At 42.1% G+C, this 104,698-nt stretch overlaps 1 protein-coding gene across 1 annotated transcript; it reads left to right on the top strand.

Annotated features, from left to right (window-relative positions):
• Positions 1-26,682: 26,682 nt before the first annotated feature.
• Positions 26,683-91,658, top strand: LOC124805604 (lipase 3-like). The gene is made up of 8 exons (XM_047266171.1): positions 26,683-26,814; positions 47,374-47,569; positions 55,439-55,553; positions 59,137-59,383; positions 66,821-66,979; positions 71,672-71,756; positions 80,068-80,210; positions 91,506-91,658. The coding sequence occupies exons 1-8, from the start codon at positions 26,683-26,685 to the stop codon at positions 91,656-91,658; spliced, it is 1,230 nt and encodes a 409-aa protein (XP_047122127.1).
• The last annotated feature ends 13,040 nt before the right edge of the window (positions 91,659-104,698 follow it).

The following is a 104,698-nucleotide window of genomic DNA, read 5'->3' as shown; positions in this document are numbered from 1 at the left end:
TCATCCAAGAAATGCGTAAGTGCATGTAATCCTATAGCACCATTTCGACGGAAGGTTAAAAGGCCTCAAGATAAAGTTTAAGAGAATAGTAGAGGTGTAGAGACGCCCTGTTAAACCCGCAGGACAGGACAAGTAGTGGGAACTGTGTAAGGGGGCCAGAATGAGTGGCTGTCAGTTACACTCCAAACATAGCACTTTATTTAGTTGTCCAAACATTACAACTGTTATAATTTTTTTTTTTTGAGACAGAAGGCTCTAGACTTTAACCTTAAATAGTATTTAAGGCCTAGCGATGTAAGACTTGACTAGTCAGATAGACTAAGTTTTTAAAAGCGGATGAAGGCCCATAAATTTAAAACAACGTAACTACAATAACCTTTCAATATGCAGAAGGCCCAAGCTTTATGACCAAAAAGGAATCTTACTTCGAGCGGCTGAAGGCCTTTGTTTAAAAAAACTGCAAACCATTTTCCAAGGCAGATGGCCCAAAGCTTTTAACCTTAAATAGTATTTAAGCCCAAGTGATGTAAGACTTGATAAATAAGAATCCAAAATTTTAAAGGGGCTGAAGGCCTATCATTTTAAGAACAACACAACTACAATAAATTTTCAACACGCAGAAAGCTCACAGCTTTATGCTCAAATGTATAATACTTGATATGTAGGATCCTGAAAACTTTAAGCCGCTGAAGGCCGATGCTTTAAAAAAAAAAAAATACACTTCAATAAATTTTCAACAGGCAGAAAGCCCACAGCTATATCTTCCAAGTTGTAATACTTGATAAGTAAGATCTTTAAAACTTAAAGCGGCTGAAGGCCGATGCTTTTAAAAGCAATACAATAAATTTTCAACAGACAGAAGGCCCAAGCTTCATCTTCAGACAACGTAAAACATGCCCAGTTTAGAAAAACGTACTTCTAAAACGGCTGAAGGCCTTTGTTTTAAAAGCACAATTACAAGCATACCAATTCCAACCGTCCGCTATGAGCCATTAAAATACACAATTAAACGCTAATAAGAAGGCAGTATAGGCAACGGTGCTCAGAAGTTTCCAGGGGGCTCGGTCTGTCCTTGAAATCTTAACGTTCTCTTAGGTGAGACAAGAAGTCGGCCCAGCTATACTCGATCCGCCGATAACAGAACCAAGAGACATTCAGGGATTCACCGACAAGACGACTTGCTAACCACCGACCAGTATACGAGGATTCCAAAGCCAAAACGTTACAGACTTAGCTGTCCACAACCAAAAATACGTTCAGCTCTTAAAAACTACACACCATGTTGGACAGCGACAACAGGTGAGGAAAGGACACTGCCTGAATTTACCATCGACCAGGGCAGGTAACCGGAACACTAACGGCGACAAGGCAGAAAATTCCACTGGTGCACTTGAATTTCAAACCGAGAAATATAGCTAATTCCACCACACGGCGACTAAATCTTCACGAACTCGAACACTCGCTGCTGCTCCCAGGAATACCGCCAACAGAGAACCACCAACCAAGGGGACAACGTGAACAGACGTGGCTTCGGTAATAAAATCACCACTGAACTTTCATGTCCTGAGTCGGTGGGCAACGAACCTCGTAGTACTCGGAACAGCCCCCCACACGCTCCGACACTGCGTAGAGACCGCCAGCGGACGCGGCCGACTGCTCCGCGTGGAGACTTGCTTGCTGATCCGCTCCAACCGACCGACTGGCTGCTCACCGCGAAGCCGGAACTACGAGGGCTATCCACAAAGTACATTACGTTTTGGAATTAAAAATAAATAAAGTACTGGAATTTTTTTAATTATATACAGATGAAAGCCACACTTAAATACTACTTTTCTAATAGTTGCCATTTAAATTAAGGCACTTATCGTAGCAATGGACGAGCTTGGAAATTCCTTCGTCGTAAAATTCGGCCGCCTGCGCCTTCAACCACGTGGTTACCTCTTCTTGAAGCTGTGTGTCGTCATCAAAACGCTTGTAAGAGGTCCATGATTAAAGAATTTGTTGCTAGCGCACTCGAGCAGATGTAATTTCGATGGATTGCTCACGCGCTGCCTGCGATATGTAAGCTATAAGAAAATCTCAGACCAGAGAGCAGTGTTGTCAGCAGCAGGAACTGTGTGTTAGTAGCAGTAAGTAGTAGCTGGCAGTCGCGTGTATCGAGTTGGCTGGGCCGGTCATGGGGAGCGATGGCGGTGCCTGAACATGTAGTATGAGGTAAAAGCAGCCTCACGCATGTGTAGTATTGTTATATCAAGTCCCATGTAAATGCATTTAAAAAGAAATCTCTTAATAATAATCTTTCTTATAAAATTAACTTTCGACAATCATTCAACTCAATTTAAAGATTTTACTAATTTCTCCAATCCTTGGTCATCCCGATTATTGTAAAGAAAAATCAGTTCTTTCTTTTTATACATGACAAATCTATCGGCCAGCATTGCACTGAGCTGTGCCAGAAAAATTTCTTATAGGAGCAGATATATACGCGTTATCCGGCGACCTAATTGAGGTAAGATTTTTCAATTTATTCAGAATGAATTTTCAGCGCCATGACGCAGCACTGCTGACGTCCTAAATTTACCAGTTTAAATTCACAGTCAATTATTGAACGGTTATAAGTGAGCCATAATTTTATTGAGAGATTAGTCACATATTTATTATTGGTAGATTACGGAATATATCTGTTGGAAGGTTACGCTAAATGTCAATGTTATTGTTATATAGTTTACTATTGGGAGGTTTCGGAACTTTTACTGTTGGGAGGTTACACTAAATGTGAATATTACTGTTGGGAGGTTACATTAAATCTGATTGATATATAATATTATTTTACTGTGGGGAGGTTACACGCTGCATAGCCAGCCACTTCTTCATTGCTGGGAATAAGTGGAAGTCGCTCGGTGCCAGGTCGGGACTGTACGGCGGATGAGGAAACAACTTCCACTTAAAAGATTCGAGAACTTCACGAGTGGCGTTTGCCATGTGGGCCCGGGCGTTGTCGTGAATCAGCAAGATCTTTGAGCCCAACTTTCCCCTGCGCTTGTTTTGTATTGCTCTTCTGAGGTTGTGCAGAGTTTGGCAATACCTTTGAGAGTTTATTGTAGTGCCTCTCTCCAGGAAATCCACAAAATCACACCTTATCTGTCCCAAAAGACAGTCGCCACGTGGTTGAAGACGCAGGCGGCCGAATATTACGACGAAGGAATTTCCAAGCTCGTCCGTCGCTACGATGAGTGCCTTAATTTAAATGGCAACTATGTAGAAAAGTAGTATTTAAGTGTGGCTTTCATCTGTATATAATAAAAAAAATTTACAATACTTTATTTATTTTTAATTCCAAAACGTAATGTACTTTGTGGATAGCCCTCGTATAAGCACCAGATCAAAGATGGTATACGGTACAAATATCGATTGTAACCGCTGCTGCCACACTTAAAAAGAGGAAGAACCAAGGCATAACCACAATAATCGCGGGAAAGCAAACGCAGAGTAACAGCCAAGTTTTAAAGCAACGCATAAGCCAGGGTCAGCACGGCTCCCTACTGTTCCTCGTGGAGCTGCGTGGTACCAATTTCCTGTGCACCTAATCGAGTGTTGACTCGAGTGTTGACTGAAAGTCCCTCAACCAAGCTAGCAAGCACACTCTTCCACGTCGGGAGACCTGTACTTGCACCGGTATCATCCGTTTAATTCCCTACAGATTCCGTTTGTCTGATCATGTAAACTAGGAAGCATACAGAAGGCCTGATTGGATGGTAGCTTAAGTTCTTACTCACCAACACCATCGGAGGGTATATGAATGTTTAGACTTGTAATCCTCTGTGACAGGTAGAAGGGGCACCAGAGCGAATTAGTGTTGTTGGTGATCAGTTTGGTACCAAGCATGGTAGCGTGTATAAGGGGCATAAACAGTGACACATGTCAAGCAATCACTGGGAAGGACCTAGAGATACCACGTAATCGTGTGGGATAGATCAGTACCTGACAATCTGTGCGTCTGTATTTGGACGGCTGACCGAATCGTGCAGTACGTTGATTTGTGGTGGCCCAATGCTGGACTGCTTGGGACCTTGAGGGCAGGAATGCCCGTCGTCAAGCTTCCAGTCAACGGCGTATGACGACCAGAAGGGAGGAGCGGCGTGCAGTGCACGAAGTACATCGTAGCCCACTCACGTCTACGCCTGCCATTTGAGAATAAATGATGGACTCCCTGCGACATTGTGCCTTACCTCGCAACACTGCTTGGAGACTAGCTGCAGCGAGCCTCGGAAACTAACGTCACATGCTCGGGATGCCGTTGATGCCACAACGCAAACGGATGTGTTTAGCGATGATTCGCCGTTTTGCACGACCCTGGATGACCGTCGTTGGCGAGTCTGGAGGCGACCTGAGGAGAGCTCCTTTATTTCAAAAGTTTAGGAGAGGCACAGCGGTGTTCCTCCTGGTGCCACACTGTAGAGAACCATGGAGTACGACTTCAGGTCACTGCTGGTCTTGACTGAGGGAACAGTGGCGGCACAACGGTATGTCATTAACATTTGGGACCTTCATTTGTTACCTCTTGTGTGACAGCAACGCTGCTATATTTTTCAATAGGACAATGCTAGCCCACACGTGGCACGTGTCTCTGGTGATGTACTCTGGTGGCCAGCGAAATCCCAAGATATTTCCCCAGCAATACAGGTGTGATATCATTTCGGACATCTCTGTCCCAGTTCCAGTATGCAGAATATCAAGGACCCATTACAGTAGTCGTGAGACAGTTTGCTCAGAAGAGGATACAACACGTTTATCACACGCATCCCAACTGAATCAGTGCATCACTCCAGCCTGGACGGAGTGCAACGTCACACCAATAAGTGCGCTCATACTGCCGAGTTCTTTGCAAATCTGACTCGATTTTGGATTCACTGGGTTAACATCACACACCCTCTCAACTTGTGAGATAATTTCGTTTCTTCCTGCCCTTCTCAGCGCTTCAATTCCTTTTTTTCTTTTTTTTTTGTAAGTTTGTATATGCAGTTCCTGTCCACTGATGTCGTAACTTGATAGAACGTCTTTTCACTAAGGCTGACCGACTGTTCATTTCAGTTTCCAAACACAGACTTCTTTGTTACAACTATTGACCAAACATCTACCCTGAGGTAGATACATTACATAGAGGGTCCAAAATATGGAACACCTCTTGTATTTGTTGATTCTAAAGCGGCATATGACCCAATAAAACAAAGTAAGATAAATGAAGCCATGAATGAACTCGATATACCAGTATGGAAAGCAGGGTTACAAGGAATTTTAAAGGCAAGTTTTTAAACTAACTATGGACTGAAGCAAGCCGATATATTCTCATGTAAGCGTTTTAACAAAGCACTAGAGAAGTTAATAGACTGAGATGACAAAAGTCATGGGATGCCTCCTAATACCATGACGGATGTCCTTCTGCCCGGCGTAGTGCAGCAACTCGACAGGACATGGACTCAACATTAGTTGAAGTCCCTACGGAAATACTGAGCCATGCCGCCTCTGTAGCCATCCATAATTACGGAAGTGTTGTCGGTGCAGGATTTTGTGCACGAACTGACGTCTCGATTATGTCCCGTAAGTATTCGAAGGGATTAATGTCGAGCGATCTGGGTGGCCAACTAAATTGCCGAATTGTCCAGGATGTTTTTCAATATAATGGCGAACAGTTGTGTTCCAGTGACATGATGTATTGCCATTCATAAAAATTCCGGTGGAGATGGCTGAAAATGGACCAAGTAGCCGAACATAACCATTTCCTTTCAATGATCAGTTCAGTTAGACCAAAAGATCCAGTCCATTCCATGTAAACCCCACTCACACCATTATAGAGCCAACATCACCTTGCACAGTGCCTTTTTCACAACTTGGGTCCATGGCTTCATGGGATCTGCGCCACACCCTACTGTCAACTCTTACTAACTGAAATCGGGTTTCATCTGACCATGTCACGGTTTTACAGGCATTTATGGTCCAACCGATATGGTCACGAGCCCAGAACCGGCGCTGAATGCTAAGTGGTGCTGTTAGCAAATGTTCTTGCATCGGTCGTATGCTACTATAGCCTGTTAACGCCGAATTTCGCCGCACTGTCCAAACGAATACTTTCGTCGTACGTCCCATATTGATTCCTGCGGTTATTTCACGCACTGTTGCTTGTCCGTTAGCGCTGACAACTCTACGCAAACGCCATTGCTTCTCAGTCTTTAAGTGAAGGCTGTCGGCCACTGCGTTGTTCCTGGTGAGAGGAAATGGATGAAATTTGGTATTCTCGGCACACTCTCGACACTGTGTGTCTCAGAATACTGAATTCCCTAAATATTTCCCTAATGGAATCTCCCATGCGTCCAGCTCCAACTACCACTCCACGTTCAAAGTCTTGTAAGTACCATCGTGCGGCCGTAATCACGTCGGAAATCATTTCACATGAATCACACGAGTCCAAATGACAAATACTACCGCCATCTTTATATGTGCATGTCGCTTTCCCACAGCTTTAGTCGCTCAGTGTAATGACAGTAAAAATCAGCACAACAGGCACAATATACAATAGAATGTTGCAGTTTCGGGCTTATGCATGTGTAGTTGGTATCATTGGAAGAACAGAAATAGATGCTAAAGGAACATTTAGAGCACTGGTGGTGGCAGCAATAGAAATGAGGCTGAAAGTGAGCATCAATAAAACGAAATACAAGAGAGCAGTACAACCAGAACTATATACAGTGCTAAAAATTGACCAGGCGTGAATAGAATCTCTTACTGAATTTGTTTGTCTATGAACACTCGTAAAACCATGGAAATAAAGCGAGGCATCAATCTAGCTATTAAAAGCTATTACGTGCTGGCCGCACAATTTAAGTCCAGAAATCTATCCAGGAAAACAAAGCGTTCAACAATATAAAATTTTAATATATCCTGTATTAACATATGGCTGAGAAACCTGGACACTTACGCAACAGTGTGAAGAGATAGTAGGATGTTCTCAAAGGAAGGTCTTATGCAAAATCTATAGTGCAACTAATGAATGTGGAGCGTGTAGCAGATGATATAATTCTGATGTTTACAGATTATAAAAATATCGTGAAATCACAAAGTTCATTGAAAGAAACCGCCTGAAACAGGTCGGCCATGTATAAGTAGGCTGCTTAGGTTTTTATGTTAGTAACGTCACGTAGCGCTCTGTATGAAAATCGCTGACTGCGCTGTGTGCAGTCTGTGGCTGGTTGGCATTGTTGGAATATTCGCTATTGTAGTGTTGGGCAGTTGGATGTGAACAGCGCGTAGCGTTGCACAGTTGGAGGTGAGCCGCCAGCAGTGGTGGATGTGGGGAGAGAGATGGCAGAATTTTGAGAGCGGCCGACCTGGACATACTGGATATCATGAACTGATATACATATGATGACTTTTGAACATTATTAAGGTAAATACATTGTTTGTTCTCTATTAAAATCTTTCATTTGCTAATTATGTCTATCAGTAGTTAGTGCCTTCAGTAGTTAGAATCTTTTATTTAGCTGGCAGTATTGGCGCTCGCTGTATTGCAGTAGTTCGAGTAACGAAGATTTTTGTGAGGTAAGTGATTCATGAAAGGTATAGGTTATTGTTAGTCAGGGCAATTCTTTTGTAGGGATTATTGAAAGTCAGATTGCGTTGCGCTAAAAATATTGTGTGTCAGTTTAGTGTTGGTCAGAATAAGTAAAGAGAGAAATGTCTGTGTACGTTCAGATCTGCTCAGGTGTTTGAAAATCAGATAACGTAAGAGGTTTATCAGCACAGTAATTCATAAATTTTTTCTAAGGGGAGGTTTCATACGGCGACCCACAGTAATTCATAAATTTTTTCTAAGGGGAGGTTTCACATGGCAGGATTCTTAAATGTTTTGAATTTACGTGTAATAATGAACAGCTTATAGTCAAAGTCATCGTGTCAGCGAGTCGCATATCGGTCGTTGTTACGTCGTATCGGTGGGTCCATCTCAAAATTCGGTGCACCTTACCAATTTCTTTCATAATTTCCGAAATTCCCCGTGTTATTATTTTGTGGCTTTTCTGTATTTCTAAGTCCCTCTTCCCATGTTGGAGCGCGAGTGTCCTCTGAAATATGTAAATCTTGTATTACTTGTGCCAACTGATCTTGTACTTCTCGGATTTCTCTTTTGTGTTGCGTGTTAATTTGATTTTGATTTTGTTTAAATTTCTTAATTTGTTCATACTTTTCTGTGTCAGTGAAGGTTACCGGTCTTGTGTCATTCAGATCATAATCTACCTATGTAGATAAGTTAGTGAACTAATCCGAAAGTTGGGCTACTTTCTCCGATAATGAACTGATTTCCTCAGTGTGTTTTTCTGAACCAAGTTTCAGAATGTCCATTTGTGTCGAAAACGTATCTACTGTGTCCTTTAAGTTTTCCTGAGTTTTTGCAAGTTGCGTAACCGAATCGGTAGATGCAACTGAGTCAATTTTAGCTTGCAAGGTGTCGTGATTTTCATGGACAGTAGTTTACAGTTCCTTTATGGCTGCTTCGTGATTCTGTAATGCATTTCATGACGCGAAAAAATAGGTTGGAAATGCTCACAAATTTGGGTTTTTTACGTCATTACAGACTTTTTGACATTTCGATTCGATTTTAAGTAACTCAACAGTTAAGCCGTCGCCGGTCGGAGTGGCCGTGCAGTTCTAGGCGCTACAGTATGGAACCGCGAGACCGCTACGGTCGCAAGTTCGAATCCTGCCTCGGGCATGGATGTGTGTGAAGTCCTTAGGTTAGTTAGGTTTAAGTAGTTCTAAGTTCTAGGGGACTGATGACCTCAGAAGTTGAGTCCCGTAGTGCTCAGAGCCATTTGAACCATTTGAACCAGTTAAGCCTTCACGTGTTTGTTCAAGCGTGGTGTCTAACTTTTGAAGCTGTTGCTGTGTTTGTCTCTGGTGTTGTTCCATTGTGTCTAACTTTTGAAGATTTTGTTCCATTGTGTCTAACTTTTGAAGCTTTTGCCCCATTTGTTGATTTAAATGTAACAACAACGCTCTGGTGTTTGAAACGTGTTCCTCAGTGCTATTCGGCAGTGCATTTGCACCGGCAACATTCGCATTTTGAAAAGCAGAAAATGTGTCTTGACTTATTTGAGAAAACGGTGAGGACGCAAAACCTGAATCTACAGTATTTGCAAGATTGTGTCCTGTCATTTCGGAATCCTGAGGCGAGCTGTTGACGACCGATCGATCGATAACGCTTCCTTGTTCACTAATTGTTTCACTGTCTACGCCATTATTTGCCGCCCGCTCCATTTCCCTATGCACAATTACCAAATTACTACTTTGAATGTCTGTTAATTCATTACACGGCGGTGCTGATAAGCTACGCTCGTCGTCACTATCATTTCTCAGTGTACTTTGGAGCCTAGTGTTACGTTTTTCACACGCCATAATTATCACGTATTTCACACGATAACACGAAAAGCACAATTTGAAGACAAAAAATAAGAAAACACATTAATATAGCACTGAAAATAATGTCTAGTTAATTGCAAGCGCAGCTGCGAAATACTTGGTGCAAATCTACATGCATGCCACAACTGCTTTACTGTACAACAATGAAAAACTACAACTACAAAGGAAATTCTCTCTACAATTACGCTCTAGCAATAAACAATAGCTACACTAATTGAAAAAAAATTCCAGGAAAACATCAGACGATTCCAGTGAGGTATCCTCGGCTAAGGGTCGACATATGAAACCTCCCCTTAGAAAAATTTATGAATTACTGTGCTGGTAAATCCCTTACGTTATTTGATTTCTTTTGCTGCTCAGACTTTGAGAAAAAAAACTGCAATTACTACTGTGATGAATGATCAGGGCTGTCTTTATGGACTGTGAGAAAATCTTTGCTTTTGAACAACAGTGTATAAATAAGTGTGTGCATTTGATATCTTTGTTATTGTAATTATGAAAAATTTTTTCAAATCTGTATTGGCCACTGCCCAAAACAATTTGTAAAATTTTTATGGGGAGCATGGGTGCTATGTAAGCAGGCTGTTTAGGTTTTTATGTTGGTAATGGCACGTACCGCTCTGTATGAAAATCACTGGCTGTGCTGTGTGCAGTCTGTGGCTGGTTGGCATTTTTGGAATAATCGCTATTGTAGTGTTGGGCAGTTGGATGTGAACAGCGCGTAGCGTTGCGCAGTTGGAGGTGAGCCGCCAACAGTGGTGGATGTGGAGAGTGATGAGATGGCGGAGTTTTGAGAGCGAATGATCTGGACAGAGACAGTAAATTTGTAAGACTGGATGTCATGAACTTATATATATATATATATATATATATATATATATATATATATATATATATATATATAATGACTTTTGAACACTGTTAAGGTAAATACATTGTTTGTTCTCTATCAAAATCTTTCATTTGCTAACTATGCCTATCAGTAGTTAGTGCCTTCAGTAGTTAGAATCTTTTATTTAGCTGGCAGTATTGGCGCTCGCTGTATTGCAGTAGTTCGAGTAACGAAGATTTTTGTGAGGTAAGTGATTCATGAAAGGTATAGGTTATTGTTAGTCAGGGCAATTCTTTTGTAGGGATTATTGAAAGTCAGATTGCGTTGCGCTAAAAATATTGTGTGTCAGTTTAGCGTTGATCAGAATAAGTAAAGAGAGAGATGTCTGAGTACGTTCAGTTCTGCTCAGCTGTTTGAAAATCAAATAACGTAAGAGGTTTATCAGCACAGTAATTCATAATTTTTTTCTAAAGGGAGGTTTCATATGTTATTCGCATAACCAACAAAAATAGCACTGCTACAAAACTTCGTCGGACGAAGAAGCAGAGGACGACCAGCAGTTCGATACTTGGATCACATACAAGAATCTGTAAAAAATTATCGGTGTCAGACGGTGGATATGCAACGTGTTGGTCAGGGACGAATGGAATGACGTCCTACTGTATGTCAAGGCCAATCAAGGGCAGTAGAGGCAGGACGAACAAGAAGAAACGTATGCAATTTCCGTCCACTGATTTCGTAAGTGGATACGACGCCTTTGCACTAAGGGTGGCTGACTATACTTCAGTTTACAAGTACACAAGTATACATCACGCTGACCTCCCAACCCCGTCCCGTGATACTGAAGCGGTAGGGAGCTGTTTCGGGACTGATAAGGTACTGGGATTACAAAATTATATACTTGAAGGGGAGCTTACTATAAGAGCAAGTAAATTCTTTACAAATGGAAAATACATAATTTAATAGCGGGAACAGTGGTGACAAGAATAAGGCAGTTAAAGTCAAGGCCCGCCACATTAATAAATGCAAGTCTTGAAATGCACAAATGTAAGATGATAACTAGAAAAGGCAACCTAGAGCACTAAATAGGTAATAGGCGAGACGAAAACTTTAGAGTTGACCGTGCAGAAGAAACCGACAGAAAGCGCGGCCTGAGTACACAACAACCAAGCCACAGTACACAGCAACGTGGGCAGTTCGCGAAAACATGAAACTATAATCCACGTTCACCAAAAATCACTCGTACATGTCCAGAAAACCGGATAACACAGCCCGGTAGAAAAATACAAACGATCACCTTCGCTCACAACAGACAATCAGAGTAACGACCACACGCTCCACCTAGGCGCGGAACGAACCAAGTAGCAGTGAGTCAATAACAGAATTACTGCCAATTACAAAACACCTCGCCATGTTGTCCATAATGGTTCTCCGAGCAGGTTCGCTTCCTTCAACGGCTGACTAGCTGACAGCTAAACTCCCACCGGTATGTTGGCGCCAAGAGCACAGGCCAAGTGTCCCCCTTGTAGCTACGTTCGGCGCAACAGAGCGCCCGCATTTCCCAGGGAAAAGTAGACCTCTAACTCTCCGCACCGCTGCCAGGAAGTCACTTCCCCACTGCTTGCCGAACATGTCCGTATATCACCGTTCAACTCTCACACGCTCTCTAGCAAGCACCCTTCCGGTATCGTAGCAGCGGACAGAGAGACACACAGGGCAGATACAACTGGTTACTAAGTGCCAAGGACGTCGCGTGTCCATGACACATAGAGAATTTACTTTCATTTATGCATTTCTTTTAACTTAGAAGATTTGTTCCTTCAGGTCTTTTGTTACGTCTACCAAGACAACTTAGAGAGTTAACATTTCAATGAATGTGTTGTAGTGATAACTTACACACTGTAGTGACAAAAGTCAAGGGGTAGCTTTTTGCACATATACAGATAGCAGTAGTATCGCGTACACAAGGTATAAAAGGGCAGTGGTTTGGCAAGGCTGTCATTTATACTTAGGTGGTTCATGTGAAAACGTTTCCATCGTGATTATGGGCGCTCGATGGGGACTAACAGACTTTGAACGCGGAATGGTTGTTGGGGCTAGAGGCATGGGACATTCCATTTCGGAAATCGTTAGGGCATTCAAATTCCCGGATCCATAGCGGTGAGAGCGAGCCGACAATACCACATAACCTCTCACCATGGACAACGACCGTTAGCAGCGGTGTTTGCGTAGTGTTGTCAGTGCTAACAGACAAGAAAAAATGAGTGAAATAACCGCAGAAACGAATGTGGAACGTACGACAAACGCATCATTTAGGACAGTGCGGCGAAATTTGGCGTTAATGGGCTATCGCAGAAGGCGACGAAAGACCGGCGGTAATGTAAAAAAAAAAAGCTTTAAAAGTAGTGAAGTTGCTTCAGGATTTACATGAAATTTGATTAAAGTACCGTAAAGTCATTAGTAACTATTTTTGATGGAACTTTAGTGTGAACATGGCTCCACATACAGGTAGGTTACCAAGCCTATAAAAACAGTGAACTTCACGGCCCAATGACTAATCAGAACACTATCTTCAAAGCATGAATTTCATGTGTGAGAGAGAAATCAGTTCCATTAAATCTAGAGGAACACACACATCAAAAAAAGTTTTGCATCACGTCGGTTCCGAGAGTTTCGGAAGCTGTACAGAAAATTGGAATAGAGATCAACATAAACATCAGTTCCGCTCTTTTTATTGCTCATGAAAACCACACATCGCATGTTGTACCACGACACAGCTAGATCTTCAGATGTGGTGTTCCAGATTGCTGTACACACCAGTACCTCTAATACCGAGTAGCACGTCCTCTTGAATTGATGCATGCCTGTATTCGTCGTGGCATACTACCCACAAGTTTATCAACGTACTGTTGGTCCAGATTGTCCGACTCATCAACGGCGATTCGGCGTAGATCCCTCAAACTCGTTGTTGGATTACGTCGTCAATAAACACACTTTTGAATCCATCCCACACATGTTGATAGGGTTCATGTCGGGAGAACGTGCTGGCTACTCGAGTCGAGCGATGTCGTTAACCTGAAGGAAGTCATTCACAAGATATGCACGATGGGGGCGCGAATTGTCGTCCATGAAGACGAATGCCTCGCCAATATGCTGTCGTCGTGGTTGCACTGTCGATCGGACGATGGCATTCACGTATCGTACAGCCGTTGCGGCGCCTTCCATGACCACTAGTGGCGTACGTCGGCCCAACATAATGCCATCCCAAATCAGCAGGGAACCTCCACCTGGCTGCACTCGCTGGACAGTGCGTATAAGGCGTTTCGCCTGACCAGGTTGCCTCCAAACACGTCTCCGACGATTGTCTGGTTGAAGGCATATGCGATACTCATCAGTGAACAGAACGGGATGCCAATCCTGAGCGGTCCATTCGACATGTTGTTGGGCCCATCTATACCGCACTGCATGGTGTCGTGGTTGCAAAGATGGACCTCGCCATGGACGTCGGGAGTGAAGTTGCGCATCATGCAGCCCATTGCGCACAGTTTGAGTCGTAACACGACGTCCTGTGGCCGTACGAAAAGCATTATTCAACATGGTGGCGTTGCTGCCAGGGTTCCTTCGAGCCACAATCCATAGGTAGCGGTCATCCACTGAAGTAGCAACTCTTGGGTGGGCTGAACGAGGCATGTCATCGACAGTTCCTGTCTCTCTGTATTTCTTCCATGTCCGAACAACATCGCTTTGGTTCACTCCGAGACGCCTGGACACTTCCGTTGTTAAGAGCCCTTCCTGGCACAAAGTAACAATGCGGACGCCATCGAACCGCGGTATTGAACGTCTAGGCATGGGTGAACTGCAGACAACAGGAGGCTTTTACCTCCTTCCTGGCGGGATGGCTGGAGCTGATCGGTTGTCAGACCCCTTGGTCTAATAGGCGCTGCTCGTGCATGGTTGTTTACATCTTTGGACGGGTTCAGTGACATCTCTGAAAAGTCAAAGGGACTGTGCCTGTGATGTAATATCCGCGGTCAACGTCTATCTTCAGGAGTTCTGGGAACGAGGGTGACGCAAAATTTTTTTTGATGTGTTTATAAAGCTCTCCTTATCGGTACCATACACAGTTGTGACACAGACTATCAAAGTAAGGCAACGGTTTAACTCAGCGGTTACAGTTAATTACACAACAGCAGTAGCTGACTAAATGTACAGAAGGAATCACCTAAGCCCAGCGGGCAGAAGCGATAAGTAAGCAAATGTCAAGATAATTATCACACAGTTCCGCTAGTTCGGAAAACAGTTAATAACAAGTAATTTGGATATACTAGAACCAGGTGGCCGACTGTTTTACCAAAATAATCCCTTTTCCACATACGTATGAGGAGCTTATATTAAAAGTGAATTGGTAATACCACAACAGCAGCCAATGGATAATGTGAGGACACCTTTCGGGTTCGCTCCTGAATTAAATTAATAAGGCTAGTGTGCTCTGGAACGCACATATGTGAGCAAACACTACAAACCTATTAAAAAAAACCTCATGAATAAAACAAAGTTTGGCGAGCACAGAATGAGTTAAATTCTATTCTAATAAAATACAAAACACCAATGAATGTAACGAGTTAGGCAAGCACTGATTGCATTCAACACAATTCTAATACAACATTAAACACCAATGATTATAACAAAGCTTGCGATAACTAAATAGGAAACACGTTAGTCAAATAGTTTTGAGTTGATTTTACAGAAAAAGCTGACAGAAAGCGCGGGCTTGAGTACACAGACAACCAAGCCACATAATCTAGTAACATGGGCAGTAAGCGAAAAAACCAAACTGTAATCCACGCTAACCACGAATCGCTCACACATGTCCAGCAAACTGGCTAAACGCAGCCTTACAGAAAAATACAACGAGCGCCTTCGCTTACAGCATAAATCAGAGTAATGACCACAAATACCACCTAGACCAGAAATGAATCAAGAAGTGAAACATCCCCTTTGAATAATTAGTGAATTACTGTGCTGATAAACCTCTTAAGTTATTTGATTTTCAAACAGCTGAGCAAAACTGAACGAACTCAAACATTTCTCTCTTTACTTATTCTGATCAACGCTAAACTGATACACAATATTTTTAGCGCAACGCAGTCTGACTTTCAATAATCCGTAGAAAATAATGGGCCTGACTAACAATAACCTATACCTTTCATGAATCACTTACCTCACAAAAATCTTCGTTACTCAAACTACTGCAATACAGCGAGCGCCAATACTGCCAGCTAAATAAAAGATTCTAACTATTGAAGGCACTAACTACTGATAGGCATAGTTAGCAAATGAAAGATTTTGATAGAGAACAAACAATGTATTTACCTTAATAATATTCAAAAGTCGTCATATATATATATATATATATATATATATATATATATATATATATATATGTATGTATGTTCATGGTATGCAGTATTACAAATTTACTCTTTCTGATGGAAACACGTCCAGATCGTCCGCTCTCAAAATTCCGCCAACTCTCTCCCCACGTCCACCACTGCTGGCAGCTCACCTCCAAGTGCCCAACGCTACATGCTTTTCACATCCAGCTGCCCAACACTACAATAGCAAATATTCCAACAATGCAAACCAGTCACAGACTTCACACAGCACAGTCAGTGATTTTCATGTAGAGCGCTACGTGGCGTTACCAACATAAAAACCAAAACAGACTACTTACAGAAGTAGTGAATGAAGAACAAAATTCCTGCCCATTACAAAAGGCTTCACCATGTAGTCCACAGCAGGTAAGCAACAGTTTCCCGAGAAAGCTCGCCTGCTTCAGTGGTAGAGTAGCCGACAGTCAAACACTAACCAGCGAGGTGGCCAAGCCGCTGCCTTGCAGGTATGTTCGGTCCAACCGAACGCTCTCACACATTGGGCGAGGCCCTCGAGAAAGACAGGCCACGGCGGGTACGTCACACCACGTGACACTGCAGGTCTTACGAGTGTCAGCAGCCGTCCACGGCGGAGAGCGACCAACTGTTTCAGAGAATTTTAGTAACAGTTGACTGCGCGTTTAAATAGATACAAGTTCTCGATTGCACAGAAACAGAATTAAGATATTTTATCGGTACTTTTTCAATTAAATATTGTTTTCTTGTGGACGCTTCATGGGCCCGAGCGTTCCCAAACTGTGCCGGAAAAGGCTGCTAGTGTGACGTCACAAGTTCGTTGCGGAGCCAGTATATGTCGTTGGCCCCAGTACTAAGCAAAACTGCTAGCTGTTATTACACCGACCATCGTTGCTCACAAGTACTCTACGTATCATCATGTCGTTAAATACGATAAAAAATTATTAGTCTGCACCCTAAAGATCTTTTTGTAAAGAATATTGTGTTTCATGACATTTTGACCTGTTAAATCGAGGTATATATTGTTCAATCACCACTATTTATGTATTTGACTTCTTGGTTTCAACTTAATATTTTACGTAAATTAAGAATCTTGCACCTATGAGTTTCCACGCCAGATGGCGGTTACTGCGCTATAACAAATTCTGTTATATTTGATGTCAAGTTATCTGTATAATTTTCTTTTTTACTAGTCCTCTAATCTGACACCTTATAAATTACTTGTTGATTTTTATTCTTGCATGTTTTTTTAGTTCGTTTTGAAAATAACAATCCAGTGTATGTTGGTAAGATGTGCATTTCCCCCTTCCTTTTGGCTAGACGTTTTTAATGTACAATTTTAAAATTGGAATATTCAATTAATGATTTGCAAGTGCACATTTGGCATTTTGAGGTAATCTCTTGCCAAATAGATTAATGTTAAGTTTTCACGTGATACATGTCACATAGAGGGCGTTCCAAGCCCCTGTCACATCGAGGTTAGCTGTATAGGTGAATGTAAAAAGCAGCTTCTGTTACTGATAATAACTAGTCACCAGTGTCTTTAATTAGTACGCTAAAGGTATATTCTTACCAACAGCTGGTTTATACTCAGGTGTATTTGTGGTATTTTGTTTCTTATTCACTTATCGCTATGTGTAATGTTTAACTTCCAGCACTGGAGATGATCATTATGTGATCGAAAATCGATTTTGCTATTAATAAATCATCAAAATTACGGCCCATGCTGACCTTCCTTCTAATTTTATTCATCATATGGTCGTTGTGTCGACAGCACTCTATGGACTCACCAATCAATAAATATTTCTTCCTCCAAGATAATTGGTTTCGACAGACTCAACTGTCATCTTCAGATCTTAAAAATCTGTTTGTTGTCAAAGGTGTTCATTTTACGCTGAACTTCACGCCAGGTTGTCAAGGGGATAAAAATCAGCACCCTATATTATGTAACATGCTAATTTTTATCCACTTGACAAATTGGCGTCTGTTAAAATGAACCCATTTCACAACAAAAAGTTTTTTAAGACCTGAAGATCACAGCAAAGTCTGTCGATACCAGATGTCTTAAATAAAGAAATACACTGAATCGCCAAAGAAACTGGTACAGGCATTCGTATTCTAATACAGAGATACGTGAACAGGCAGAATACGGCGCTGCGATCGGGAACGCGTACATAAAACGACAAATGTCTAGAGCAGTTGTTCGCTTACTGCTGCTACAATGGCAGGTTATCAAGATTTAAGTGAGTTTGAACGTGGTGTTATAGTCGGCGCACGAGCGATCGGACGCAGCATGTCCGAGGAAGCGGTTAAGCGGGGATTTCCGTACGACCATTTCACGAGTGTACCGTGAATATCAGGAATACTTTAAATATCAGATCTCCGACATCGTTGCGCCCGGAAAAAGATCCTGCTAGAGTGGCACCAACGACGACTGAAGAGAATCGGTCAACGTCACAGAAGTTCAATCCTTCCGCAGATTGCTGCAGATTTCAATGCTGGACCATCCACAAGTGTCAGCACGCGAAACTTTCAACGAAACATCATCGATATGGGTTTTAGAAGCCGAATGCCCACTCGTGTACACTTGATGACTGTATTACACAAAGCTTTATTCCTCGCCTGTGCCCCTCAACGCCGACATTGGACTGTTGACGACTGGAAACATGTTACCTGGTCGGACGAGTCTCGTTACAAATTGTATCGAGCGGATGGACGTGTAAGTGGAGACAACCTCAAAATCTATGGATCCTGCATGTCAACAGGGGACTGTTTAAGCTGGTGGAGGCTCTGTAGTGGTGTGGAGCATGTGCAGTTGGAGTGATATGGACCCCTGATACGTCAAGATACGACTCCGACAGGTGACATGTACGTAAGCATCCTGTCTGATTACTTACATTCATTCATGTCCATTGTGCATTCCGCCGGAGTTGTGGCACTCCAGACGTCCAGAATCGCTACAGAGTGGCTCCAGGAACCCTCTTCTGAGTTTAAACACTTCCGATAGCCACCAAACTCCCCAGACATGAACATTATTGAGCTTATCGGGGATGCCTTGCAATGTGCTGTTGAGAAGAGATCTCTACCCCCTCGTACTCTTACGGATTTATGGATAGCCCTGCAGGATTCGTGGTATCAGTTCCCTCCAGCACACCTCAGACATTAGTTGAGTCCACGGCTCGTCGCATTGTGGCACTTCTGCGTGCTCGCGGCAGCCCTACACGGTATTAGGCAGGTGTACCAGTTCGTTTGGCTGTTCAATACATTCTATGCGTTCCAAGCTGTTGAATTGTTTTTTAACTACTCTCGATATATCATTTTCTCCTGCTGTTGGTATTACCCTATACTTGAATGAGTAGTTTTCCTCTTTCCATTTCACTGCCCCCCTTTATATCTTGACTGAGCCTCAGCATTTACCTTTTCAGATTTTCTACCTTCTCTACCACGTTCAAGTTTCTGACATTCCACGCACTGACTCGTAGCAGTTTCTCAAGACGGGTGGTCCTCTTGACCTCTTCATACAATTATTAATGACTATCAAACTAGGCTGCCTTGCAGTTCTAAAATCTGAATTTGCATACATGCAAATTAATGTCATTTCGTTAACATCTTACACTGTCACGCAAAGCAGGTAATCGGGTGCTAAGCACCGGCATGTGCATGATCGGGAGGAGGATGCATCCATATCGTAGTTCTGTTTATTTCACATACGAAGTGAGTGGAAACTTTTATGATGTGAGGAGGCCAACTGGTCACAGTAACAGGAGGTGGGGGACATTCAGCCACTGGGAACTGCGTAGAGTCCCGACCCCTGGCTAGCGGTTTTCTCTTTTGATGTCGGAGGTCAGGGGCGAGAGCGGCGGACACCAGCTATTTTTAGAATGGCTGGGAGCAGTTTTATGGGGAAAGCCCCATGTTTTGGGCAGAAAAGCTCCAGCTCGATGCCACGGCTGTGCTGTTGTCTGGGAAGTATCGGGGAAATGATCGACAAGCTTCATGGGATAGCTGACAGAATAGCGCTACACGTCACTGGAAGTTAGATGGACTACTCTGAAATTGAATATACAGCAGGCAGCACGAGAAGCTTCAGGTATTAAAAGAGTGAATATGATGGGGGTAGTACTACCTAAGGGAACACCACGGCTTAAGCAAAATATTAAAGAATTAACTAGTCAGGAGAAGAAAGCATTCCTAAAATATAAAGCCAGTTAAAGTGAAGACGATTATACGGAGTATAAGATCATTCGTAAAGGGTGAAGTTGGATATTCGAAAAATAAAAGAGGAATTTTGGGAGCTGTATGCAAAATATATGCAATGAGGCAATTAAGGATCACAAAAGAAAGTATGGTGGATACTCTATAAGCAAATGGAGGATATTAATGAAAGTTCAGATACACAATGTAAGAAAAATTCAGTGAGAAAAGCCGGCCGTTCTGGCCGAACGGTTCTAGGGGTTTCAGTCTGGAACCGCGCGACCGCTACGGTGGCAGGTTCGAAACCTGCCTCGGGCATCGATGTGTGTGATGTCCTTAGGTTAGTTAGGTTTAAGTAGCTCTAAGTTCTAGGGGACTGATTGCCTTGGATGTTAAATCCCATAGTGCTCAGAGCCATAAGTGAGAAAGTTATTTTAAGTTGCAGTGTAAGGACGTAAGACAGGTGGAAACTGAAACGGGTGAGCAAATCATAGAAAATGACAACCAGCTAGATTTCTCATTGCGGGAAATATGCTTTTCAATAACAGTAGAAAATAGAAAATTTCTAGAGCCAGATGGCATATGTAATGAATTAATAAAATACTGAGGGTGGGTGTTGTATAACAACCTCATACTTTGTTTAACAGTATCGTGAACGAAGAGAATCGAAAGGAAGTATTAAAATTCCAGTATATAAAAAATGAGATAGTTAAGTAGGTCTATTACATAATGACCGGGGAATTACCCTGCTTGATAACACCTTAAAACTGTTAACTTAACTAGTTAGAGGTAGAATGCAGAATTATATAGAAATAGTATAAGAACAGCAAGGATTCAGACGAAACAGAAGCACAACAGGTGCTGTTTTCGCTTTCAGACAGACTGTGGAGAAATCCGTAGATTTTAATAATCGAAGCTACCTGTGCTTCGTTGACTTGTCAAAAGCCTTTGATAGAATTACACAAAACCTTAATCAACAAGCGAGTACCAATGTATTTAGTGAAAATCATTAATAAAAAGAGAGTTAAAACTAACGAAGGATTCACAGATGAAATTATACTAGATAAAGATATTAAACAAGGAGACACATTAACACCACTTCCGTTCAACTTAATAATGGCTCATATCATTGATGACATATGAAAGAATAGGGCTATGAAGTGGGGAATAAAGTGGTAAATATTATATGTTATGCTGAAGATACTGTGCTGATAGTAAATAATGAGGGTGATTTACAAAGTTTGCTTCAGCCATTTAGCAAAACAGCTAAGCTATATAACATGGAAATCTCATCTAAAAGAACTAAGAGTATGGTAATATCAGAAACACCTACACGATGTAAATTAGAAGTAGATGGCGTGTCAATAGAAAAGTGATAAACTTTAATTATCTAGGAACTGTTACCACCAGCTATAAAGACTTAACCATGGAACTGAAAATAAAAAACAATAAAGGTAGCCGGATGCCTGCAAAATACGGCATGGAAAAACAAATTTGAGACAACTGAGGGAAAAATAAAAACATGTAAAACAATGGTATGTCCTGTTTTGACATACACAGCAGAAACGAAAAAAATAAAACAAAAGTTAATGGCAGAGAAAATGAAGATACCAAGGAGTAACCGGTGGGACAAATGAACAAATGTGTCGATAATGGAAAAGTGTGGCATACAAAATATAAATAAATGGATGAAGACAAAAAAGAGGTATTGAAAGGCTCATGTAGAATGAGTGGGCCGCGCAATACATCTAAAATTTGTAAAAATGGACAACAGCGAGGGAAACGACTACCCGGACGACCACCCAAGAGATGGGACAGCAGTTGGTCGAGTATGTCCACGCAAAGAGACAGACTAGAAGGGCAGCCGTAGTAAGCCGAGTACGAGGATGATTATACACTACCGCCCATGAATATATATCTAGAGTGTAACTAAATTTATCTGGCTGTAGTTCCGTCAGAATCGGAAAATGAAGGTGGGGTAGATGCCGGTATGGCAGAAGAGGTAGAGCAGAAAGTAAACAGAGATGAAGAGCACCGGGGATCAGTAGCAGAACCGACGCTGGAAAAAGTTAAAATTAGTATCAAGATTCTTAAAGACAGTAAAGCTCCGGGAGAACGCAATATTACAGCAGATATGATACAATATGGTGGAGAAAAACTAGTAAGGGTTTTGCATGAGATTATAGTGGAAATATGGTGGAAAGAAAATATGCCGAAACAGTGGAGTACAGAAATACTCTGCCCTATACATAAGAAACATGACAAAGCTGACTGCGGGAATTGTAAATGAATTGCACTGCTCTGTATAGTATATACAGTATTAGGAAAAATCATGGCTAGGCGGTTACGAACATACGTAGAAGAGTATCTAGGAGACTACCAGTGTTGTTTCAGAACTAATAGATCCATTACAGACCAGATTTTCACTATCAGACAGATCCTTGAAAAATGATGTGAGTACAAAATCGATGACCACCAGGTGTTCATTGACTTCAAACACGATTATGATAGTATCAAAAGGGATCAACTTTGGAAGGCAATGCAAGAGGCAAGAGTCTCTAACAAACTGATAAGATTGGTTCAAATGACTTTGAGAAGAACAGTATGCAAAGTAAAGATCGAGGGCATTTTATCAAAGGCATTTGAAGTTAACCAAGGACTGTGGCAGGATGATGTGCTCTCCACTATTCTGTTTAATGTCGCCTTGGAGAGTGTAATGCGAAAGACACGAAGCAACAACCCTGGGGGAACACTGTTTAAAAGAGTGACACAGGAGCTTGCAAAAATGGTTCAAATTGCTCGGAGCACTATGGGACTTAACTTCTGTGGTCATCAGTCCCCTAGAACCTAGAACTACTTAAACCTAACTAACCTAAGGACATCACACACATCCATGCCCGAGGCAGGATTCGAACCTGTGACCGTAGCAGTCGCGCGGTTCCGGACTGAGCGCCTTAACCGCGAGACCACCGCGGCCGGCTCAGGAGCTTGCATATGCGGAAGATATTCATTTGTTATCCAGGAGGAAACAGGACCTAGAATAAAAGTTTGAAAAAGTAGAAAAATATGGTGCAGAGACGGGGCTGACCATTAATCAATCAAAGACCAAGTATATACTAACATCTAGGAAAAGATATAGTGAAGAAGTAACAAGCATGACTTTGAATGGAAAAGAGTATGAGCGCTGTGAGAGCTTTAAATATCTTGGGTCACTGGTAACTGATAATGACATGGGAGAAGAAATACATGCAAGGATAGCAGCTGGTAACAGGAGCTGTTTTGCACTGGTTAATTTTGTGGACTGGCAAGACAGCCAATCTACTATGACAGGAAGCCGAAAGGCACGCGTTTAAGCTCACGCAGGCTGGCGTGAGGTCTGGAAAATGACAAGGAATTGAGACTAACAAAAAAGGTACGTAGCTTCTGGAATACTTAACTTTGTGAGGTCTGGAAAATGACAAGGAATTGAGACTAACAAAAAAGGTACGTAGCTTCTGGAATACTTAACTTGGTGAACATCGGTCTGACGGTACATGCATCACAAGATAAATAGCAAATGATAATGGCGCCTTGCTAGGTCGTAGCAAATGACGTAGCTGAAAGCTATGCTAACTATCGTCTCGGCAAATGAGAGCGTAATTTGTCAGTGAACCATCGCCAGCAAAGTCGGCTGTACAACTGGGGCGAGTGCTAGGAAGTCTCTCTAGACCTGCCGTGTGACGGCGCTCGGTCTGTAATCACTGACAGTGGCGACACGCGGGTCCGACGTACACTAACGGACCGCGGCCGATTGAATGGCTACCACTTAGCAAGTGTGATGTCTGACGGTGACACCACAGTTGACGTGTTTAAAGCAAGGAGCCTTTGTAGGAAACTGAAGCTGACGGTATACTGTACAGTAGTTAGACCTGTGGTGATGTATGGTTCGGAGACCTGGACTATAACACAAAACGATGAGGAGTTGTTGCTGAGATGGGAATGGAAGATACTTAGGAAAATCTACGGGGCAGTGAATGATAGCAATTGTTGGAGAATCATAAATAATAACGAGATCAGAGAGCTGTACAACAAACCAGATATTGTGACTGAAATAAAGACTAATAGACTACGTTGGTTGGGACATGTGGAAAGAATGGTGGAGAACAGCTTTCCAAGCTTTCCAAGCTTTCCAAGGAAAACCCGATGGACGTCGTATAGGGGCAGAGCAAGGGCCAGATGGCTAGACAACGTGGAAGAGGACTTGAGAAGGATGGGACTGAGAAGATAGAGAGCCAAGGCAGCCAGCAGAGAAAAGTGGGCATAGGTTGTCTGGGAGGCCAAAACTAGAGCTGTAGCGCTAAGGAGTAGTAGTAGTAGTTCCGTCAGCAGGTGGGAATATGTCAGAAGTGTGTTTTCGAAGCGATACCAGCCTGCAGACACAAAGACCCATGGCCCAGTGCAGAGTACCAGCGAGCAAAAGGCCAAATTGCAGATCTCTACCACAATTAAATACACGACAGAAGTTACAGAAAAAAAGCACTTTCTGCAAAAATTTCTGCATCCTACTCCGTTGCCAGTTCGTGCAGTTGGCTGACGTATACTATGTGAGCAAAAGTATCCGGACAGCTGGCTGAAAATGACTTACAAGTTCGTGGCGCCCTCTATCGGTAATGCTGGAATTCAATACGGTGTTGGCCTACCCTTAGCCTTGATGACAGCGTCCTCTCTCGTAGGCATACGTTCAATCAGATGCTGGAAGGTTTCTCGGGGAATGGCAGCCCATTATTCACTGTGTATCGATGTCGGTCGGTGAGGCCTGGTACGAAGTCGGCGTTGCAAAACATCCCAAAGGTGTTCAATAGGATTCAGGTCAGGACTCTATGCAGGCTAGTCCATTACACGTCTGTTATTGACGTGTAACCACCTGTACGGACAGGTGCTCGACCGTCTTGAAAGATGCAGTCGCCATCCCCGAATTGTTCTTCAACAGTGGGAAGCAGGAAGGTGTTTAGAACATCAATGTAAGCCTGTGCTGTGATAGTGCCACGCAAAACAACAAGGGGTGCGCGGTTCCAGATTGTAGCGCCTAGAACCGCTCGGCCACTCCGGCCGGCCATCATGGTCTGCAGTAACGTTTTGAATTTGCTCTTCGGTTTCTGCGACGGATCGAAATTGATGACATGTGGCCTGGGAATGTTCTTTGGAGTAACGAGGAACGTTTTACACTACAGGGTGCAGTGAATACGCAGAACTACCGGATGTGGGGTACTGTTAATCAGCGTGTTGTGCACGAAGAGCTGTATGTGACTGTGTAGTGTGGATTCATAAGGAAATTTATTCTCGGTCCGTTCTTTTATGAGAATACAACCAGAGTTTCCTGTCAGGTGTAGTGTAACGCGTCCACGTTATCGAGACCTCCTTGCAGCACGTGATTCATGGTTTGGAAGAGCGCAATTGTGTGGAAACCATTGTTTTCATGCAAGATGAGGTAACACCTCATGTCTCTCGCCTAGTGAAAGATCTGCTTACTGCAACCAACCACGAACGTGTTATCTCTAGAGGTTTTGCAGAGGCATGGCCTGCAAGTTTACATCTGAATCCTTGTGACTTTTGATTCTGCGGATATCTAAAAGAACCCGTTTACCACGGGCACGGTTGGCCTCTACCTTATATGAAGGGCAGTATGCAAAAACATGTTGCTCAGATCCCGCCTGAACTGCGCGAGCAGCTATTGATCACGTCGGATCAGATCGGATGCAGCAAGTGCCGCCATCTCCGGTGCTTATATGGAACAAATTGGGTAAGTGGTAGTTATTAATGAAATCAACCTTTTTCACTTGTGTGACCTTTTCTGCACACGTCCCGCTCCTAATCTATTACATAAGGCAACGTTTCTATACGTCTTTCTTCTGTTCACAGTGACAGATTTGCACCTGGTGGCCGAAACTGGAACTTAATTTTTTCCCAGAGTAAGCTTACTTTTGCCCAGCGTAAATCGGTCCCGCATTAACACATCAGAATATCTACTGTTGTGACTCGGCAAGACAGCCAAGCCACTATGAGAGGAAGCCGAAGGGCACGCGTTTAAGCTCACGCAGGATGGCGTGAGGTCTGGAACAGGACAAGGTCTTTATAGCAGCAAAAATAGTACGTAGCTTCTGGAATACTTAACTTTAATCCATAATTGGTCAACATCGGTCTGACGGTACATGCATCACAAGATAAATAGCAATTGATAATGGCGCCTTGCTAGGTCGTAGCAAATGACGTAGCTGAAAGCTATGCTAACTATCGTCTCGGCAAATGAAAGCGTAATTTGTCAGTGAACCATCGCTAGCAAAGTCGGCTGTACAACTGGGGCGAGTGCTAGGAAGTCTCTCTAGACCTGCCGTGTGGCGGCGCTCGGTCTGCAATCACTGACAGTGGCGACACGCGGGTCCGACGTATACTAACGGACCGCGGCCGATTTAAAGGCTACCACCTAGCAAGTGTGGTGTCTGGCGGTGACACCACATCTACCAAGATTAGCTGCCATACGATAATTACATTCAACACTGGACCTCTATGAGTAGCTGCACTTTAATCGCCTCGTACATTTGAAAACTATATGAATGATGTTATTGTCACCTGAAGATTGCTATTAGTCGACCTTGATCAGCTCTTGAATATTGCAATCACAGCCGTTGTTGACGAGAACCGTTTCAAGAAGCATTCGGTATCAGATGGCAGATAAAGCAGCAAGTACTTAAATATGGGGGGCGGCGCGGGCACAGAGGCAGAGGTGGCACAGGATCAGAGACCATGAAGTCTGCCGCTTTACTGGTGCTGGTCCTAGTGATAGCTGCGGAAGGGGCGGTCCCTTACCGGGCGGTCCCTTACCGTCGACCCCTTGTGCAGACGCTCGAATACAATGAGGATGCTGACTTGGATACGGTGAGTAGAACTTAAGCTGGATCGACACAGGTGATACTCTCGACAACAGTAATTGGAAATGTGTTGCTCCACAGTAGCTTCATAATAAAATATTGGTTAACTAGTCCCTTTTATCTAACGCTACAAGTGCTCACGATACCACCACCATTCCTTTATTTTTTCCCATTGTGAGCTTCAAGATATATGTGATTGCTTCAAGAGTTTCACAAAGCAAGAAATTAGGTAACAAGTGTTGGCAACAAATGAAAGCAGTTAGTTTCCAAGTATATAGTCTCTTAATTTGTTAGATTACCGGAAGACGCTCGACACTGTACTGCTTTGTCTGCTGAAAACCACACTGCCGAGAGACAGTGGCCACGTGTGTTTAGGTTGTGCTTGTGTGTGTTTTCTACTGTGGAACAAGGCCTTTTTCCGAAAGCTTATCTCTGTAGCAGTCTTTTCGTTGTGCCTATCAACTACTAATCGTCTCCTCCATAAGGTGAGCAGCAACCAACCCTTTCGATAATACTGTTGTTATTTCATATTAGGCCGGCCGCTGTGGCCGAGCGGTTCTAGGCGCTTCAACCTGGAATGGCGCTGCTGCTACGGTCGCAGGTTCGAATCCTGCCTCGGGCATGGGTGTGTGTGATGTCCTTAGTTAGGTTTAAGTAGTTCTAAGTATAGGGGACTGATAACTTCCGATGTTAAGTCCCACAGTGCTTAGAGCCATTTGAACATTTCATCTTGGAATTCCCATTGTTTAATAACTGTCTTGGTGAATGTTTTATGAAGAGAAGGCAGTGCGTAATACTTGTCGATACGGAAAGGAAACGAAAAAGAAATGCGGTGTGCCCCATAGAATCGGAACAGGATTAGGATTAGATAGGCTCAGTAGTAGGGGAGATTTATACCTTGGAACACATTTCGGGCTTCAGCCTCCATCCAGTCCTTTAATAGAAGTTTAATGTACTTTCTTACCCCATTTCTAAATGATGGCATACACTTTTGTGTACTGAAGTCTTTTTCTGAAATTACAAAAATTACTCCGGAAAAATAAGGTTTTTCCGGATGTGGAATCATGTTCCAAGTAACAATATGGTTTGGTTACCTAGGAAGAAAAGTTCTATCAAAATTTAAAAGCGTTGCTATCGAGAAAACCTTGTCAGTATTTATTTAATAGCTTATCTGTTACATTATTACTCTAATATACACCAGTACTAAGTAAGTAATAGCTAATTGAGTAGAACCACTACAAAAACCAATTACCACCTAAACACGTTTGGAAATACACTGACGAGCCCAAACATTATGACCACCTGCTTGATAACTTATTTGTCCTTCTTTTGAACGAAATACGTAACTGATTCTGCGTATAAGGGATCCGACAGTATGTTGAAAATTTGTGAAGGTATATGGCAGTAGATATCTTCGCACAGGTCGTGGAATTCGCGAAAATAACGGGCCACTGATTTGCGTACGCGGTGATGGGGCGTAGTAGAGACCCGATGGGTACCGTAAGGTCTACATCAAGCGAATTTGGTCGCCGAGACATCAACGCGAGTTCACTGTAACGCTCCTCGAACCTTTGTAGCACAGTTCTGGCACCCAGACACGGACAGTTGCTCCGCTGAAAGATGACATCGCTGTCGGGAAGGGATGCAGGTGGTTCTCAGCTGTCAGAGTGTCTTCGATTACTACCGCAAGTCTCACGCAAGCGCAGTAGAATGTCTCCCATAGCTTAATACTACTACTACCAGCTTGCGTCGTTCACCTCGATGACGGTGTTTGTGGAGACGACCATCGGCCTAATGTAGAGCCGACACATTTCCATTGATCGACGGTCGAATCACGATGGTCCCATGATCACTACAATCGTAATTGACGACGTCTTTGTGAACATTGTGAACATTTAGGGTGCTCTGTTGCGGAGGTCCATATTCAGCAATGTACGGTAAACGATATACTCGAAACACTTGTGCGTGTTCCAGCGTTGTGCACTTTCGGGAGATCACCATCTATCCTACTTTACAGAACAGACAAGCCTCAGAATCCCACGTTCTGTGAAGAGTCGTGGTCGTCCAATAATTTAGCGCGTAGTGGTAGTTTCACTGTCCTTCTACCTCTTTTCATAGATGCCATAGATGCTCACGACAGTAGCACGTGAACATTCGACTGGCTTTGCCGTTTTCGAAATACTCGTTCACAGGCTCTTCGTAATAACCGAGATTACAAATTACTAGCATTTTGACAGACTTATTTTCTCTGAGGACAATATTCTTTCTTGGTTTCCACAAAACATCCTAATATGTTCAGCAAAATGACTGACGTATTCGAAATAACCGAATACTATCTTTGGTCTCGGAGTTTTTTATTTTTACACTACTCCAAGTATCACTAATTGACGGAAGTATTATTCCACAAAACACGAACGCCTGTGAGCTTCTCTTCTCTGACAGCCTGCTGAGGAGACATAAGATACGGCAATATGTCTAGCAAGAAGGGTGAGTCTGGGACAGATCAGTGTCACTACAGGAAGAAGAAAATGCCATTCTGCCCACCTAGACAAACAGCTAGGCAAACAATTGATAAAGTGAGGCTTTACTCACATTTCATAATTTTATGAACGGCTTGAATTAAGTTTTACTATACTATCCAGTGCAGTATGAGTTAAGAAGATGCGTTATTGTAGCAGTGAGGTTGGAAGTGAACTGTGGCTTGTAACACCATCTCTAGGACATAAGCAGGTCAACTGCAGCCCAGAGCTGCTGTCTGAAGCCCACGGGATAGGCTGACGTGATTAGCTCTCCCATACCCCCCTCCATAAAACTGTGATTTGCAGTTTGGACAAGTGGAGGACATGTAAGGGGCATTGATATTGAACTTGGCGAGTCAATTGGATTCGTCCGGCACCGAATATTTTCGAGAACTTTAAAACATAATAATTATCTTATGCGTATCCACAGATTTGAGTAATAAATTACAGCGAAATAATCGGGTAACAACTAGTAGGATAATGCCCTAACTTACATTTTTTTTTATTTTTCCTGGGGTTGGGGTTGGTGTCCGACCTCCGGTGCTGGCAGTTCATGATGATTGCAACATAGTGAACAGAACAAGAGCGATGGATCTGTCTGATGGTTAGTGTGCCAGAATAAACCTGTTAACTTGTTAACTATGCGGGCTGCCACAGATTTCCTGATCAATAATAGGGCCTAGAGAAGCGAGAGAGAGAGAGAAAGGGGGGGGGGGGGGACAAGAGAGCTGTCAACCAAGCACACTGTTACAGAAGCTGCTCTGTTCTAGTACTTCCGATTGCCGCCAGCTCACATTAAAGGAACAAATTAAAGCAGCTCAGACGCACGCTATTATATCTGTCACGGTCTGTTCAATAAAAACGTGAGCGATACGGAAAAGCTGAGTGAACTGAAATGGGAATCCCTGGACGGAAGTTTTTTTCGAAAAACACTATTGAGAATGATTAGAATGGTTCAAATGGCTCCGAGCACTATGGAACTTAACATCTGAGGTCATCAGTCCCCTATAACTTAGAACTCCTTAAACCTAACTAACCTAAGGACATCACACACATCCATGCCCGAGGCAGGATTCGAACCTGCGACCGTAGCAGTCGCGCGGTTCCGGACTGAAGCGCATAGAACCGCTCGGCCACCGCGGCTGGCTAGAATGATTAGAAAACTAGCATTTACGATTAATTACAGTACGATTCTACAGCCACTTACATACATCTCTTGTAAGGACCGTGAAGACAAGAGAAATCGGGGCTCGGAAGGAAGCATATAGCGAGTTGCTTTTGCAGATGGGACTAGTTCTGGTACAAGGTACTTTCAGTCCTGCACCCTATGGTGGCTTGCGGATTATATATGTAGATATTAGCTATGCTACAGTATTCGTTGAGTCAATAGCGTCCTGAAATTCCACGTAAGGTGGCTGCACCGTTCTGTAATTTCATTCTTTACAAGTAAGTGGTCTCTTGTGTTATATCCATTTCTACAAGTTCGTTGATTCATCTGAGTAAAATCCAATACTATTTGGGCTGCAGTTATTAATTATTTTTGGATATGTCTTGTACAGTACTTACTGATGAGTGATAGGTCTATAGTTTATATGCAAATAGGCATATAATTACTGATTCTCTCAGGGCTCGTGTATAAATCTTCACATACATACAACGAAGAATATTTGTACCATGCACTACAAGTTATTTTTGTAATGTAGGTATACCCGCATATGCAAATAGCTTCATGGTATTGTGAAACATTACTGGTCGAGGAAACACATGAAATTTAGTAGGTGTCGTCGTTGTAGTTTCTTAGAGACATTCAGAGCGTCGGCGACTAATTTTAAATTAAAATAATTTGTAAGTTGTATAAAATGAGTAGAAACTAAGCGTAATTACAGCTGCCAGGAGAATACGCCGGTATTTACAAAGAAGAATGGGGAGAATTAAAAAGATATTCTGAAAGAAGATAAGTGAAAAAAGGAAAACAAGCAGTTTCTTTCTTTTCTTTCTTTCTTTCGCTTACGCCAGAGTCCCGCAGCGATCGCAGGGTCGGCGTGGTGACATCGGATATGGCAATGTTAGTTTTAGGGATGACCAGATGCCCTTCCTGCCGCCTTCCCAAACACCCCAGGACGGATTCAGTGTACCCCAACTGTCTGCATCTAGTGTAAATCGCGAAATAGTGCAGACGTGTTGCAAATGTCTGCGACGCGTGGAACTGAGGCGGAACTTGGGGATCAGCCCAGTATTCACCTAACAGGATGTGGAAAACCGCCTAAAAACCACATCCAGGATGGCTGGCACACCAGCCACGTCGTTAATCCGTCAGGCAGATTCGATTCGGGGCCGGCGCGCCTACCCGAGTAGAGGAAGCCCGGCTACCCTGGCGGGTGAAAAGGAAAACAAGCAGTATTATTATATTATTTTCTTAACTGAGTCTAAAGATAAAATAACTACACACAACTGATTTCTTCTACACACAAATTATTTCTTCCAGTCATTGTAGGAGAAACGTTAGTTTTCTTTGCCAGCACAGCAAATACAGCTTTAAGCGAATCATATCCTCTGATTCAGTAAACGGACACGAAATAGCAATATTTAATTTGAATTTCTTTATATTCTCCGGACAGCCTCCAGATTCTTATTTCTTACTAATAATTTAAGAGATTGTATCTTACGGCCAGCACTGCGGTTCAAATCCTGATCATTGGTGCAATATGTTTGTGAGTGTAAGCACAGAGGTATTATTTGAGTCTGACAGGAAATATGATCCATTTCGCTGCTAGAAGTAAATTGATCGTGGTTGTTCAATGGCTTCGAATAGAGTGAAAAATATCACGCTAGAAACTCTTAGTATTTCAGTTCTTTCGATTTTTATTTGTAGATATTTCGGGAACGTCTGTTGACACTAGACCAGAATCTTTTGTTTGATCAATGCTTGGTGCATAAACACGCCCTTTTACTTGAATTTTCTTCATGTAATTATTTCTGGCATTTCCTGTAATCACTGTCTTCGGAACACCCAACGGCAGATAACATCTTATACGAAAACAGCAATTAATGTGTGATGAATGTTATCACTGTAAAATCTAACTCGCTTGGAGGAATTTTCCACGCAAGACAAGATAGCCATAATCTCTATATTATCTTGAACTTAATATTCTCACAAGACTGGAGGGCACAGCGATGTATGTATAGATAAAAGTATAAACCATAATCTATACGTCAGCTCATGCCATAAAATTACAAACAACATAGGAAGAGGGGGTGTGTCGCACTTGTAGCACTTTCTAAAACTCGACCATGAACTGTAATGATTATTCAGGCCCGAAATATTTCATGTCTTCTTGGGTTGAATCAAGTCAAAAAGGAAAAGCAATGGGCGCTATGTCAGAGCCAATTCTCATGCTGCGAAAGAAATATGAAATCACTGTATCGCCATTTCCTGTTTATTTTGAATTAACATGTAATTCGAGATTAGAACGTGATTTGTTCAATTTTATCGGCATAAATGTCAGTTTTAATGCTATCAACGAATGGTTGAAGTATCTGGTAGAAGACATGGAGAAATAATTTTGTTTTCCTGATATATTCAAAACGCTGTTCCCCGTTTCATAAACGAAAAACAAAATAAAAAATTCGAAAATCTTCAAAATTACAGTTGAATTTTAATTTATAACATCACTTCAATTAGTTTCTAAGTTAGACCAAAAGTACTGCACACTGTGGCTTATGATGCTGACTAAGCTACTAAATATCTAGGAAACCTAAACCTCCAATGTACCTCTTTTAGTATTAAAATAAATATCTGTCAATAAAAGAGGTACACAGCATATGCATCTAAGTTAATTCTTTCCTTCCTTGAGATCTTCAATTGAGATTTTAAGCCCTTTACTTTTCAAATAAATAAACTTGCAGCACTAGGAACAGAGTGATTGAAAAAGGCTTGTCTAGACCGATATATTCCAGTACTTTGAATAATCCATTCCCTAACATTTCTGTGTTTCACCCTCAATCACTGATCAGCCAGAACATTATGACCAGCTACCTAATAGCCGGTATGTCCACCTTCGGCACTGATAACAGCGGCGACGCGTCGTTTCGTGGAAGCAATGAGGCCTTGGAGGTCATGGAGCACAAGTCATCTAAATTCCGTGGAGGGGGCGATGAGCTCTGACGCCACGTCATTCACATTCCACATGTATTCGATAGGTTTCAGATCTGGTGAGTTGGGTGGCCAGGGCATCAACTGAAACTCACCACTGTGTCCTGGTCTTGTGACATGGCGCATTATCTTGTTGAAAAGCGCCATTGGCGTAGAGAAACACGGTCGTCATGAAGGGGTGTACATTGTCTGCAACTACTTGTAGAGTAGTACTCCTTGGCCGTCACGGTGCCTTGCACTAACTCCATTGGACTCATGGATGCCCGTGTAAATGTTCCCCACAGCATAATGGAGCCACCACCAGCTTGTCTTCGTCCCGCAGTGCAGGTGAGAAGCAGCAATTTCCCTGGAAGACGAAGGATTCACACACTCCCATCGGTAAGATGAAGAGGGTATCGGGATTCATCAGACCATGCAATGCTCTGCCACTGAGCCAACGTCCAGTGCTGATGGACCCGTGCCCCTTTTCAGTCGTAGTTGCTGATGTCGTTATGTTAATGTTGGCGTATTCAAGGGTCGGCGGCTGCGGTGGTCAGTCTTTAGGAGTTTTCGGTGCCCTGTGTATTCAGACACACTTATACTGTGCTGTGCCCAGCATGAAAGTCTGATATTAGTTCCGCCACAGTTCGCCACCTGTCCTGCCTAACCAATCTTCCAATCTTACGACGTCCGACATCTGTAACGACGGGTTGAGGGGTGGTCGCCTGACCCCACGATGTCTATATGTGGTTTCACCTCGGTTTCGCCACCTGTTGAAGACAATCAGCACAGCACTCCTCGAACACCCGACAAGTCGTGCCGTTTCCGAAATCCTCACGCCGAACCTCCGGGCAATCACAGTCTGCCCTCGGTCAAACTCAAATATGTCGCGTGTTTTCCCCATTATACACTCCACTATTACTATATGCATCGTGCTTGTTCCTCACTAGGAGCCATTTCTTTCCAGGTGAGGCAGGACGGGTTTCTATGGACAGTAGGTCGTTCGTCATAATGTTCTGGGTAGTCAATGTACGTCGGCAGACTATTCTTGTCGGATGCGGTTGATAGGTGATCTGATGAAAGTGGAATTGGACAATTGAGGATATTCTTTCGTTATCATATTGTGCGAGGAATATATTTACTGACTGCTGAAGATCGTAAACCTTATGATAAATTTTAGACACTTTACTCTTAGCCGGCCGCGGTGGCCGAGCGGTTCTAGGCGCTTCAGTCCGGATCCGCGCTGCTGTTACGTTCGCAGGTTCGAATCCTGCCTCGGGCACGGCTGTATGTGATGTCCTTAGGTTAGTTAGGTTTAAGTAGTTCTAAGTCTAGGGGACTGATGACCTCAGATGTTAAGTCCCATAGTGCTTAAAGCCATTTGAACCATTTTTTTTTTGTACTCTTAAGAATAATCCTGGGCACCGACGCACAGAAATCAAGAATCAGATAAACTTCTGACATGTTGAAGGAAACAAATTTTATTTGCTGATTTAAGTGAAATGTTAAGATTCAGGGCAAATTAATTAACGTATGATGCAACATAAGAAAAGTACGTGTAGGAAGATTCAAGAAACTGTTTCGGATATAAAATTTTGTTAACACTTGCAAAAAGAAAAAAAAAAGAAAAAAGAAAACATAGCAGGAAAGGAAACTCAGGATCAAGAACTGGGTACAACAAATTGGCCATATTCATACTCATTACTGACGCGGCTACCCTCTAAAAAATTCAAGAAGATCAACTCAAGTGTTTTGAATGCAGAAGTATGTCTGCGTGCCTTTCCCGAAGGGAACTTGTTCCTATTTCTAAGTATTAGACACTTTCAGAACGTGAGATGTAAGTAATGGAAAAATTTGTTGATCCTCCTTTAGCGTGCCACAAAGATGCATTCAGTCGTAGAATCTGCACATATAACTCATGAATTAATGAAATGTCTTTCGTGCACAGTGAATCGAAAATTGCGTGTATAGTTAATTGAAATATATTTCCCCGCTTTTCGCAGTCAGTGAACTGCCGATTGCACTATCCTTGCTCGCTCTAAAGAGAAATTAGGAACGTTTTCTATCGTCCATATCAAATACCGCGTTGTGCAGCATTAAGCGTATACAGTGTCGTTAGTCTATACTAATTCCCGGAAGAAAAGTGTAATACCATCGCCACTGTTTGTCTGTCACACCACGCCAATCTCCAAACTTACTACAGCAATTTCCATGGGGGTTTCACATGTAGCTTGAGCGTAGCTCGTGGCAGCATTCGGGCTGTATTAGATCAAAATCGGATCAGGAAAAAAAAGATATTGTAATTTAAAGTTGTCTGTCTGTTTGAACTCGCTAATCTCCAAAACAAAACTAAAAGACGATTTTTCTCGGGGTTTTCACAGATAGCTGGATCGTAGTTTGGGACAACATATGAACTCTTTACACCAATATCGGAACACGAAAAAAAGGTCCTAACTAAAATTTTATCCAAATGTCCAACGGTCTCGGAAATTTAGTTCGGGATGGGACTTCACAGTTTAGTAGTACACCTCAAGGATGTGCCCAAAAAATTTGTAAAGCACACTAGCCAGCATATTCCGAGGAAAAGGGCTCTAGGGTTTCACGTGCAGCTAATGTACTGGTCACTTTATATACTATGGCACCACTGCGAAATGGCTACGTCCGTAGCGGACTCGCTTGCCACGTGGACACCCCAGCTTCGATTCTATCTTGGAATATCAATTTTGTTCCTTTTTTAATTGTTTTAAAAATTATGGCAACTTTTAAACAAAGTTAATGACCTAAAATATTATCAATGAAATCATAAGGATTTTATGAAATGATTGTTGCAGCTAATAACATAAACGTTAATTACAAATGATATTTTCTTTTTAAAAAGTTCACAATAATTTCAAATGTTTTTTTTTTGGTGGAGGTAAATTACAGCTTTAATTACTATTGTCTTAAAGGGGTAGGACGTCAAAACGGCCGACTTGGAACAGTAGAGGCACCACAGGACATTTTAATTTTCACTGTCTATACTAATACAAATAAATTCATGAAACTTTGTCAGAATGACCAGGAAGGATTCAGGATTCACACTAATAGCAGTGGAGGTTCAAAAACATACCAAAATAAACTTTTTTTATATGTGAAATGTCATTATTTTTCACTTACTATTGACTGCATTTGTTGCTATAGGTATACTTTTCTTCATAAGTAAGAGAGATTCATCGATGAATTTTGCACAGCATACAGGCGTATGAAACCCTAGAATTTATTTAACTTATGAAAAAATAAAAGAGCTTTTACATTTTAAATTTCATGTTTAGATAATACTCAAATTTTATAGTTAATTACCTAAATTTTTACCACAGTTTTTAATAGATTTGGAAAATTCTAGAGTTTTGCATTAATGAGTTTGTGTTAAACAGGTATACCAAGTTTGAAAGTAATAGGATATTTTGGATGTTACACGTACCTAAGTACAGAAATTTGTGTTTTGTGGAAAATGGCTGTTAAAGTTTCTGCTTGTTTTTGGCATTCTTTTAGAACTGTCCAGTACCATAAGCAGGTTCTTTTTCATTTTCTAAACCAGTTTTCTTTCTTTTTACATTGCTATCGTGCGCTCATCTTGATTTTATTACCTCCAAAAATGATTTATCTGCTTTCACTTCACGCTCTGTGCCTATCGCATACAAAGCTATGATGCAGTTCACTCCGAGCTTAATTCCCCTTTTCTCTAAAATACATTTCCTGCTTTGCACAAGATTATTACAACGTGAAACTGCATCATAAACACCAATAACAAGTGCATTTCTACCCACAAAAATGGTTTTTGGCAATCTTTCCCATACACAGTGGTTAAAACTTTCATTTGGGCTTTGGGTACCGCCATAAAGACAGTTCTTCAGGAAGTTTTTGTTTGCAAGGGCCCTTAATACGGGTTTTATCGCTTCCATTACAGCAGTTGGTAGAGAATTCCTGTGATGATATTCTTCACTTACAAATGACAGAAGAATGCTGTGCAAAGGGGAGTGGTGCTGCAACTTGGTAAACTTAAGACCAAATAACGTGCCTTATAATCCCTCAAATGTGTATGTTTTATACATCAGACTATTCAGGATGATGTGCGCTACAAAATAGGCATATTTTTGAAAATAGAATTTTTTATTTTTTTGACTTCCTCAGCCCTTTAAAAAGTTATTGCAAATCTAACGATATTATAAACTGTGGAGAAATTAAAAATACTTGTTGTAAATTTGAGGAACTAGTTTTTTACGTGGAAGACTTTATGACCACTTCCCTTAAACTTATATTTTCGATTAAGCTTAAACGAAAAATGTGAAACAGTCATAGAATATGGATAAAGGATTCATTAAAAACAATAATTATTTATTACAAAATTTAAAAAAATGAAGTACCTGAGTAGATTTCAGTATTTTCAAAAGTTGGGCATAAAGTATCCCTCCCTCGGTATTGCGAGGGTTAATGGATATTAAGTCATTAACTTCATTTAAAAGTTGTTACAATTTTTAAACAATTATAAAGGAAAATAAAAAGTTATCCAAAAGTAGTATCGAACCTAAAGCGCCCACAAGGCGTAGCCATTGCACTGTGCTGTCGTCGTGTGTGAAGCGTCCTATAGATGCGCTACATGTAAAACTTTAGAGCTCGTTTTCTCGGAATCTTGGCTAGTGTGCTTTACAACTTTTATGGTGGACTCCCTTTAGGTACACTTCTTACCTGCGAAGTCCCATCCTGAACTGAGTTTCCACGATCTCAAGGTCCCCATATTAGTAGTTCAGAAGTCCACCTCAGTGACACGATGATCATGGCGTAGTACACCAAAGAACCGAGAACAGACAGAAGGTACAGTTAATTTCGTAGTAAACCAAAGAACCAATAGGTGGTGCTATTAGTTTATTTTTAACTCAGTGACAGTGCATTGAATGTAACACAAATTAAGGAAACATATTTACACTTTGAAAAAGTTGTTTCCTCTTTGAGTTTTGAACTTTTACTTGTTTGCGGAAATCCTTTTATTACTTGACATACTTAACATAATACGGTTCAGTTCAATGAATACAATTCTAATACAATCGCCAACGTCTTTAATCCGCACTTCGATGCCAATATTATTGAATGAAAGAGTAACTGCGTCTGCTACGTTTACACGCTGAACCGATTTCGATGAAATTTGATACAGTGGCAGCTTGAAACCTGAGGGGTGCAGGGGCGGGACAGAGTGGGCAGGTGCACGTCACGAGCAACCATTACCCGAACTGTCACACACATGGGGGCAGCTGACGTTATCGCGTGGACAACAGCTTGCTCACTCGCCATCGCTCATCACAGCAAAACTACTGATATGTTAGTGCAGCGACAGGTAACAGTTAATAATGGCAGTAGTAATCTGAAAGAATTACATGCATTAAAACTTGCTACAAATACTCGATAATGTTCAAATAAGTTGCATGACTGCTCACAGGTGGAAAGAAATTTTGAGCCCAACGTCGACGGTCACAGTATACAATATCGCGGGGAACAGTAATGGCATTCGTAAATGGCCATGACCTTTTATTCGCCTAAAGTAATGTTAGGAAAATCACAGGACGCCAAAGCTAAGTTTTAGAGTTTGTTTATGCATAAGTTTGTTTAGGTATACGTTTAAACACACTTGTGTATAGAGAACAATGTGAATGGTGCATGGGGTCATCACATTATATTTCCAGTATATTTCATAATCACTTATGTTCTCGGAGAAATTAGGTTATTATAGTTGTTTCCAAAAAGCTCGAAAGGAAATGAGTGGTCACTGTCGGTCGGCAAACTGAGTGATACACGTTTCTACGCAGCCAGTTCAAAATTAGGACTCTGGACACATCTTCATGTCAAAGGCATCAAGAGGCTGAGGTCGTCTCATTCTGAAAAGGGCTATCACTTACGCAGACACTGGAACAAGCAATAAGATTCTTCTACACCTACTGGAGTGGATTATCAGAGAAGTACTTATTCGATACTCCCCACAGATACATGGACCCTTCCCAACTGTAGTGATTGGCGTGCCTCTAAGATACAGATAACCACACTGTAGATGCAACGACATCAGAGGCGTATCTGTAGAGAGGTCAGAAAAACATAGAGTGCCTAAAAAGGAACAGCAGCTGTTTCAGTATTTGCAGCGGCAATAGTCTAGGTGTTTGACTGATCGGGGGTTGTAACATTTCTGCGATCGTCTGAACGCAGTGAGAAACTGCAGCCGTTATATTTCCCGAGACACGCAGCTCTACTGTATGCTATTATGATGACAGCGTCCTATTTGGTAAAATATCCCAGAGATAAAATAGTCCCTATTCAGACCCCTGAGCGGAAAATTGTCTTCAGGAGAAATGAAATTGGTGTTCTACGGGTCGACGTGTGGAATGTTGGATTCTTTAACTCGGTAGGAAGGTCGGAGAATCTGAAGAAGAAGATGGATGAGTTGAAGTTGGATATAGTGATAATTCGTGGAGTGCTGTGGTAAAAGGTACAAGCCTTCTGGTCTAGTCAGTACAAGCTTATCAACAGAAAAGAAATAAGGGTAATTTATCAACAGATCTGATAGTGAATGAGATAATAAGAACGCGATTAAGCTGGTGCGGACAGCGTAGTGAACGCAGTATCGTACCCAAGGTAGACACGAAGCCAACACCCACTAAACAAGTACAATTTTATACGCCTTTAGCCGACTAGATCCGCAGGTGATGAATGAAATTTAATGATGGGAGCTGGAAATCGATAACAGGAAAAAGACGAGAGGGAAGAGTGGGTAGGAAGACATGCACTGGGGAAGATGAATGAGATGGGGAGCCGCTTGGTGGAAATTTGCTTGGATGATAATTTAACAACTGCTAGTAATTAGTTTAAGAATCATAAAAGAAGTTTGTGTACATGAAAGATACCTAGGGTCACTAGACGGTTCAGATAGATTAGATGATGGAAAGACGGAGAATTCGAGACCAGACCTGGACACTCACCATAATTAATTGGTTTTGAACTATAGATTAAAACTGAAGAAACTGTAGAAAGGTAGGGAATGAAGAAGATATGACAAAAATACATAGAGGGAAACCGGAGGTTATTGAGAGTTTCAGAGTGAGGATTAGGCAACCAGTGACTGAAGCAGGAGAAAGAAATACATTAGAGGTCGATCACATAGCTTTGAGAGGTAACATGGAAAGGGCAAGACCCAGTAGAAATTCTTGGGAAACACGCTAGATATTGAATTTAGCTGACGAAGGAGAAAAAACAAAACGCAGCAAATGAATCGCGCAGAAGGTATTACAAACGCCTAAAAATGAGATTGACAGGAAATGAAAAAATGGCAGCGTAGGAGTGAGCGACGTGAAATATATAGCTGCAGACGCGTACTGCGCCACCAAAGCCTTGGAATCTAGCACAGATTTCGCAAGCCCAGATTGCCTAAATAAAAATAACTTGAACCAGTTTGCGGACCAGTTAAATGATACTTAGGATTTTAGGTTGATTTCCAATAAAAAATTCGACCGAATGAGTCAGCAGCGTTCCTAATGGCGGGGGATTCCGGATATGTCTGGATTCTGAGGAAATGTGGTTTCACCAACACTAGTAGTTAAAAGATTTAAGACAAATATACACAGAGATTTATTCTGAAATCAGAATGGAACGCTATGAAGACAATGGCAGCCTTCACTGACTATACACAACGAAACAAGGACACAGAGAATGAAATCTCAACGTAAACAACTGAGATGGAATCGGAGAGAGAGTGCCGGACCATGAGAAGAGAAAATCAAGATTATAAAAACGGGAGGGGGGGGGGGGAGTAGGAGAGGAGGCTTGATAAACCCTACTGAATGGCTGGTGCCGTTGGTTTGTAATCGAAGTTTCAGCTCGTCACGCTCACCAAGCGAACGAAACAACAGTAAATCCAACAATATTGCTATGTCATGCTCAAAGAAATGAACAGTTAAACTGTATATGTCTATAACAAGATGTGGTCGCGAACTGTGACGAAGCTGTAGCTGCTGCTCTGTCCCGGAGCCCAAACGGAATGGAGATGGACTGACCTTTTCTGGTCTGAGTGGCAAACAGAATGCGGCGGCCACATTTTTTAAGAGCTGCCTAGCACCACATTCCGGTAAGCTTCCGCTTTGAAAAATAGCGCTATATGAAGGAGGACGAAGGTGTGAGGCCAACTCGCTGGGCCATAGTGACTGTCCGTATTCTTTTTGCCACACTGGTTTCCTATCACGACAGAACCCCCACCGTCCAAACGGCGGGTTCCTCTGTATTTTTTACCATACACGAGCGAAAAGGCGCTCGTTTAACTTCTACGTGTTTTCAACCGTTGACACCATCTTCAGTAAATTATTAACTCCTCTGATAAAGATAGCAACTAAAATTCGCTTCCAGATTTAGGTTCATCAGTACGTGACGAATCTTTATCGTAATGGTTTAATCCGTAACTAGCATACAAAACTTTCGTTAGACCGATGTTGAACATTGCTAGTCAGTCTGGCACCCATTGCAGAGCAGATCCATAGAAGAAAAGCGCTTTTCATCACAGACGGGTTCATTTCATTAGCTCCGGAAGATTAGCGGAGACGTTCATCCAAATTAAGAGAGTGTTGTGCATTATCGTATGGTTTACTGTTAAAATTCCGAGATCGCACGTTTCTACAAAGTGTACTACCCCTTCCTATGTATATCTTGCGTAAAGGCTGTGAAGCTCACGCCCAAGCTTACAACAGTCGTTCTCCCCATTAACCATTCGCGACTGGAACAGTACAAGGGGGAAATGACAGTTGTACAAAGAGTACACTCCGCCATACACCATGAGGTAGCCTGAGGAGTGGAGATGCAGGTGTAGATGTAGACCCATTCACATTTGCGATTATATTTTTATTTATTTGATACCCTGTGTGGGACGAAAAGACGTAAAGAGACATAAAGAGACTACTTTTTATACCGCTTTTATTTCCTCGTTTCGTATTCCAGTCAAGAATGGTTCGCAGGAAGAATAACTGATGGTAAGCCTCCGTCCGGGCTCGAATCTCTAATCTTACGTTCGTAGTCATCCCTCCAGATGTACGTAGGAGTAAGCAACGTACTGGCTGGTTCTTCTAGGAACGTAACCTGTAGGAGTTTTATCAGTAAACCACAAGGTGATGGAGAGCGCGTCTGTTGTAGCGTCTGCCGCTAGAGTTGTCTGAGCGTCCGTGACGATTTCGTGCGTGCTGAATGGAAAAAATGGAAATGGAAATGTCGTGTGGCTAGGGCCTCCCGTCGGGTAGACCGTTCGCCTGGTGCAGGTCTTTCGATTTGACGCCACTTCGGCGACCTGCGCGTCGATGGGGATGAAATGATGATGATTAGGACAACACAACACCCAGTCCTTGAGCGGAGAAAATCTCCGACCCAGCCGGGAATCGAACCCGGGCCCTTGGGATTGACAGTCTGTCACGCTGACCACTCAGCTACCGGGGCGGACTGCGTGCTGAATGAACGTGTAACTAAGGGCGGTGTTGTTCTTGGGATCTTCTTCAAGTGCTCGATCAGTCCTGTCTGGTACGAATCCCAGACAAGCAGTATTCAAGTACTGGTTGAACATAGCGTTTGTAAATTGCATCCTTTGTATGTGGACTACACTTCTTGAGGATTCTTGCAGTAAACCTCAATCTGACATCGGCCTTACATACGATTAGTTTAATGTGGTCGTTCCTCTTTAAATCGTTCCCTACGTATATCCCTGGATACTTCATGGCTCCTTCCAGTGATTGTTAAACAATAGTGTAATCGTAAAATAAAGGATCTTTCGCCTTTTATACGCAGTGCGTCACGTTTGTCTACGTGAGTGTCAAATGCAACAAGCATAAATCATCTGCATGTCTTCTTGCAAATCGGTACAATCTTCTAGCATTGCGACTTCTCTGTGTGTAGCATCACCTCACGAAAAGCCTCATAGAACTCTAAGTGGTTTATAAATATTGTGTTATAACTCTCCCTTGGGGTATGCTGGCCTTACTTTCGCGCTTGAGGTGTTCTCTCCATTGAGAATGGCATGTTGTGTTCTGTTTGCTAGAAACTTTTCAGTCTAGTCACACAAATCGTCACACAATTGACCTCATCTTTGGTTCATTAGGCGACAGCGCTGAACAGTCTTGCGAAAATCAACGAACACTGCATCAACTCTGACACCGGCGAACGTGCTGGATTTCGTACTTTTTTCTGGACCCATATTTATTACCAGAGAGGGAATTTTCGGTCTTCAGTAGTTTCACAATACTGGAGCAGTAAACATCTTCTAAAATTCTACAGAGATGAAGGGCCCACTGCTTTGCCCGTCTGTTCAACGAACCTCCCTGACAACGAGAATGACCTGTGCTGATTTTCCAGTCACTAGGAACGCTCTGCTCCTCCAGCGACCTACGGTACACTGCAGCGAGAACAGGAGCAAGTTCTCTCGTATATTTTACGTGAAATGGTATCCGTATTCCATCAGGCCCACTGGCATTCCTCTGTTGAGTGATTTTCTATCCTGTGGTCATTTGTTTCAATAGCTGCCATTTTGAGGTTTGTGAGACAATTTCAAGAAAGAATCATGGTACTACATTCCTCAGTGAAACTGTTTTGGAAAAAAGGTGTTTAATATTTCAGCCTTCTTTCTATCACCCTCCGTTTGGATGCCATTATGGTCAAAGACTGTTTGGACAGATGGATTGTATCCATTTACAGTGCTGATTTAACGTAAAACCATAACTTCTTTCGATTTACTGTCAATTCGATAGTAACTTCCAAATTAGTCGAACGCTTCACGCATGTCTCTTCTTACCCTAATTTTAGTATGGTTCACTTATTGTTTACCTGTAAGGCTTTCGGTACATTTAAATTTGCAGTGAAGCTCTCTTTGCTTTTGGAGCAGTTTCTAGCACGGCTATCGATCCGTGACGGGTATTCCTCATTCCTCAGAACTTTGCTCTGCGCATATCTATCTAAGACGTAGTGTACAATATTTTTGAACTTCGTCTATTGAAGCTCAGCATTCTCGTTCCTGTTTTGTGCTGACCGTTCAAGTAATCTGAAACCTATATTTGACACATACACCGCTTCCAACTGTTCAAATGGTTCAAATGGCTCTGAGCACTATGGGACTTAACATCTGAGGTCATCAGTCCCCTAGAGCTTAGAACTACTTAAACCTAACGAACCTAAGGACATCACACACATCCATGCCCGAGGCAGGATTCGAACCTGCGACCGTAGCGGATGCGCGGTTCCAGACTGAAGCGCCTAGAACCGCTCGGCCACACCGGCCGGCTTCCAACTGTATTTGACCCTTTATACAGGGCTATTACAAATGATTGAAGCGATTTCATAAATTCACTGTAGCTCCATTCATTGACATATGGTCACGACACACTACAGATACGTAGAACAACTCATAAAGTTTTCTTCGGCTGAAGCCGCACCTCAGGTTTCTGCCGCCAGAGCGCTCGAGAGCGCAGAGAGACAAAATGGCGACAGGAGCCGAGAAAGCGCATGTCGTGCTTGAAATGCACTCACATCAGTCAGTCATAACAGTGCAACGACACTTCAGGACGAAGTTCAACAAAGATCCACCAACTGCTAACTCCATTCGGCGATGGTATGCGTAGTTTAAAGCTTCTGGATGCCTCTGTAAGGGGAAATCAACGGGTCGGCCTGCAGTGAGCGAAGAAACGGTTGAACGCGTGCGGGCAAGTTTCACGCGTAGCCCGCGGAAGTCGACGAATAAAGCAAGCAGGGAGCTAAACGTACCACAGCCGACGGTTTGGAAAATCTTACGGAAAAGGCTAAAGCAGAAGCCTTACCGTTTACAATTGCTACAAGCCCTGACACCCGATGACAAAGTCAAACGCTTTGAATTTTCGGAGCGGTTGCAACAGCTCATGGAAGAGGATGCGTTCAGTGCGAAACTTGTTTTCAGTGATGAAGCAACATTTTTTCTTAATGGTGAAGTGAACAGACACATTGTGCGAATCTGGGCGGTAGAGAATCCTCACGCATTCGTGCAGCAAATTCGCAATTCACCAAAAGTTAACGTGTTTTGTGCAATCTCACGGTTTAAAGTTTACGGCCCCTTTTTCTACTGCGAAAAAAACGTTACTGGACACGTGTATCTGGACATGCTGGAAAATTGGCTCATGCCACAACTGGAGACCGACAGCGCCGACTTCATCTTTCAACAGGATGGTGCTCCACCGCACTTCCATCATGATGTTCGGCTTTTCTTAAACAGGAGATTGGAAAACCGATGGATCGGTCGTGGTGGAGATCATGATCAGCAATTCATGTCATGGACTCCACGCTCTCCCGACTTAACCCCATGCGATTTCTTTCTGTGGGGTTATGTGAAAGATTCAGTGTTTAAACCTCCTCTACCAAGAAACGTGCCAGAACTGCGAGCTCGCATCAACGATGCTTTCGAACTCACTGATGGGGGCATGCTGCGCCGAGTGTGGGAGGAACTTGGTCATCGGCTTGATGTCTGCCGAATCACTAAAGGGACACATATCGGACATTTGTGAATGCCTAAAAAAACTTTTTGAGTTTTTGTATGTGTGTGCAAAGCATTGTGAAAATATCTCAAATAATAAAGTTATTGTAGAGCTGTGAAATCGCTTCAATCATTTGTAATAACCCTGTATATAGGAACACGATCGATTTCGTGATGAGAGATCACGTCTTCAGGTGTACATAAGCCGCTATACAGCAAGCCCAAGAATGTGGAGGAGGGTACTCAATCTTCGTAAAATAAAATTCTGTTATCCACGTCAAGCAGGGGTCATGAATCAAATTCATCAACTGGGAAACCTGACATGTTAAAACCGCATTAATATCGTATCAGGAAGCGGCGGAAATCATCCCTCCAACCTCTCGCCGTACAGGGTCACATTCCACGCCGCTGTGTCAGGCAAGAGCACCTAAGGATGTGATTTGCTATCACGAAACCGTTCGTGTTCCCGTAAATAAAGTTCATACACAGCTTGAAGCGGCTTATGTGTGAAATATGGATCACGTCAGCTGCAAATGCCAACAGTAAAAAACTATTTGTAAATCTGAAATGTGTTGTTTGTCGCTCTTGCCAAGCAGAAATGTCTTCCTGTATTTGCGATACTACCAACAGCCGTACTCAGTGATGCTGTACCGGCGTTATTACTGATTCCCTGTTCCACTTTAAGAGAGTCAAAAACTTCAAGCCTACTGATGACCAGGAGATCTAATATGTCTTCACGTCTCGCGTAAATCCTTTTCCTTTTATCGACTCTCGAATGGTGTTTCATGACCACAGCTCCAGACGGCCAGTCTATTGTGACGAAATGTTTGCATGGGGCTGTTCTCTGGGTTGTTCAGTCGGCTGGTGTAAACCTTTCTATTTGACACCACTGCGGCGACTTGCACATCATCGCGATGAAGTTGAGAGAGGGTTACTGAAAGACAAACACCTAGTCGTCGAGAGAAGAGAATCTCCGACCTGGATATAGACGCAGCGAGGCTAACTACTTTTATCTTCTTCCTTTCGGTTTGCCTCTTCGTCTTCATTTCGTCAATGGTTCTGCGCTGATGTCGCATGACACCTTTCAGATCAAACCGATGAGAACTTCGCCCAGGTTTTCTTTTTTCACTACACAGGTTAGCTAGCCTCCTGAGAGAACACGACGATCTACCATGGCGACAACCAGCACACCGCGAAATGTGAACGGCCTTTTGTGGCAGCAACGTGCAACAACACTTGCCCGCCTTCAGCTCTGTACTGATTGGTGTTATTTTCTCAGTAAGGTTGAACGGCATCAGGAATGAATCAGAACGCTGGCACTACTACGATTTTGACTTTCTCCTCTGACCTACGTGTCCTGCACGTCGTTGGTTGCAGCCCGAGCTGATCCGGAAGTACGGCTACCCAGTGGAGGAGCACTTCGCGACGACGGCTGACGGCTACATTCTGCGCATGTACCGGATCCCCTCCAGCCCCAAGGCCAAGGACCCGTCCGGCTACCCCATCCTGCTCGTCCACGGCCTCGAGTCCAGCGCCGCAGACTGGGTGGTCATGGGGCCTGACAAGGCCTTTGGTAAGGCGCCGCATCATCAACAACGCGCAGACCTGTCGGCTTACGGTCTACATTGTTTGGTTAACTGCTTCTCACAAAAGAGTCACATAAACACAATTGTTCTATAAATATAAACCATCTCATTCGAAATTCTTTTTGCCCAGCATCAATCGAGGATACAAAGAAACTATACAGACAGGGGGGGGGGTTTCACAAAAATAAGAAATTATTTCCAAATAAGAAAAAGTTAATTAAAGTTATTTCATTTCCACCAGCTCAGTTGTGTCAGAAACTCAACAGTAAAATACAATGCAATAGTACAGATTTCGCTGAACAAACGTACCGTTCCAGCCATCACTACATCTGTAGTCAAACTTATGTAAGACAGTTCACAAATAAAACTACAAACAGTCATTAAAATTCCATAAAACGTAGTGAAAGTTAAACGAAAGAACCCGGATTGGGACGCATTGTTTTTCCTGTCCACAAGTAAATCACTGAAAAAAATCAATGAACGACCTACGACTGCCTGAGATCTGCTCATTTATTATAAGTTATGGGTCTAAATGATCACTCACATGCATTTCAGTTTCTTCCAGAATATCCAGTAGTATACCTTTACTACCAAAATGTAAAATGGACATGTAATCTTCAATGTTTTTAAGCTGAGTTTGGTTCTCCTTTAAATCCCTAAGTTGAAGAAATCTGATTTGAAACTCCCTTCCAGTCTGCCCGATGTAATATTCTTCACATGAACCGCAGGAAATATTATAGATACCTCCACTACGGAATTTATTCGGTGGTGGTTCTAAGCTATGTCGGAGAAATTTATTGTTTATTATTTGTTCGAAATCCCACTGTAATATTATATTTGCGGAAGACATCTGCTGTCCTAGAGGATCTGGACGCGTAGTATGATGACGAAATATACTTTTCTGCGTCCTTGTTAAACACTTCATTCTTTTCTACTCTACTCAAATTTTTTCTTCCAACCCTCCTGACTGCCGCCTCAGTGAAGCCATTAGGCATTCCGACCTGAAGAATCATTTCAGTTTCCTTCTCAGTCACATCTTAAGCAATAGAACATCGAAGTAAAATAAGAAGGCTTTTGAGCTGGTAGGTGGCATGAGTCTTGTGATGTAATGAAATTCATAACCATCGGCTTACGGTATATCTCAATTTTACCAGTGTGTCCTGGTTTGGTGATTTGTGAGTCCAAAGAATTAATTTAACCCTCTACTTCGACACCATAAGGAAACTCCATATTTCTGCTTAAAGAATGAAGAATTTTCACTAGGTTCTGAGCGTCATTTCTTAACCTTACAAAATTATGAAAATGTCGTCTACATACCTTCGATACACTGTAATCTATTCGCATACTGTGATGTAGGTATCAAACAATTTTTCTGCAAACAATTTACAAAAATTTTTGAAAGGGTTCCTGAGAGACTTGAGCCCATAGAAGAGCACCTTATTTGGTGATAAATTTTCTGATTAAAAGTGAAATAATTAATAGATATGGATATTTTAACTAACTCCAATAGCTCAGCAGCGTACATGGTGTCTAGGTTTTTCATATTGCATGAAATCGTTATAAATAACTTCTGACGTTTCATAAATTGGCACATTCGCATAAAGATTCTTAGTAACAAAGGATGCAAGAAACGCGTTTTCAGGCAAGGCTGTAAAATACATACCATCTCAAAGCTATTTTTGACACTGTACAGTTTTTGAAACGTAAAAAAAATTCCTGTATATGTAATTTGAAGTCAACAGCCTTGTTTTTCTGTCTATATGTTAAGGCCAACCTGAGGACATATTTTATTGATTTCGATACGGTTTTCACTAAGAGATGTCCGTGTCTGTAGCTGAGTGGTAAGTGAGACTGACTGCCTTGTGGAAGACCCGGGTTCAATTCCTGGTACTGCCATGAGTTTTTCCTTGATGGGTGGACTGGAACGGGGCCCACTCAGCCTTCTGACGCCAACTGAGGAGCTAGTTGAATGAGATTTAGTTGCTCCAAGGTTTTAAGCCGACAAAGGCTGCGAGAGCGTTTTGCTGATCTCCCGGACCTCCGTATCGCATCCGCATGACCCCACTGGTTGAGGATTACATGACTGTAATTTTGCTTTTTCCCACTAGCAGGTAAAATGATTCACGAGGATGGTTTCTGCATATAATTTAAATTATACTAATTATGAGTAATATAGAGGGTGATTCTTATTAACTGTTAAAAACCACGCAAGCGACGTAGATGACATTGAGATAAGTAATTTAATACAAAACACAGGGTGCCGCAAACGTTGGGCAATACCCCAAAAGTGGATGACGAATGTTGAACATTTGACGTCACCAGACGACGTACCTCGCCGCACGTGCAGCCGTTGAGATTATCGGTCTGTCGCAGGCGATCATCCCAACCCATTTCTAGTATCACGTCGGTGTGACTCCGCGCCTACGTGAGCGACTTTAGTGATGGGGCTCGGGGATCGAATATGCGACTATCAGGCAGTTTTTTTGGTTACATGAGGCAATTATGTGTTTTATTTACCGATATTGCGGCCTCTGTAGGTTTATTGTAAAGTCAGTACAACAAAAACTTGCCGTATTGAGTCACAAGTAGATGAGAATAAGCTTCCAAATTGTGTCATTACCAGTAAACGACCTACGTTTCCCATTATTTTACTCATCTTGAGTGGTAATAGTGATCTGTAATAATTGCTTGAGAGGGTAAACTTCATAGCCTAGATCGCTTGTGATCAATCTTTAATGTAGGTTACCGGTTCCGGTAAGCATGATTCTCATCTTCGGAACTCGATAAAAGGTTATTACGTGTCTCCTATATCAGCAGAATAAGTACCTGACAAAGTTTCACAAAGTGTACTTGTACAGCTTGTGTAGGAGACATATAATAAGCTTTTATCGAAATCTGAAGATGGTAACCGTCCTTAACAAAACCGGTAATCGACAATAAAGGCTGTTTACAAGCGATTTTGCCTAAGAAGTTCACGTTCTACGTTTTCTTTCCCGCATAATGTCTGAAAAAAAGGCTTGATCATACCCTCACGCACGCGCTCGAAAATATCCTCCGTGTTTTGTATGTGACGTCATATGTACAACATTTGTCATCCACTTTTGGGAATTTCCCGGCATTTGCAGCCCCATGTGTCTTACATTAAATTACTTGTCTCAGCATACGTTACTAAGGGGATTTTTAAACATTTGTATGGATCACCCTGTACAGATTATTATCAGCTCCATACTTAATTGTCGTTTGGAGAGACATCTGGTGGCAGTGGTGAGACCTACGAGCTGGTCTGCTATAGAGGATGCGATATCTGGGGTGGGGGTGGGGGGGGGGGGACACAGTGAAGTAACCAGCCACCGAAACCCCGTAGAGCAGGAAAGCCTGACCCAAACCTATACGCCTGTTCTACGTACCATCTATACGTCTGTGCGACATATATTCTATGCAAATTATAATTTAAAGCCCCTCACTGCCTTTTTGTGTCTGTAACTGAAGGCTAATCGCAGGATCTACTTAGAGATTTTGATTAGTTTTCGCCAATATACTGGTTCACGATGAAGATTTGTATACATAATTTATTACCGCTACCCCAGACAAATTATCCCGCCTCACTCGGAGCTATCCCTGTGAAGGAGGGCGGACGTCAAGTTTGAAGATAAAGGCTAGTCACTTAATGCAGGTAGATATGTTGTAATTGGCGTGATAATGTCCGTAGGGCACAGTGCGCACTTGCAGGATATAGAAAGCCGAACAGTGTCACAGTAACACTATCATTTTATTGAATGACCGGTTCGACTGTTCTTTTGGATACAATCTATGTATAATTGGGTCAACCATTTTTTAAAGGCCATCCCCTGATATTACGAATTACCGCAACGTACAGATCGTCAGTTGGCGAAAATTCAGTTTAACCTAAAGGCTTTTAACTTTAAACTTTGCCAATTGCTGATCCGTATTTCACGGTAATTCGTTGTTAATGAATCTGAGAATGACTTGATAAAATAAATAGTGATCCAGAAGATTTCTGTCTTTCTATATAGTTAGATATTTTACATTATAACTACTTGGTGCAAATAAATAATGCCACGTTCCCGGTTGTTTCCACGCTTTACATTTCATTCGTTTATGTTGATAGGTGAGAGACCACCCTTACATAACTGCCTCGTAAGGATCCACTGACTTGCCTACCAGCTCATGTAGCTAATGAACAGTAATGATAACGTCACAATTCATTGAAACATTCACCATGTTATTTTCGCTTCCGGGTGTCACCCCCACGTAGGATGTACTAGATTTTGTTTGCTAAGAAATCTTCATGTCACTTACGTGGTCTGGATAGTGTATGTGTTCTTCTGTCAAATATTTTTGTATAGTCGTTTAGCTGAAGGTGAGGTGTATACCTAGAAACATGTTGCTTCATTAAATAATTTACATAATGTCAACAAATTTCGTGACTAGTAGTTTCTCTGAAGAACTTCTTATTATTATTGAAATAGTCACCGTCGACTGGAAGTCAATTCGGTTTTAAATCGACGGCATTTCATGTCTCGAATTCAGCTGCTCATGACTGTTGCGAGGACGTGGAATTCATCCACAAAGGACTTGCTTACAAACTCCTATGTTCTCGAGTCGCTAGAGTCAGTTTGGGACCATTATTATAGACAGATAAAATTCAAAGGTGAGATGCGCTATTCGTGACGGTCTCGTAAAGAGTGCGTTATACCTAAGGAGAAAACTCGCAGTCACTTTTGTTACGATAAATTCCTTGATATTCCATATCGTAAGTATAATTGGCAGTGATATCGTCTTAGTCGTTAGGACCCACCGTATTCCCTTTCAAGTCTCGAGCTTGACGCTTCCTTCACCCTATTGGCATCCTAATCAGAGCGCCATTGTTGCTCCTGTGTGGGTGAACACCCCGTCAGGAACAGCATTCGAATCTTGGAGAAGATACCACTAGAGGCACGGAAAGCCGAGCCTTGGAGATGTTGAAAGAGAAATACAATATGGCCTAACGACTCAGATTTTACCATCAATGACAACGACCAGGAAAGCATGCCAGCTTACACATAATTTACTATCATCGGTTTCTGTTTGGTAGAACACGTTACTCGAGCATTCAGATCTGAAGATGGATCCTACTAAGCAGAACTGGTCGTTATTTATTGTACCCTTGAGCTCTAGGGAATAGATTTGTTGGAACGTCGGGATTTTCTTTAGTTAACGAGGGAATATAACTGAAATGCTCCATAATCTATGATCAAATGTACTGCATCACATAGAGAAAATAATTTTCACCAAGAATTTTCGCACAAAAGATCGTGGCGATGTAATGATATCAATTTTTCCTGTAGAGACGCAGCGATAGGCAGTCATTGTGGGCTCCAATCGTGAATCGATCAGGGAGCAGATATGCTTGTATTCTTCAGTAGACACCCTTTCATAGCTTTGAACTAAAAATCCATCTAAACAGGCCTCGCGAGATCCAACAGCACCGATCGACCGCCGTGTCATACTCAGCCGATAGGCGTCACTGAATGCCGATATGGAAGGACATGTGCTCAGCAAACCGCTCTCCCGGCCGTTGTAAGTTTTCATGTCCGGAACCGCTACTTCACAATCAGGTAGCTTCTCAATTGGCCTCCCAAGGGCAGAGTGCAGCCCGCTTGGCAACAGCGCTCGGCAGACACAGATGGTCACCGAGCCAAGTGCTAGCAAGCCCGACAAGCTTAACTTAGGGGATCTGACAGGAACCGATGTTACCTCTGCGGCAAGACCATTGACTCTGATAGCTTTAGAAGGACAGATATTGCTGTAAGTGTAGGTCAGCTTGCGAGGATTCAACGGTTCTGACATGGTGCCCCATCACTTCTGGTCTTTTTGTGCAGTCCACACCATAAGTTGCTACCGTCAAAAAGGCTAAACAGAACGTCGGGCGCTGCTAGAAGATCTGGGTGATTCAAATTATGGTTAGTGACTCTTTAGTTCTATTGCTATAATTGGCCTCTGTCACATACGTATTTTGTAGAAACGATGTCTTCCATCTGTTCTTGTACTGTGTAGATAGCTATGAGCTACTTTACAAAAACTACGCTTTAATATTCGTCTTTCAGTAATGAAAAATTTAAACGTAATGAGAAAACACAGCAAATCAAACTGTATGCACCATTAATTTTATTCCGTGGGTTTTGTAATCTGTGACAAATACTGTAAATATCTTTACTCTATATTCAAATAATCGAACGACATACTCTTTTCCTAGTGTTGTACGTGTAAAATATCTCACAGATGTACGTACTAAAGCATGGGGAGGCAGGTAAAATTTTTGTAGTGAAAGGATACAAGTGAAACCCCCAATTTGTGTTGCTCTATGGTAAACGAAAAGGAAACTAGTTACAAGATGTCACCAAACAGTATTGTTCATGCAGGGTGAGACTGATTTTTATGTTGTATATTATCTAAATGGCCTTTTATGATACGTGAGAGAAAAGGGAAGCGACCCAAGCGGTGTGAGATATTTTCAGTAGTGAAATAATGCATTAAACAGTATTATTTCTTCTTAAGTTTGACTAGTGTTACCCACTATACATAAATGTTTTTACACCTCTAAATTTTATGATAATTGAATTAACAATAACCAACAGTAAATCACTATAGAGAAATCATAAATCACATTCTTCTTAATTCACAGTATTTTTGATGCAAAGAGATCACGAATTGTGATATAAGACTTATCATTTATATTAACCTGTTATTCCAGCATGCGAACAGAAAATGCTACAAAGTATTTTTGTGTCCAATACACACAAACATTGGAATGCTCGTTTTACGATTCCAAGATAGTTCTCAAAACCATAAGAAGTGTACTTGTGTCCTTTTGCTTCTGATCCTCTCCATTATAATCCTAAGTAACAATCGGAAATGGGCCTAAACTTTAATAAATTTTACATCAAAACTGTATACTATCCAGATGTTTCATTTGAAATCACCCTTTAAAGCGGTAGTACGATCTGAGATTCATTTTAAAATAACTTGAGATATACTTACTTTCACTTTCAGTGACGTCCTCAATAGGATCACTGTAAAAATAACTGCATGTCACAACATACTACAATCACAAACTACATACACAATCTCCGCGCCGACTGTTCCTTTGATGTTCCTCTGAATGCTAAAAGTGGTTGCTTCAACATAAAACATTCTTAGCGCTACCAGAGTTGACCACTTGATGCCTTGGCCGGCCGCGGTGGCCATGCGGTTCTGGCGCTGCAGTCCGGAACCGCGAGGCTGCTACGGTCGCAGGTTCGAATCCTGCCTCGGGCATGGGTGTGTGTGATGTCCTTAGGTTAGTTAGGTTTAAGTAGTTCTAAGTTCTAGGGGACTTATGACCTAAGATGTTGAGTCCCATAGTGCTCAGAGCCATTTGAACCATTTTTTTTTGATGCCTTGTATCAACATCTGTAGTTTCAGGCTAAAGAAACTCGTACGTCAAATCAAATTAATAAAGACCTGGTTTCAGGCAGACACCACTGGTGTGGTTTCGGGCAGAAACCACTGGAACTCAGAGGGTTAAACTGGAAATTTACGGTGCAGGCTTAGTATATGCCTAGAATAAGGTAGTTGAGAATGACTGCATATTGTCTAAAGGCTAATTAAACTGGGGATTACATTTTACTAAGTATTCTAGTTAAATTTAATAACAGTCACTGAAAAATTTTTGATGACTAATTTATTGAAATTACTCGTAAAAACCAGAACATCAAATAAATTCCTGTTTACAGAGTGAAAACAGTTGACCTACCAGCTGTATTCTTTAAACAGGAGTTCTGTAGTAGTTTGTATAACGTTGTACTTTTTCGCAGCATACATTCTGGCAGACGCTGGCTTCGACGTATGGCTTGGAAACGCACGTGGCAACAAGTACTCCAGGAACCATACTACCATTAATCCGGACGACAGCGAGTTCTGGCAATTCAGGTAAGCTGTAAACTGAGGTGTATTGTTACGTTCTACGACTTTCGTCTGCCTCACCAGTACTTAACAAGGGCAAACCATGTAATGCTTTGGCGTCGTCAGTGCTTATTCGCAACAGATATGATTAAGAAACGGCTTAAAGAATCCTTCCAACTTTCCTGGGTTGCTACTATCCTTTATCCTGACGATGACACAATTTTTGAACGTATTATTCATTACTATTGTAAAGGAATAGTAATGTTCATAATTACAGAACTAAAATGAAGAATGGCTTTCATTACTCGTCGCTAAAATTTAAAAGTAAATCGAAAAAGTTATTATAGGCAATTCATTTTCTTCAGCAGACCAAAAATGTACATTACTGTTATTAAACTAAAGTATGTGTTACTATTGTGTATACACATCTGAACTGGTGCTGCATGTACCCACATATTGAAATTAATTATCTGGAAGACACATGAACTAATTTGTTCCACTTTGGTTGCAGTAATCAAGCAAACAATACCATCTAAATAAACAATATAAAGATGTTCCACGTGTTAGTTGGCGTTCCAGAATTCATCCGCATTGAGCACAGATAGGAAAAGTACGAAATAGCTTGCTGTTTAGGATTTAATCATCATGATACGACAGAAAAGAAATTTATATTACAATGGTAGAGAAAGGTATGATTACGAATTACAAACTTCTAAGTGCACCAGTTACTAAATCGGTTGTCTTCGTCCTTGACGATTTCAAGGTTTTACCTTGTTTAGGTCACTGAGAAAATTTAGTAATCTCTTTGTGCTTTATAGCTTAGCAAGCATATGACCCCTTCAGTTTTCGAAGCTCATGACTGTAAACATTTACTACGTTGAGTTCACACACTTTAATTTCAAGCGTCATTTCGTTCAACTGGTTCTACTATTCATCTCTACACAAAAAATGCTCTTAGCTGTATAGATGAAGATGTACTTTATTTATTTCTTCGTTATTAATGTTTTCCAAGAACTTTGTGGTCGGCCATGTAGATACTGGCGGGTTTTTCATTCCGTTAAATACGACACAAATCGACACTCTGGTTGTCAATAACATCATATAAAATCACGACATGCAGTCACAGTTCGAATATACACTGTCATTTGAATGTATAATAATAGTGTGAGCAGTACCAGCTGCGCTTTTAATGAGAGGGTACTGAAACGAAAACCACTGAATTTTTATGTAAACTTTTAAAGCTTTTTAAATAAAGAAGTTATTAATATTCTACATCTTTATTCTTCATGCCTACATATTTTCAGCCCTCTGTCGCTAGAGGGCTCTTAATTGTAGCGTGGAATTTGGCGGTGTGTAACGTAACTATGTCGGTGCGTGAGAATGCTGTAATCAAGTTTCGAATTCTAAGAATTTGTCCACACATGGAGCACACGCTCCTTGAGCACGACAATGTCAGACTCCACACGAGCGCTGCGACATCTACAAAAATCCAACGCCTTGGATATACGGTCACGAATCAACATCCATACGGTCCCGACTTGACCCATCCGATTTTCAGCTATTTCCATAACACCTTCGAAGACTTTACTTTTGTGGTGAAGATGCGATGCAAGTAGAGGTGAGGTTGTGGCTCCGTCATCGAAGTCAAACATTCTGCAGTGACGGTATCAATCAACTGGTCTCTCGTTGGGAGAAATGTGGTCGTCGCCAGGATGACTATGTTGAGAAATAAATATGTAAAAATGAAGATATAAGATGTAGAATGTTAGTGTTTGTTATATGTAAAAAGTCTGAAGAGTTTTCATGTAAAAATTCCGAGGCTTTATTTTTCAGCCTATTACATCCTCATCTCGAAAATATGAACTAGTGAAAAACTGAAGAAATTTGACGTGTAATGTACACACATCAAAAACAGTTTGGCATCAGAAAATTGGCAGCTGTTCTTGATTCGAATTCTGGAATATTTACTTAGCGTTCGTTGGTGATGGAATTTCGAAAGGCTGTGTATAGTAACTCTGCTTTGGCAGCACTGTCGTCGATAATATTTCCATTGCTATCGCCCAGAGCAGGCATTGTCTGTGTCTTGCCGCTAACATACTTTACATACTACCAGTACCTCAATGGCTTTTCTGCTAGGTTTCGAGATGAAGTTTCGTTGTGGAAACTACTGTAAGCATCTCGCATTGATGTCCGCGTTAAATTACGAGCTTCTGTAATAGATCACCAGTCTTGAGATTTTGCATTTGTTTAAATATGGCATGTTTTGTTCGTTCTTCCTGCAACAGTGTTTTCACCCGTTTTTGTACCAAGGGAGATCAGCTCCGTCGTTTGTTAATTTATTTGGACAACTTCTTTGAATTTAAGCCACATCAATTTTACACTTACATTGTTAATTTAGAAGGAGTTGAGATTGTCTTTCAGGAAGGCATCAAGTAAATTTTTATCTGCTCCTCTGAACAGGTATATTTTTTGTTCATTTTTCAAACATTAGGGCTTACAATATTGAATTTCACTACAACAACCCATGTTCACTAATCCGTGTATCCGTTTCGATGCTCGTTATTAGCTCAGGATTATTTGTTGCTGAGAGGTCAAGCGTGTTTTCGCATCCATTTACCATTCGCGTGGACTCATGAATTAACTGCTCAAAGTAATGTTCAGAGAATGCCTCCAGCACAATTCCGGATAATGTTTTATACGTACTTCTGGATTTAAACTTGTATTATCGCCGACATATCGAGGGTAAATTAGAGTCACCACCAACTATAATTCTATGAGTCGGATACTTGTTTGAAATTAAACTAGAATTTTCTTTCAACCTTTCAGTAATTGTCTCATCTGTATTGGCAGGTCGGTAAAAGGATCCAATTATTATTTCGTTTCTGACCATACTAACTCACAGGAAATCTACTTCAATTTCGCAACAAGATAAACTACTTCTAACAGAAACAAACACATCACCACCAATTGTGTTTAGCCTATCCTTTCGGAACAACGATAGTTTCATCGCAAAAATTTCGGCTGAACATATCTCCGGCTTTAGCTAGCTTTCAGTGCCTGTAACGATTTAAGCGTCAATGCTTTCGATTAGCGCTTGGAGCTCTGGTACTTTCCCAACACAGCTACCGCGGTTTACAACTATTATACCGATGGTTCCTGTATCTACGTTCTTCCTGTGTTCAGCCTGCACCCTTTGAGACTGAAGCTATTTGTGTTTCCCGGAGTCACTCTAATTTAAAAAAACAACGACCACTCCACACCACTCAAACCCTGCTGTCCGTGTAACCGCCTCCTTCGTTAGTGGACTCGTGAGCTATTCAGCGAAACCCGAAACCCAACCACCCTACGGGGCAAGTCGAGGAATCTGCAACCTACACGGTCGCAGAACCGTCTGAGCCTCTCATTCAGACCTTCTGCTCTGCTTTGTATCAGAGATCCGCATTCGGTCGTGCCTGCATGTATCCTTTTTACTTGTGGAACTAGTGAAACATTCTATTTCATGTCAAGCTGCCAGGAATATGATCCTTGAGACACCCAAAAACTAAAGTAACAAAATTAACTGGTATTCCTCATCAAGCATACCATGTGGAGCACTGTTTTCCTTGTGCAGTTGGCACGAGATCGGCTACTACGACCTGCCGGCCAAGATCGACTACATCCTGGCCAAGACGGGCCAGAGCGACCTGTACTACGCTGGCCACTCCCAGGGCACCACTTCCTTCTACGTGATGGCGACAATGCGACCCGAGTACAACGACAAGATCCGCGTCATATTCAGCCTGGCTCCCGTCGCCTTCATGGACCACATGTTCAATCCACTCTTGCAAATTGTGTCGCAGTTCATAGACCAAGTGGAGGTAGGTATCACATTTCACCTTTGCTGGTCGTTCTACATTTAATGCTTGGTACCAATAAAATTTTGTCCTGTTTGTTGTAGTATTAACTAAAGTCTTCTTACTTTATTGTTAACTAGCTCGATGAAGCATCACTGAAGTTAATATGTGAAATGGTCTGAAATTTACGTGTCCTTCAATCCTAAGAAACAGATTCTCTAATGAGCCGTAACTAGGGATCTGAAAATGTAGCACGTATTTTTGGCCAAATTCGTGTCTATTTTTGGCAAAATTCGCATTTAAATTATTTTAGTTTGTAAATGATTAAGACGTACAAATTAAAAATGTAGTCATGCCACGTGCCTCAAACGAAGCCTTAGTGCTTTAAAATTGACTGTATAAAAAAGTGGGTGACTGGAGAGCATTTGACCGGTATGATTACCTTTGCAAAAAAAAAAAAAAAAAAAAAAAAAAAAAAATTCTAAAGTGATTTTCGCTCGTTTTCCTTCTTTTGGCTCTATTTAAGCTTTGGACACGTGACTATTTCTGTTGACAAGCAGCAGAATTTTCTTGCCGGTGAACAGAGTCCGTCCCCGATTTAAGTTGTTTCTCGACATCGTTTGTCTTATCCGGCTCAATTCGATAATAACAAAATGTGCAGAATATTGATTTCGCCCTTTTGTGGGCATTCAAAACGTGCGATCCATTTGTGACAACGCTACAGATACAGGGGGACAATAATAAAACTATATTAAATAAAATCGTACGAGGGCAGTTCAATTAGTAATGCAACACATTTTTTTTTCTCGGCCAATTTTGGTTGAAAAAACCGGAAATTTCTTGTGGAATATTTTCAAACATTCCTGCTTCGTCTCGTATAGTTTCATTGACTTTCGACAGGTGGCAGCGCTGTACGGAGCTGTTAAAATGGCGTCTGTAACGGATGTGCGTTGCAAACAACGGGCAGTGATCGAGTTTCTTTTGGCGGAAAACCAGGGCATCTCAGATATTCATAGGCGCTTGCAGAATGTCTACGGTGATCTGGCAGTGGACAAAAGCATGGTGAGTCGTTGGGCAAAGCGTGTGTCATCATCGCCGCAAGGTCAAGCAAGACTGTCTGATCTCCCGCGTGCGGGCCGGCCGTGCACAGCTGTGACTCCTGCAATGGCGGAGCGTGCGAGCACACTCGTTCGAGATGATCGACGGATCACCATCAAACAACTCAGTGCTCAACTTGACATCTCTGTTGGTAGTGCTGTCACAATTGTTCACCAGTTGGGATATTCAAAGGTTTGTTCCCGCTGGGTTCCTCGTTGTCTAACCGAACACCATAAAGAGCAAAGGAGAACCATCTGTGCGGAATTGCTTGCTCGTCATGTGGCTGATGGCGACAATTTCTTGTCAAAGATTGTTACAGGCGATGAAACATGGGTTCATGACTTCGAACCTGAAACAAAACGGCAATCAATGGAGTGGCGCCACACCCACTCCCCTACCAAGAAAAAGTTTAAAGCCATATCCTCAGCCGCGAACATTCCCCATGGTCAAACGATCAACTCTGAAGTGTATTGTGCTACTCTTCAGAAATTGAAGAAACGACTTCAGCGTGTTCGTAGGCACAAAAATCTGAACGAACTTCTCCTTCTTCATGACCACGCAAGACCTCACACAAGTCTTCGCACCCGAGAGGAGCTCACAAAACTTCAGTGGACTGTTCTTCCTCATGCACCCTACAGCCCCGATCTCGCACCGTCGGATTTCCATATGTTTGGCCCAATGAAGGACGCAATCCGTGAAAGGCACTACGCGGATGATGAAGAAGTTATTGATGCAGTACGATGTTGGCTCCGACATCGACCAGTGGAATGGTACCGTGCAGGCATACAGGCCCTCATTTCAAGGTGGCGTAAGGCCGTAGCATTGAATGGAGATTACGTTGAAAAATAGTGTTGTGTAGCTAAAAGATTGGGGAATAACCTGGTGTATTTCAATGCTGAATAAAACAACCCCTGTTTCAGAAAAAAAATGTGTTGCAATACTTATTGAACTGCCCTCATAATAATTTATGAACGGTTTTCCATAGAACGTTCAAAAGCTACGAGTAGCCGCGGGGCATAATTGGAATTCGTATTCACGGGACGGTTTGGTGTAGTGACGAAGCCCATTTTCATTAGGATAGGTTCGTCAACAAGCAAAATTGGCGGATTTGTGGGACTGAGAATGCGCATTTCACGATCGAGAAGTCTCTCCACCCTCAACTGGTGACCGAGTGCAACGGCTAGTCACGGAATAATCGGTGCGATATTCCTTGAAGACACCGTGACTACTGAACGGCTCGTGAAGATTTTGGAGGTTGATTTCATCCGCATCATCCAAAGTGATCCTGATTTCGACAAGATGTGGTTCATACAACGCGGAGATCGGCCCCATCGAAACAGTGTTTGTCGCGGAGGAGCATTTTGGGGACCGCATTCTGGCTCTGGGGTACCCAGAGACCACTGGCATGGGTCTGGATTGGATTTCATATTCTCAGGACCTGAAGACATGCGACTCCTTTTTTGAGATGCACTAAAGACAAGGTGTACAGCAATAACCCATAAGCCATTGCTGAGCTGAAAACAGCCATTCGGGAGGTCATCGACAGCATCGATGGTCCGACACTTGCGAGTCATGCAGAATTTCGCTATTCGTATGCGCCTCACCATTGCCAATGATGGCAGGCATATCAAACATTTCTTAACTGTAATCCGAATATCTGTTGTGACGTTTACATGTTGAATAAAGTGTGTGCACGCCGAGGTTCGTAACTAATTCTAATTTCCGTTTTATTTTCATATAGTTCAATTATTATCACCCTGCACAATCGACAGCGTAAGTGGTGTAGAAGTAGAACCGAAAAAAACTCTATTCGGACGTTAGGGGAAGACTTTCGGTGAACTCGAAATACGTTGACAGGTTTTGTTTCCGGATCGCTATGGTGGAGAATTCCGACACTATAAATTTTCATTACGTCACAAGCGCAAATAAAGTACAATTACCAAAATAAGAAAACAATGAGGATCACACAACAGAAAGAATTCGGTAATGGCTACCGCGCAATGACTTGTTGATATTGCCAGTGTCGTAAATGAGGCACTCGCCGTTCAGGCCGGACCACTACCTATACAGGGTGGTCCACTGATAGTGTGTGGGCTAAACATCTCACGAAATAAGCGTCAAACGAAAAAACTACGAAGAACGAAACTTGTCTAGCTTGAAGGGGGAAACCAGATGGTGCTATGGTTGGCCCGCTAGATGGCGCTGCCATAGGTCAAACGGATATCAGCTGCGTTTTTTTTTAAAATAGGAACCTCCATTTTTATTACATATTCGTGTAGCACATAAAGAAATATGAATGTTTTAGTTGGACCACTTTTTTCGCTTTGTGATAGATGGCGCTGTAATAGTCACAAACATATGGCTCACAATTTTAGACGAACAGTTGGTAACAGGTAGGTTTTTTAAATTAGAATACAGAACGTAGGTATGTTTGAACATTTTATTTCGGTTGTTCAAATGTGATAAATGCACCTTTGTGAACTTATCATTTCTGAGAACGTATGCTGTTACAGCGTGATTGCCTGTAAATACAACATTAATGCAATAAATGCTCAAAATGATGCCCGTCAACCTCAATACATTTGGCAATCCGTGTAACGACATTCCTCTCAACAGCGAGTAGTTCCCCTTCCGTGATGTTCGCACATGCATTGACAATGCGCTGACGCATGTTGTCAGGCGTTGTCGGTGGATCACGATAGCAAATATCCTTCAACTTTCCCCATAGAAAGAAATCAGGGGGCGTCAGATCCGGTGAACGTGTGGGCCTCGGTACGGTGCTTCAATTACCAATCCACCTGTCATGAAGTATGCTATTCAATACCGCTTCAACCGCATGCGAGCTGTGTGCCGGACATCCATCATGTTGGAAGTACATCGCCATTCTGTTATGCAGTGAAACATCTTGTAGTAACAGCGGTAGAACATTACGTAGGAAATCAGCATACATTGCACCATTCAGATTACCATCGATAAACTTTGGGCTAATTATCCTTCCTCCCATAATGCCACACCATACATTAACCCGCCAAGGTCGCTGATGTTCCACTTGTCGCAGCCATCGTTGATTTTTCCGTTGCCCAATAGTGCATATTATGCCGGTTTACATTACTACTGTTGGTGAATGACGCTTCGTCGCTAAATAGAACACGTGCAGAAAATCTGTCATCGTCCTGTAATTTCTCATGTGCCCAGTGACAGAACTGTACACGACGCTCAAAGTCGTCGCCATGCAATTCCTGGTGCATAGAAACATGGTACGGGTGCAATCGATGTTGATGTAGCATTCTCAACACCGACGTTTTTGAGATTCCCGACTCTCGAGCAGTTTGTCTGCTAATGATGTGCGAATGGTTATAATTAAGGTGCAGCTACTTACAGAGGTGCAGTGTGGGTTGTAATTACTGTATGACAGCTAAACTTGGTAGATATTCTAATGGGTTGACACGAAACCGATTTATGCTGGAAAACAGGTTTAATTTGTGCCATTAGCTGTAAATCAGATGCTGTGAGTACAAGAAAGACTTATACAGATGTTTTCATGTGCAATGGATTAGGAATGGTACGCTGGCAGAGAAAGTCAGACAGCTAAGGAAGGTATAATTCGCTTGTACTCTTAACCGCTTACTGAAATTGTTCAATATGAGCACCGGAGGCGTCGACCAGAGATTCTACATCCCCAGGTTTGCACCTGGTGGCCAAAATTGTAACTGTTTTGTTTCCAGCGTAAATCGGTTCCACATTAACGCATTGGCATATCAACCAAGCATCGCCGCCATACGATAATTACAGCCTTCACTGGACCTCCGTTGGTAACTGCACTTTAATTATAATCACCTGGTAAATTCACATTTATCGCCAGTACGAATTTCTCTCCTCTCTAGCCAAGACATCGTGACAATTGCCCATCACAAGTGTGAATACCATCTGATGGTGCTGCGGAAACATGGCGGGGTAAGGAAAGTATGTAATGGAAGCAAAGACGAATCGGAAATTATTCCAGCGATGTTATTCCAGCAAATGAGGAAATATACGGAAACAAGCGACTTTGACAAAAGGCAAATTGTTATGGTCCAGGGCCTGGTAAAGAACATCTCGGAAATGGCTAAGCTGGTTCGTGTGATACTGTCGTGAATATCTATACTAAGGTGACGAAGTTCATGGGGTAGCGATGCTTACATATACAGATGGCGGTAATATCGCTCACACAATATATAGAAGGGCAGTGCATTGGCGGAGCTGTCATTTGTACTCATGTGATTAAAGTGGAAAGTTTTCCGACGTGATTCTGGCCTTACGACGGGAATTAACAGACTTTGAACCCGGAATAGTAGTTGGAACTAGACGCAAGTGACATTCCATTTAAGAAATCGTTGAGAAATTCAATGTGCCCGGATCCACAATGTCAAAAGTGGGCTGTGAATACCAAATTTCAGACAATCTTTCACCATGGACAACACAGTGACCGACGGCCTTCACTTAACTATCGAGAGCAGCGGCGTTCGCGTGCAGTTGTCAGTGCTAACAGGCGAGCAACAGTGCGTGAAATAACCGCAGTAACAATGTGGACGTACTACGAAACGTCTCCGTTAGGACAGTTTGACGTTATTGGGCTATGACAACAGACGGCCGATGCGATACCTTTCCTAATAGCACGACATCGCCTGCAGCGCCTTTCCTGGGCTTGTGACGATATCGATTTCACCCTAGACGATTGGAAAACCGTGGTCTGGTCAGATGAGTCCCGGCCTTAGTTGGTAAAATCAGATATTGGGGTTCAAGTGTGGCGCTGACACCACGAATCTATGGATCCAAATTGTCAACAAGGCAACGTGCATGCTGGTGGTTGCTCCATAATTGTGTGGGCTGTGTTTACATGGAGTGGACTGGGTCCTCTGGTCCAACTGAAGCGATCATTGACTGGAAATGGTAATATTCGGCTACTTGGAGACCATTTGCAGCCATTCAGTTCTTCGTGATCCCAAACGACGATGAAATTTTTATTGATGACAATATGCCGTATCACAGGGCCACAAGTGTTCGTGATTGTTTGAAGAACATCCTGGACAACTCAAGTGAATGATTTGGCCTCCCAGATCGCCCGACGTGAATCCCATCGAATATCTATGGGACATAATCGAGAGGTCAGTTTATGCACAAAATCTTGTACCGGCCACACTTTCACGGTTAAGTACGGCCATAGACGCAGCATGGTCCAATATTTCTTCAGCAGACTTCCAAGGACTTGTTGAGTTCATGCCACGTAGCGCTGCTTCACTGAGCGGTTGTACTGAGAGGTATCCCATGATTTTTGTCACCTCGGTGTATGTAAAATGGTTGAATGACGATTAAACCACGACTGCACGACAAGGAGTTGGGCATCCACGCCTCAGCACAGAACGTCGAGGTCGGTAGCTTTCCCACTCTATAACTGTGCATAGTGGGCGAGCTGTGGCAAACACGCTTGTACAGGCACAAGGTGTCTAGTGTACACCGCTCAGTACATACTGTTGAACGTGAGGCGCAACTGTAGACGACCCATACGTGTTCACTTGTTGGCCCAACATCTTCAATTACAATCGTAAGGATAATCGAGATTGGAGCGTGGATTAATGGAAAAATGTCCAGATGTACCGTAAAATAGGCGTACGGCTCTTCAAACATGCGCCACGCTGTGGAAGCACGGTAATGAAGCAGTAGTATGTCATGGGGGACATCAGGTGTGCTTCCATGGGTTCTGTGATAGTAATCGAAAGCACCATGACCGTTGTGGACTAGAGGAACGTTGTTGCAGAATACTAGCATCCTTCCGTGGTGGATGTCTTTTCCGACGGAAATCGGTGTTATCCATACGAGAACGAAACAGTACAGGGAGTCGTTGGTATCTTCCGCCATGCACTGTGCAGTCACATAAGCTTCTTATAGGTAGATATGCAGATAGTTTTTCCGTAAAACTAACGGTTGACTGTTGTTTTTCAGTTCAAAAAAGTACCTAAGAGTTCATATTTACATTGTTTATCTATAAATCAGTGCTGAAATTATTATGCTCAATTTCTATTACCTGTTTAATGAGGGCTGTGAACCTGAAATCCTGGAAGAAGCTCCCATGACTCTTAATAAACATGAGGTGAAATAAGACGAAGATAAGTACACCTTGATATTCGGACAGTACTTCTGTAAAGGCATAGATATCTGGCAAGAATGTGTGTGAAGGATTTGTGCATCATAATGACATCGAACCTTCCCACTCTCTAGGCCTCGGTTCTCTGTTGTTCGACGTTACTGCTGTCAAGAGTACTCGCAGAAGCGAAGTGTTAAATCCATGAGATTATGACTAAAAGTGTAACCCGTGTTTTTTTGCAGGTGCTTCTTCAGATGATAGGAATGAATGAGTTCAACCCGAACAGTGAGTTCATGCAGCTCGTAGGGGAACTCATGTGCAGTGACGAAGCTTTCACACAGGATATATGCGCCAATATCATGTTCATGATTGGTGGCTTCAACGAAGCAGAACTGAACAAGGTAAGCATACAAGTTTTCAATAGCGTTAAATTTCTTGACAAGGTAAAAAACTCGAGATACGCGCCGTTCAAAGGACATTAAGTAGATATCATTAACAAGTGAACGGTGACCTTTCTTGTTGTTAGATACTGAGGCTGTATCAATAACAAGAAAAATATAGTTTGTAAACTACCCCTCCCCCCATATACTTCTGTGAATAAGTAAAGCGTTTACTTAAATTTCCGGCAAATGTATGAATAAAGATATCAGATATGCTGACAGCTATTAACTGAACTGTGTATCTAAATTGACATGTGCACTGAATCCTATGTACACTGCCAGCCACATTAATGTGACCATCTCCTACATTCGACTTCATTGTGCACTAACCAGTCACAGGCGGCAGGTGACACCACCAGCAGTGAAGGGCACATGAAACGTGTTGGTGGAACGCTCACAACAACGCAGTAGTCGTGTTGCGTGACTGGAGCGATGTACCTGACGTCCAAAAGGGCATGATCATTGCCTTTGGTGCCAGGGGTGGAAGCAGTTTCGAAATGGCTAAGTTTCTAAGTTGTTCGCATGCCGCTGTTGTTAAACTATACCGCGCACTAATGCAGCAGCCGTAACTAGATAAAATTATTTGTTAAACGAACTGATATTATTAATCGTTCATGAAATTTTTATGTTGAACTGCACACTAGCAGAAAAGGAAATAATAACAACATGAAGTCATAAAATTAAAGTCTTATTCACAGATTATTTTAGTTGTATGCTACGTATGATCAAATCATGGAATTGTACACATATGCTAGAGTACAGTGGATAAAAATTCCGTTATGTAATGCACAGGGTTTCGCACCTGTTGTCATTAAAGAAAAATGTTCTTGGCTGGTAGGCCACGTCACGCTGCTGTTCATATTTCTTCTTCACGGTTGATGTTTCAATTCCGCTGCTGGGATATTCTTCGGAATCTTCTGGTGTTCGTGCTTAGCTGGCTGTTTTGCATTTCATTCCATTTTATTGTCTGTACGTAGAGGTGGAGATGTAAACTAGTGGTTAATCCTTAAATAAATGACAATGAATCCCGTTAGTGAGAATATGAGGTACAAACTACGAAAGGATGTCTCTCAGCAGACGAAAATTGATGGCAACTAACATACTGCTCGCATGTAGCCAGGTGGATCTGGAAGATCACAACTGAAGGATCGAAACGTAGTTTTTGGGGAACATGACGTGATTTTTTATATATTTTTATCTTCAAAAATTTCATGGCCTCGTACAAACAGTACTAATGACCATCCAGCAGTGAAATTGTGAACAGATGTTCATAAAGTGGTCAGTAATACATTACACTTCTCCGGGCTGTGATACAACTAAATGGTTCAAATGGCTCTGAGCACTATGGGACTGAACTGCTGAGGTCATTAGTCCCCTAGAACTTAGAACTAGTTAAACCTAACTAACCTAAGGACATCACAAACATCCATGCCCGAGGCAGGATTCGAACCTGCGACCGTAGCGGTCTTGCGGTTCCAGGCTGCAGCGCCTTTAACCGCACGGCCACTTCGGCCGGCTGTGTGATACAACTCTTTGCTTTTAATTCTGAGGTTTCATGAGTCGGTAACGTTTTCGTCTTCTTTTTTTGTGAGTAAGTATACTGTATTATCGATTAGGTGCTCATATGAACCACCGTTCATTTTCAGTTGTTTTGAAATAAATGTAAAGAGTGAGAGGCAGACCATATTTGTCTTCTCCTGGGAACTGAAAGTGGACGCAAAGAGTAACGTTCTCACGTTTTTGTAACAGATTTGCTAAGATAAACTCTGAGTACCAAAATACGTTGGTGTGGATTACATTATTGTTTAATTTATTTCGTCATTTTATATTTATCTTTGAGAAGGATAAAGAAATACAATATCCCACAAACTAAGGAACAGATTTCTTCCACCATAAGTAGAGGAAGTTGTATGCGAGGTCAAATGTCAGTCAAATAGTCTGTGCACTGGCTAAAACTGCGAATTAATAAAATAGACAAAAAAGTAAAATAAAATATAAATGAATAATATAATAACAAGGTTCTATTCTAACTCCGGCCGTCCATCAGCAGACATAAAATATCGTATATAACACAGGTATAGCCATCTGTTTTTCGTTGCCAGCCACTCTGTGATATCATACGGGACGATGACTCCATTGCTTTATTTGTATTGTTTTGACAGTGCGGTGACTCGTCGCTTTTTTAACCAAAGAAGAAATAGGAAGTAACAGACTTATCCCACGAATAGCGACTGATATTTTAGAGACTTTTTTGCTTTACATAAAGAAGTAAAAACTTCCCTGAAAAGTTTGATTCATATCACTGAATAGTAATACATTTTAGCAAGTTCTGCAGAACACTGAAGACCTGTGACACATCAGGAAGTAACCAGCGTCGTCATCTTCGATAACATCTTGCTGTCGCTTCGTCAGATGTATTTGGTCCTTCGAGTCCTTCAGTGTTTCATCCACTGTATTTTTCTTTTTTCTTAATGATACGGTAGTTTTCGGTGACGATGATGCACCGACCGAAGTCAACGACGACCTCTCAGAATAATCTCCCTTGTTTTGCGACATATATAGAGTGTTGGCATGCCGCCATTGTTAAACTATACCGATCATGGCAAAATGGCGCTATCAGAAACTGGTGCCGAGGAAACTGTGGTGTACCACGGGTCACAGATGATAAAGGTAAACGATGGTTGCTGAGATGTGTACGGGCGAATAGATCTGCAGTTGTTGAATAACCGATCGCCCAGATGAACCAAGGGTCAACCAACAGTGAACATTGCTGTGTACGGATATCTGCAGCAGGCGCCTGGTTCGTGCGCTCGTCCTGACTGCCGTTCGTCAACGACGAAGGGTGGAATTTGCACGTCAGTACCGCAACTTGGAGGTCAGATGGGTGGCGACATGTGGTCTTTATAGGTGAATCACGTTTTACTCTCCATCGGACAAAGAAAACGCCCTACAACAATCGTCCGAGCGGTTCAGGCCGGAGTAGGGAGCGTTATGGTCTGGGGAATGTTTTCAGCCATTCCCTGGGTGATCTCATCACTCTGGAAGGCCCAATGGATCAACATAAGTACGCACCTATCCTTGGGAACCGTGTTCACCACTGCATGAAGTTTGGTTTTCCTCAGAATAATAGCATCTACTGGAGGACAATGCCACGTGTCACACAGCTCACGGCGTACCTGTCTGGTTCGAAGAACACATTGCCACCAAAATCCCTGGACTTATATCCAACTTAGAATCAGCATGCGTCTAATCGTTTCCATAACTGTGGTCATATATTTTGAGTGGATATGACCGCGTTTAGGTTTTTAGCTGCCACGCTAAATATACGTAAAAGCTTATAAAGGTAATCTTCACTATTTGCCAGCAGGACTGCATCGTTAGCATACCAAATGATTTCTATTTCTTCATCCCCAGTTCCGTAACCACTACCAACCAATACCTTCTTTATCACCTAATCCATCACTATACTGTAAAACAGTGTTCATTCAGAGTCACTTTGTCTGATACCAGTATTAACAGCTATGCAGCTAGTTATGCTGGAAGTTGAAAGCAGGAAGCATGAGCCAATCCCAGTTCATTATTTTGGAGCGCAGTCATTCCATTATGTCAGGTGAACAGAGCTACTTTCCATTAGTCTAATTGGAAACATTCACCCCACTATCGCTTACAAGTAGAAAACGGTTTTGATGCAGTTTACCTACGAGGAACGTCAAATAAGTAATGAAATACAATACGTGTGTTTTTGGATGAGGTCCGCCTTTAGCAAAACACAATTTTGTTTTTATCTCAAACATGTTTCACTGCGGTTTCTGCATCATCAGTGCAATCGCAGTGAAACATGTTTGGGGTGAAAAAGCAAATTGTGTTTTGCTAAAGGCGGATCCCACCCAAAAACATATTTATTGGTAAAGCAAAAACGGACAAAAGAGCTTCATCCCCAAAATGTTTAATGAAAGACATTTTTTTTCCTCGGCCAATTTCGATTGAAGGATACGGAATTTGTCGTGGGACTTCTGGAAATTCACGCTTCAACTCCTAAAGTTTCATGAATTTCCGATACGTGGCTGTGCTGTATGTAGCCTTCAAAATGACATCTGTGACAGAGGTGTGTTACAAGCAGATAGCTGCCATTGAGTTTCTATTGGTGGAAAACCAGAGCATCGCAGATATTCAGAGGCCATTGCAGAAAATCTACGTCGATCCGGCGGTGAACAAAAGCACGGTGTGTCGTCGGGCGAGGTGTCTCTCATCATCGCCACGAGGTCGCTCAAACCTGTCCGATCTCCTGCTTGTCCATTGACCGCACACAGCTGTGATTCCCGTAATATTGCAACAGGCGGGCACACTCAATCAAACAGCTCGCTGCACAACTGGACGTCTCCGCTGGTAGTCCTCACACACTCGTCCACGAGTTGGGGTACTAAAAGGTGTGTGCACGGTGGGTTCCTCGCCGCCTAACAAGAAACGACTTCAGCGTGTTCGTCGCCACAAGAACGCAGAGGAACTTTTCCTTCTTCGTGACAATACAAGGCAATACTAATGTTATTTAATTTGTCTTTGATAGTTGTCCAGCTCCCTTAGGGCAAAGTTCAGTGTTGCAACTCAAGGTGTTCGCCTGCATTTTATCTGATATGTGTCCGTATTTTTTTACAGACGATGCTGCCCGTGATTCTCGCCCACTCTCCAGCAGGCGCCGGTAGCAGGCAGTTCATCCACTACGGACAGGAGATCAAGAGCGGTGAGTGAACTGCTAGTTTACGTATGTTAAAGAGATTCGTCAGGCAACAGACAGCTCCACTCGAACTGTCAACACAACTGGCACTGCTAAGTGTATCCTAAGACTAGCACGTCACTGGCAATAGATTGCACACAAAGCTGGTGACTACTTTGAAGGATATGTGTCTAGTCCTTTATTTTCAGATCACTACAGGTTTCGTGGCATTAAACGACACATCTTCAACTGAACATAAATCCAGAAGAAATAACAGTCCTGAGACATACACTGATATGATAAATTTTATAAAATTATTTCAAGATTTTTCTTTAAATTTAAGAATCTATTAACAAATTTTACAAGAGATTATTAAAATATTTGTACTAATATACGTAAATCATTAGAGCTACAAAGCTCCGAACCTCGTACCCAGCATTCGTTGTCCGTCACAACAGAACACCGCCAAAAGGTGGTATATCGTACAATACAACAGCCAGATTCCAATATGGTGGATGGCTTCTAAAGAAATTGTACCATAGTGATCCACTGATAAGGTGACAGTAAATTAAAAACTATTAAGATCTAATTTGCGGATATTTCAAGTAATTAATATCAATTAAAACACCGACTTTCTATGAAACACATTACCTGTACTGAGATCGACTTGGTTATCGATTGTGATTTAGTTGCTTCAGAACGCTTTTTAAAGAAAGTGCCAGAAAGCAAGCTGAGCAGTGCTTTCACAGGGTTAGTTCCTAGGAGTTATCCACCACAAACTTCTTCTGACACTGCGCATCGGAGGTGGTTGTGACTTAGTAACTCTTGGAATAACTTATAAAAGAGGAACGAAATGTGAAAAGTTGAATATCACGAACTAATCTGACAAAGTAAATGTTTGGAAAACAATAGATATGCGAAGAGACGGGCAATATCAGGCAATTTTATGTAGTAGCGAAAGTGTCTGTCATGTTAGATCAGAACCAACTTTCATCAAGCGAGAATTTAGGATATAGTGAACAAAAAACTTCCCTTCCGAACCACTCGACTAAGTGTATATCAGTGCTCGCAGTTGATCGTTGATTCACAGAAAGAGCGAACAATTCAGTAGAAATGCACCACAGAGTTGAGAAAGATTCTAATCTTAGCAGTAATGGAAAACACGTAGGCAGTTAAAAGTGATACATTTGTGCATGTGATAAGGGCAAAACTGGAAAGTAAGTTACTTTATGTCGCATTGCTGATAAATCTCACCGCAAAATAATAACACTGGAACTTTCAATCTGACGGTAGCGAATCAAAAATTTATCCTCCCTATAAAATTGCTGTGTAACAAACAGTTTACTATGGAAGTCAACAAGTACAAATCATTATGAAATTAAGTGATTTATTAAAAAACCGGTTACAAAATGAGGAAGAATAAATGAGCTACGCGGTTCCAAACATTCCGAACGGATTGTCGGTAGGAGTTTGAAGGTCTGACCATCGTCACAGTAAGACACAACTCTGAACGACTAAATTTTATCACAAATTTATCATATCAGGAACGAAACCAAAGAATAAAATACGCATTGCTTGTCGTTGAAGCTTAGGTCGAAGATCAGTTTTCGTGTCACGTACGAGGCCTCTGGATCGTTTTCGTTGTTCTAATAACGCGCAAAAGATCGATTTTATTACGAGAAGATCCGAAGTCAGGAGCATACCGGTAATACCAAAGAGCTGTAACACAAGAACTTACATAAGGCCCTGTGCGATTAGGTTTATTCTTTCCTAGGTACTTTAACACTGATTAACCGCGAATAGAAATTTTGGATAAGATTATCACAGGTGAGAGTCTAGTGGCTTAGGGTCAGGTCCTGAAACGGAGAACCAAAGTTCAAAGGTTTAAATAAAGCCATTATATACAAGTAGATTTGATGTGCAACAGGAGGATTATAAGAAGATGTAAGGTGTAGTTTCGTGAAACACTACTGTCATGAGTTACGGTATCTTTTCATGTCAACTTTGTTCTGCCAGTTTTCTGATGTCTTCGTCATTTTCCCCATTTTGTGAAAAGTAATGTATTACCACAAGCAAATATAAAAAATATATGATGGTACTTAAAGCTGCTTAATTGAACAGGTTACTTCAATTTTAACCGAATTCTTGTACTTATAATCATAAAATCAATATACGACTCAAATTATTACCTAATTTTTAAGACTGAAGTCTGCTAAGCAACTTCATTTACCCACAGCAGCGAAGTGATAATTTGCACTGGTGCAGCCCATATATAAATGCATCATTTCGCAATAATTATGTACTGATAAAATTATTTCGAGCTCCCAGCCGCATACAGCTTTCGGCCAAATACTCCTCGGCCAGCGTTATGCTTTGATTGTTTTTTGGTTCCTGCTACCGTCCTTATACAGTCACGCCGTCTTCTGTGACGTTACTGGTTGCCACTCCAACTCCATACAACGTAATGTTTTCGTTGCACGCCCTCGGCATACGCGTCAACCTTCCGACGGCCGAGTCCCAAGCCATGCTTAGTTGTAGGTTGGTGTCTTTATAAAGGTGTTGTCACAACTTCGTGATAACAGCTTCAACAAAGACGGCAGCCTACAGGTAAGCACGCCTCGCGGGACTCGGCCATCGATAGGTTGAAGTGGGCGTTGGACGGGGAACCAGTGACGTTACAGAAGGCAGGGCTACTTTATAAGAACGATAGAGGCAACCGAAAAACAGTCACCACTTGTCAATGATTGATGAATACTCAGCCGAAAGCTCGTGGATTTTAAACCACTTGACGCAGATGGAATGTCGAGAGAATCTTATCAACATAGTCCATGCTCTACGCCTATAGAGTTCGGAGGACAGAGTACACACATACCAAACTATTCTAAAATGCATCCTTTCTGTAATTCTCTTCGAACTTTGACCCACTACGGTTGTATAGGTATTAAGCGAAGTTAGTGTTCCCTCATCTCAGCGAAAATTACACAATAGTCTGTATATATTACACAGCTCGCTGATTTCGTTCAATGGCCATTGTCAAGTGGTCGTTGGTTGCAGGGAATTTTGTTCCGAAAACGGCGTTTTTTTTTTAGTGTTCCGTCTTTCAATAGGTAAAAACGAACACTTATACGATCACTTCGTTATCCATCTGTTTGTCTGTTTGTCTGTGTGTTAAGAACACTAGTTGTCAGGGACGAGTAGACGTATCAAGTTGAAGTTTATTTCACATAGGTTCATGGTCCGTTGGCGGTGAAAAACATTTAAGTTCCTACGGCAAACAAATCGAAACATTTTTTTAATGTCACATATTTTAGAACTTGCAAACTCACTCATCAAAACCTTTATGATACTTCCCAGTGATCAAGACTTATGAAATTTCACAAGAAGCAAGGGTTTGCAGTACACGTAAAAGAAAAAAAATTCGAAAATGGCTAATTTGTCATTATATTAGACGAACAATATTTTTTATCGTGTTATCCGTCTGTCTGTCCATGTGTTAAGACCTATTCTCTCAGGAAAAGGTAGACCTATCAAGTTCAAACTTATGTCACATATTATACACTACTAGCCACTAAAATTGCTACACCAAGAAGAAATGCAGATGATAAACGGGTATTCATTGGACAAATATATTCTACTAGAACTGACATGTGATTACATTTTCACGCAATTTGGGTGCATAGATCCTGAGAAATCAGTACCCAGAACAAACATCTCTGGGCGTAATAACGGCCTTGATACGCCTGGGCATTGAGTCAAACAGAGCTTGGATGGAGTGTACAGGTACAGCTGCCCATGCTGCTTCAACACGATACCACAGTTCATCAAGAGCAGTGACTGGCGCATTGTGACGAGCCAGTTGCTCGGCCACCATTGACCAAGAGCAGTGACTGCCGTATTGTGACGAGCCAGTTGCTCGGCCACCATTGACCAGACGTTTTCAGTTGGTGAGAGATCTCGAGAATGTGCTCGCCAGGGCAGCAGTCGAACATTTTCTGTATCCAGAAAGGCCCGTAAAGGGCCTGCAACATGCGGTCATGCATTATCCTGCTGAAATGTGGGGTTTCGTAGGGATCGAATGAAGGGTAGAGCCACGTCCACTGTTCAAAGTGCCGTCATTGCGGACAAGAGGTGTAACCAATGGCAACCCATACCAACACGCCGGGTGATACGCAAGAATGGCGATGACGAATACACGCTTCCAATGTGCGTCCCCCGCGATGTCGCCAAACACAGATGCCACCATTATGATGCTGTAAACAAAACCTGGATTCATCCGAAAAAGTGACGTTTTGCCATTCGTGCACCCAAGTTCGTCTTTGAGTACACCATCACAGGCGCTCCTGTCTGTGGCGCAGCGTCAAGTGTAACCGCATCCATGGTCTCCGAGCTGATAGTCCATGCTCCTGCAAACATCGTCGTACTGTTCGTGCAGATGGTTGTTGTCTTGCAAACGTCTCCATCTGTTGATCCAGGGATCGAGACGTGGCTGCACGATCCGTTACAGCCATGTGGATAAGATGCCTGTCATCTCGACTGCCAGTGATACGAGGCCGTTGGGATCCAACACGGCGCTACGTATTACCCACCTGAACCCACCGATTCCATATTCTGCTAATAGTCATTGGCTCTCTACCAATGCGGGCAGCAATGTTGCGATACGATAAACCGCAATCGCTATAGGCTACAATCCGACCTTTATCAAAGTCGGAAACGTGATGGTACGCATTTCTCCTCCTTACACGAGGCATCACAACAACATTTCACTAGGCAACGCCGATCAACTGCTGTTTGTGTATGAGAAATCTTTGGAAACTTTCCTCATGTCAGCACGTTGTAGGTGTCTCCACCGGCGCCAACCTTGTGTGAATGCTCTGAAAAGCTAATCATTTGCATATCACAGCATATTCTTCCTGTCGGTGAAATTTTTGTAACACGTCATCTTCGTGGTGTAGCAATTTTAATGGCCAGTAGTGTAGTCACCAGTCCCTTCGCGGCGTAAAAAATTTAAGCACCTGCGTCAATGCCTGTAAAAGGTACGGCCATTTATGTCATATATTTTGATATCTTGTCAGTACCGATATCATAAACAACCAAGCGATTTTATGTATATTTGATTTGTAGTTGGTATCTCTCTCTCTCTCTCCCTCTGTGTGTGTGTGTGTGTGTGTGTGTGTGTGTGTGTCCGTTACCGTAAATACAGAGTCAAATGTTCAAATGTGTGTGAAATCTTATGGGACTTAAGTGCTAAGGTCATCAGTCCCTATGCTTACACACTACGTATCCTAAATTATCCTAAGGACAAACACACACACACACCCATGCCCGAGGGAGGACTCGAACCTCCGGCGGGACCAGCCGCACGGTCCATGACTGAAGCGCCTGAGACCGCTCGGCTAATCCCGCGCGGCAAAGACAGCGTCCCCACCGCCTTTGAGAAAATAGTCAAGTTATCAGAAGACGCCGTGTATCGAAATCATCCTCCGACATACTGGAAAGCATATCGATATTACATGTTTTACCGCATTATCTTCGTGATATCCGAATCCATACACGTTATAATAAAAGTGGATGTATGTCTGTAAGTACGTTCCACAGCACTACCCAAACCACAGGATCGATTTCAAGAAAACTTAGTGCATATATCACCTACTGTCTGAAAAGAACCACTGTGGGAATAAGCATCACCTACCTTTGATAGAAGTGCGTGTGGGAAAGAAGAGTGTCTCATTGCGAGACGATATTCATCTAGCATTTTTGCAAAATTTCAAACTTTTGCGAGACTTTTTCTCGCTCACGCCCCCCCCCCCCCCCCCCCCCGCTCCTCACCAGAAAATGAAGAAAGGAAAAAAAAATGTTTATCCCTTACTATATTTTTTCTCTGTTCATATAGCAACTGCCGCAACGGGCATGACTTTTCAGTTTGTTATATTTCTAACAATAATTCTGTTTTTAACACGTCTTGCAGTACGTGCAAAAATACTGTACATCGTTGTGCGACAAATAGTTCAGGAGATACGACATAATAAACACCCAGCTGCTTAGAAACAAATATGCAGAGCCAAATTTCCTAGAAATACAGGTGAAATATGTGTACAAATGTCAATGAAATACGTTAGATATACAGTTATGAAAGAAAAACTCGTAGCACCTAGAAATAGTTGTGTGACAAACGAAAGTTGGCAGGCGTGTTTCTACATCTGACAGATGGTGTCCATACACATTTTGCGATAGCAGCATAAGAGTGCCGCTAGTAGCGCCACTAAGAGGATGTAAACCTTGTTTTCCTTTAAATACACGCTGTAACGGTCGTGATAGGTACTTACATTTGATATTATACGTGGTGAACTGATGTTAGTCAAGAATGCCTTTAAGGCGACAAAGACACCATTATCAACACTTGACTGAGTTTGAGAGATGTCCACGAGTAGCTGAATGCTCCTTTTGCGAAATTGCTGAAAGACTTGCCAGGAATGTAGGCACTGTACGTGATTCTGGCAGGAATGTAGTCACTGTACATGACTGATCGCAGCGGTGGTCACAGGAATGCTCGGTCGCAAGAAGACCAGGCTCCGGATGGCCGCATGGTACTACCGAGATCATCGCGTTCGGCGTATGGCTCTGGCGCATCGTACAGCATCTGCAGCAGCAGCTGAGCAGCAGTTCGCACCACGGTGACACAGTCAACTGGTACAAATCGGTTTCTTCAAGGACAGCTCAGAGCCAGACGCCATATAGGGAGCATTACACTAACCCAGAAACCAACGCCGTTTGCGACTTCAGTGGTGTCAAACAGGAGCTCACTGGAGGGCAGGGGTGAGCTCTGTTATGTTTTCTGATGAAAGCTGTTTCTGCCTCGATGTCAGTGACTTCTGTGTGTTGGTTACGAGGAGGCCAGTTTAGGGTTTGCAACTAACCTTTTGTGTGTTAGACATACTAAATCTGCACCTTGTGTTATGGTCTGGGGTGCGATTTCGTGTGACAGCAGGAGCACTCTCACCGTTATTCCACGTAACCTGACTACAAATTTGATTCGACCCGTTGTGTTGCCATTCATGAACAGCATTCTTGTGGGTGTTTTCCAACAGGATAACGCTCCCCCAAGTACTACTGTTGTAGTCCAACATGGTCTACAGAGTGTCGACATGTTTCCTTGGCCTGCTCGATCACCAGATCTGTCCCTAACCGAGCACATAGGGGACATCATCGGAGGATACTTCCAGCGTCGTTTATTGACCAACCAGGTGTACTAGCATGAAACTCGGTGTCACAAACTGACATCCGCCTTTACATTAACGTTTGAACTTTCAGTGTTAATCACATAAATATGTTACCTAGAAAAAGTATTCCCTAAGTTTCATTACTCAACGTTAATTATTTTTTGTTGTTGCGATTTTTTTCCTCCAGTGTATGCGAAATACATGTTACATGTGCGTATTTTTACAAAGATGTGAGTAAAAGGCTCTTCCTGAACCCCTAGATTGATTTCAACCAAACTTGGTAGATATATTACTTAATTCACGGAAAGAAACACGTTGGGGCTAACACGCAGCAACCTCCTACTACTGGGATGGGGCGATAATGTGGAGAGAGCTGGGTGGGAAGGGGAGGAGGAGGAGGAGGAGGAGGATGAGGTGGACAAACAGAGAGGGTGAAGGAGAAGGAAGAGATGGTCGCAGGTGTGGCGGAAGAGGAGATGGACTAGTAGAACTGGAATAAGTACACACCCTGACAACACTGGAAACTCAGCTATCCATTTCATATGTTGTTACTTGCCTGTGTGGGTTAAGGTGGAACAGATCTCTGTCTGAGTATTGTTGCTTATCATGCAGAATTTTTGATTTCCATTTCGTCTACACCAGGATTGTCCAACATTTTATATTACCTGCTCCACGGTATATGGGCGAGAGAGAGAGGAGGGGAGGAAGGGCGGGAGGGAGGGAGGGAGAGAGAGACAGAGACGTCATGCGGATGGGTAGCAGGAGTTTCAGAGTCAGAATATTAATTTTACCATAACTTTAGATAAACGGAACCTGACGACCTTCCTGCAGCAGCTTGAGAAAGTTGCAGTATTTGGACGGGTTACTCCTGTAACCGAAATATCAGATCTGAAGATGGTTCTAAAGGAACCGAAACCGGTCACTTGAATAAACATTTTGCAATCAAGACGGATTAAGTTACATCGTCTGATTTGTGTGGAACACAAGTTTTCGTTAAAATGTCGAAGCTGCTCTTGCAAGAAATTTAGTTACAGCCACATTATAGAGATTACGTTCTCTCGTCGCGCTTACTCACTCTGACAGTGCTTGCCGCTTTACGGTACGCGCGTTTACTGTTCCAGGTCACTTCCGCCAGTACGACCATGGAATGTTCGGCAACCTGGAGAAGTACGGCAGCTTCTGGCCTCCAGACTACGACCTGAGCAAAATCACCGCCAAAGTGGCGCTCTTCTACAGCAACAACGACTGGCTAGCGGCTGTGAAGGTAACCTCGTGCATCTCTGCTGCGTTCTGTTCACACACCTGCTTTCCTGTGGCTTTTTTGTGTTATCGCAATTGTGATGGATGATGTCATATGATTTTCAGAGAAAAGTTCCATTAGCGGACAGTAAATAATGATTATCACCTAGCGAGGTGGCGCATTGGTTACGATATTGGGCTCCAAATCTCACTCTAATCACATAAACTGCCATCTTCCTTAAAAGAACTACACACTTATGCTTGGGTCATACTGATCAGGTATATTACTTAAAGGACATGATGAAAAATTATTATAATTTAGATGTAGGTTTACTTGTTACAATTTAAACAAATTTTACATTATTACATACATACTGACAGGTTTAAGATAGATTATATAATGGTAAGACAGAGATTTAGGAACCAGGTTTTAAATTGTAAGGCAGATGTTGACTCTGACCACAATCTATTAGCTATGAACTGTAGATTAAAACTGAAGAAAGTGCAAAAAGGTGGGAATTTAAGGAGATGGGATCTGGATAAACTGACAAAACCAGAGGTTGTACAGAGTTTGAGGGAGAGCATAAGGGAACAATTGACAGGAATGGGGGAAAGAAATACAGTAGAAGAAGAATGGGTAGCTTTGAAGGATGAAGTAGTCAAGGCAGCAGAGGATCAAGTAGATAAAAAGACGGGGGCTAGTAGAAATCCTTGGGTAACAGAAGAAATATTGAATTTAATTGACGAAAGGAGAAAATACAAAAATGCAGTAAATGAAGCAGGTAAAAAGGAATACAAACGCCTCAAAAATGAGATCGACAGGGAGTGCAAAATGGCTAACCAGACATGGCTAGAGGACAAATGTAAGGATTTAGAGGCTGATCTCACTGGGGGTAAGATAGATACTGCCCACAGGAAAATTAAAGGGACCTTTGGAGAAAAGAGAACCACTAGTATGAATATCAAGAGCTCAGATGGAAACCCAGTTCTAAGCAAAGAAGGGAAGGCAGAAAGGTGTAAGGAGTATATAGAGGGTCTATATAGGGGCGATGTCCTTGAGGACAATATTATGGAAGAGGATGTAGATGAAGTTGAAATGGGAGATATGATTCTGCGTGAAGAGTTTGACAGAGCACTGAAAGACCTGAGTCGAAACAAGGCCCCGGGAGTAGAAAACATTCCCTTAGAACTACTGACTGCCTTGGGAGAGCGAGTCCTGACAAAACTTTACCATCTGGAGAGCAAGATGTATGAGACAGGTTTAAAACCCTCAGACTTCAAGAAGAATGTAATAATTCCAATCCCAAAGAAAGCAGGCGTTGACAAATGTGAAAATTACCGAACTAACAGTTTAATAAGTCACAGCTGCAAAATACTAACGTGAATTCTTTACAGGCGAATGGAAAAACTAGTAGAATCCGACCTCGGGGAAGATCAGTTTGGATTCCGTAAAAATAATGGAACACGTGAGGCAATACTGACCCTACGACTTACCTTAGAACTAAATTAAGGAAAGGCAAACCTACGTTTCTAGCATTTGTAGACTTAGAGAAAGCTTGTGACAATGTTGACTGGAATACTCTCTTTCAAATTCTGAAGGTGGCAGGGGTAAATTACAGGATGCAAAAAGCTATTTACAATTTGCACAGAAAGCTGATGGCAGTTATAAGAGTCGAGGGGCATGAAAGGGAAGCAGTGGTTGGGAAGCGAGTGAGACAGGGTTGTAGCCTCTCCCCGATGCTATTCAATCTGTATATTGAGCAAGCAGTGAAGGAAACAAAAGAAAAATTTGGAACAGGAATTAAAATCCATGGAGAAGAAATAAAAACTTTGAGGTTCGCCGATGACATTGTAATTCTGTCAGAGACAGCAAAGGACTTGGAAGAGCAGTTGAACGGAATGGACAGTGTCCTGAAAGGAGAATATAAGATGAACATCAACAAAAGCAAAACGAGGATAATGGAATGTAGTCGAATTAAGTCGGGTGATGCTGCGGGAATTAGATTAGGAAATGAGACACTTAAAGTAGTAAAGGAGTTTTGCTATTTGGGGAGCAAAAAAACAGATGATGATCGAAGTAGAGAGGATATAAAATGTAGACTGGCAATGACAAAGAAAGCCTTTCTGAAGAAGAGAAATTTGTTAACATCGAGTATAGATTTAAGTGTCAGGAAGTCGTTTCTGAAAGTATTTGTATGGAGTGTAGCCATGTATGGAAGTGAAACATGGACGATAAATAATTTGGACAAGAAGAGAATAGAAGCTTTCGAAATGTGGTGCTACAGAAGAATGCTGAAGATTAGATTGGTAGGTCACTTAACTAATGAGGAGGTATTGAATAGGATTGGAGAGAAGAGAAGTTTGTGGCACATTTGGCTAGAAGAAGGGATCGGTTGGTAGGACATATTCTGAAGTATCAAGGGATCACCAATTTAGTATTGGAGGGCAGCGTGGAGGGTAAAAACCGTAGAGGGAGACCAAGAGATGAATACACCAAGCAGATGCAGAAGGATGTAGGCTGCAGTAGTTGCTGGGAGATGAAGAAGCTTGCACAGGATAGAGCGGCATGGAGAGATGCATCAAACCAGTCTCAGGACTGAAGAACACAACAACAACATACAAAAAATCTCTACAATGATGTAAGTTCTGGCCATTTGTGAGCTGTTGCGCTTTGGCGTTTTACTTAACGTATAAACTGACACCTCCGGAAATCATTAGCCTAGAGTTTTGCTTAGAATACAAAAATTTGGACAGTGGTATCTAACTGAGATTTACAAGTACATTTGTTACAGTTTGAACACTTCGTTAGTGTCTTGTTGTCACAACCTGATGGGCATAGTTTGCATCTGGCACGTTTGCAGTTTTGGTTGTATCACTGGAGCTTGCTGTTGACGGACTTCCTGTTTGTATCTTTCTAACCATGGCCGCTGACTGCATTTCGTGACACCATTTTTTAGTTTAAATGTAAGGAGTAACTGGGGGTCCCTGCAATTCATCGAGAAATATTCTTCTTATGTAAAGAACTTTTTTCCACCCTGGATTAGGAGTAGCCGCTCGGTCTGAGGCGGCTTGTCACCGTCTGACCCCTCCCCCCCCCCCCCCCCCCCCCGTCAGAGGTTCAAGTCCTTCCTCGGGCATGGATGTGTGAGTTGTCCTTAGCATAAGTTAGTTTAAAGTGGATTAAGTAGTGCGTAAGCTTAGGGACCGATGACCTCAGCAGTTTGGTCCCATAAGATATTTCCACCCTGGATTTTTTTCCCTCCATAGCATTGTGGTCAGAATTATCAATAATATTGTGGAAGATGATTATTGACCAGCGGTTGGTTTTCCTCTTGCTCGTGTAGGAACCAATAATCTTCTCTAATGTGTAAACTGCTCCCTTTACTTACATTGTAGTGCAATATCATTTTCGGTTTCTTGTCTTCTCTATTGCTTATTTACTCACTGTTCTACATTGAGCTCATCACGACAACCTGTTTGTCCTTCCGTGGAACATTGTTCATAGCAAAAAAGAACTGTGAAGTGCGAACATCATCTTCGCTTGATATATTATTAGGGAGTTCAGGTTTATTTTTTCTCACCGAACTCAGCATTGTGAGTTATATTATGAGATGTTCTTGACCTAATGCATATGATGCGAAGAAAATGTCACATGTGACATTATGCCCGTTTCTCCATGACCACCCTCATACCTTGATTTTTGCCAAGTGTTTATCCAGGTAATTTTTCTGTATAAATTTGTGTCTTCATAATGTAAGAAGTAGTACTACTGGACAGTGTCCATATTTTTAGCAAAATATTTCAGGTTTTTTTGTTTATATATTGTTTGAATAGACAACGTCCTCGAAAAGCCACCAATTGTTTATCTACGGTGTGACAACTGGGAGTTTACTCTTCGTGTTCTTCCATCAAACTTGTCATCGAAACGAAACACACGTGAGATGCAAAAGAACCGTTTCAACGACATTGCGGCAGGGAATGGCTCTACCTCTTTCTGTATCCAATAGGCTCTTTATTGAATCGCCAAATGATTTGTATCATACCAGCCAGTAATAAAAGGCCATTACAGGCTTCAAGTGCAATTTCATCTAATGCTTCAGAGCTATGCCCATAAACTCTTCGCCCTCAATATTAATCATTTCCACCACAATACTCTGAGTATTATCGTTCGTCATAACTTGAAGAGATGATTTTGTATCACATGATTTTGTCGGATCAGGGGTCAGTTTTATAAAATCTTTGCATTAGATACTGCTCCAGTTTGCGAGAAAGGTTCTAAGCTCCACGTGATTTTTATGTCTTTAGACTGAATCAACTGAACAGTTTTCACATTGTTGTGTGAAGTATCAATATGTGAAATGTCTCCTGAAGCAGATGAAGGATTAATGTTGTCATCACTGGTGTGGTTTTCATCTTCAGAAATATCCTCCTCGCTGTGAGATGCATTTACTAATGGTTCGAATTCCTCATCGGAAAAAACTCGTTTTGTCATGATAAATTACTGCGATAGGAACATGAACGGCCTCTACACACAACAATTAATAAAATGTAACTGTTAACGATAGTGTGTTATAATAATTTGAACGTAATCAACGACTTGCATTATTGCATAACCTTCGCACATTTCAACAATAAGGAATAAGAATTTTACTCTGTCATAAAAACCATTATGCATGTACCTCAGGCGTGCAGAAATAAAACTTGACTATGATCATACTAAAAAGAGTGTAAGGCAGGGATGTAGTCTTTCGCCCCTACTGTTCAATCTATACTCTGAAGAAGCGATGATGGAAATAAAAGAAAGGTTTAAGACTGGAATTAAAATTCAACCTGAAAGGATATCAATGATAGGACTCACTGATGACATTGCTATCCTTAGTTAAAGTGACGAAAATTTACAGGATGTGTTGAATGGAATGAATAGTCTAACGAGTACAGAAGGGGACAGAATAAATCAAAGAAAGACAAAAGTAATCAGAAACAGCAGAAATAAAAACAGCGAGAAACTTAGCGCCAGGATTGGTGATCACGAAGTAGGTGAAGTTATGGAATTCTGCTACCTATGCTGCAAAGTAAGTCATGGCAGAGAGAGCAAGGAGGACGTAGAAAGCAGACCAGCACTAGCAAGAAGGGCATTCCTGGTCAGGAGAAGTCTACTAGTATCAAACATAGGCCTTAATCTGAGGGAGAGATTTCTGGGAATGTACGTTCAGAGCACAGTGTTGTATGGTGGTAAACATGAATTGTGGGAAAAGCGGAAAAGAAAACAACCGTAGATTTTGAAAACTAGGTGGACTGATAAGCTAATAAATGAGGAGGCGAAAGTAATTTATGGAAATCACTGACAAGAAGAGTGGATGGGGTGATAGGACATCCGTTAAGACAGCGCATAACTTCCACGGTACTAGACAGAGCAGTATAGTGCAAAAACTGTAGAGGAAGACAGAAATTGGAATACAACCAGAAAAAATTGAGAACGTTGGTTGCAGGTGCTACTGTGAGATGAAGAGGTTGGCACATGAAAGGAATTTGTGGCTCATAAAACCACTCAGAAGACGATGTTCAAAAAAAATTATATTTTCACATTCTGTGACTTTAAGCCCTCTGTGTCACACTGAGCTGAGGAGCAGAAGTGTAGCAAACTAAGGTCTAGCAAGGAGGAGACAAGCAGTTCTTTTAATTTCAGCTGTAAGGTACACAGAATGTTTAGAAAAACAAATTCATCAAGTATGGGGCAGTACAATTCAAATATCAAAAATTATGGAAGAATAAATTCATTTTGGGGTCAAGGTTTAAATTTAAATTTTCCACATTTTCCTTAAGTGGCTAAGGCTACATCAGTACTTTGAAAATGACAAGGACGAATCTCTTCTCCGTTACTGTCTAATCCGCTTATGTGCTCAGTTTCCAATGTACGCAGGATTGGCCAATAAATCCTAACCTCTCATCCTTGACTATTGGAGCCAAAGACGGCAGCAGCCTGATGAACAAAATTAAATTCCTCCGAACTCTCATTTTCAGTTGGCTATGCATCTATTTAAGAGTTTGCGTAGATAGGCATACAATTTCCCTTAAGTGTGCAGCAACTGCTATTCAGATGAATGAGAAACTAAAACGATCAGTACACACGTAACTTAGAGAATTAATCTCTTATGTACAAACATTTTGCCACATTTAAATTTTTTGTGCTTTTGCCAACTCTCTTCCCAAGACCGCGTATAACTGCTTTGATTTTTGCGCATGCGAAATCTGTCTTCACCAATAACTAAACAACTTTTACACACAAAAACGAACGTTTCCGTTATGTATTTTTATTTTTGAAGCAATCTGAATGGCAGTTTCTCACGATTATCTATCACGAATGTACTGCACTCAGTCTATTTCTGATTTATTAATAAAATCCGATAGTCAACTTCGTTGTCAATAATTCTCTGTGATTTGGAGACTGCGACTGTTGATTACAAAGAACAAAAAGTAAACGGTTACCTGTGTCAGTTACTTTTATTTTCTTTTACGTCGCGTTTCGAGGGCTTGTACTTTCATATTCAGGTGGATCACTGGATTACATACGAAATCCTGTTCCTGGATATAGTCACTTGACCTTTAATTAAGAAACTGTTATGATTATGTCTCCTTTGGAAAAAGATTCCGAATTTTTCTCCTTTCGATTCTCCGGGAGTATTTCCAAGGGCGAGGTGACTATTCGAAAAGATCAATCAACCAACGAAAGGGTAACAATCTATAAGTCGAAGCGTGGAATTCAAGAGGCCTAAATATGATAGGAAAGCTAGAAAATCTGAAAAGGGAAATGCAAAGGCCAAGTTTAGAGAAAGTAGGGATCATACGGATCAGTGAAGTGAAAAGGAATGAAGATACGGATTTGTGGTCCGTTAGGTTTATATCAACAGCAGCAGAAAATGGTGTAAACGGAGTACGATTCGTCATGAGTAAGGAGATAGTGGGGAGAGTGAGTTACTACGAACAGTTCAGTAATAGACAGAACATACATGCCAACGTCACAAGCGTAAAACGAAGAGATAGAGGAAGTTTATGAGGAAAACAACGGGTAACACAGTATGTAAAAAGGACGTGAAAATTTAATAATTGTGGGGTATTGGGAGACGGTAGTAGGGGAAAGAATTGAAGAAAGAGTCGCGGAAGAATATGGGCTTGGTAGTAGGAATGAGAGAGGAGAGAGACTGACTTCTGCAACATATTTCTGCTAGTACCAGCGAACAAGAATAATAAGAGGAGGAGGTATACGTCGAAAAGGTCGGGAGATACCGGATGATTCTGATACTGGATTGTAACGCATACCCAGTTGTAGATATAGATTCATATCACAATGATGTTGAAGTACGAAGAATCGTCAGGAAGAATCAATGTGGAAAGCAGTGGTATAATGAAGTACTGGAGAATTATGAGTCTTATTTTAAATTCTCTAAGGTTGTAGATACTACGATAAAGAATACCACACTTCAATTTGAAAAGGAATAGACAATTATAAAAAGGGAAATCGGAGAAATTTGCACAGAAAATCATAGGTACAAGGAAGCTAATTGCGAGGAAACCTTGTCTAACAGAAGAGACGAAAGCACGGAACACAAAAATGTCCAGTGAAAGACAAGAATTCATCAGTATAAGACACTTAGATATGAAATAAGTAGGAAGTGCAGGGAAGTCAAGGCGAAATGGCTGCAGGAAAGATTTGAAGAACTCGAAAAAGAAATAAACAAATGAACATCGGAAGTACTGACTCAGCGTACGGAGAAGTCAAAACAACCTTCAGTGAAATTAAAAGCAAGGGCGGCAACATAAGGAGTGGTTTTGGAATTCCACTGCTAAGCGCAGATGAGAGACCGGATAGGTGGAAAGAGTACATCGCAGGCATATATGAGGGAAACGAATTATCAGATTACGTGACAAAACAAGAAGTTAGAACTGATGTCTAAAAGATAGGGAATCCAGTATTAGAGTTAAAAAAATTGGAAAACTTGCGATAAAATAGAACAGAGGAGACAGATGACGCTTATAAAATCATTGGCGGAAGTGGCAATCAAAGTTGGTGTCTAGCACCTATTAGACCGGTGACCTACCAACAGTCTTTCGGAGAGACATCGTTCATTCACTCCCGGTTATAGCGAGTGCAGATAATTCCGTGAACTATTGAAAAATCAGCTTAACGACTCATGCATCCAAGTTGCTGAGAAGAACAATATACATAAGAATGGAAAAGAAAATTGAGGAAATTTTAGTCGACGATCGGCTTGGCTTTACAAAAAGTAAAGGTACCGGAGGGACAGTCCTGACGTTGCACTTGATAATGGAAGCAAGACTGATAAAAAATAAAGACACCTTGATATGATTTGTCAACTTGTAAACAGCGTTTGGCAGTGTAAACTGGTGCAACATGTTTCAAATGCTGAGCAAAATAGGTGTAAGCTATAGGGAAAGGCGGGTAATGTACAATACGTAAAAAAAAGCAAGAGGGAATGATAGAATGGAAGACCAAGAATAAAGTGCTCTGTTTGAAAATGTGAGACAAGAGTGCAGCCTTTCGCCGCCACTGTTCACGCTGTTCATTCTATATATCGAAGAAGCATTGGCGGAAGTTCAAGAAGGGTTCAGGAGAGGGAAAGAATGTAACTGATAAGATTCGCCGATGACATTGGTATCATGAGTAAAAGTGGAGAAGAATAAGAAGACCTGTTGACTGGAATGAACATGCTAATGAGTACAGAATATAAATTGAGGGTTAACTGAAGAAACTAGAAAGAAATGAGTAGCAGATTTGGGGTTAGCGATAAATTAAATACAAAAACTGATGACCATGAAGTAAATGGACTTGAGGGAATATTCAGCATTGGAAGCAAAGTAACACGTGACAGATGAAGAAAGAGGAACATGAAAAGCAGACTAGTACAGATAGAGACGGAATTCCTGATCAAACAATGTCTCCTAGCATCAAAAATAGAACCTTAAACTGAGGCAGAAATTTACTAGACTATAGACCTAGGTGTGAATCATGGACTGCGGGGAGACGAAAAAAGTGTTTCAGAAGTGGCGCTATAGAAGAATGTTGAACTTTAGGTGGACTAATAAGGTAACTAATGGAAAAGGTTCTCCGCAGAACCGTCGAGGAAAGGAGCGTACTGGAGATCACTGACAACAAGGGACAAGAAAACAGGACATCTGTTGAGACGTAATGGAATAACTTTCTTCGTTCTAGAAGGAACTGTAGAGGGTCAAACTGACTGTAGAGAAGACATAGATTGGAATATACCTAAAAACTAAGTGAGGACGGTGAGTGCAAGCGCTACTCTGAAACGAAGACTGGCACAAAATACGAAGTGGTGGAGCGCCGCATTAGACCAGTCAGAAGACTGAGGGAGGAAAAAGACGCCTGCTGTCTGCCTTACACTCTAGTTGACGTCAGTGAAATAATGCGACAACGAGTGACACAAATACAAGTCGCTAGCGAAATGAAGTGCAAGGAGTACAGCTGACCTCATCCAGAAAAAGAAATTCCCATAGAAACCACTGGTCCGCCTGAAGACGACAATCTATGCCCTGTTTAGGAGTCTTGAGAGAAGATAAAAGTGACTACACAGATAATTGTTTTAATTTTACTTTTATACCAGGTACTCTCTTGCACTAACGTTCATCTGTTTTACGTTTCGTTCTTCATTACAATGTCTTCATTTTGTAGTTTCTTCGTTAATATTTCTTGTACGTTTGCTGTAGTGCTCCCGTACCAGTTTCATAAACTTCGTAAGCGGTGTGTTTTAAACCAGTTGGATGTTATTTTTACTTGAAGCTTACATTTCATTAGTAAGAAATCAAGACCACTGTGATGATCTTGTATGTTGGCATCTAAAATATCGTATTACCAGGGAAAGCCAATTGAAAGCCGAACACTCACCACAACGGGACCATGCAATGACTGCATTTAAAAGTAATAAGTACACGCGTTAACATATTTATCCCACTGGGACACGAGACGATCAGTTACTATTTCATGGAACGCGGTCGGCTGCTGACGGATCCACAATGGCACCCTCTGCTGCACTTCCTGTTCCAACTGAGACGGACGTGCAGGCACGTCTTTCTTCAGCACGCCACCAAATATGTGACAATCACACGTTGAAAGATCCAGGCTGTACAGAGGATAATGTAGTGATATCAGCAAAATCGCTGAAGCGTTGTCTTCATCCGACTGACAGTGCGGGGGCGGCTGTTAACGTGCAACAGGGTGATTCCGCGACCGCATTCCGAAAGTCCGAGCGCAAACGGCAAAGCCAGCAGTGGCAACTTTCCACACCTCTACCAGCAAAGAAATGCGAAGCAGTTAACACAATTTCCGGTAAGATCATGATGAGTTTTTTTTCTTGGACTGCAAGGTCTCTCCGCTCGTCAAGTTCCTCGAGCCTGGAACAACAATCAATGGGTAGCACTATGACGACACTTTCCAGAAATTTCGACCTGCCGTAGATTCAAAACGCTCTGGAATGCTATCGTACAGAATCATCCTGTTGCTCGATAACACACGACTGCGCACTGACAATCGGACGACGGCTACACTTCAGTGATTTGCTTGGGAAACACTTCAGCATCCTCTGTACAGCCCGGATCTTTCAGCGCGTGGTGAGCCGAAGAAAGACATGCATGGACGTCGCTTTCAGTCGGACGAGGAAGTGCAAGAGTGGGTATGGTTGTGGATCCGTCGGCGGACGACCGCTCTCTACGAAACAGTAATTGATCGTATCTTCTCCCAGTGGGATAAATGCCTTAACGTGTGTGGTGATTACTTTTGAATGGAGCAACTCCGTTGTTCCGTTTTGGCGGGTTGCCTCTGAGCACTATCGGATTTAAATCTGAGGTCATCAGTCCCCTAGAACTTGGAACTACTTAAACATAACTAACCTAAGGACATCACGCACATCCATGCCCGAGGTAGGATTCGAACCTGCGACCGTAGTGGTCGCGCGGTTCCAGACTGAAGCGCCTAGAACCGCTCGGCCACATTGGCCGGCTTTTGGCGGGTGTTCGGTTTTCGTTTGACTGCCTTTCATAAAATGCAGACAGATGTAAAACATCCTTGAATCCTTTTGTCAATACAATCTAAATGCACGCTTTCGGGAGCCTGAACAACTCCGGCGTTGGTTGCGGGTTGTTCACGTCGATGTAGAGACTAACTGACACTCTTCTCTTTACCAATTGTGTAGTATGAATGTGTGTCATTAACGACCATTACTTAAAAGTTTTACTTTCCAGTATTTTTTTGGATGTGCATTCAGACAATTTCTGTTTATTGTTGCAGGATGTGGACAGACTGTACGACAAGCTACCAAATTGCATAGGCCGCTTCCTCGTATCGCTGGATTCATTCAACCACCTCGACTACGTATGGGCCATCCACGCTAAGGAACTAGTCTACGACAAAGTCATTAGCCTCATGAATAGATATTTGTAAATTGCTTCGCTTTCGAGGGACGCAAGCGCCTACATCCAAGATCAGACGCAATAAGGATGCCTACGCACACGTTTATCAGACATAATATTTTGTTTAATTTCCAACAAGAATAATTTCCAGTTGTATTGTCTTATGTATTCAGACGTGTCATACAAGAAAAATTTCGAAGTATATTAAAAATATAAATACTCGACTTTCTGTTTCGGTGCTGTGTCATGCTTTCGTTCTCAAGGAGTATGTCAAGGACTATTAAATATTTTCATATTTTAAATCGTTTATCCACATATGATGTGTGTTCAACGTAGTAATTATCAAACACGCGAAAACTTCTGATTATTTTACATCTCAGTAACAAATAAAAATTTAGTATTAGCTGCATCGTCAACAAAATTTTATTTGCTGCTGCTGTAACCTGACCTCAAGAAATTAGTGGAGCCTTTTTCTACATTCGCAGTTCTCTCGTGAGAAGTTTCCTGAATTTCTCTGCTGTAACATATTATAGTCAATGCAAGTTGCATTGACTATACTGGCATACTTCTATTAGCTATCACTACGTGCTTTCATTCAGGGTGTTTTCATGAAGATGATACTAAGTTTTAAAGGTGATGGAAGGGGGAGAATCTATCTGTTCGATATAAGGAAACTGGTCGCAGAAATAATTGTCTGGAAGGTTTAAGCGGAAGATACAAAAATGTCGAATTCATCGTTGAAATCCTGGCTATGTTAAAATCTAAGTCGACACAAGTTCATAAGAGTTTCATTTATCATTTACAACAGTTGTTCAAAATTTCGTCGCTGTGAATATATAGCAATCGTGTCACAGAGCTCCGTCGTACCATTTCGAAGTACCTGGCGTTGTTCGAGGAACTTCATAAGTAGCGAAAATTATTAACAGATCGTTTGAAGGGACCGTTCACGAAACCGTACATCCTCTTTCTAATCATCTTTCAGAGAACATCTGATGCACGTTTTTGCCAGTAATACCTGCAGAATGGGCTGGGCCTTTTATCAACCTGGAGCCGGCCTCGGTGGCCGAGCGGTTCCAGGCGATTCAGTCTGGAACCACGCGACTGTTACGGTCGCTGGTTCCAATCCTGCCTCGGTTGGTTGGTCGGTTGATTGGGGTTGAAGGGACCAAACAGCAATGCCATCAGTCCCTTGTTTTGAATGTGGTCCATTTAGGCAGTTTGACATCTCAGAAAAGCCAGACCGATAAAAGGGAAAAAGGATAAAAAACGTAAAAGTGCAGTCATGACGTCAATGGTAAAAACAAAATGTGGGAAGTCAGCAAGAGAGCAACCCCAAGGCTATGCTATAGGCAGGAAATATCCCATCTCTGAAGCAGTAAAGGCAAGATCACCTGCTATTTAAAAGCGTTCAACCACGAGAATGTAGAAGTGCGTATGGGAAAAGGAGAGTAACCAATCCCAAAAAGTGATAAAACAAAGTAAAAGGGAAAGAAAAGAGGATCCTGGCGAGGGAGGGGAGTCGGGAATCTCCAAACACAGCTTGAGTGGGAGACACGCCAACCCTCACCGCCCTACCCCAACACCAGAATGAAATTAAAAACCTTGAAACTGAGAATAAAAACCACTTTCATGGAGGAAACTGAGACCCATTTCGACCATCCGGGAATCGTCAGCCAACATTTTACGTGCTTGCAATATCACGAGCGGTAAGTACCTGGTGACTGAACAAGTTCTGATTTGGAGTGTCGTGAAAATATTGCCTTCGCAAACTTCGTTTCGGAGGAACCATTCACCATTAATGACATAACAGAGTTTCTTACCGCACAAGAACATTTCTTCTGCTGTAAGAGACTTTCAGTTTGGTATCTGAGGCAATAGAAGAGAAAAAGTCTGAACCAAAACCAACACAAAAGGTGTTGCAATTGCGTAGTACATGATGGAAGAAAATGTTTTGTGAGACAATAGCTAAGCACAATCGACGCACTCACGCCATGTGTTGAACATTCCTTCGTTGATCAACTGAAGAGAAATTGCCAGGTCATGTCTTGCTTCCCACCGTAGGATTTATAACAACGTCGTAGTTATTAAATAGCATATACGAAAATAGAATTACCAAAATTTTCAGTTATATTTCATGGAATCATCAATAACTTTGAAAAATATGCAGAAGGAAGGCCTCATTTTGCTGTTGCTATAACATCATTATGTCAGCGATTTCTGGTGAAGACCGTCATGTTTCTGTCATTATCACAGAACAGGGGACAATTCGGGATATGATATAATCAGTACCAGGGGTACTGAATGTTACATAATGGTTCTGCGAGGGGAGAAAAAGCTCCTCAAATTGTTCAGATAGCAGTTGTAAGTGGACTTAATTTAACTCTAGATTTTCAGCTGCAAAACCTTACTGAAAAGTATGGTGAGCCTCCTTGAACGAAAATGTGGGCTACTGACTGGAAGGCTCCACAACCACAAAATGGGGGTGGCTCATTACGCAAAAGAAAACCGTGGGTCAGCCTGGTATGGGCGATGCGAAGACGACACAATGTGGTTGAGGCCTTTCGGGAGAGGCGGAAGGAAGAACGCCACGGGACTGCTGTCATTTTAATCGCACGAAGTTTGTTAGACAGGGAGGTAGCCTCCCAAGAGTTGGTCCATGATTGTGCGAAGTGGGATTTGATGTGAAGCCGTAAATCCTCTGCAGGAGGAGTTACAGAGAACGGGGGGTAAGTGACTGCTCACCCAGCTAAACGATCAGCAAGCTCATTACCTGGGATACCCACATGGCCAGGGTCCCAAAGAAAGTCATCGGAACGAGCAGCACGGTGAAGATCAACGAGATGGTCATGGATGGCAGAGACCAAGGCATGGCGGGAAAAACACCGGTCAATAGCCAGAAGGCCACTCATTGAGTCCGTACATAACAAAACGCGGTTGTGTTGGGACTGTTTAATAGAGGTAAGGGCCTGGGAAATTGCCATCAATTCCGCAGTAAAATCCTGCCTCGGGCATGGATGTGTGTGATGTCCTTAGGTTAGGTTTAAGTAGTTCTAAGTTCTAGGGGACTGATGACCTGAGATGTCAAGTCCCATAGGGCTCATAGCCATTTGAACCATCAATCTGGAATCGTATATGTGCACGGAGATCAACCGGAAAACCTTCCAATAACGTGAGAAAGATGTTCCTCAGAAAAGCAGTCCACAATCACGCGATCATTAGTAATACCTGTCCACAAATCCTATAGAAAATTTGCATTTATGGCTCTTCAGAATAGAAGTTTGAGGACCGCCCATACATGGCTACCGCAACTACTGAACACTAACGTCCTTCCATGAAACAGGCTTCATCCAAGAAATGCGTAAGTGCGTTTAATCCAATAGCACCATTTCGATGGAAGGTTAAAAGGCCTCAAGATAAAGTTTAAGTGAATAGTAGAGGTGTAGCTACTGTTCCTCATGGAATTGCATGGTACCAATTTCCAGTGCAACTCATCGAGTGTTGACACAATGCTCAACCAAGCTAGCAAACACACACTTCCACGTCGGGAATCCGCACTTGCATCGATATCATCCGTTTAATTCCCTACTGATTCAGTTTGTCTGACCATGTAAACTAGGAAGCACACGGAAGACATGCTTGGATGTCAGTTTAAGTTCTTACTCTTCCACACTGACGGCGGATTTATAAATGTTTAGACTTTTAATTCCCCGTGACACGTAGAAAGGGCTCCAGAACGAATTAGTGTTGTTTGTGATCAATTTGTTACCAAACGTGGTAGCGTTTGTAAGGGGCATAAACAGTGACAGGTGTCAAGCAGTCAATGCGAAGGACATAGAGATACCACGTAATCGTGTGAGACAGGTCAGCACCTGACAATCTGTGCGTCTGTACTTGGACGGCTGACCGAATCGTGTACTACGCAAATATTATGATACCGTGGTGACCCAATGCTGCACTGCATGGGACCTTGAGGGCAGGAATGCCCGTCGTCAAGCTTCCAGTCTACGGCGTATGACGACCAGAAAGGAGGAGCGGCGTGCAGTGTACGAAGTACATCGTAGCCCACTCACATCTGCGCCTGCCATTTGAGAATAAATGATGGACTCCCTGCGACATTGTGCCTTACCTCGCACCATTGCTCGGAGACTAGCAGCAGCGAGCCTCGGAAACTAACGTCACGTGCTCGGGATGCCGTTGACGCCACAACGCAAACGGCTGTGTATAGAGTGGGAGCATCGAGTGCTGTCTCAATGTGTTCAGCAATGATTCACGATTTTGCACGACTCTAAATTAACCGTCGTTGGAGAGTCTGGAGGCGACCTGAGGAGAGTTTTAATTCGAAAGTTTCGGAAAAACACAGCTGTGTTACTCCTGGTGCCACGCTGTAGGGAATAATAGAGTATGACTTCAAGTAACTGATGGTGATGACTGAGGGAACAGTGGCGACACAACGGTATGTCACGAACATCTGGGGGCTTCATGTGTTACCTCTCGTGCGATAGAACGCGGGTATAATTTTCAATAGGACAATGCTTGCCCACACGTGGCATGTGTCTCTGAACCCTCTGCGAGATGTTGAAGATCTGCCCCCAGCATATAGGTGCGGGGTCATTTTGGTGTGGCGTTTCGTGAAGCAAAGACCCCTAGATAAAGTGCGACGGACTGTTGGCACGACGCGGGCCGCAGTGGCCGAGCGGCTGTGGGCGCTTCGGTTTGGAGCCGCGCGACTGGTGCGATCGCGGCAGATCAATGTCCACAGGTAACTAAGACAAGATGGTTATTGCTATAGAGAGTTGAGAGAGAATTAGTTCTTCAATATATATATATATATATATATATATATATATATATATATATATATATTGTTGTGGTCTTCAGTCCTGAGACTAGTTTGATGCAGCTCTCCATGCTACTCTATCCTGTGCAGGCTTCTTCACCTCCCAGTACTTACTGCAACCTACATCCTTCTGAATCTGCCTAATGTATTCTTCTCTTGGTCTCCCTTCTATTCTCTTCTTGTCTAAACTATTTATCGTCCATGTTTCACTTCCATACATGGCTACACTCCATACAAATACTTTCAGAAACGACTTCCTGACACTTAAATCAGTACTCGATGTTAACAAATTTCTCTTCTTCAGAAACGCTTTCCTTGCCATTGCCAGTCTACCTTTTATATTCTCTCTACTTCGACAATCATCAGTTATTTTTCTCCCCAAATAGCAAAACTCCTTTATTACTTTGAGTGTCTCATTTCCTAATCTAATTCCCGCAGCATCACCCTACTTAATTAGACTACATTCCATTATCCTTTTTTTGCTTTTGTTCATGTTCATCTTATAACTTCCTTTCAAGACACTATCCATTACCTTCAACTGCTCTTTCAAGTCCATTACTGTCTCTGACATAATTACAATGTCATCGGCGAGCCTCAAAGTTTTTATTTCTTCTCCATGGATTTTAATACCTACTCCGAACTTTTCGTTTGTTTCCTTTACTGCTTGCTCAGTATACACATTGAATACCATCGGGGAGAGGCTACAACCCTGTCTCACTCCCCTCCCAACCACTGCTTCCCTTTCATGTCCCTGCTGCATTCATAACTGCCATCTGCTTTCTGTACAAATTGTAAATAGTCCTTCGCTCCCTGTATTTAACCCCTGCCACCTTCAGAATTTGAAAGAGAGTATTCCAGTCAACATTGTCAAAAGCTTTCTTTAAGTCTACAAATGCTAGAAACGTAGGTTTGCCTTTCCTTAATCTTTCTTCTAAGATAAGTCGTAGGGTCAGAACTGCCTCACGTGTTCCAACACTTCTACGGAATCCAAACTGATCTTCCTCGAGGTCGGCTTCTACCAGTTTTTCCATTCGCCTGTAAAGAATTCGCGTTAGTATTTTGCAGCTGTGACTTATTAAACTGATAGTTCGGTAATTTTCGCATCTGTCAACGCCTGCTTTCTTTGGGATTGGAATTATTATATTCTTCTTGAAGTCTGAGGGTATTTCGCCTGTCTCATATATCTCGCTCACCAGATGGTAGAGTTTTGTCAGGACTGGCTCTTCCAAGGGTGTCAGTAGTTCTAATGGAATATAGTTTACCCCTGGGCCTTGTTTCGACTCAGGTCTTTCAGTTCTCTGTCAAACTCTTCACGCATTATCATATCTCCCATTTCATCTTCATATACATCCTCTTCCATTTGCGTAATATTGTCCTCAAGAACATCGCCCTTGTATAGACCCTCTATATACTCCTTCCACCTTTGTGCTTTACCTTCTTTGCTTAGAACTGGGTTTCCATCTGATCTCTTGATATTCATGCAAGTGGTTCTCTTTTCTCCAAAGGTCTCTTTAATTTTCCTGTAGGCAGTATCTATCTTACCTCTAGTGAGATAAGCCTCTACATCCTTACATTTATCTTCTAGCCATCCCTGCTTAGCCATTTTGCACTTCCTGTCGATCTCATTTTTGAGTCGTTTGTATTCCTTTTTGCGTTCTTCACTTGCTGCATTTTTGTATTTTCTCCTTTCATCAATTCAGAATCTCTTCTGTTACCCAAGGATTTCTACTAGCCCTCGTCTTTTTACCTACCTGTTCCTCTGCTGCCTTCTCTATTTCATTCCTCAAAGCTATCCATTCTTCTTCTACTGTATTTCTTTCCCCCATTCCTGCCATTTGTTCCCTTATGCTCTCCCTGAAACGCTCTACAACTTCTGGTTTAGTCGGTTTATCCAGGTCCCATCTCCATAAATTCCCACCATTTTGTAGTTTCTGCAGTTTCAATCTACAGTGCATAACCAATAGATTGTGGTCAGAGTCCACATCTGCCCCAGGAAATGTCTTACAATTTAAAACCTGGTTCCTAAATCTCTGTCTTACTATTATATAATCTATCCGAAATCTGCCAGTATCTCCAGGCTTCTTCCATGTATACAACATTCTTTTATGATTCTTGAACCAAGTGTTAGCAATGATTAAGTTATGCTCTGTGCCAAATTCTACCAGGCTGCTTCCTCTTTCATTTCTTACCCCCAATCCATATTCACCTACTACGTTTCCTTCTCTCCCTTTTCCTACTACCGAATTCCAGTCACCCATGACTATTAAAGTTTCGTCTCCCTTCACTATCTGAATAACTTCTTTTATTTCATCATACATTTCTTCAATTTCTTCGTCATCTGCAGAGCTAGTTGGCATATAAACTTGTACTACTGTAGTACGCGTGGGCTTCGTGTCTATCTTGGCCACAATAATGCGTTCACTATGCTGTTTGTAGTAGCTTACCCGCACTCCTATTTTTTATTCATTATTAAACCTACTCGTGCATTACCCCTGTTTGATTTTGTATTTATAACCCTGTATTCATCTGACCAAAAGTCTTGTTCCTCCTGCCACCGAACTTCACTAATTCCCACTATATCTAACTTTAACCTATCCATTTCCCTTTTTAGATTTTCTAACTACCTGCCCCATTAAAGGATCTGACATTCCACGCTCCGAACCGTAGAAGGCCAGTTTTCTTTCTCCTGATTACGATGTCCTCTTGAGTAATCCCCGCCCGGAGATCCGAATGGGGGACTATTTTACCTCCGGAATATTTTACCCAAGAGGACGCCATCATCATTTAATCATACAGTAAAGCTGCATGCCCTTGGGAAAAATTACGGCTGTAGTTTCCCCTTGCTTTCAGCCGTTCGCAGTACCAAAACAGCAAGGCCGTTTTGGTTAGTGTTACCTGGCCAGATCAGTCAATCATCCAGACTGTTGCCCCTGCAACTACTGAAAAGGCTGCTGCCCCTCTTCGGGAACCACACGTTTGTCTGGCCTCTCAACAGATACCCCTGCGTTGTGGTCGCACCTACGGTACAGCTGTCTGTATCGTTGAGGCACGCAAGCCTCTCCACCAAAGGCAAGGTCCGTGGTTCATGGGGATATATATATATGATCAGTTGCCCATAAATCAGTTTAAAACAACATGAAAAGCCGCGTAAATAACCATGAATGAGAGCATCACGTAAAGAGAGAAAAGAAACTTACTCAAATTTATCAACAAAATTTCTGAAAAGTGAAGAAGTATTTACATTAAATGTCGTTAATTATTCGTAACTGAATTATTTGATTGTAAGCTTATTGTTCTGAATTAAGGGTCATAAATACTTCCTATGTATGAAGCACAACTGAATAAAATTTTCGGCAGAGAACTGAGAATAGTAGTTTACAAAGAAAATTATATTAAAAAGTAGTCGTCTGTAGCTCTCACTGCTTCCCATCCACAAGTGACGAAAATTATAAAACAAAACATCAGAGTTCCTGTACAGTAGTGGTACTTTTAACGTAGTCATTTTGGCTGTAAATATCAACATCAGCATTCAAGTGAACCTTTTCAGGAAAGTTAAAGTATGACATATGGACACTCATTTATAAAAGATTTGGTATAGACATATGTCATTATTATTATCCGTTTCACTGCAAAAAAAACATTTTTTTTTATTTTCTGAGGCATGAATACTAGGTTCTCTTCAGCCTTGAATTGTAGAAGGTTCGAGAGAGTAATTTACAACTTTACAAAGGTCTCCGATTCGAACACAGTGAAGTAAAGCTCGTGGCATACGCAGATGACGGAGTCTCACTCATTGAAGCAGAAAAAGAGCTGAAGGACACGTACAGATCTCTTAGCCACAGTGCCAGCAAAATGGGACTGTTGACAAACTAAGAGAAAACAGAGTATATGGATATAGGTCGAGCTATAAACCGAAATCCACACTTTGACACTGACCACTGTTATATCCTAGCCAGTAATGCTAACCGAGCCCGCTGCCAAAAGGTTGGCAGCATCAAAGTCCGGACGCCGTCCGCATAAGCAGCGCCAGCGAGACAGGAAATCGCCGGAAGTCTGCGCGCACCACCGCTGGCTTCTGGCTTCTTAAGCGCTGGAGTCGCGAGCGCTAGGACAGTTCTGTATTCGCCGCTCAGTTGTATACTCGCCACCGAGTTGGCTAGTCAGTTGTGTGTTCATCGCAGCAGAGTTGTTGTTTGTCGTCAGCCGACGCTGACCTAGCCGCTCCGACTCGAACTAGACAGATCTCTGTAGACACGGAGTTCACTACTGTATTTCTGTATCTTCGTAATAAAGATAAGTACCGACTTTTATTTAATCAGAGTGTTTGGGTTTTCATCTTTCTGTTCACTGTTCCAGCGGACCGGTCGGCCCGCTATTAAAAGTGTGGCGGTGACTTCGTAAGCCATTTCTACAGCCAAGTGTTTGTCGCTACGAACCCCGCCACAAAAACCACCATTCTAGATTCAGAAAATTTCATCAGTTTAAATATCCTGGAGCGCGCTTCAGGAGTGGAAGTATCACAACATTGGATATAAATGAGAGACTAGCCTCAGGATCAAGATGGCTGTATCCTCTCAGTAGACTACTCAGAGGTAAAGCTTTGTCAATCACCACAAAGATGAAGATATATGACACCATCATCTGCCCATTAGTACTGTATGGTTCGAAAAGCTGGACGCTTACCAAGAAAGAAAGAGAAAAACTGAATGTTTTCGAAAGAGAAGTGACTAGAAAATTCTGGAGAGCTGTGGTGGAGAATGACATCGGAAGAGTTCGAATGAACACTGAAATGTATCAATTAATGAAGCAACCCACTATCGTTCAGAAATTATGAAGTAGGAGACTGCAATGGGTTGAGCATGTGACTAGAACGGAAACCAACAGATTTCCTAAGAAGGCATTTGAGGGCACGCTCCAAGACCATTGTGACCACGTCGCAGGCGGTGGAAAGATGACAAAGAGAAGGACGTCGCAGCATTAGGAATCAACACAGGGCGGAGAGAGACAGCGAGAAACAGAAGAAGATGGATCGTTGATGCAGCGCGTGGTCTACAGGGCCTGTGATCGCTGAAAAGAAGATGATGATGGTGATGAACACTAAAACAGTGGCAACCACAGTACTGATTTCCGAATGCACTGTTGACAGACAAACGACATTTCAAATTTTACAAGTAGAAATAAAATAGCACTAAACAGCTTATCAAATCATTTTACATTGTAGACCATAGTATTTTGTTACAAAAACTAAGATTTTTGCCATTAATGGTGTATCTGAAAAGTGCTTACCATAATGCCCAACAAAAAGAATGCGAAAATTGCTTTACATATTTACACAACTGTAGTTGCAGTATATTTTTATGACTGAGTAGAACTAATTAACGGAATTCAACAATACTTATGTCTCATAAATCTAAATAGCTTTCCATTAAATACACAGTAAAAATTCTCGGTTCTTTTAGTACAGGATATGAGCAGCATAACCAATTTCAACAGATAAACAGGAACCGCAAATATGGCTTTTAAAAAAATATTCACAGATGTTTTGCACCATGGCCTGTATCTCGATTGTTTTGAAAGTTTAGCATACTCAGTTCTACAAACCAACTGTTCCAACACCAATATAGTTAGAAAACATGAGTGACAGTTAACGCACAGTGGAGGACACTGAGAACATTTGAGTACATACAAAAAAAAAAAAAGAACTAAACTCCGCCCGATCAGGCCAGGGAGGCCCAACGGTACCGACCGGCCGCCGTGTCATCCTCAGACCGCACGCGTTACTGGATGCGGATATGGAGGGGCACGTGGTCAGCACACCGTTCTCCCGGTCGTTATGTCAGTTTACGAGACCGGAGCCGCTACTTCTCAATCAAGTAGTTCCTCAGTTTGCCTCACAAGGGCTGAGTGCTTCCCGCTCGCTTACTTAGGTGGCCTGGCGGGAACCGGTGTTACCACTGCGGCAAGGCCATTGGCTTGAATACATATACTTGAGAATTTCAATTGAGAAATTAAATCTTTGGAGTATTAAGCAACACTTCACAGGCGTTATTACATTTCGTGTCAATGCAAATCATTGTCCTTCAATAATGGCCAACGACATTATAACGTTTAAGAACAAAATATTTCACGTCACAGAATAAGATGTTTTGCTTATGATAATTATACAGAGTATTGTTTAAAGCGACCATCTCCCACCATTCTTGTCATTTTGTGCTACGTTCTCATGCTTGTCTAAAATGTAGCTAACAGGGTTTACTTTCTCACAAAACATTTATATGTTTGGGTGGTGATAAATGTATAATTGTGTTGTGACAGAAAGCACACTGTTAATTCAGTCCTGCCTGCAACTGCTATTAGCTAGTAAAAGCGTGTACAATACTGCAATCAAACTCCTTGTTCATTGATCTAATGATATTAAAAGCCCAACAGATAACCGAGATAGATTTTAAAGATATCTGAAACTCTTTCTTCTAAACTATTACGTTTGTTGCATAGAAGTATTTCAGTTCAGAAATTTGTAGCTTCTGCAGTATAAAAGAACTGAAAACTTACTTCTGTCATTAAACTACATATTTTTTTCGAGTCTATATCGGTCTGTTCACGACAGTCCACGGCACCGATATGTTCCAAAACGCCACGCGCAACAATGTGATTTTTCAGAGAGTCATATCTCCAGCTCTGTTGATCACTGAGATGAAGGGCCAAGTCTTTTGTGTAGCTCATGGCCTAGCAGTCTTTTGTGTATTATCGAAGGAACAGCTAACTGCAGCAATCCTACGTTACAGGGCCAAAATTTAAACATTTCACAATCCCTCCAGCTCAGGCGAACTGAGTAGACCGGTTGGTTCTTTTGCACTGGTGTGGATAAGGGGTCAAATGTTTTTGATAATCTTTGGTCTAGCGACCCTTTGTACATCTATGCTAATAACGGGCATACTGCAGGTATCCTACAGTACAGCGTCAAAATTTGAACAGTACACATATCCTCCAGTCCACACAAATCGCGAAAATCGGTTGGTTCTTTTGCATTAGGTATGGTCTACGGATCTCAGACGGCCTATAGAAGCACCATTTGTTCGTGGGCAGTTTCTGGGAAAATTTAAAAAAAAATCCCGAAAAACCATGATATTTGGGCACAAAAAGCACCAACTATAGGGACAGCCACTTGTATAATTTCTATTTATGGCAGATGGTCGAAATTTTTTCCATGTGTTCTTAAAACGATATTCTAGGGGAAAATATTCTGGAGGAGATTTTTTTTGATACCGTTATCCATTATCCAGATCCATAGATTCCAAATTTACCGTACTTATGCAAAAAACAGCAAAAACCAGATTTTAGCCGTATTCTCACCACTAGCCTCAATTATCTGAATAACTAACAATAGCCAATAGTTCAAATTTTAACTGTAAATTTCTTGGACGTTCATCTAGAAACACCATTTTCCATTTTTCGAAAATTTGTATCCATTATCAAGACAAATAGATAAGGTATCCAAAGTACCAACTTTGGGGATGGCCACTTCTATCACTTCTGTTCATGGAAAATCGTCGAAATTTTTACCAGAAGTACTTAAGATGTTTTTTCGGATAATCTCAAAGAGGAGACGAATCAGTGGGAAAAAAGAGAGAAGGTGGAGTGGAAATGAAAAATATAGATGAGTGGAGCCCATACATAGACGTCGGTGTTCTGGACCTACCAGACCGGCGAACTATAACACGTAGATACAGGGTAGGGTGCACTTTGTACCGAAAAGTTTTTTAACCGTTGATGTACGGGAAACAGGAAATAACGCAGATTCAGAAAACACTTTTAAGATACGAAACATAGGCCCCGCGTTTTCTATGAATTGCGATCGATGAGCAAAGTATCCAAAAATACTGTAAAGCCGACGATTGTGTGTTTGCCTTATATTATGCATACTTATTTTCTGTTTATACGTGTCAAAGTGCATAAACGTGTCGAAATATATATAATGTCAAAACTTTACTGACCTATAGAATTCGTTTTATATTAAAATAAGCAGCACAACCTACTGCAGCAGGGAAAAGAAGAGAACAAGCGGGAAAATAACCCTATCTGAGTATAAAAAAGGCGATTATGTTCCTCTCTAAAAGACTCTGACAGAAAATAGGGGAACCAGCTGCATCAGTCCTCATACCTCAATAAAAATTTTGGCATGCGGAAGTATTAGCGCTTTTTGTGCTGCAAGAGAGTAGAGAGTTGTCGGAAGT

The sequence above is a fragment of the Schistocerca piceifrons genome, chromosome 7 (genome assembly GCF_021461385.2).
Source record: "Schistocerca piceifrons isolate TAMUIC-IGC-003096 chromosome 7, iqSchPice1.1, whole genome shotgun sequence".
NCBI lineage: Eukaryota > Metazoa > Arthropoda > Insecta > Orthoptera > Acrididae > Schistocerca > Schistocerca piceifrons.
The sequence above is the reverse complement of the archived record's forward strand: the minus strand, read 5'-3'. Positions and strand labels throughout refer to the sequence as shown.

Bases quoted from the DNA above. Each gene is read 5' to 3' on its own strand.
- LOC124805604 (XM_047266171.1), top strand. From the start codon at position 26,683: ATGAAGTCTGCCGCTTTACTGGTGCTGGTCCTAGTGATAGCTGCGGAA. The intron at 26,815-47,373 runs GTGAGTAGAACT...CGTTGGTTGCAG, and splicing joins AGGATGCTGACTTGGATACG to CCCGAGCTGATCCGGAAGTA. The intron at 59,384-66,820 runs GTAGGTATCACA...GTTTTTTTGCAG, and splicing joins AGTTCATAGACCAAGTGGAG to GTGCTTCTTCAGATGATAGG.